The 144,179-nt window shown below is 41.6% G+C and overlaps 2 protein-coding genes across 3 annotated transcripts; one reads left to right on the plus strand and one right to left on the minus strand.

The window, feature by feature from the left end:
* Positions 1–1,043: 1,043 nt before the first annotated feature.
* Positions 1,044–73,663, minus strand: usp24 (ubiquitin specific peptidase 24). The gene is made up of 67 exons (XM_038268713.1): positions 73,262–73,663; positions 66,769–66,937; positions 66,571–66,638; positions 66,347–66,490; positions 64,591–64,716; positions 64,315–64,350; positions 64,162–64,227; positions 61,770–61,835; positions 59,250–59,324; positions 58,875–59,033; positions 58,653–58,767; positions 55,332–55,435; positions 54,437–54,544; positions 54,269–54,364; positions 54,027–54,188; positions 48,396–48,482; positions 46,639–46,746; positions 46,414–46,563; positions 46,190–46,321; positions 44,645–44,756; positions 44,486–44,562; positions 44,247–44,387; positions 42,292–42,345; positions 42,085–42,200; positions 41,868–41,934; positions 40,608–40,718; positions 40,439–40,537; positions 40,180–40,353; positions 40,003–40,088; positions 34,424–34,532; positions 34,085–34,240; positions 33,903–34,000; positions 33,699–33,794; positions 25,902–26,124; positions 25,662–25,824; positions 24,515–24,676; positions 24,358–24,428; positions 24,116–24,276; positions 23,979–24,040; positions 23,705–23,896; positions 21,338–21,452; positions 18,823–18,967; positions 18,625–18,744; positions 18,398–18,523; positions 18,216–18,314; positions 18,052–18,134; positions 17,835–17,976; positions 17,635–17,754; positions 17,307–17,521; positions 13,575–13,699; positions 13,336–13,477; positions 12,955–13,105; positions 12,758–12,853; positions 12,575–12,678; positions 11,930–12,043; positions 11,256–11,463; positions 11,081–11,170; positions 6,931–7,033; positions 6,736–6,854; positions 6,520–6,633; positions 6,371–6,436; positions 6,229–6,295; positions 6,062–6,140; positions 4,714–4,789; positions 2,196–2,282; positions 1,992–2,102; positions 1,044–1,541 (listed from the first exon to the last, which is right to left on the minus strand). Exons 1-67 carry the CDS (start codon positions 73,538–73,540, stop codon positions 1,479–1,481), a joined length of 7,860 nt encoding a protein of 2,619 aa, XP_038124641.1. The 5' UTR covers positions 73,541–73,663; the 3' UTR covers positions 1,044–1,478.
* A 6,159-nt stretch (positions 73,664–79,822) lies between these two features.
* On the plus strand, positions 79,823–88,550 carry bloc1s2 (biogenesis of lysosomal organelles complex-1, subunit 2). Of its 2 annotated transcripts, XM_038268701.1 has the most exons (6): positions 79,823–80,025; positions 80,164–80,280; positions 83,648–83,767; positions 83,871–83,975; positions 88,173–88,246; positions 88,387–88,550. In XM_038268701.1, exons 1-5 carry the CDS (start codon positions 79,860–79,862, stop codon positions 88,202–88,204), a joined length of 540 nt encoding a protein of 179 aa, XP_038124629.1. In that variant the 5' UTR covers positions 79,823–79,859; the 3' UTR covers positions 88,205–88,246; positions 88,387–88,550. The 2 variants fall into 2 exon arrangements, with proteins under 2 accessions (XP_038124629.1, XP_038124621.1); XM_038268693.1 differs by having other exon boundaries at positions 79,824–80,025; positions 88,173–88,550.
* Positions 88,551–144,179: the final 55,629 nt, after the last annotated feature.

Raw genomic sequence — 144,179 nt, forward strand, 5'->3', positions numbered from 1 at the left:
CCCCCCCCCCCCTCCACCATCAGCACTCCACACAACTACATTCACAAAGATCCTCCATCAGAACGCCCAGAGGTGATGCTTGGTTCCACCGGGATAAGAACGGAGATGAACGAGCCCTGTGCGCTCCTGCAGGAGACGCTGGTGAAGCAGACGGTGACAGAAGACGTGAGGAAGCAGAGGGGCGGGGTACATCGGGAGATTAAGGCACTTTAAGACTCCCGACGGATGTGGGTGAGAGGCGACAGCAGCCAGGATGTTTCTCTCCAGTCGAAACTAGAGCTACATGTTGGATAAGCTTTCCTGGGAGAGTTTACCAAGGCAGATAGACTAAAAAAAACAAAACGAAGGCCGACAGAGCAGGGGGGGGACAACTATGTATGGAGTGTGTGTGCGTTTGTGAGCAACTATGAGTCATTTCTATTGTGCATGTGTGTGAAAATATCCCTTGGCACGTGAAAGAAAAAACAAAGACGAGCTCCTGAGCTTCCCTTCAGTCGGCACCGATGGCCCGCCTGCCTGATCCGAGCGCTTCCAGATCAGGTTGCATAAGGCTGAAGATCCTCTGTCAGATGAAATCCATCCAGAGGAAAAAATAATAATAAAGTGGCAAAGATATTTAAACGTAGCAATGAAAAGAAACTGGGCACATGAGGCTGCCTGTCAGCGCTAGAAACGAGGGTGAAGGGTTGGGATGAGTGCTGACTATGGCACTGCTAGTTGGAGATCTGCTGATGTGTGTGGATCCTGACACACGCACGGCGTCCCTGTGGCTCCGGGTCAAAGGTCACAGGGAGAGCGGCTCCAGTAAGTGGCACATTGTTAAAAGCAAAGAAAAAGACAAAGAGAAAAGGAGAGAAAAGCACTAAGTTGTTCTGGAGGAACTGAGCCGTGCTGCTGTACATCACAATAGCCTAGGCTGGACTATAAAGTGCATACTGAACCAACCCCCCCCCCGGAGCTCGTGTGTGGAGGTGTTCCCGTTCACGCCTGTGAGTTCCTCGAAAGCAGCGCTAACGTCGCCTCCTTCATTTTGCATGGCTGCAGAGAAGACTTTAAAATATTATCTTACACTGGAAATGAGACAAACCTTAATTACAACATGAAGACGTCGCTCGCAAACACATTGGCAAAACAAGAGCAGAAGATTGCTAAAACACCACCCGCGCCCGTCCTCCACCTCCATGTCATTCTGGGTGAATGAGTGAGCAGAAAAGGAGAAACTGAAGTCGTCTGTGAATTCGCTGTCCGGCGGCCGCCAGCCGTGGCGCCGTTAAAGTTTCGCCACCGGCGCCTTGGCCTCTCTGAAAGGAAGTTATTCATGATTTATACACAGCTCCTCGGTTGCCCTGGCGACCTAGAGAAAGTGTCCTGATTGGCTTCCTGTGGAGTCCCAAGTTCTGGCCCATCAGAGCCTGATTTGGACCGGCGTCCTGGACCTGAGCCGCCTCGCCGTCAGAGTCGTCCCGCAGGACGAGGAGTTAGGAGTCCACGTCTTCTAGATCGCTCTTTGAATCGCCGAGCATCATGGGAGACTCTGAGCCCTGTGGACAGAAGAAAGGAAAATTAAACATCAGAGTACAAATTATGAAGTAGAAAGAAAAAAATAAAATCAGAGCTCAGGTTGGGATTTGAACCCAAGACTTTCTTGTTTCAACAAGAAGGAATGTGGGCGTTTCCAGAGGTAGAAATGTAGAAACAATGGCGCAGCATTCATAAGCTAGGAGGTGACATCAGGATTAAAATGCTCAATCCAAACCCACTCATTGTGTCTTCTGTTCGCACCAGATAAACTCTAACAATCTGTGTAGAAACGCTGAGAAGCACAGCACCGTTTGAATCCACGGCTAATAGGAACCGTGGGAGGGAGCAAAGCCTTCCAGTCTGCAAGCTTTATTCCTTTGTGCTGAATGAATGTGAGCTGCTGTCACAGCATGAGTCATTTCAGACCCCCGTTGCTCTGAACAGCTTGATAGGTTGTTGACGATGACTACCTGTCGGAGGCTTCGCTCTGCGTTCTCATTGGCCGGGCTGCCGTCTGAGCCGTTGCTGCTGCCAGACTGCTCCTTCTCGTTCAGCAGGGCCGTTGCATAGGCCAGGGTGTCCTGCAGGTGATGGAGCACAGAAAAACAGAACTGAGTCTAACAAAGAGCAGCGAGGGACGGGATGCGGAGGTGTTTTACGTTGCATGCTGGTACCTGTGCAGAGATGGTACGCTGGAAGGTTTTATTGGTGGACGTCTCATTGGAGACGTTACTCTGCGGAGTCCAGTAATGTTCAGTCATCTGCAGCCACAAACAAAACCAGTTTTAAATTACATGATTGTAATGATTGTAAACACCGGTCCTAAAAAACAACAACTACAAATTGGATGCATTTTAAGTGACGATAAAATAATCACAACACTGTAAATGTGGAAACCTAAAGTTGGAACAATATTTAATGTGGCAAATTAAAAACTGCAGAGTTCTAAATAGGTAAAGGTTAAAGTTAGGTTTAAATAAAAAGGTCAAAAACAGGGTTTATACAGGAACCAGTAACTCTAATTTAATGCTTTTTAATGGTTTTTGAAATAATTTTAATGCCATCAACAAGAACCCATGACTCATAATTATATATATATATATATATATATATATATATATATATATATATATATAAATGGATCACAGCAAAATCCTTCATTATCTCTTCCGTCGACGGGCAGCAGCCATGTCTCGTATTCCTCATTTCCAGCCAGTTTTGTTGAAATGTGCATTTTCCCAGCTCTTTCTCCGCCTCTAGCTTCACTTCGGAACATATGGCTTTACTTTCAACCAGAAGCAGTTCCGCAGAAATTCATTGTTTTTGGTTTTTGGTTCGTATATGTTGATTGTTCCCCCGAAATCCCATAAAAATTAATGAAATTAATGAAAAAAATCCCAAAAAATTAATGAATTGTAATTATTTTTAATGATCCGCAGAAACCCTGGATAATTTCCGCATGTTTTGCTGCTTTGAATTTAATCATCTGGCTCATGCTCTCTACCATCTCCAAGGAACTCAGAGCGGAGCGGACGGGAGCCACAGTGGAGGCTGTAGGCTTTGCTTTGAGCAGCCGGTCTGGAGCGCAGCGGGGCGGAGCGCTGACGGAGTATGAGGGATTTCAAGGTTAGCCTGACATGTTGGTCATGTTGCTGTTAGCATAAACAAAACGTGCTGCACAATGCTTGCACACTGTTGCACTTTTATCCACAACTTTCTTTCCGCCGTCATCATAGGTCACTCTAAATGCAAAGTGGTCCCATACAGCAGACCTATAAAGTGCTGCTGGCGCGTCTTCCAACTCCTGTTCTTTCCCACTCGCCATACACACACAATTCTCCACAACAACTGATTTTTTCTGCTACACCCGGCTACGCTGCTTCGCTTCTTCTTCTTCTTGTTTACTACCGGTGGTTGGCTTTGGTCGCAGTACCGCCACCTTCTGCTCTGGAGTGTAAACGCTTCGACTATGAGAAAAAGGAGCAGCGCATGAACCGAACGAAACACACGCGAACCGAACCGAACGGCTCAGACGGTTTTCATAAATCGTCCCATCCCTAATATATATATATATATATATATAAATGAAACACAGCAAAATCCTTCATCATCTCTTCCGTCGACAGGCGGCAGCCATGTCCTAAATTTTCCAGCTAGTTTTGTTGAAATGTGCATTTTCCCAGCTCTTTCTCCGCCTCTAGTTTCATTTCTGAACTTTACGATCAACCAGAAGCAGTTCCGCAGAAACACGCAAAACCAGTTATATCTGATAATTTGGACGAAATTGTTTTTATTTATCTTTTTTTTTTTTTTACTAAAGCATTTAAATCCCACGATATTCACATTTATTGAATTTTTAATTTAATGATTAATGACCAGCAGAAACCCTGTGACAGTAGGCGACTGAAATCAACATTTTCAGAAAGAGCTGAAAGATATGAGGAGGAGATCAATAAAATGGATCAATTGAAATGATCAAACTCAACTCCTGCTGCTTTCTGTGATCAAGGTGAAGGAAATCGGTGTCTAAGGCGTAATCCTCTTTATTCTAGACCCTTCTCTAACAAACCTAACCAGGTTATTTATGTATCCTGTGCAAACATTTTAGCAAACTTTAAGCACAAACTGATCTATTTTGAATTTTTTTCTTGAATAAAAATCAGTATTTTTCCGCACCCAAAGTAAAGCATTAACATTTTCTTCTTATTTTGTCGCCACTAACTGGAACCACGTTGCACCTGATTGGCTAGATGACCAACAGGTGACATCAGAACTGTCTGCCATCATGCTAAGGTTAGCTTTAGCATGTTTTCCTCTAAAAAGTCAGGTACGGCTTTAAAAATAACGGATCATTTGGTGACGTAATATTGGAGCATTTTAGGAGCTTAAGCTTAACTTCAATCATTAAATTAAGGCTCTGCTTCAGAGACGGCTGGTGGAACAGAACATCCGTCACCAACAGAACTGGGAAAGGATATAAACAACAGGCTGCTGATTTCAACAACAGCTCAGTGACTTAAAAGGACAAAAAAACTTGAATTCCCTCTCAGCAGCTGTTAACCTGCTGGAATCTGACAAAGGTTTGAATTGGAACCGCAGATTTACGGTAATATTTCCTGTTTAATTAAGCAAAAGGAACAACACCAATGATTAGAAGATTGTATTACTCTAATAGAATTAGTGAAAACTTGCCTTTTTCTGCAGCCACTGCACGGCCCAGCTCCAGTGACCAGACAAATCTTTGAAGTAATCTTTGGCTGGAGGGCACCTGTACAGGAAATAATAAAAAGAGACTCAGATACATTTAAAAAAACACATAGATATATATAATAATAGAGGACATCCGAGGGCAGGTCTGGTGTGAAACACAGAAAAGGGAATGCTAACTTGAGTGGCTCAGGTTATCCTGAGCTATCTCTATAGTTCTGCTGCTATAGGCTTAGACTGCTGGAGGACATAGGGACCCCTTTTTCATCATTCTGCTTCATTCTATCTCTATTCTCCCACTCTGCAGAATCTGTTAGTTCAATCTCTAACGTTCTGCTCTCTCTGCTTTTTCTCATAGTAGCTTCATCTGGTCTGTTCCTGTTTGGCTGTGACTCCATCCTGGAGAGAAATATCAGCTGTGCTGCTGCCATCAACACCTTTGTTTCTAGATGTTGGAGCTTGGCCTGTTTTTCAGTGTAGTCCTGTTTCTCTGGAGCTGGTTGACAGTTGCCTTTTGTATCTATGCTTCTTTTTCTATGTCTGCTTCTGTCTCCTTGAACCCCAGTGGGCCTCAGCAGATGGCCGCTCACACTGAGCCTGGTTCTGCTGGAGGTTTCTTCCTGTTCAAAGGGAGTTTTTCCTCTCCACTGTCGCTATAAGCATGCTTAGTGTGAGGGATTGCTGAAGAGTCAATGAGTCGATGCAATCAGTTTTCCTTAAATAGAAAACTGAATGAATCTAACTGGATGATCTGGTGAACTGGAAAGTGCGTTGAGGTGGCGTGTGTTGTGAATTGGAGCTATAGAAATAAACTGAACCGATAGTGAACTACGGTAGTGGATCTGTGATGCTGTGGGTCTGATTTTATTGGAACTCAAATTCTACCAAACGAAACAAAAAGTTCCTTAAAAAAGGCAATATTCATTTAATTTGGGACTAAACGAAGGGACTCTATGACGAAGGAAAGCCTTGATGTGGGCGGGGCTTTATATTTAACGCTGCAAAAAGTGTGACCTGGTTATTTCCTATCATGGTCATGATTTTATAGAGCTCCTGTGGTTTAAAATCATCCTAATAAATCATTGAAACCTGCTGGATACTTTAGGCCTTATAAGCATAGAGTAATACTTCCACTTACTTCAAATGTAGGTTCATCATAAGCCAAGATGTTCTTTGTATATTTAATGAGGTAAATCTATACCTAGATAACAGAATCTATATGGAATAGATCCCACTAATACTGCTATAATGATCTAAATATTCCATGATTCCAGAAATGATTCACCACCGTTTCCTCTAATATAACCACACGTCTGAATATCTCTATACTCACTTCTGAGCCAACGTGACCAGGAACTTCACACACTGGTAGCAGCGCCTGCTGTCCACGTTGTTGCTCTGGTGCATCAAAGCTGGGAGATAACAGCAGCGGGTTCATTTAGAAACGAGCTCTGACGCTTTCCTTCTGAATGCTAAAGCAGCAGCTGTGGTCACACCTACCTAACAAACCCTTGTCTGACTCAAAAGCGTACTTGAGTCTCTGGGACTGCAGGGGGTCTTCAACAACCTGCAGCGAAGGATTCATTTGGGGTTAAAGCGAGCGGGCGCTGAACAGTGATAGGACAGATGAAGCGATGCTTACCAGGATCTCCTGCAGCATCTGGAAAACGTTCTTCAGCTCATGAGGTGGAGCCGTTTCCAGCTGACTCTGTAAGAGAGACGGATTGGTTTGTTTACAGCGTTGTTCACTAAATCGGTGAGAGCTGTTTGCTCCTCTTTAAGCCTGTGCACCTTTAGCAGCTGCAGCACGCCCAGGGAAAAGCCCTCATTGCAGTATGAGCAGTAGGTGACCATTTCGATCAGGAGAGACAGAGGTCCAGACAGCTCACGCATTGCAAACATCACCTGGAAAGTAACGCAATGAAAGAGCAGCAGATGAGTGGAAAAGCATCTAGGATAGCATTATTTCAAGGGGATTGATCAATGTTAAATTCCAGAGAAATTCACCTCAAGGAGGTAAGGCTGCCCCTCTGGAGTGAAGAGCGACGCCAGGATGTCCGGGTGGAGCGAAAGGAGAGGGCCGGAGGACTGAACTGCGTTCACAGGCAGCTTGGACCCTCCTGGAGCTACGGACGGCAGAGGGCATTAAGCTAAAGAGCTGAAGTGTGAGGAAAGAGAGATTTAAACCTAGATGAGGCTAACCGAGGGTCCGCTGGGGGGTGAGGTCAGAGTGCAGCGTCATGAGCGCCAGCGTGCTATGGAGGTGGAGGAACTCCCGGGCCTGAGCTGGACTCCACCGGCGGTTCTGGAAAAAATGTGGAAACACTCAACTTTAGCATGAATGAAAAAAATCAACTATGATCCAGCTTTTAAGGTGGAATTCCTCATTTTTATTTATTCTAATTAACCAAAGATGGTTGTGAATACAGGCTGAAATATATATATATACATCATAATAACTCATCTAATTGTTTAAAATGTTTTTTTTTTTCAAAGAAAATACCAGCTGTATAATTTTTAGGTCAGATGGATTCCAGCAGGTTCATGTCATATCAAACCCTTCCTGAGGTGTTTGGGATGAACGTCTGTTTACAGGGTGAATACAGGAATGAGTGACTCTAATTAAATGCTTTTTAATGATCTTAGAAATAATTATAATGCCATCAAGACGTACCCATGACTCTCATACAGGGCTGTCAGCTCTCACCCATTGGTTGTGAGAATCATGCATCTGAGTGTTTCCTCTAGGGGTGTAAATCACACCCATCATGGCGATTCGATTCAGCATCGATTTACTGACTCAACAATTCAATTATTTTAGATCTTCGCTCTTTTTGGCCCTCATGTCCCTCCGTCGTCGGACTAAACTCGCCCCCACTTCCTCGCAGCCTCGGCCGTATCTAGACCCACAGCGTGTAGCACAGACCACGCTGCAATATTGGGCATAAATCAAAAATGTCTGCATCAAGCTCACTGCAACACACTGCTGTAAGAGTATAACCTGGAAGCGAGGTAGGAGGGCAAAATAGGTTTAGCGCCACCGCAGCACGGGAGGGAGAATTACGCCCAGGAGCAAATGGATAAAAATAGACCGGAGGAAAAAAAAAAAAAATGAATTGATTCTCTTGGGGACGTATCGATGCATCGAATCGTTGGCTGTTGGATCGATGAATCGATACAAAACCATTATTATTTACACCCCTAGTTTTCACACGCTCACACTTGTATCCCCAATTTTTCATGCTAAAATATGACATTAAAACTAAATTCCATTCCCCTTATTTATATCTAAATATACCATGCTGATAAAAACCCAGTCCACGTTTTCAACAACCTTAGCGCTCACACATGACATGCCAGGTTCCTTCCAGTCCGTATTTTTGCTCCAGCCCACCTGTTCTCTGTGCCGAGAGCAGCGGAGGTGAGGGACCTGCGCCAGATATTGAAAAAATACCAGGATTTCTGAGCAGTTAATACGAGGTATGTCACTTTAATTTGATCATATTTAATCTGGACTAAGATAATTCACTTTGTAAATTAATTAAGATTTTAAGCGGTGAGTAAATATGAGTAAAATATACAGCATTTAGCTTAAATTATTGGCGTGGAGACTGAAGCGTAGGATCAGATCAAAAGGTTTTGCTTTTTTTTTTGTTGGCTTTACTCCTTGTTTGCTCTAGTTTAGCCTGATTTAGTCCCAGTTTTAGGCTATTTATTCTTGTTTTTGGTCCATTGAATATGTTTAAAAACTTAATGTCCTTCAAATCTACCAAAATCAAACATCCACAAAAGTGATTTCTTGTGTCATGGAGAGTTTTTATTGAATCTACAGCCTCTTAGAAGGTCTGAATTGTTGAGCTGTTCTGTCAATTGTAAAAAACAAAACAACTAAGATAATAATTTAGCAAATATTCAAACACAGTGTAGTTTGCGCAGGATTCAATTTCACTGGTTCCTGCGTTTGTGTCAGTGATCCAGTGATAACTTATTATTATTTCCCATTGTTTATTTTACTTGAACTGTCTAGAATAATTAATAAACACAGTTATGACATTCTTAGTTTACAGTATATTTAAGATGCAAGTATTTTAGTCAGGCCCATACTTCTTTACTTCAGTTCTCTGAAAATCACCAGAATATAGAAAATAATGTATATTGTGTGAAAAAATGTCCACATAACTACAGATAACTTATTGTTACTCAGCAACATTTACTGTGGTATAAAAATTCAACATTTTACAACTTAGTTTCACTTAAATCCTCTGAAAACCTCCAACGTATAGCTGCACCTGTCCTCATCTAACCCTGACAAGGGCTGCATGTCCAAATTCTTTCACAATTTCACTCCAAGGTTTGGTGAAAAGTTGGCACCCCTTCTTATATATATATAAGGGCTGCAACTAACAATTATTTTAAAAATCGATGAATCGGACAAAAAATATTTTTTATATTAACCTCTTTATTCCTAAATAAACATTTTAGACAGAACAAACAAGCACACAAGTACAGGTTGCTCATTAACTGTACTGGTGCAATATGAAAAATAAATGTTTGTGTTAAAACTACGCAAACTTACATGAGAAATGTAGCTGTACATCCACAAAATATAGGCTACTTTGTTTCATAAAGCGCAAAATAAGACATTTTTGTTTTTAAAGCCCCTAAGGGGTTCAAACAATAGGCCCCCCCATTTCAACAAATGAGGTTTTTTTTAGACTAGAAGAGTTCTGCCTTTTAGGACAGGAAAGTATAGCAGTTAAAGTTTTCCTTAGATAGAAAACTTTGTATCAATTTGACTGTATGATCTGGTTGAACTGTAAAGTGCCTTGAGATGACATGTGTTGTGAATTTGGCGCTATATAAATAAACTGAATTGAATTGAATTAAAGTTGCTACTTGAGAAAATACTGAACCATAGAGATAAAAATAGCCCTGTGATTCAAATTATAAACTGTATTTGGAATAAAAATGAGAGAACTAGGGGTGCTAAAAAACACATCCTCCAAAGACAGATATTTACAGGGGAATGTGGCATATAATTAATTGACATATTACTGATCTTGCTGGATTTTATTCTGCTTTACTTCCATAAATTGCAGGATCTTCTTTACTTTATCTTTGCCAGAAGATTTAAACTTTAAAAGCCTTGCCCTCATAATTTGCAAGTTAATTTATTTATAAAGAAAATATAAACGCTGCTTAAGCTAATTCAAATGAAATGAAAAGTAAAATAAGTAGCCAACCTTATCACTGTCTGTAACCTACTAACACGGTAAGGAAAGCATCAGATGAGCTACCTGAGAAACTAACGTTACGTTTCCCCACTTTAAAACCAAACAAACATGGCCGCTCACCCTGCTGATCAGCTCTCTTCACTGCCATCGAAGGCTCCAACGTGTTTCCTTTTCAGGTGCTGCATCATAACAGTGGTGGTTCCGTGCCATGTTCATTTGTTTTTACAAAAGTTGCATGTTACGACTTTTTTTCGCTTTACAAAGCGCAGGCTATTTTAATTATTGTGATCAATTCCGGCGCATGCGCGCTTCATTTGCAGTCTGGACGCTGAGGGTAAACATCCTGCAGCTCTGACTGCAGCGCTGTCAGAGTAAGTGTCTCCAAAAGCCGCCAGTGACACCGTAAAAAGTCGCCAGATTTGTCGCTAGTCGCTTTTTTGAAAAATAGTCGCTGGAGGGGTCTGAAAAGTCGCTGAGTTGGCAGCACTGCACCTGCAGCGCTAGCTCACTCTGCTGTATTTTTTTTTTCTTCCCCCGTTTCAGTCAAGTGGCAGTGATGACGGCGGCGGCAGATGACGCATAAATCGCACGACTCAACTAATCGATGATGAAATTCGTTACCAACGCTTTTAAAAGTCGATTTTTATCTATTTTATCGATTCGTTGTTGCAGCCCTAATATATATATATATTTATATATATATATAAAAACAGGGCAAAATGATTCCTTCGTCATCTTTACCATCCACAGGCTGTAGCCATGTCCCGAGTTCCTCATTTTCCAGCCACTTTTCTTGAAATTTTTATTTTCCTATTCTGGAGCTTTTTCTCAGTCTTTTTTTTAAGAATTTGAAATGCCCTGATTATCACAGTTAATGATTTTTAATGTCAATTAAGGCCTCAATTTAAAAAATAATAATTTAATGACTTAATGATTTTTATTGACACGCAGAAACCCTGATTCAGGACCTTCAGCCGAATGAAAGGCTTTATATTCATCCAAACTATGTTACTTTTTTCCATTATTCAGGAAAAAGAGGAATAAAATCTGTAGTTTTCCAGACTGCATAATAAATATATTTTTTCCTATTGATATTTAAAGTCTTTCTTCAAACATACCTGGTTGTTTTGCCTGTTTGGCCCCAAAAGGAAGATGAGCATCCGGCGGTAGGCTGAGTGCTTCAGCAACAGCTGGCAGGGACCACAACCCTAAAAACACAGGAACCAAACATGCATTTCATCTCTAAGTTTAGCGTATTTATGCTTTCAGGGTTCAGACTAAGATGGTTATTACCCTCTGAGTAAAGTTACTGAACAGGTTGAAGTACTGGCCGCAGTTTTTCACATTTTCGGGAACATCTTTATCCAGTAATGAGAGCAGGGCGTCGGTCAGGCTGTCCAGTCCCGGGTCTCTAAAGTGCAGAGCGCTCTCCAGAGTTTTCTCCAGGATGGATGCAACCACCGTCCTCACCTCCCGCAGGCTGCACTCCAACAGACAAACCCTGCAGCAGAGATTAAAGCAATCATCTACATGGGAAACAAACCTCCTCAAAGAGAACCAGAAATCCTTCCTTTTCTTTTTTTTTTTTCTGTTTTACTACTTTTGGCCTTGAGGACACATTCCAGGCTCTGGCACTTTGTGGGGGGAAGGCGTTCCTGGTGCCTAAACATCCGATGTTCAACAGCCAATCACATGTGTGAATGAAACAATCACCCCATGATTACAAGGCAGAACAATCTAAGCCAAAAGCATTTCTCTACATGCTTCAGGAATCTATCCTCAGGCTCTCAATGTTTACATTACAGAGACAGGCCTGCTCTTTCAGCCAATCACCATCCAGCAGGCTGGAACCATGCACACATGGGTGTTGTTAAAACTCCACCGCTCCAGGAGTTCTCCACACGCAGAGGCGCTGTTTTAAAGCAAGGAAGCAGCAGAAAACCAGCATCAGCAGAGCTGCTACTGACCTGATGATTTCCCGCCCCTCTGGTCCAACCAGGAACTGCACCATCCACTGACACGCCTCGCTGCTCTTAGAAAGCAGCACCTCCACCGCCGCCATCCACTCCTCTGTGTCCACCCTGCAGGAGACATGAGCAGCATGGGAGTCCGCTGCTCCTTGAGAAAGCTGCTGAAACACGTCACACACGCGGCCCTAAAGCCTGAATGGAATTAGTTTCTTTTATCCATAAAATGTTTTTATAAAACCGCCCTTTCCCAAAAAGCCTAACGTCACCCTTCTGTTCATTGAGTTTCAGTGGCTACCCTTGGCTAGCCTACGAAGTGCTTAAAGTCGTAGGGAAGCGGCTGTTCCAACCGTTGCATTTCCAAATTCTCCCAGTGGTGCCCGACTTTACACGAGTGAATTAAGTGACTGTGATTGGTCGTTTATCAAGGGGGTGGGATTGTTGTGGCGGAAAGGTTCACAAGCATGTTTGGTTGTGGCCGGTTTGTGGGAAGCATCTTGCTAACCAGTTAGCATCTTAGTGCTAGCAGGTTGCCAAGAAACGACGCTGTCAAGGAACGCTATGGACAGCGGAAACATGCAAGAGGAGGAATTCTTAAGAACTGATCAAAGGCTTTCTGTGTTGATGCGTCCTGATGCTGATTACCTGAGTTTCTTTTTGGTGTGCAGGTAGGTGTGGAAGAGGAAGTGAACAGCCAGCTGGAGGCTTTCTTTGGCCATAGGCTGGTAGTCTTGGTGCTTCAGTTTTGTCTGTGAAAAGGTTTTAAATCACGTTTGTGACGTTGAATCATTGCAGTCGTTTCCTATAGCACCGTATTGGGACACATACCGCATTGACTGAAGCCAAGGAGAGGACGAAGCTGAAGTAGTCGCTGTTGTAGACGTCCCTGTTTCTCATGAACCTCAGGTTCTCGTCTCTAACCATCTGCAGAGCAAACAAGGAGCAGATCTTACCATCAAGGCCTCCAACCGCTCTGCTTCCAGGGATAAACCTTGGGTTAGATGGGAGCCTCTAAGCTACTTCACCTGGAAGATGCTGGCTGGCATCTTCTCGACAAAGAGGCCCTTCTTCTCGCCCTTGCGGACCAGGCGGGTCAGGAGGGTGAGGCGGTCGTTGTTGGCCCTAGGGGGCCGAGGAGAGGACTGAGGGGACACATCAGGGGAGGAGGGGGCGGACCTGGCAAAAATAAAAAGATTAAGTTATCTCATATATAAACACACACATCCTGGCAAAAGTATCTCGTAACAAACTGTCTGCTGTAACCTAATCTGCCATCCCTGAATATAATCCAGCAGATTACCTTCATAAACATTAAATTCTTAAAGAACTGTATGAACATGTCTATGTGCCTTTGAATCCTGCTGATGGCTACGATAAGAGGAGGAGAGGAAAGGAGGTTTGCTTACAGGGAAAGATCCTCAGCCTCCTGCCTCATGATGCTCACTCTGCTTTTCTTGGGCAGGCCAGGCGAGTTCTGGTCGCTGATCTTCTGGTAAAACAACATGTAGGCGTTCCAGTATCTCCTCCTCACATCCGGGTATGGATTGGCTGGAAACACACCGGCAGAAAATTACGTTTCTATTGATCAAGTATCTCCAGAGTAAATCTGTTGATGTGGAATAAAAAAGGATTGGCAGAAATTTACACTGGTCATAAACTTTGGGGCGATACTCTCCGCCGAAACACTCGTACTCCAGAGTCTCATCATTCATGTCAAACTCCTCCACTACGTTGTCGTTGAATTTGTACCAACGGCCACGGGCGTTTCCGCTGCGAGAAGAAAGAAAGAATGATCAGAAAAATATCTGAACAAGTTGGAGACGGCATGGTCACTGATTAGCCAATCACTTCCACATCTTTTGGACATGTTCACTTAATTCTGGGACAGTATCTCTGAGCTCATGGATAACACGGCTTATGCCGTTCCTAAGCATCCCAAGATGTTTTTGTCGGGTCTGCTACCCATGGAGTTATTTAAAAAATTCTGATGAATGCATCGAAAAAGGCAAGAGACTGACTTAAAAAAGATCCTCCACGAGCCGAGTAACTGATAGAGACTACTGAAGAAATACATTCATTGGAGAGACGGACGGACTTTCTATGCCTAAAAGGGCGTTTTTATACAACCTTGGTCTAAATGGCATGAATATAAGAAAAGATTTGAAGTCTCTATATAACCCAGTCTGTTATTTATATTTATCCTGCTCTTTTGAAAAGTCCCCCATTCTGTTCTATTTTGCTTGTTTTCAACAAAAATACAAATAAAAAGTAAAAAAAAAAAAAATATATATATATATATATATATATGAAGAGAGTTTTGCTTCAGAGAAACGAATAGAGTGTGTAGCTCTCAAAGCATAAAACCACAGCAGATTGAAAAATGATTCCCTCTCGGCAGGATATGGATAACATACTGAAATGGCTCAGGACCATCAACAGGATAAAGCTTCAAATGAATCATAAAATATGATTAAACACAGACTGAAAGAATCAAAACACAAGCCGTTACCAATGATGTCATAAACCTCAAACCAAATTAGTATAACTATGGATTTAGAGTTAAAACACAAAGATAAGCTCTTTCACTTCCTGATTATTGATGTACTAAAGCAGGGGAACCAATTAAAAACCAGCGGGTTCGAATATAGAAAATCCATCAACCAGTAAAGGTCCGGAGACACTTTGAATTATAATCTGTTACTTTAAACAGAATTTAACACTGAAATAAAATGAGGTTTGTATGCATCCATGTTATACATTAACTTTTTAAATAAAAAAAAAATATATAAAAAAATAATGGAACATTTCTACATTTTAAAATCTAAAGTGTTTTTCTGAAGTAGAGAACAACAATCGTTCAGTTTGGTTTATAGACAATTTCCTGATTCCCATCTTTTCTCAAACCCCTGAACTGAGCGTTTGTTATTTTCTTTCTTTTTTCTGTCTTAATGTTGGCAGTGGGCTTTAGGCTGCCCTGCAAGGCTTTAAACCTGGGTTTGAATGGAGACTAAGCCATTCTCAAGCACATATCAAGGAGCTCATTTTGAGCCTGGATCCAGATTTATTGTTGATTCTGTTCATGGTGGAGAATCCTGCTTCACAGCAGCAGGTTGAGCCAAACATCCTCTAAATGTGCAGGGTCATCTTTGAGCACGCCATTTCACTTTTCTTTCACCAGTTCACCGCAGTTCTTCCAGCAGTCCACACTTTCTCTGCTCTCTTTTTCTCATGGTCTTCTCCTTCTTTCCCATCGCCCGGCTTGCCACAGGTTTGCCTGCTGTGTCTAAAAGTAGCAGCAGCAGCAACCCAGACTGACAGCTCATTGGCTCATTTGGATCACGTGCAGCCTGGAGCCGGACGCTCCCCAGGGCTTTACCGTATTAACAGGAGAAGAGGCGCAAGTGAAGTTAGACACTGTCGTTGGACCACCTGCAGTAATTTATAAAGGTTTTAAATCACGTTGGGTCCGGATTAGCCAGCAGGTGGCTCTGGATCCAAACCGCGGTCCACTAACCCTTGACCTCTGCGATAAAGCCATGAAGAGGCCATAGCAGAGAGAAGCAATGCTTTTATGGAAACACACAAGGTAATTAAATGACTAGGAACAAATCTCTTATTGATCCAGTAAAAATGGCTACTACATGTTAATCTTTCTGAGATTTACTGCTTAACTAATTATTGATATTATCATTTTCTGTTCTAGATTAAATATATATTTTATTCCAGCTCTAGGTAAGAAATTACCATTTAATTAGATATGTTTGATCTGTTGGACAGACTTTCTCTGCCCTCGCTGATCATCATTCAGATCATGACATATTGATGAATGGAAAAGAGGAAAAATTCTTTTGTTTTGTTTAGTCCTGAAAAGAAACAGAAAGAAATCTGCTTTAAATCAGATCTGCATGCGATCTTCAGCCATCTGTGGTCTCCTCACAGTGGGGCCAAAAAGTATTTAGTCAGCCACTGATTGTGCAAGTTCCCCTACTTAGAGTAATGAGAGAGGTCTGTCATTTTCGTTATAGATACCCTTCAACTATGAGAGACGAAATGAGAAAAAAAAATTCCAGGAAATCACATTTTAGAATTATTAAATAATTTATCTGTAAATTATGGAGGAAAATAAGTATTTGGTCACCAAAAAAGCAGCCAGATTTCTGTCTCTCACAGACCTGTATCTCCTTCTGTCCTCCACTCATTACCTGTATTACTGGCGCCTGTTTGAACCCGTTATCTGTATAAAGACTCCTGTCCACAGCCTCAAACAGTCACACCCCAAACTCAACCATGACCAAGACCTAAGAGCTGCTGAAGGACACCAGGAAGAAAATTGTAGACCTGCACCAGGCTGGAAGAGTTATTTTTTTTTCTCATAGTTGAAGCGTATCTATGGTGAAAATTACAGACCTCTCTCCTTATTCTAAGAAGCAGAACTTGCACAATGACTGGCTGACTAAATACTTTTTGCCCCACTGTATAACCCCCTACAAGAGGTGGCTGTTTACAAATTAATTTTAAATTCAAATTTAAAATTTTGAAATATATTAATATGTAATCTTAGATGTGCAAGATACATATTTAATAAATTTTTTGTCGGATCGGTGACGTATTTCCGTCCTAGGGCGCAAAAATTGCCTATTGACTTTCGTTAAAAGTTGTCCATGCGCAGAAGTTCCTCTGTAATACAAAGGTATAGGAAGGCTGACAGGAAGTGTATTTGCTCACCACCTCCCGCCGCAGCGCAGACGCTTTGCGGGTGATTGGCAGGACGAGTCGCGGGAGTTGCACACGAGCGAGCGAGCGGAGAGAGAGAGACATGGCGAAAGAAACATCCTTTTCCAGGACCTGGTTTAGCAAAAAAGGTTGGCTAACTGCATGCAGCTAGGCTAACACTTTATTCTTTAGTGTACTTTTTCTAGATGTTTGTTAATTTGCATAGTTGCTCTGAATTAATCACATCCTCAGAAAATACTTTTTATATAATAAAAAATAAAAAGCTGACTAATAGCTTCCCTGGTATTAAACTGGTTCAGTTTTATAGGTGTGTGACACCATATAGGACCATGAAAACACTATTTTATCTTCACAAAGCCTCAGAAGGGCAAGATTTATGGACAAAAAGTAAACTTTTATATTTATAAAGTGATTTTATAATGTTTTTTTGTTGTTGGCATTCATATAAATATACTGGTGTGATAACTTAGTATAGGTTTGATTGGTTTTTGGCGTCCTATTTTGAATTTATAGCGCCCCCTGGAGAAAACGCCACCATTGAGAATTCCAGTGCCAAACATCTTACAACCCAAAGCAATGCTGATGGGGCATTCAGGCACCCAAAGGAGAGCTTTCCTATGTCTGCCAGGAGACCCAGACTCACCGTCTGTCTTTGATGAAGGAGTAGTAGTGTCCTGCATGTGCCTGACCGCTGTGGACCACCACACCCACTAGTTCGTAGTTCTCTGAGATCGTAACTTTCTTCCTGGGGGATCCTCCTGAGGTGCCGTCGCCTCTTCCTTCGCCTACCTCCCCGCTGCAGTCCTGCCGGGCCATTCCAGACACAGTGTAGGGCTCCATGTTCAACACCCAGGGGAACTGTGGTCAAACAAGAAAACAAAGCAAACCAAACAAGTTAAAGATTTTCTGCGCTGAAGAAAGGTTTAACGTTATAAGATGTGTTTTCCTGACTTGGAAAAATGTTTTCTCACCCTGATCTGCTCGTCGTATTTTATCGACCGCCCGCTTTCCCAGTCAAAACCGAACCGCATGAGGTGGATGCAGAGAACGCTGGGGAGAGATTTGATACACGTCCTCTTCACTGTGGTTCTCTGCGGGGACCAGAAATATTTGAGGATAAATCATGTTGGAGAAATGCCGTAAAGTGGGGGGATGTGAGGTTAAATCGCACCTTTTCCTTGCACTTTTCACAGTAATAAGCATTGCTGCCCTCAAGCACCTCCCCCCTGACAAACTGGTCTAAAGAGATCTCCAGACTCTGGCAGGAAGTGACGCCGAGGTTCAAGGCCATGAAAGTTTCCTCACGCTCATATCTGTAGAAGGAAGCATGAGTTTCAGATAAACTGATCAGGCAGAGACGAATAAAAAGGTGAGAAAATGAGCCTCACCTGTGCGGACAATCTTTACAAATCTTCTGGTCGGAATAAATTCCCTGAAACGTGTTTTTAAAGATTTGTTCACGACCCATTTTCTGAAGGAAAAAGAAACACAGCTTGTTCAAAATCTGACTGAATATCGCCCTGTTAAGGATCTAATGATGTGCAATCCATACCTTCAGATGTTCGTCCAGCTGGTCCACCAAGCTGGTGAAAAACTCGTAAGCATCCTGCTGCTCTCTGACATACAGCTCCTTGTTCCACATCTTAAAGATCTGCAAACGGTTCACATTTCCATGAATATCAACAAAAATCCACCAAACTCTCCAAAACTAAATCTGTAGCTTCAGTTTTTTACCTTCCAGAAGTTCTCTGGCACGTAGTACTGCAGCTTGCTCTCCATCAGGTGACCAAACAAAGACTGGACCTGATAGAAGACGCTCTCCTCAGGCTGGTCTGTGTCGTCCTCGATGGAGAGGAAGGCCTGAAACACAAACAGGAGCCGCCATTGAACAACGGGTCGAATCAGAGCGTCTTCCCTGATCTGAATGAGGCTAAGGAAGCTGATGTGGAGGATGCTTGTACCTCAGGCAGGCCGGGCTGCATGTAGAGCTGCTGGAACACAGCGTTCATGTAACACGTCGCTCCGCCGTTTTTCAGCCCGACAAAACCAGAGACTGAGCGGCTCTCCACAGGAGGTAAATACTGCAGACAGACGATGATTACAAAATGAACTCAAATAAAAAACATGTTGCCTGAATAGTTTGAAGGCGGCCATCTTACATCGAACTCCTTGCAGAGCGATGGATCGGACTGGTGGTGCATGGAGAGGAGCTCTCTGGTGATGAGGCGCAGGTTGGAGAGGGAGCTGTCTGCCAGTATTACCAGGACCTCATAGGCGGCCAGTCTGCTGCTGGCTGTGCTGCACCTGACCGCGCGCGCGCGCGCGCGCGCGCGCGCACACACACACACACACACACACACACACACACACACACACACACACACACACACACACACACACACACACACACACACACACACACACACACACACACACACACACACACACACACACACACACACACACACACACACACACACACACACACACACACACACACACACACACATCCTGTCAGTCCTACTGCTAACTCCAGGCGTAACATACAGGGCTTTAGTGCTGTTTCTAGTCCTCATAGCTGGTAAGGTCGTGTAGAACAAAGCTATCTCCCAGTAATAACACCCTAATGTGGGGCGTGCTTTGGTGGCGTAGTGGTTAGCGCATGTACGGAAGCGGCTAACCCTCTGTAGCATGTCTCTCTCCCTCTCTCTTTCCCCCTTTCCTGTCCGCCTACTGTCAAATAAATGAGACACTGTCGACCAGCATACCCAGTAGTCAATACCCATTTATCCCTTTAGTTTATACATTTAGTTTATCCCTTGAATTTTGTACAAAATTACCTGGACGGGCGTGTATCCCTTTAGTCATGTCCAAAAAAGCGATTTAATTACTTATTTTTTGGAGTTATTTTGAAGCGTATGGCGATCTGACCTACATTTTTTTTTGTACATGACTAAAGGGAAACACGCCCATCCAGGTAGTTTACATTTTATTTTTTGCACAAAACCAAAGGAATAAACGCAAATCTGACGTTTTGCGGATGCGTATTGACTGCGGGTTGCTGGTCTGACGAGGTATGCTCATCTGACGGAACATTGTAAAAACTGAAATAACACTAAAATGTGTGTGTTTGCATGTATGAACCCTTATAAATACCACAGTGACTAAAGCAGAGTAGGGCTGCAACTAAGGATCATTTATTAAATCGATTAATCTTTTGATTCTTTTTTCAATTAATCGATTAATAATTGGCTGGCAAAAGGTTAAAGAAGATATTTTACAGATTTAAACCTGGTGAAACTAAAACATTTATACTTCTGGAGTTCTAGATAGAGCATACTGATAGACAAAAATGTTTGTTTTTAAAAAAAAATCCTAAATGCAAAATGTATATATATATATATATATATATATATATATACACAATTTTTTGTATAACTACTGCTCTGAGTAGGTTGCTTTATCGCCTAAAGCCATGTTTTACAGTGTCTATACTTCAGTTAATGATGAATCAATTTCTAAATAAGTTGACGATTATTTAAATAATTGATTAATCAACTTTTAACAGCATTTTGGGACAGTATCTCTAAGCTCATGGATAACAAGGCTTATGCCGTTCCTAAGCTACCCATGGAGTTATTTCAAAAATTCTGATGATTGCATCGAAAAAGGCTATTATAAGAAAGTGGCTTAAAAAAGATCTGCTAGAGACTACTGAAGAAATACATTCATTGGAGAGACGGACGGACTTTCTATGCCTAAAAGGATGTGTTTTTATACAACGCTGGTCTAAATGATGGGCAGATCAGGGTAAGAAAACATTTTCATCCCTAAATCAGAGTCAAACTATATCAGGCAACAAACATGGCCAGTAAAGCTGATGCTGAAGTTAGGCAGGATGGCTCTGCTATATCTCTCTACCTGCATGTTCTGTTCGGGGTGTAAGAGGTCAATTTTACCCAGAAAGTTAACATCTAACGCTTCAGGTTCACCACAGAAAAACTCAACGCTAACAAAACACTGTCAATAAGATTTATTTTTAACTTTTAAAGCTTAAATCTTTTATCTGCGTTCAACTCCAAAAAGAACGTAAATTTTTTTCTTTAAAATGCAGAGCACAATGCTAGCGGTGTGTGTGGAACTCAATGTGAGCTCTGCTACTCACTGGTGGTTAAATATGTTCTTTTCTAGACAAATAAAACATAAGAAGCTAATATTTTCCACCCAGAGACTCAGATTGAAAACTTAATGGATGGTAAAGGCTGATGCAAGAAACTTATCAGCAAACCAGATTTTCCAGGCATATTATGTTCATTTTAGGTTCTGCTAAATCCAGTTTCTGGTGTTTTTTTACGGAGTGTAAAACTTTAGGTTCAAACGAGCTCCTCACCAGAGAAAAAAGCTTAGAGTAAACAGCTTAGAAGGATATTTTGAAAAGGTCTAATTTGCTGATTTATTCATAGCCTGGAAATAATGGAGGTTCTTAGTTTTACTCAATTTAATAAATGGAGGAAAAGTTTAAATGTTTTCTATTTGATCTCATTTTTTTAACCTTTAGAGCATTTTGACAATCGGGCGTTTTCATCAGAAATAATTTGTGTAATTCTGGGTGTGTAAATGATGCTTTATATCACAGGTCAGACAGGAGAAAAAAATTATTAATGGCGTCCATACTTGGGGTGGAAGTCGTGGCTCGGGGCCGGAGACGGCGTGGGGTTGGAGCTGTTGATGATGATGCGAGAAGCTCGGAACAGGAAGTCATCAAGCAGCTGCTGGATCAGAGACGGACCTGGAGGGGGGACGGTTTTTAAAATGAGATGATGACAAAAGGAAAAATCATGCGCCTGAAAGCTAGGAGTAGGCGATATATCGAATATATTCGATGTATATCGAGTTTTCCCAATAGTTGAAATGACTATCACAGCCATCAAGCACAAATTCACAGGATGACATTAAGCCATCTACATCTATTTTACCGAGTTTTATTTTTCCCACACACTTGGAATGCATCGTAAACCCATCCTCCAAACAGGGCTATTTCCTGCGCAGCATGCATGCACACTACAGCTACCGGCAAACAAATCATGGTGACAGCATCCGCTGAGCGATTTATGACGGCGGTTTGGATTTCACGCAGAGTTTGTTGAACAAAAGGCGCTACTTTGGAAGACGTGCCGCAAAACCATTACTGCAAATTTATTCCACCGCCAATAAAGAATGTTTTAAACCTGCATGTCAGCGTCTTCCCGCACACCAATTAAAACGTTCAATAAACCAGCTGTGAAGGCGATGGCGTCGGCCTCGTCGTTTGAAAAAGCGATCCAATATGAGAGAAACAGGAAGAGACGGAGGGAAATCAGAGACGCTATTTGTGATGTTATTTTAATGTTTTTTAGATGCTCTAATACCTGTGATGTGATGTTCAGAGGTTTTTCAGGCATTCTTTAAACAATGTTCTGAAATTTATAACTTTTTGTGCTTCTTTAAAATCCCCAGCAGGTAAAGATCAGTGCAAATAGATTGGAGATGCTCTGATTATTCTATAATTTTTGGACAGTATTTCCACTTTTGTTTTTGTCATTTTAGGTCAATTTCTTTTTTTCATTATGCACAAAAGGGCCCATTTTTATTTAGCATTTTATTTATTATTTTGTGTTTTTGCTTTGTTTCCTGTTTGGTTGCTGGGATCTCGTTAAAGGTCTAAAACTGAAACCCAAAGACAGAATGATGCAGAATTATTACTAGAAAGCTTTGAGCTGGTTAAACTAAAAATAAAATTTTAAACTAATTGAATGAGTGCATCAGTGCAATTTTAAGTGCGTCTATATCTAGTGTGAATGAGAGTTCAGGTTCAGTAAGGAAAGCACAAACCCTTATTTCTAACTAGCAGTTATTGCCGCTGGTACATCAGCTGTCGCCGTAGCTCCCGGTAAACGTGTAGTTTGCAGCAGGATGACCAGGGTCTAACTCATGTTAGCGTAGCACCTTTTTGCAGCTGGATGCGTAAATAAGCGTTCCTGGAGCACAGCATGCAGAAGCAAGTGCCTGGTTCACCTAACTTCCTGCACCACTTCCTGCTAAATGGCTCTCCATCTCGCCCCGTCTCCTCCAGCCACGCCCAGCACCATTTATTTTTCAGACCTCTATCTATGGTCGTGACGTCTTCCCCGGAGTTCATGAACTGCATGATTCCCACTCCATTCAATTCTGTTCTCTCTATCGTCCTTCTCTCCAAACACAAAGTTTCATTTATTCATTTTTTTACTTCTAACACGTCTCTCCGTTGAATGGAGCCGTAAACGGCGCAAGGTAACTTTCCGTGTAGAAGTTCAGCACTGAACCACAATTTATCTGGCGACTTGAGCAAGAAACGAGAGGAGGAGGAACACGCTTTCTTAAGACCCGCCCCCTTCTTCATCTGATTGGCTAATACTGTTAGTTTCAGGGCGCTCCTTTGCTAACCTTACTCCGCCAGCTGGATTTGCTCCTCATATCCATCTGGAAACCTTCCGTTGAAGTAATTTTGGGAAGGGGCGAAAATACTGGTTAGCTGATTGGCCTATGTTGGTGATAGACGGGCCAAATAAACCAATCAGATCAACGAAGCATATGACGTACTAACAGAGCGACGACGAAGAGGAGCCAATTGATAGATCAAACTCTTGCCGAAACCAGTCGGGAGAAGAGCAAAAACATCTTTTCCTCTGAGAAAAGCCTCCAGAGCAGTGTTTTGCTCTTCTTTCGGTGAAGAAATACTCTGTAATTCCCATAAAACTTGCTCGATAGCCACGCTAACGCTAGTTTCATCGGCTGAAGCCGCCATGTTCTTTCTCACGAGGCTACTCCTTTGCTACCATCTGCTGACAAACACAAGGGGGATTTCGATCGTCTTTTTAAAATTTATTTACCGTCAATTTGTTTTCAAGTGATTTGTTTTTTAACCACGGACAATCACAATCAATATTTGAATCCCTGTATATATCATATATCAGAATTATTGTGATAATTCTGCTGTAGATGAGCTTTCACGTGTGCACTAACCCAGGTGCTCTTTCTCGTTTCCACAGAGGGACAGCAAGGTCTTGATGAGCCTGAGGTGTCCCGCCAGCAGGATGTTGTCTGCCTCGCTGGTCTCCATCTCCGAGCTCCAGCTGGGCTCAAAGTTGTCGAGCCAGGAAATCTCATCCTCCAGCATGTTGGCTGCGCTCACTTTCAACACCTCCATCTCTGATGCTGAGGACGATCCCGATCCACATCAGACATTTCCGCCACTGGTAAAATGTTTTACACGACTGCTCTGATGAACGTCACTTACTGGTTAGGTCATCCAGGAGCTGGCATCTTAGGTCAAAGTATTCCGTGCACTGAGACAGTAACCTGAGGAAAGGAGTCAGTGTGAGTCGTCTCTGAGCGCTTTAAACATTCTGCCGTTCGTGCTTCTTGCTTCAGTACCTCATGTTGACGCCTCTCATGACCGATGTGGGACTCCATAACGGCAGCTGGGCAGTGAGGACGACCGAAAGCAGAAAGAGGTTGGGCTTCTGGACTTCAGGGAAGGCTGAGGTGTCAGACTGACTCAGGGTGTACAGCTGATCGCAGGCCACCCGGCGGATCTAAAGAAAGAAGCACAGCTTTGATCTGGGCGAAGGCTCGGAAACATTCCCTCTGCGAAGTGCCTTCAGAGCGTGGCTTACCTCCGCACTGGGAGATCCCAGCAGAATGTCGATAATGAAATCACCGACGGAGGGAAGGGTGTAAAAAGAAGCTGTGGAAAGATGGAGCACAGTGTGAAAATTCTGCCAAAGAAGCTGTCGAAAGCCAGCCGCATCAAAAAACAGTCAAACATCTTACACATCTGCTGGCAGCGTAGCTGCAGACAGGTAACCAACAGCGACAAAGCCTCGCGGGCGATGATGGCGTCCTTGATGCTGACACTCTGCTGACGGACGCATATGCCTGCATGCAGCGCTGTTGGAGTCGTCTCTCCTTCGCTGCTGCTGCTGCAGTTACTCCCTACAGGACAGTTCTGTTACTTTAATTTCTTTAGTTTGTGCAGATAAAAAAACAGCAGCATGAGATACTTTTTACTTACACCCTGTCTACTTTTAAGGCTAGGTTTAAAAGCTTCTAGTTAGAGTGGCTCAGGTTATCCTGAGCTATCTCTATAGTTCTGCTGCTATAGGCTTAGACTGCTGGAGGACATAGGGACCCCTTTTTCATCATTCTGCTTCATTCTATCTCTATTCTCCCACTCTGCAGAATCTGTTAGTTCAATCTCTAACGTTCTGCTCTCTCTGCTTTTTCTCATAGTAGCTTCATCTGGTCTGTTCCTGTTTGGCTGTGACTCCATCCTGGAGAGAAATATCAGCTGTGCTGCTGCCATCAACACCTTTGTTTCTAGATGTTGGAGCTTGGCCTGTTTTCCAGTGTAGTCCTGTTTCTCTGACTGTGACTAACTGGATGTGCTCTCTTCATCCTCTGACATGGGAGCTGGCTCGGAGCTCGTCTGCCTGGCTGTGTGTTTCCTGGACGGGGCCGCCTGTGGAGCTGGTTGACAGTTTCTATCTATACTTCTTTTTCTATGTCTGCTTCTGTCTCCTTGAACCCCAGTGGGCCTCAGCAGATGGCCGCTCACACTGAGCCTGGTTCTGCTGGAGGTTTCTTCCTGTTCAAAGGGAGTTTTTCCTCTCCACTGTCGCTACAAGCATGCTTAGTGTGAGGGATTGCTGAAGAGTCAATGAGTCGATGCAATCAGCTGGTTTTCCTTAGATAGAAAACTTTGAATCAATCTGACTGGATGATCTGGTGAACTGGAAAGTGACCTGAGATGAAGTGAATTGGTGCTATAGAAATAAACTGAATTGAACTTAAGATAAAGGATGAATTTAGACTCAATGAGACTTTTAAACTATTCCTACTAAATGAAAGCAGAGCTATTTAACTAGAAACAACTACTAAAGAGCACTTAGTAAAGTATTCATGCGGTTTTCCTTCCTACCAGTGCTGCTGACTCTGGTACGGACTCCCTGTGGAAGCAGTGAACTCTGGGTTTCTCTGATTGGCTGCTGGCTTCCAACGAGATCCAGCCGGCCTGCAGCAGCAGCCCAGGTCAGGCGCATGAAGCAGGCTACGGTCGATGTGAAGTCGCCTACTTCCATGGTCTAGATGGGCAACAGGAAAAGTGCTCTAACAACATAAATCATTTCTTATCTCTGCAGGAAAAGTTTGAGGCTGGTACCTGAATGGCGACGCGAGCAGCAGGAATGATTTCCTCCACTCGTATGGACGAGCGCTCAGACAGAGACATCTGCCTGTAGGAGGACTTCTCCGGGGTCCCGCAGAGGGACAGCTGTCGTCCCGTCCTTCCCGCGTTACGGAACGGCCGGGACGACAGCGCATCGCCGTCCCTGATGACATCATCATCCAGTGCTGTTGGCATGTTCTGACCAACCAATAGGAACCTGCAGAGATCAGACCGTTTAGCGAGAAAGTGAGGCATAATATCATCGGATAATTCATAATTAATAGGGCTGGGAATTAAATCAATTCAATCTTCCAAGAATCGATTTCATTTTTATTTCCAGAATACATCATTTCCAAGTCGATCTGGTCAAATCGAAAATTGTCGGTACTAAAACCTTTTTTTCATAATTACCCGAATTACATTTCCCACTGCAAGGACAACGGGAAATGTAATTTGATAAAAATCAATCTTTGGTTATATAAATATTTAATTAGAGATTAAATTTAATTAGAAAATCAATTTAGTTAAAAGCAGCTCTAATAACCATAATATTATGATAGAAGTTTAGATGAGTTGCAAAAGCTTAATAGTTCATAGAGCTTGTAGTAAGCAGTGCTTTGTTTAAAGAGGTTGGCTGCAGCTATCTCTGTTCAGTTTTTTCCTCTGTCCCGCTGCTCCCGTGTCCCGCCTCTCGGTGTGACATCATCAAATCTGTCGCTTTGAGACATCTAATTTGCGATCGCATTTCACTGATGTGCAGAGCCACTGCGCGGAGGAGGAGGAGAGACACACAGCAGCACTCGGTGATTCTTAACCAGCAGCTACTTCGATGTTTAAGGAAAAGTTTGGAGACGGGTTGGTTAAAAAAATTAGAGATCATGTCACCGTAAGAACTGCTTGTTTGACATACAGAACTTTTTCAGATAAAAATGGCAACAGATTGTAAGTTAATACAAGTCATTATATTAGTAAAGATGTTCATAAATCTTTTTTTAAACAGAGCAGAGAGAGAAAAACAAGCTAGAAATAAGTAAAAACAATTGTTAAATTAAGTGCATTTACCCTTAATTTGAGTAGGTAAATGAGATAATTTACCAATGGGATGAGTATTTTCACTCTTAGTATTAAGATAATTAGATAAAATACACTTAAAATAAGACAATGCAATTGTGTTTTCTTATTTATGTGTAAATTGTGTTGTTTCATTGGCAAAATGTCTCTTTTACCTCCTCAACCTAAGAACAAATGCACTTATTTTAAGAAAAATTGACTTATTTAGATTTTGATTTTTTCCAGTGAAGGTGAAACAGATTTACTGGGATATGCAACATGCAATAAAACTCCAAGTTTACAAGAAAGTTTACAAGGAAAAAATATGCTATGCTATATCTAAAATGCAGCATATCCATATTTTTCTTAATAGATGGATGGAATTTAAACTGTAAATTGCAGGGATGCATGATTTTTCGATTTTGGCATCACAATCGGCTGTTATTCGTTATTTTTCAATACGTTATTGTTTTTGGGCCATATATATATATATATATATATATATATATAAATACACACACTAGGGATGCACGATATAATTGGCTCCCTATCGGTATCGGCCTTCAAAACTGAATATCGGACATCGGCCACCCCACCGATATTTAACCCGATATTTGATCAGCTTCTGAGTTTCTAAAGTCTAAAAAAAAAAAAAAAAAAAATACTTCTTCTTCTTCCTCAAAAACTTCTTTTTTACAGACTTAAAAACTTCTAAAGACGAGGGAAAAAATATTGATACATTAAAATGTCCCAATATCTTCATATGCTGATATATTGCCATTTAAAAACACCATATCAATCTCTTTTACTAATGAAATATTGCTATATGTCATCGTTATGCTACGAAATCCCCCGAAAATTCACGAAATTTTGCCATATTTTTATATGTTGATATATTGACGCGGTATCGATCTATTTTACTAACAAAATCTAACAAGAATTTGCGAAATATCACGAGAGTTTGTAACAGAACGATGAAATTTCACGAGATTTTGAAAGTAAAATAGATCGATACCGCGTTTTTAAAAATCTATTTGATATCAGCATATGAAAATATATTTGACTATATTATTTTTCAAAGTGTCAAAAATGGATAACAAAACTGCTATTTTCAATGACTACTTATTTTTGTCCAGCTTTAACATCGGTATCAATATCGGTTATCGGCTACATGAGTTTTAAAATATCGGCATATCGGATATCGGCCAAAATCCCAATATCCTGCATCCCTAATATACACGATACGATAAAAGGCATCTCTCTAATTATCTATAAATATAAATATCAGTGTATTGTGGTTCTCTTGTGTTCTCAACAATAGGAAAGCATTCAATAAATAAATGTTTGAGTTCATTTTTGGAAAATGCAAAAACCTAATGAAAGCGTTCGTGTGGAGTAACCGTAGGTCCATCAGCCCCCACCCTTAGAGCGCCCCCACCAACTTTCATTAGAAAGTTACACCCTTGATTCACACCTTTTGATCTTGTCCTGCTCCAACGTTCAACCAGTTTCATTAAGAGGTTCACAGTTGTGAGCTTCAGAAAAAAATTATTTAAGGTTTTAATCCTGTTTTCTTCAGTGCCATTTAGCCCAAATATATCTTGATGTTACAAAATAAAATGCAACTGAGGACCAAAATATTAGAGATCCCAACTCTCCTTTTTATCAGAAAAAAAAAAGAGGCCAGTGAAGACCAAAGGAACAAGGAACAGGTTTGGATTGAATACTGTAGGAGTTATTGTACAACGTCCCAGGATTTTACACGCCTCCTGAAGTTTGATCCAAAATTATGGCACAATCAAAGAGTAGCTTATTTTAACCTGAATTAACAAGGTGGGCAAAAGAACATTAAACAGAGAAGTCTTCATAAGCATGGAGGAGGTGCAGAGATACACAGTCAGGGGAGGAGATCACGCTGAAAAGATAACAGACGTTTTAAACTCCTACATAAACCCCAGATTTATGCAGGTTTGGGCAGAAAGCCGCCATTGAAAAAGAGCCTTAAGAGATATTTTGGTTCGAGGCAAGAAACAATGAACACAAAATGTGTGGAATAAGATTCTCTGGTCACAACAAGCTGGAACTGAAATAATTGGCAAATGTGGTAAACACTATTATGTCTGATGGCAAACACTGTCCTGATGAAACCACCCCCACTGTACAACAGGGGAGGAAAGCTATACTGGGAATAAACAGAATACCCTGAGGGGCGAAGGGTCACCTTAAAGGAGAAGTCCGGTTATATTCAGAATTTAAACTTCTGAAAGTTCTTTAAATATAAAATTATTACATCCTGTTCAATAAATGATCAGTGTTTTAAATTCAGAGTAATTTTCATTTCAATGTGTGACCAACCCGTCCGTGGAGGATCAGGAATCAGAAAGGTGGAATAACTCTTTTATTTTCACTTTTACCCGATGTATTCCAGCATCCAGCTGCCATGCACGTGGGCATTGTCAGTTTCACTATAGCTCTGGTGAATTTCAATGGTGAAGTCCTCTGGAAATCTTCAATAATTGTTGTTGATTGCAGATGTGTCTAGTAGTTCCCATTGATTTAGCTTGGAAAGCGGGGAGAATGGCGCTAGGCTTACCGCACCGTGACGACGGTAGCCCGTCTGCAGCAGCCAGGGCCAACGGTAGCCCGTCTGCAGCAGCCAGGGCCAACGGTAGCCCGTCTGCAGCAGCCAGGGCCAACGGTAGCCCGTCTGCAGCAGCCAGGGCCAACGGTAGCCCGTCTGCAGCAGCCAGGGCCAACGGTAGCCCGTCTGCAGCAGCCAGGGCCAACGGTAGACCGTCTGCAGCAGCCAGGGCCAACTGTAGTACGTCTGCAGCAGCCAGGGCCAACGGTAGACCGTCTGCAGCAGCCAGGGCCAACGGTAGACCGTCTGCAGCAGCCAGGGCCAACGGTAGACCGTCTGCAGCAGCCAGGGCCAACGGTAGACCGTCTGCAGCAGCCAGGGCCAACGGTAGACCGTCTGCAGCAGCCAGGGCCAACGGTAGACCGTCTGCAGCAGCCAGGGCCAACGGTAGACCGTCTGCAGCAGCCAGGGCCAACGGTAGCCCGTCTGCAGCAGCCAGGGCCAACGGTAGACCGTCTGCAGCAGCCAGGGCCAACGGTAGACCGTCTGCAGCAGCCAGGGCCAACGGTAGACCGTCTGCAGCAGCCAGGGCCAACGGTAGACCGTCTGCAGCAGCCAGGGCCAACGGTAGACCGTCTGCAGCAGCCAGGGCCAACGGTAGCCCGTCTACAGCAGCCAGGGCCAACGCCAGGGCTAACGGTAGCCCGTCTGCAGCAGCCAGGGCCAACGGTAGACCGTCTGCAGCAGCCAGGGCCAACGGTAGACCGTCTGCAGCAGCCAGGGCCAACGGTAGACCGTCTGCAGCAGCTAGGGCCAACGGTAGACCGTCTGCAGCAGCCAGGGCCAACGGTAGACCGTCTGCAGCAGCCAGGGCCAACGGTAGCCCGTCTGCAGCAGCCAGGGCCAACGGTAGCCCGTCTGCAGCAGCCAGGGCCAAGGGTAGCCCGTCTGCAGCCGCCAGGGCTAACAGTAGCCCGTCTGCAGCAGCCAGGGCCAACGGTAGACCGTCTGCAGCAGCCAGGGCCAACTGTAGCCCGTCTGCAGCAGCCAGGGCCAACGGTAGCCCGTCTGCAGCAGCCAGTGCCAACGGTAGCCCGTCTGCAGCAGCCAGGGCCAACGGTAGCCCGTCTGCAGCAGCCAGGGCCAACGGTAGACCGTCTGCAGCAGCCAGGGCCAACTGTAGCCCGTCTGCAGCAGCCAGGGCCAACGGTAGACCGTCTGCAGCAGCCAGGGCCAACGGTAGACCGTCTGCAGCAGCCAGGGCCAACGGTAGCCCGTCTGCAGCAGCCAGGGCCAACGGTAGACCGTCTGCAGCAGCCAGGGCCAACGGTAGCCCGTCTGCAGCAGCCAGGGCCAACGGTAGCCCGTCTGCAGCAGCCAGGGCCAACGGTAGCCCGTCTGCAGCAGCCGGGGCAAACGGTAGCCCGTCTGCAGCAGCCAGGGCCAACGGTAGACCGTCTGCAGCAGCCAGGGCCAACTGTAGCCCGTCTGCAGCAGCCAGGGCCAACGGTAGACCGTCTGCAGCAGCCAGGGCCAACGGTAGACCGTCTGCAGCAGCCAGGGCCAACGGTAGCCCGTCTGCAGCAGCCAGGGCCAACGGTAGCCCGTCTGCAGCAGCCAGGGCCAACGGTAGCCCGTCTGCAGCAGCCAGGGCCAACGGTAGCCCGTCTGCAGCAGCCAGGGCCAACGGTAGCCCGTCTGCAGCAGCCAGGGCCAACGGTAGACCGTCTGCAGCAGCCAGGGCCAACTGTAGTACGTCTGCAGCAGCCAGGGCCAACGGTAGACCGTCTGCAGCAGCCAGGGCCAACGGTAGACCGTCTGCAGCAGCCAGGGCCAACGGTAGACCGTCTGCAGCAGCCAGGGCCAACGGTAGACCGTCTGCAGCAGCCAGGGCCAACGGTAGACCGTCTGCAGCAGCCAGGGCCAACGGTAGACCGTCTGCAGCAGCCAGGGCCAACGGTAGACCGTCTGCAGCAGCCAGGGCCAACGGTAGCCCGTCTGCAGCAGCCAGGGCCAACGGTAGACCGTCTGCAGCAGCCAGGGCCAACGGTAGACCGTCTGCAGCAGCCAGGGCCAACGGTAGACCGTCTGCAGCAGCCAGGGCCAACGGTAGACCGTCTGCAGCAGCCAGGGCCAACGGTAGACCGTCTGCAGCAGCCAGGGCCAACGGTAGCCCGTCTACAGCAGCCAGGGCCAACGCCAGGGCTAACGGTAGCCCGTCTGCAGCAGCCAGGGCCAACGGTAGACCGTCTGCAGCAGCCAGGGCCAACGGTAGACCGTCTGCAGCAGCCAGGGCCAACGGTAGACCGTCTGCAGCAGCTAGGGCCAACGGTAGACCGTCTGCAGCAGCCAGGGCCAACGGTAGACCGTCTGCAGCAGCCAGGGCCAACGGTAGCCCGTCTGCAGCAGCCAGGGCCAACGGTAGCCCGTCTGCAGCAGCCAGGGCCAAGGGTAGCCCGTCTGCAGCCGCCAGGGCTAACAGTAGCCCGTCTGCAGCAGCCAGGGCCAACGGTAGACCGTCTGCAGCAGCCAGGGCCAACTGTAGCCCGTCTGCAGCAGCCAGGGCCAACGGTAGCCCGTCTGCAGCAGCCAGTGCCAACGGTAGCCCGTCTGCAGCAGCCAGGGCCAACGGTAGCCCGTCTGCAGCAGCCAGGGCCAACGGTAGACCGTCTGCAGCAGCCAGGGCCAACTGTAGCCCGTCTGCAGCAGCCAGGGCCAACGGTAGACCGTCTGCAGCAGCCAGGGCCAACGGTAGACCGTCTGCAGCAGCCAGGGCCAACGGTAGCCCGTCTGCAGCAGCCAGGGCCAACGGTAGACCGTCTGCAGCAGCCAGGGCCAACGGTAGCCCGTCTGCAGCAGCCAGGGCCAACGGTAGCCCGTCTGCAGCAGCCAGGGCCAACGGTAGCCCGTCTGCAGCAGCCGGGGCAAACGGTAGCCCGTCTGCAGCAGCCAGGGCCAACGGTAGACCGTCTGCAGCAGCCAGGGCCAACTGTAGCCCGTCTGCAGCAGCCAGGGCCAACGGTAGACCGTCTGCAGCAGCCAGGGCCAACGGTAGACCGTCTGCAGCAGCCAGGGCCAACGGTAGACCGTCTGCAGCAGCCAGGGCCAACGGTAGACCGTCTGCAGCAGCCAGGGCCAACGGTAGACCGTCTGCAGCAGCCAGGGCCAACGGTAGACCGTCTGCAGCAGCCAGGGCCAACGGTAGACCGTCTGCAGCAGCCAGGGCCAACTGTAGCCCGTCTGCAGCAGCCAGGGCCAACGGTAGACCGCCTGCAGCAGCCGGGGCCAACGGTAGACCGCCTGCAGCAGCCGGGGCCAACGGTAGCCCGTCTGCAGCAGCCGGGGCCAACGGTAGCCCGTCTGCAGCAGCCGGGGCTAACGGTAGCCCGTCTGCAGCAGCCGGGGCTAACGGTAGCCCGTCTGCAGCAGCCGGGGCTAACGGTAGCCCGTCTGCAGCAGCCGGGGCTAACGGTAGCCCGTCTGCAGCAGCCGGGGCTAACGGTAGCCCGTCTGCAGCAGCCGGGGCTAACGGTAGACCGTCTGCAGCAGCCGGGGCCAACGGTAGCCCGTCTGCAGCAGCCGGGGCCAACGGTAGCCCGTCTGCAGCAGCCGGGGCCAACGGTAGACCGTCTGCAGCAGCCGGGGCCAACGGTAGCCCGTCTGCAGCAGCCGGGGCCAACGGTAGACCGTCTGCAGCAGCCGGGGCCAACGGTAGCCCGTCTGCAGCAGCCCTCTCTCTGCATAGCCGCGTGTGAAGGACCGCTGGCTCTGATGATGATTTTTGAGTACCATTTGGAAAAATGTTCATTTGATTTGTGTTTATCTGACTGACTTCATTATTATTCCCCCACTAAATTAAAATAGTTATAATTAATTATTATCTAAAGACTATTAATAAAAGGAGGTGAAATGCAGCTCCAAACTAGCTTTGAATGTGATGATGTCATCAGAATGCTTCTGTTCCCATTGACCCATATGTATTCAGCGTAATCCCGTTCTCCCAGAGTCCAGACTTTCCTGGGTTCTTCTCATAAACACACCTGGCGAGGACACGAGTCTGTACTCACGTTCTCGTGAATAGAGAAACGGCCCTGATCTGAAACATGTCTGTGATCAGGTCAGGCATAAATCAGTCTTCTGTAAAAACTATTTTCCTTCACCTGGCCAACTGAAGACAGATGGAGTAGACTCCCTGTCTGGTCTCATAGTCCACTTCAGATGGGATGGAATCTCTCTGCATGACATTCACCACCAGACTGCAGAGAAAACAAAGAAAAACAGCAGATGTCACATGGCATAAAGAGCCCGCAGTGTTCAGCCTGATAATCAAAAAGACTAAAACTTGTTTTTATCTAATTTTTTACCTAAGGCCTCCGGCTTTGAGGAAGTTTTCACAGAAGGACTTGCTGCTGGTTTTGGCCATCTCATCATCAGATGTTGGCATCAGCTTAGAACTCAGCACCTATCACACAGATGGAAACCAACCAAGATCCAGGGTTAGCACACCAGTTCACATGCTTGTATAAGGAAGGGGGACGGCGCATACCTCCAGATTGTAAAGCACTCTGAAAGTAGACATGCCCGGGGCAGAGGATCGGAAAAGGGACTCCAAGATGGAAGCAGCGCTGGGCTGGTGCTGCTGTTTGGGAGTTACAGATGGAGAGCGGGAGCCGGAGCCCTGCCCAAGGGTGAAAAGAGTTTTCTACAACAGAAACAGACGCAATAGGGAGATCATAGTGTCAGATAAACAAAACAAGAGCAAATACTCCACATAATCAGCATCCAGCACTGAGAGAAGAGCTACAGACTATCGATTAGACTAGAATAGTAGAGATCTATAAAAAAAAAAACACTAGTCCAGGATGATGGGGATGCTGTCAGGCACCTGGTGGCTCCAGACACTGGATTCTTTGGGAACAAAGTTGTCGAGTGCGTCCTGCACTTCAGGGTCTGTTGGAATTAGCAGCAGTAGCTTCCTCACACGAAGGATTATCCTGAAGAAGAAAACAAAAAAGGACATCAAATTTAAATTACAGAATTTTCAGCAGAGGAACAGAAAGCGACTTATTTGGATCCACTTAAATAACATTGAAAAAAATATGGTAATGTTTTAAGCAGCAATGCGTAAATCGTGTAATTCTCGTTCCCTTTCTATAAAATTAGAAATACACTGATTGATCAAACGTGTATCTATGTTTATTAACATTTAAAGGTGATAAAAAACTAAAAAATTTAATAAAAAAAAGGTATATCTTGGTAAAAGCCTTGATGATATTTGTTTAAAGTAGCAGCAAATCTTCAAAGCATTTTATCTAGGGCTGAAACAATTGAACAGATTAATCGATTATTAATTCTAGAATAATTTAGTAATTTATTAATAGTTAACCTGAGTTTAGAGACTCTGAAACGTGCCTTTAGCTGACAGTGGGACCCACTTAGAGCAGGAATTATACCAAGACTGAAAAAAAAAAACTGAAAAAAAAAACATTTAAAAATTTTGCATTTAAAAGTTGGAACACCGTTTTTTTATTTTTTATTATTACATTGGCCCTTGATTTTATTTTATTTTATTCCATCATGTTCTACTCACCCATATGAGTTTTGTATCATTTAGGCCGTTCTGAAGATATTCTGTTAAGTTCGGCTATTCTGCTTTGATTTTAAAGGCACACTTTGCAACTTTTTTGAGTTTATTAATGTGTTCCATAACGTTTTGGATGATTAAATGAGTCATTTCAGGTTGAACAAAGGTATTCTCGGCCGCCCTGGTGGTCTGTGGGGGAAATACCGCACTTGCAATTGCAGGAGCACCGACCCGCACCCACAGGCTCAGAAGTCTCGCGAGAGTCGGTCTTGCTTCACCCCCAGTTAAAAGCATGCTCGTTGCTAGCACAGTGGTGATCTTTGTGCAGTGCTGCTTTCACACCGGACACAGCAAAATCAGCAAAATCGCGTGTGCTGCTTCATTTTTGCTGCTTGTACCAGTTAGTTCTGACGCGCGGCTGAAGCAGCTTTGCTGCTCTGGCTGCGCGGTGCAAAAGTGTGTCTGAGGCGCATTGGGCGTAGCTTCCCTATCCTTTCTCTGCCTTGCAGCTATATTTGCTGTGATCAGTGGGAATAAAGTAGTTTTAATATGTTTTTAAGTGAGAAAATACACCTGAAAACGTAATCAGTGCCGTCAGTTCATTCGGATTATTATCCTGCCTTCCAATATTTTTTCTGTCGGAGCTGCTCAGACCCCCACATACCAGCGGTGCGCCGACAGTAGGAATCCCTTCATCAGCAGCCTCTGGCCTGGTCGCCTCCTCGCGGTTCCCCGCGGCGGCTGGTAGGTGTTTTTCATCTAAATAATCCAAACTGCAGGCAGCAGGATAATAAAAGCGCTGCTTCAGCTGCTCAGACGCGCTGCACCTGCTGCTCAAAACGCGCCGCGGGACCTTTTGCTGCACCTTGACGCGCGTCAACCATTGACTTTGCATTTAAACTCGCTGCTTCTGTCGCGCCAGCTGCGTCCAGTGTGTGCATTTGTTGCGTTCGCCTGTCTGCTAAGCTCAAAACAACCGCGCCTGGCTTGACGGAGAAACCAGGAGAACAGCTCTGCATTTTTACGACAGTGCACTTTTACTTTCGCCCTCTGGGGGCAGCCTCGCTGGAAAATCAACACCGGTTGCATAGTGTACCTTTAAAAGATATAAATATAAAAACTATAACCATGGATGTCTGGGGGCAGTGATTGGCCTCCATGTTCTGAATGCTGGCGTACCATAAAGAATAAATGATGAACAGTTTAGTTTGTGCCTTCAAGTCGTTGCCCATAGGAAGACGTTACTGGATATAACCTAACGGAATATCTTCAGAACGGCTCCAAATGACACTAAACTCATATGAAAACGGCGTTCCCCTTTAAGATTAGCTTTAAACTTTTCTTCTATCAATCTGCTTTATCAAGAACTCAAGTGAAAAAGTAAAAGTTTAACATGGTTCCATTTTGTAAAAAATCTTCTTTAATGAATCTTTGGCAATCCGATTATTAGTCGATTTATCGAAAAAATAATCAAGAGATGAATCAATTAGCAAAATAATCATTTGTTGCAGCCCTAATTTTATCCATCAGCCTCGGCCAGCAGGGCTAACACTGACGTAGAGCAGCAATTAAATTAAACCGCAGCAGACGCATCTGTTCTTCAAGCCGTAGCCACATGTTGTCCGGGTGGACTGAAGCATAAAGCCTCATTTACGGTTCCTTACAACCGTTTATACACAATGCTAGCACAGTTCCTCGCCTCCTAGTGGCGATCTACGGTACTACTGCTTTTTAGAGGGAAACAAGCAAACCAACATGGCGGCGCCCGTAACATTCAGGAAGTTTGCGGAGAGTCAGGCGAAGAAGGCAGCCATTGGTGAATTTCCTTGACAGAGTCAGCTTTTGGGAAGTGGATATGGCTAACGATAGTTAAATCAGGGCGTCCAGACGCAGGAAACAACGACAGACGTTGAGGCTCATCACACTGCTAAGCAGAATCATCACTGAAAATCGCGTGGCACGGTAGGAAAGCTAGTATTTTTATGAATGTCTGAAATTTCCTGATTATGGAGGCTGACAGTAAGAAGATGATGCGGTCTGCGTTCTTTGTTATCTGAGAACTGAGCCAGAACTGAACGCACCGAGCCCTGCTGATGAACTAGTAGTTCACTTTTGTCTGGCTCAGTCCGGTTCTATTTGAAGTGCCATTTACACTCAACAGTTATCTCAGTTACTGTACTCTGACTTTATTTGCTGTTATTCACATAATATAGTAGCTACATGTAGCCAAATGCTCCGTTTAGCTGTGACACCTCTCTGAAGGGGAACACTGGCTGAGCATGGCGGCTGAAAACTTCAAGCCCTGATCTTCAGAAAGTTTGCGTATCCTAAAATACGTGCAACCCAGAGCATGTGAGTGGAGAGGGGCGTGGAGCGAGCGGTGGAGTGGAGCAGAACAAATATGGTGGAGCGAAAAGCAGTTCTCAATTCATAGGCCGGGATTTCGCTCCACTCCAGTTCACCTCAAATATTGTCCAGACTTGTTCTACTAAAGGTGAAAGAAACAGAACTGACCACATGATGCCTGAGAAAACAACTGCTTTTTGTTTTCTGCACACTGCACCAACCTTACTCATCTGCCCAAAAGTCAGATCTTTCTTCTTTAATCGTGTCATCTAAAAAGGCCTACGTTCACTTGTGAGTACAACAAGTTTTTTGTGTTTTACTTTTTGCATCAGGAAGTTGCATTGAAAGTTGCACTATGAACACTTTAAAGATTTTTATTTGATTGATTTTTTTTTATCTTTAACTTTATATTTTTTAAAACTTAAATATAGGTGCTCTTGGTTTGTTTAAAATAAACTGTTTCTCTGGTTTTGGTATTTGCTCAATTTAAATTCACGTTTGAGTTAAAACCTAGGCCAAAGCCTATGCTGTAGTCTGTGCCTATAATCTGTTATAATCTGTTTTAAAATGCCTTCTGAAAATCTGAGCAAGTGTGGAACAATTTGGCTGGAGCAGCAGGTGAGCGCGAAGCAGATTTTGAGCAGAGCGTCCTGGCGCAACTTTGAGCGGCGGAGCGAATGAGCAAACATCCTCTTGAGCGGGCAGCGGGAATCGTTCACATACTCTGGTGCAAACATGTTTTATTCGTGCAGAGCAGATCTTCAAAGAAGGTGCAGAAGGTACTGATGAACTAGTATCAGTTTAGCGCGGTTCGGTTGAGTCTGGCGCGGTCCGGTTCAGTTGTGCGTGCCATTTACATTCAACAGTTATCTGGGTTAACGTGCTCGGACTGACCTCGCGCGGTTTCAGAAGGAGAGTGGAAATGGGGCTTAAGAGACACGACATCTTTACATAGATGACAACTAAAATAGTGTTTTATGATTTTGGCGTTATTAGTTTATCTCCTCAATAACTATCAGATTTAAAGATGCGATAAAATACATTCTCAGGGTTTATACAGGAAGGAGGAACTCTAAGTTAATGCTTTTTAATGCTCTTAGAAATAATTTTAATGTAATCAGTAAGTACCCAATACTGTCATATATATATATATATAGTTATATATAAAAACACGGCCAAATCCTTCGTAATCTTTACCATCGAGAGGCTGCAGCCATGTCCAGAACTTCTCGTTTTGCAGCCACTTATGCTAAAATTTGCATTTTCCCATTCTCTAGCTTTTTCTGTGCCTCGAGCTTCTGTTCCAAACATACGGCTTTAGGATCAACCAGGAGCAGTCCTAGCCCAGTGAGACCATCCTGATCTTGCGAGCTTTCAAGGTTTCACTCGCAGATCAGTCTGGAGACTCTCTGTTGAAGAAAATTTGGAGCCGTTCACCAAACGAACGTCCAATCAGCGTTGGCTTTGAGGCGGGTTGAGGTGTGACGCAACGAGAAGCGCGACAGCCGATGAAACTAGCGTTAGCGTGGCTATCGAGCAAGTTTTATCGGAATTACAGAGTATTTCTTCACTGAAAGAAGAGCAAAACACTGCTCTGGAGGCTTTTCTCAGAGGAAAAGATGTTTTTGCTCTTCTCCTGACTGGTTTTGGCAAGAGTTTGATCTATCAATTGGCTTGTGCCTGGCTTGTGGTTGTGTTGAGGGGCGACAGTGGCGTTGGATGTAGGAGTTTGCCCTTAAATCGAAGGATTGACGGTTCAAGCCCCGACTCCGACTTTCAGTGTCGTTGTGTCCATGAGCAAGACCCTTCACCTGCATTGTCTACTGATGGTGGTCAGAGGGCCCGGTGGCGCCAGTGTACGGCAGCCCCACTTCTGTCAGTGAGCCCCAGGGCAGCTGTGGCTACAGTGTAGCTTGCCATCATCAGTGTGTAAGTGAATGGGTGAATGAATGTAGTGTAAAGCGCTTTGGTCAAGTCTCCTGACTTGAATAAAGGCGCTATATAAGTACAGGACATTTACCATTTTCGTCTTCGCTCTGTTAGTACGTCATTTGCTTCGTTGATCTGATTGGTTTATTTGGCCCGTCTATCACCAACATAGGCCAATCAGCTAACCAGTATTTTCGCCCCTTCCCAAAATTACTTCAACGGAAGGTTTCCAGATGGATACGCGGAGCAAATCCATCTGGCAGAGTCAGGTTAGAGCAGTCCCATGCAAACACGTAGAACCAGTTAAATCTGATATATTTGATAAAATATATTTCTTTTTTTATAAAGCATTTTAAATGCCATGATAATCACATTTAATGAATTTTAATGCCGATTAAGGCCTTAATATAAAAAGTAATAATTGAATGACTTTTAATGACCAGCAGAAACCCTGATTGTATATGTTCTAATAATGTCTGTATTTCCAGTTTACTGCATTTTTAGAAAGCATTATCTTGCAGCTCTTATTTAATTTTCTTCGGTGGGGGAGGGTTCTGTTTCCTAATGAGTTCTTCTGCAGTTGATTCTAGTTGTAATAATCTCACCTTGGCTCATCCAGGTTAGCCAGCTGGTAAAGCATCTCGAACACGTTGCACACCAAAGCCATCACCACCCCAGGGAGGGACTTCTCCTGATGGTAGAAGATGATCACAGCGCATCAGAGGTGACGCCCTCCGCTGTGAGGCTGCAGCAGAAGCACATTGATGGTTTCCATGTTTTACCTGCTCCAAGGCGTAGGCCGAGTTAAAGACGGCAGAGCTGGAGCTGCTAGAGGCTGAGGCGGAGGACTCGGAGCTGCCCGACGGGGTCCCGGTACCGGAGCTCTTCACGGTCAGGCTCTGCTCGTCGCTGAAGCCCAGCTGAGAGAGCAGCTTCTGGTCTCGATTCATGGTCAGCTGACAGAAACACAGACAGGAAAAGTCAACCAGCTTGGTCATGTAACGAGCTAGAAAGCAAGCGGACACATTTAGTAACGCCTACCACGCTATCATTGGCAAAAATCTGGACATTATCCACCGGACAGCTCAGGTGTTCAGAGATCTTCCACCGGATGCTTCCTATGGTCTCATTACTGTGGGTCTGCAGGGAAACATGGAGTCAGGAGAGGAACACTTCTCTGCTGAAGCTTCCCAGTGAATAAAGCAGATACCTCCAGGGTAAAGGTGTCTTTGGTTGACTCGTAAGTGATGTGAAGAGTGACGGGGTGTCCGTTGAAAGAGGCCCCGTGAGGTAGAATAGTGCGAGGAAACGAGTACATATCCTACAGACACAAAAAACATCAACTTCAAATACAAACTTAATTATTATGTTCAGTTTCTGCCCAAATATTTTCTTTTTGTTGTGGATTTTTGTAACAGGGATAACTAGGATCATCCATGGTTTGGATGAACTATGTTCGTTCTCTACTTTCAACCCAGCATCTCTTCATCCACGCCTGCGATAATAAGAAGTTTACGCTGGCTAAGATCTTCAGTCATCCAGGTCATGGTCATTAAAAAAAAGAAAATTAAAATCAATCCACTGGACTTTGTTTTCAAGTCTGAAGACGTTTCTCTTCCATCCAGGAAGATTTTTCAATTCAAAATATCAGAAATAGCGTTTAGTTCCAGGTTTTATCCAGCAGCCCAACAAAGCCTGGTTTTAGTTTAGAAAACATGCAAATAGAAACGGATGAACGGGTCCCCCCCTTTGGAATGGGGGTCGTTTGGCTTCTTTGTTAGCCTGCAATGCCCCATACCTGTCTATGTCTCTGAAAGGGGGGTCGTTAGAGGGAATTGTTGGCCTGGCTGAATAGATGAGGTCCTCCGCTCTCCTGTACAGAGGCTGGGGCTGCGATGATAACAGGAAGGGATTAACTCAACTGCTGCATTGTAGGTGTTTGAAACCTACAAGCTTTTTGGACTCAGGTTTCAGTTTTAAAAAGCTACCATGCAGTAATAGCATTAATCCTTCCTGTTATCATCGCAGCGCCAGCCTCTGTTCAGGAGAGCGGAGGACCTCATCTATTCAGCCAGGCTAACAATCCTCGCCGCCTCGGCCGTATCTAGACCCACAGCTAGTTCCTGATTGGCCCTCTTGCGTTGTGGCGTGGAATAACAGCGCAGACCACGCTTCAATATTTAGCATAAATCAAAAATATCTGCGACACCCTCCTGTGGGAGGATAACCAGCCCATTACTATATATGGGCAAAAATGGCCACTCCCAGACTCAGTGATCACAACGAATATTATTGTTTCATTTTTTACTAAATTACTCTAAATTCATTAAATCACCACGAACGTATTAGTTTTAGGTATAAATAATGATCTATTGATCACTCCTTGCTGACCAGACTTTTCCTTTAATGATCAGGGCCAATGGAGTTGAAAGATTCCCAGTGCCTCTTCTGATTTATAGCTTTCATATACCTCTATAGTGATGACGTAGCGTTCAGCCAGTAACAGCAGTCGTTCAATAATGACCAGCTTTGTGGACCTGGGAACCAAAAAAAAAAAAAAAAAAACACAGACGTGGCTCAACAACATCATTAAAATCAGATGTTATCATCACCTTATTGAATTGTATTATATTGGGACATTGCAAGAGGTTAAGTAACGATGCTCTTACCCAAACCCCCCTCTGTACCTGGAAGGTGATTGTACAGACGTGGCTACGGTTGGCATGGCGGTGGCCGTCAGCATCTTTGTTGCCTTAGTAACAGCATGGGTTAAAGTGGGCCCGCCCAGGGCCGAGCTGGCGGCCTGGGAACAAGGAGAACAGAAACGAGCTGTTGGGTGTTGATTTCTAAGGAAAAGGCTAAAACTCAGAGCTGCTCAGCTTTAAAGGTCTCACCTCCAGCCGCTTGTAGCAATCAGCGATGAACTTCTTGTGCAAAGAAACGGAATCCTGGAAGGCGGAAAAATGCTTTATTTTTTCCCCTCATTCTTAAAACCACAAATTTAGCAGATACCCTGAACCCAGCCTCCTAGGACAACAGAAATATGTTTAGCTAATTCTGACATACAACAGAAGTATGTATGTTTATTACTCAAGTAGAAGAATAAATCCTACTGTTTCAAAACAGTTTCGTAGAAATTAGAGAACTCATTTAAGCTTTTTACTCATGTTTGGCTGTGACTCCATCCTGGAGAGAAATATCAGCTGTGCTGCTGCCATCAACACCTTTGTGTCTAGATGTTGGAGCTTGGCCTGTTTTCCAGTGTAGTCCTGTTTCTCTGACTGTGACTAACTGGATGTGCTCTCTTCATCCTCTGACATGGGAGCTGGCTCGGAGCTCGTCTGCCTGGCTGTGTGTTTCCTGGACGGGGCCGCCTTTTGCAGCTGCCTTTTGGATCTATGCTTCTTTTTCTATGTCTGCTTCCGTCTCCTTGAACCCCAGTGGGCCTCAGCAGATGGCCGCTCACACTGAGCCTGGTTCTGCTGGAGGTTTCTTCCTGTTCAAAGGGAGTTTTTCCTCTCCACTGTCACTACAAGCATGCTTAGTGTGAGGGATTGCTGAAGAGTCAATGAGTCGATGCAATCAGCTGGTTTTCCTTAGATAGAAAACTTTGAATCAATCTGACTGGATGATCTGGTGAACTGGAGAGTGACCTGAGATGACATGATGTGAATTGGAGCTATAGAAATAAACTGAACTGAATGTAAAAGTTTGAAAGTAGTAATTTTTAAAACTATTCAAAAAACAAACTTTAAACTGGTTACTGCACTACCTTATTAAATAAACATTTTTCTACAATTCTTGATGATAACTTCCTGATACCTAATTTCTTAGTTTTATCACTAATGTAAACTGCTTTAACTTTAACTTTATATCATCTTAAAAAACTATTTATTTTAGTTTCTGGTGAACAGAAATTGTCTGGATCAAACTACTTATTTTGATGGTTTTCATTGTTTTAAAATACTAACAGATTATAAATTAAACAAAACTAAAAACTTCTAAAATGCAAGGAGCAGAAAGTAGAGATAATTGGGAAAGATAAGTATAGATAACCTAAATCTCTACATAAGTAATGTTACGTTCAGGCCGCACGCAGCAGAAGCAGCAAAAACATGCATGCTGTTTTGTTTTTGATGCTTGTACAAGTTTAGTTCTGACGCAAAGCTGAAGCATCTTTGCTGCTCTGGCTGCGCGGTTTTTGGGTGAGAAAGTCCTCCTGAAAACATGGTCTGTGCCGTCGGATCATCCAGATTACCATCCTTCCTTCAAAGATTATTTCTCTGTGGGAGCCGCTCAGACCCCCACATACAGGCAGAGCGCTGTCACTGGGAATCCCGTTTAACAGCAGCCTCCGGCCTGGTCGCCTCTTGGTGTTTTTAAGCTATAGTTTACGGCAACTGTAAGCAATTTTTCATGAACGTAATTCAAACTGCAGGCAGCAGAATAATAAAAGCCAACATATTCTGCCGGCAGGTTTCTACAGTTGAAGTTAATTTAGGCGTTAATAAACTGTTTCAGAGGAGTGATCATAGCGCTCTGCATCAGCAGTGCTGTGTCTGACTCCCTGCCAGCTCCCAGATCAGCTGCTCTCATTGGTTGATGTGGCGCGTCCAGCAGCTAAAGTTCAGAGTAGTGTATCACGTGGATAAGATGCTCAGAAGCTCGTGACCTGATGCTTCTGCTGCTCAGACGCTCTGCAGCACCTTTGCCTGCGCCTTGATGCGCGTCAACCTTTGACTCTGCATGTAGACTAGCTGCTTCTGCTGCCTCTGCGGCGTGCGGTCTGAACGTAGCATTAGGTAACTCGACGCCTCTCCATACGACACACTTTCACGTAAAAACTGACCTTCTTCATTTTTGGATTGAGATTGGTGTAGCTGTAGGTGATTATCAGTTGGATCGCCTCATTGGCTATCTCTTCATCAGGCGTTTCCATGGCGATGCGCCAAATAAAATCCATCCCTGCCAGGTCCAGGCGCTCCACGCACTGTTTCAGAAGAGCCAGAGCAGTAATCATTAAAGCACACACTGATGCCGCTGCATGTAGATAAGAGGTGAAAAGAGAAAACCCAGGTAAGGACGGACCAGCTGGGTTCCCTGGCGTTTCAGACGGTGGTCACACAGATTAACATTCTCAAAGAAGGTCTTAAACAGACCAAACCCTGGAAAGACACACAAATGAGTTGAGTGGTGTAAACAAATCCTTCAGAACAGCCTCTCTACTGCAGGAGTGGAGATTCTGACCGTTCATGGTGATCTCATAGGGCTCCAGCTTTAAAATCTTCTCCTTGAAGAGCTGCTGCTGAACGTCGCTCTCCAGGTCGTGCTGCCCTTTGGTGAACCACTCAAAACACATCTGGAGAAAATGCAAAAAAATATTTAACAAATAGATTTAAGTACAAAATAAAACCAGGGTTCCTACAGCATACGGCAAGTTAAATTCAAGACTTTTTAAGACTTTTTAATGCCACTTGAAATAAAAAATTAAGACCAAATTCACAAGAAACACAAGAAAAACCTGCTTGCATCAACTTAACCCAAAGGTTTATTTTAACATAAACCACTGCACTAATGTTTCAAATGTTGAAAAGCTTCCCATACAGGAAGAAAGCTAAAAACACACAAATGACAGATATATTTGAACAATTATTTAACTGAATTCACAAACTTTGTTTTAGCAGGGAACAAAACAAATCAGTTTTAAAGCCCCAACATAACCAGTGCTAAGTCTTTTTAGCAGCTATTTTTCTTTGTATGGTTTTCTTAGTATGTTTGATTTGGTGATAAGTGGAGGCGTTGCAGAGACAAGGGTGGAACTAAACTGAGAAATACCGGCTGTTTCTCTGTAACTCCATTTTGACGCTTTGTGTTTCGTGCTTCGCATGTGCGACTCCACTGCCTTAATTCCCATCGTTCTGAGCTTGAATGACTTCTTGCACTAAATCCACTGAGCCTCATGTATGTTCCCTGGTTTTAGCCATGGAGAAAACTCTTGGCTGGAGACAATTTTGGTTACATTTACACTTGCTCAGATTTTCCAGACAAAAAGTTAATGGTGCATCTCCCAAATGTCCCGGCCGCAACAACAACGCTTTATTGGTTCCGCTATCGGGACGGAACCAATAATGGAGAGCCGTTATTTATTTATTTTTTAATATAAAAAAAAAAAAAAGGTAAATTTTAATGTTTTATTTAACTTACAAATATAAATCGTAATAAAAATAATCCTATATATGATGTTTTAAAAATTAAGACCTACGAAAGACTGATTTAAGACATTTTAAGACCAATTAAGGCCTTAGTTTTATTTTGAAGAATTCAATGCCTTTTAAGACTTTTTAAGGACCTGTGTGAACCCTGAAAACATGGGCCAAGATCTTATAGCACAGATCCAACAAAATATCCACTTAAAAACCTAAACCTGCCTAAATTATTATACTTATTATTATTATTTTTTATCTGTGGAGCTTTTTTTTTTAAGCATTTCTGTACAAATACATTAAATGCCTGGATTTCTAGTCTTTTATTATCCATTTCGTCTCATTCAGAGATGAACATTATTTCTTTTTTACCGTTCAAATTTTACAGATAAAATAATATATAAACAGGCATTATATACTGTGGTAGTAAAGTGCTCTGGAATATATATCCAACTAAATGTTCCTTTGTCTAAATGTCTGCCGTATGAAGGACATGCAGATGAGTAAATCTGTAATGTTTTACAGCATTCCTCTAAAAACAAAAAGAACTCCACGTGACAAACAGCTGAGCAAAGTCTCCCCATCATACCTCACGGTCCAGTTCACAGACATCTGGACCTGAGACCAAGCACTCCCAAAGCTCCTTAGCTCTGTTCCAGACCAGGTAGATGCTGGCCTCCTGTAGGAAGAACGCCAGGAACCGCAGGTGGCAGTCCAGATACTGAAAAAGATCAGCAGATAGAGCGTTTCATTCCAAACTAGATCTCAATCAAAACAGGTCCAGAAACGCTGGTGAACAAAATGCACACTAACTTCCTGATAGGTGTATCTGCCGTCCACCAGAGTTGAAGCAGAGAGGCCGTTGTTCCCCGAAGCCGTCACAGCGAGTCGGTGGCAGCACACCAGAGATCCTGTGATCAGTTTGACGATCTCAAAGTTCTTCTTCAGGTCCTGGATGATGCTCTGAAGCGAGGCAGAGAGAGGTCACAATGGCGGCGTGGTGCGTGGGACGGCTCACCTGGGCTAAGCGTACGGTACCTTGTCTTGTTTCTGATAGGTCTGTTTGATGAAGGAACGGGTGATTTCATGCAGCTGTCGTAGAGCGGGAACAACCCAGACCGCCTGAGGGCTGCTATGCTGAGAGGCCTGTGAAAACACATCCAAACAAACCCCTAAAAACTCACACTATGAACCCCGTTCAGAGGTTTAAATCTGTTCTCATGTCAGGGCTTCGAGTTAGACTCACTGCCTTGGAAGTTTGTGAATATATTAGAAGAGAAATCAGAGATACAAAACACCAAGATAGAAATCAGCCATTTCTCAAATGTAAAGGCAAGATGTTTCTGTTGGGTATCCGTGGTTCTGATTGGATTACTCTTTTATGAGCATACAGCACCCCCTACAGTCACTGGAACCCCTGGTAAAGATGTGTCAATGGATCTTTTATTGCAGCAACGATATCTCACCCCTTTAATTTTAACGCATTCATTGGAGAAAAATGACCAACCATCAGGGAAATCAATGCTTTAACTAAATAACCTGGAAAATTTCATAAGGTTTCACTTCCAGTTTTGTCGGAGGCTATTTTCTCTAATCCACTATATTCAAAATAAGAAAAGCAAGAAAAGGTGTCATTTAACTGAGCATTTGTGAGCTGATTTAACAGTTGCCTTTTGCATCTATGCTTCTTTTTCTATGTCTGCTTCTGTCTCCTTGAACCCCAGTGGGCCTCAGCAGATGGCCGCTCACACTGAGCCTGGTTCTGCTGGAGGTTTCTTCCTGTTCAAAGGGAGTTTTTCCTCTCCACTGTCGCTACAAGCATGCTTAGTGTGAGGGATTGCTGAAGAGTCAATGAGTCGATACAATCAGCTGGTTTTCCTTAGATAGAAAACTTTGAACCAATCTGACTGGATGATCTGGTGAACTGGAAAGTGACCTGAGATGACATGATGTGAATTGGAGCTATAGAAATACACTGAATAGAATTGATTTTGTACGGCCAGAGAAGAGAGAGCGAAGGTAATGGGCTTGAAAATGATCTTCAAAGCTTAATGTTAGAGAACTACATCTGAGGTCGGCATTCAGGAGATTCAGTAAGTCTTAACAACATGTCAGCTAGTTAACTTTTTTGTTTTTCTGTCCCTCTGATTATGTATAAAGAGGTGCAGAATTAGCTAAACTTTACTAGAACTTTACCTGGGAAAATATGTTTAATTAAGATGGGACTACATTTGAGATTTTTCTACAAACCAAGACTTAAGTTGAGTTTCCCTTGAAAAGGGTTAAAGCTCATGAAGCACGGTTGAGACCCTGTGATGCTGTGGGTCCGTCTGTCTTCCAAAAGCAGCAGGATATTTCAAATATAGTGCAGCCCTTGATTTTTCTACAGGTTTCATTGACAGAGCGTACTGCAATAAAAGATAAATTAGTGTGAAGGTTTCCTATTTTGAGATATTTCACATGATTACCAGGGGTTCATAAGATGGAGGAGATTGCTGTTTATTTTGTAAAGTCCACAAGAAACTGACCGCTTGAAATCAGCGTTAATCACTCAGACAGCTTTCACCAGATCCACCCCAGTGTATAATCATTAGTGCCAAAACCAATTTAGTAAAGCGAAAGATCAGCAAACACCTGGTTAAATTACCTCAATCACCTGTAACATAATCAACCCGTGAGCAGATGAACCCCTTTTGTGGATGAACCCTTCTCCATGATTGGACGATAGACAGGAAGCGGCAGGATTAGACACAGATGGGTCAGTGGAAACAAATTAAATGGGATTACTGGCTTACTTTAGCGTTAGATTTCTTCTTGTGCCAAGTGCCAATATGAAATGAGCTTTGAGTGTTGCTGCCTTTACTGTCCTCCTGCGTGTGATTCTAGAAACATACATTTTATTTGCAGGTGGACATTTAAACACAGCTGTGTTAAAAGCCTGAGCTCTGTAAGCTCTGCTGTAGCATGCTGGGGATAAAAGGCACATGTATCCGAGTACATGGCTCACAGAAACAGCTAGAGGGGAGGGGGCATGCGTTCCTGCTAGCATCGCTAGAATGATCCATAACAACAGGTGAAACATGGTGATTATTTAGAGTGTTAGTACGATCACCGGGTTCCTTTTTTTAAACAATCCAATCATAAATCTATAGTGTGAAGAACAAGTCAAACTGGAGAGCTTACATCCAATATGATCATAACCGTCCTTTAAAAGAAAAGAGATTGCACCAAAGGATTGCTGGTTTCAAACATAACAGTAATAATAGTTTTGCTACGTACTACTGTAAGATTATTCCTCTTACTACTAAAGTTTGAACAGTGTAATAAACATTTATCAAACCAATAACAGAATAAGAACACAATGAAACCATACTAAAGATGGACCTCTGGCGGCGCCATTTGTGTACGTTATGCTCATCGCTCTGAAAAAGTGCTATAATGTCAGTGTTGTCCTGTTGCAGCCAACTTTAACGTATCTAACAGGGTCTTTCTGTGAGCGACCAGGTGAAGAACCATTTTTACCGTCACAATAAGAGGCATAAATACTGCTTAAACTTCACAGTAATATAACTCTCAGGGATCTTTCTGTTTAAAATAATAGAAAAATGTATTTTGTGCAAAGTTACAAATTACAGTCAAGTGTTTCTCCTATTTCAAAGTGTTTATGGCAAAATATGACACATATTTTATAGTGACAGATAAGAACAAGTCGAAATGAATGCTTTCTTTATTGGATAAAATGAAATCAAATTGGATTAGAGAATTGAAAAACAACCTGCAGTTTACTAGTAGGAGCAAAACATGCGGAAATGAACATTTAATTTAATATTACATTTTTTAAAAATCCCCACCATCATCCAGTAGATGTTCAGTTTCTGCCCAAATATTTTCTTGTTGTTGTTGATTTTTGTCACAGGGATAACTAGGATCATAAAAACTGCTTTTTTTATCAACTATGTTTATTCTCTACTTCCAAACTCAGCGTCCCTTCATCCATTCCTGCAATAAGAAGTTTCTTTTGACTGGTATTGATATACTTAATATTTTGATGGAGATGAGAAATCTGCTTGCTGGTCTGTTGAAGAACCAATAGTTTGCATCCAATCTTTTAAATAAACGGTGTTAGTTTTTTGGAATATATAAGAATTATGCTCCAATTTTTAGTTACCGATCTGTCGTTACTATAGGTGCTGGTCATAAAATTAGAATATCATGAAAAAGTAGATTGATTTCAGTAATTCCATTTAAAAAGTGAAACTTGTATATTATATTCATACATTACATACAAACTCATATATTTCAGATGTTTATTTTGTTTAATTTTGATGATTACAAATGACAACAAATGAAAATCTCAAATTCATCATATCAGAAAATTAGAATATTACTGAAGACCAATAAAAACAAAGGATTTATAGAAATGTTGGCCAACTGAAAAGTATGAACATGAAAAGTATGAGCATGTACAGCACTCAGTATTTAGTTGGGCCTCCTTTGGCCTGTATTACTGCAGCAATGCGGCGTGGCATGGAGTCGATCAGTCTGTGGCACTGCTCAGGTGTTATGATAGCCCAGGTTGCTCTAATAGTGGCTTTTAGCTCTTCTGAATTGTTGGGTCTGGTGTATTGCATCTTCTTCTTCACAACACCCCATAGATTTTCTATGGGGTTAAGGTCAGGAGAGTTTGCTGGCCAATTAAGAACAGGGATACCATGGTCCTTCAACCAGGTACTGGTAGCTTTGGCACTGTGTGCAGGTGCCAAGTCCTGTTGGAAAATGAAATCTGCATCTCCAAAAAGTTGGTCAGCTGCAGGAAGCATGAAGTGCTCTAAAACTTCCTGGTATGTGGCTGCGTTGACCCTGGACCTCAGAAAACACAATGGACCAACACCAGCAGATGACATGGCACCCCAAACCATCACTGACTGTGGAAACTTTACACTGGACTTCAAGCAACGTGGATGAAGTGCCTCTCTTCTTTTCCTCCAGACTCTGGGACCTTGATTTCCAAAGGAAATGCAAAATTTACTTTCATCAGAGAACATGACTTTGGACCACTCACCAGCAGTCCAGTCCTGTTTCTCTTTAGCCCAGGCAAGACGCTTCTGACGCTGTCTGTGGTTCAAGAGTGGCTTGACACAAGGAATGCGACAGCAGAAACCCATGTCTTTCATACGTCTGTGTGTGGTGGTTCTTGAAGCACTCACTCCAGCTGCAGTCCACTCTTTGTGAATCTCCCCCACATTTTTGAAGGGGTTTTGTTTCACAATCCTCTCCAGGGTGCGGTTATCTCTCTTGCTTGTACACTTTTTTCGACCACATCTTTTCCTTCCCTTCGCCTCTCTATTAATGTGCTTGGACACTGAGCTCTGTGAACAGCCAGCCTCTTTAGCGATGACCTTTTGTGTCTTGCCCTCCTTGTGCAAGGTGTCGATGGTCGTCTTTTGGACAACTGTCAAGTCAGCAGTCTTCCCCATGATTGTGTAGCCTATAGAACTAGACTGAAAGACCATTTAAAGGCTTTTGCAGGTGGTTTGAGTTAATTAGCTGATTAGAGTGTGGCACCAGGGGCCATCAATTTTGAACCTTTTCACAATATTCTAATTTTCTGATATGATGAATTTGAGATTTTCATTTGTTGTCATTTGTAATCATCAAAATTAAACAAAATAAACATCTGAAATATATGAGTTTGTATGTAATGTATGAATATAATATACAAGTTTCACTTTTTAAATGGAATTACTGAAATCAATCTACTTTTTCATGATATTCTAATTTTATGACCAGCACCTGTATATTTCAATTTGACAAAGCGGATATTTACGACGTTCTTTTTCCTGTTTGGTGCGATTATTATTGCAGATCTTGACCTGGCCGGACCGGAGCAGAGCTAAAAACAGCTTGGCTCGGTATTCTGACGCTGACGGATGGAGATGACATAGGTGACGTGCGGAGGAGCAGCGGTGGATGAGGAAAAGCTCTCATTGATTGACATTACAGACAAGCACTCCGCACGCCGTACGTGAGCGGGGCGGAGACGGATGATATGTCAGGAGAGAGACCTGACTGGCACCCCAGTCTTTGACTATAGGAAACTCTCACAAGCATGGTGTGCATTTATATTTATACTCTGTTTTTAAAGGAAACGTCCGCTCACATTCAGAATATAATCTTCTAAAAGTACTGAAAATATTAAATTATTCCGTCCTGTTCAATAAATGATCAGTGTTTTTAATTCAGAGTAATTTTCATGTGAATGTGCTTTACTGGAGGCATCCATGTTTCTCCCACACCGTTTACATTTGATCACTGCTGCATTTTAAGGAAGGAAAATCTCATGAAAGCTTTACAAAACAAAAATAAAAGTAATCTAAGTCTAATGAACTTTTCTACGGAGTGGTCACATGAAATTTGTATAAAAAAGCTTGAAGGTAGAATATAAGCATTTGTTTAAAAAATTTTAAGAATTTAATAACCTTAAGTTTTAAAACAAAGGAATTTAACAAAAAAAGATTAAAGCTACAGTGTGTAACTTTTAGCGACATCTAGCGGTCAGACTGCAGATTGCAGCAGCATGAACGTCTCCCCCCCACCGCTTCTCCCCCCCAACAGTACGGCGAGCGTTACGGGACAAAATGTCTTCCACGACGTCCGCATCACCTACCTTCTCAAGTGATGAGGTTTGTTTACATAGATAATTTTACAGATAGTATTTCATTAGTCTGTGTAGGGTATAGATTTCATGTAGACTTTAGATAATAAATATACCCGTTATTTTTTCTACATCGTGACGTTTTGGTGAGCTGCTTTGCATGGTGATATAAACAGACGAAGTAATTGTAGTCATTAGTTTAACAGCGAGATTGTGTTCGCTGGAAGAATATATATTCCCCGTTGACAGAGTCCAAGTCTTGTTTGTGGCACGGGGGTTACAAGGCGAGGAAGAGGGAGAGGAAGAGGGCAGAGAAGCCGGGGTGGGCGTGCAGCTAGGGCCAGGCGAGGGAGAGGTGCCAGCGGGGAGGAAAGGCTTGAAGATCTCCAAAGGAGCCGGAGAGAAGTAACCGAGGTATATATCCAGAAAATTATTTTACAGAAAATTACTGAATCATTACTGTAAAACGTCAGGGACGTTGCTGAATAAGTATACTGGAGAGTAACAGCATCATCACGCAGCATGTTATTGTAATGGGCGATCTCGCAATCGCTAGTTTGTTGGCTCTGCGCTGCCGTAGCGCAAAGATGTCTGCCTCCATGGCTGCGAGACCCGCTCCTATGTAATTATAAATAACGAATTCTAAGGCAACGCAAATATTAAGGTTAAGAGGCTGAGCTCGTAGATGATGATAAATAACATAGTTATGTATAATATATTACATTTCTGACTGTATATCCCTGTAATTATTACACACTGTAGCTTTAAAGCAACTTGTTTATATGAATGAAACTCAAAAGTTTTAACTCTAAAGCTTTGGTGTTTTTTATTTTTAGCATTTTCTATCAAAGATTTCACTTCAGCTGTTCCAAAAAAAGCGGCTAAAACTAAAGTTTTTACTTTAAGGTGTTGATGTATTTGCTGGCACTTTTCCTTGGCAAGCTTGACTTGTATGAAGGGTGAAAACAATAAGGCCTTTATGGGGGTCAATGCGGGACAGATGGGGTTTTCACGTGTCCGTTTCTTTTGTGACCCACTTTTAGAGTTTTGGTTTAAATCACTCTCCCCTCATATCAAATAAAAACATAACTTTGACAAATTTTACAAAAATCTACATAATACGTGTTTTTTCTCTGGCCAGAGGTTCGATGGCAAATCCTCCCTCTACAAGTTGGCGATCCAACGACCAACCCATCCTTGTTATTACAGTTTTTATTTTTTAACTGATTAATGTTACATTTAATAAATCACTGGGAACTTAGTTTTAGGTATAGATAATGATCCATTGATTATTCCTGGCTGACTGGAGTTTTCCTTTAAATCAGATCCCTGATTAAAATCCTGCCTGGATGCACTTTGATGGAGCGGAGAACAAACCTTTGAAAGATTAGAGAAGAGATGGGATGGATTTTTTTTAAAAGCTTTGCAGCAGTAGGGTAATAAAGCGATATCCCTCACTTTAAACATGTCACCCTTCAGTCCATCACCACAATCAGAAAAAGTAAATTACCACCACAAACCAACCAGGACTTTTCTATTTTGACTAAACGTACAGGCTGGGAAAGGAAAGTACTAATTAAGAATAAAAAACAACAATAACACAAAAAAACCCATGAACAGGAGAAGCCTGAAAAAAAAAAGACAGCCTTGACAAAAAGCCATAATTAGCAGCCATGTGGGTATACACGGCAGTGGCAGCATAATGCTGTGGACATGGCCTTCCATTCCCCATCATAGACATAACTAGTACAGATTCAACCGTAGCTCTCACCTTTTTGATGTCCTCTATACATTTAATGATGTAACTGCGCTTCACGGTCTCCTTGACGGCGTAGGCATCACTGAGAATCCCCAGGTGTTCCTCCAGGGCCTGCTGAACCAGACTGGTCGGCAGGGTGGGGAGGTGAGCCAGCTCCCATAGCACCTCTAGCACCTGAGCAGAAACAAAACGCTTCAGACTCGCCACTCTAACACCAGCTGCCTCTGCGGGGGGAAAATCTCTCCTCATCGCACCTTTCCTGTGGTGGTTTCAGAGCGAGCTTCTCTGCCTATCCTCCCGATTAGACTGAGCAGCTTCTGCCGGACGCGGTCGCTCTCCACCTCCCAGCTCTAAATAACAGACAGCAGGTTCAATAGGAGAAGAAGACAACGTTCGGACCTTAACCTGAGAGCAGCACTGACCCTCTGTATGAGGACGAAGAGGTGGGTGAGCTGGTCGAAGCTGAACTTCACAGCAGCAGCAGCGATGATGGTGTGGATGTTCTCTATCACTGTTGATGACTGGCCCGCCTGAAATACAACACACAAGCAAACAAAGACAATCCCTCAGTCTAAGTTTCATTACATGATCCAGCAAGTGTCCCACTAACACACCCCGTCTCCTTTTAAACAGCAAGCAGCCCATATCATCACCACACCACCGCCATGCTTGGTAGCTGACGCTGCTATGCTCTGTTTTTTCCTAAACAATGTGCAGTGCATTATGGGAAACCGGACCAAACTGGAATATTCATCTCCCTGTGTTAGCAAAGCGTTCAGGAGTTTAATTATTTCTACATATAAAAAAAAAATGTAAAAAAAAAAATCGTACGTTTGCCTTAAACAATTAATCAGATTAATTGATTATTGAAATAAATGTCAATTAATTTAGTAATTGATGGATATAAAATAGGCCTTGACACAGCGACCCACTTAGAGCAGGAATTAAATCAAATTGTTAAAAAATATATATGAATATTTTGCCTTTAAAATAAAAGTTTGTCAGTATGGTCTATCCAAAACTCAATTGGAAAGTTTTTAGCTTCAGCTGGTTTAATTTTGTAAAAAATCTCCTTTAAGGAATCCTTTCCTATCTGATTAGTAAACGATTGATCAAAAAAAAAATTGATAGGTTATTTTATTTGCAAAATAATCGTTGCAGACCTACTGATAAGTATAAATGTTACAAACAGAACAATGAACTTTCACTATACATATAAATGAACACTTTCAATATATAATTTTTAGGCTTAATTATAGATTCTTCACATATCTAATTAATAAAATAAATGAATAAGGACGTGGTTTTATTTCTCACCTGTATCCTCCAGATCTTGGTGAGCTCATCCAGTGACAGCTTACTCCCAAGCAGCTCGATGATTCCCTTTATCCTCTCACAGTACTGAGCCTGGTCGATATTGCCTGAAGCAAGAACAATCAGACATGTTCAATCAAATCTTTGTTGAAAAATTAGCACATACTCTGCTCTTTACTAATGCATATCCCATGTGACCACATTTTCTCCCAGCAAATAACAAAGCTACTGCTGTTTTGCTCTTGTCTTGCAAAAAACTGCACTGCTTGTATCTTTTGTCTTAACATTCATAAACACACATATCCATATAGATATATACACACACACACACACACATATATATATACATATACATATATACAAATATAATATATACTACCGTATTTTCACGACCATAAGGCGCACCAGACTAAAAGGCGCAGTCTCAGTTATGTGTGCCATTTCTGTATTTAACACACACATAAGGCGCACCGGACTATAGGGAGCGTTTTTTATATACAGGTACATGTCCTCTCAGGTGGATTTTCCCACTTAAAAACATATTAAAACTACTTTATTCCCACTGATCACAGCAAATAAAGCTGCAAGGTGTATTTATTACAAAGTATTATTCAAACCTGGGAACCGGCCGTGACAGACACATCGCTGATGACACAGGGCTGTGATTACTCCTCTGATACAGTTTATTGACGCATAAATTAACTTAAAACATAGGCAGGATAATAATCTGGATGAACTGACTGCAATGATTAAATTTTCAGGTGGACTTTCTCACTTAAAAAGATTTAGATTATTTAGATGAAAAAACACCTGCGGAGGTGAGCCCGGATGCGCCGCGGCCCAGAGGCTGCTGTTGAATTAAGTTTTCAGGTAGAAAAATAGAGCTGGAGCAAAACTGAGTATGATTGTGCTTTATTCAAGTATTTATTACAGAGTATTAATCAAACCCCTCAAAGTCCTCATCCTCTGTTTCTGAATTAAACAGCTGCGCTAAATCCGACATGCCAGTTTCCCCTTCTTCTTCGCTGTCAGAGTCACTTTCCGTGCCGGGCGGCTCCTTGGAAATGAGCTTTTGCGAAAGCTCAAACAACAGTCCAAGCAGAAACGTTAGTCCAAGCATCAACAATCCATCCGCAAACGGTGGCGTAACTTGCCCGGCGCTGCCTTCCACTTTTAGTGAAACTGTGCTCTCCGTCGGTCATCCATCGCTCCCACGCCGCTCGCAGCCTTACTTTGAACGGCCGGTTCACACCGATGTCGAGCGGTTGAAGTTCCTTTGTCAGACCTCCCGGAATAACAGCAAGCACAGCGTTCATTTCTTTGACCTTTTTTTTCACATCAGCTGTGAGATGGGCACGCATGGAGTCACAAATTAACAGAGATGGTGATGCGTGGAAAAAAACCACCTGGTCTCCTTACATACACCTCCCTCAGCCAAGCTTTCATCATCTCCTCGTCCATCCAGCCTTTTTCATTCGCCTTAATAACAACTCCAGCTGGAAAAGTCTCTTTAGGCAAAGTCTTTCTTTTAAAAATCACCATAGGCGGCAGTTTCTGTCCATTTGCGTGGCAGCCAAGCACAACAGTAAACGACGCCTTTTCATACCCCGTTGTGTGTATCGCTACAGTGCTGGTCCCCTTCTTCTCCACGGTGTGATTCACCGGGATGTCAAAAGTGAGCGGCACCTCGTCCATGTTGGTGATGTGGCTTGGCTGGATGACTTTGTCAGCGATGTGTTTGCTGCAGAAAGAGTGGAAGCTCGCCAGCTTTTCATCATAATCCGCCGGACGTCGCTGAGCAGCTGTAGTCCTGGTCCGGATGGAAAAATTGCACCGTTTCATAAAACGGAAGCACCACGATGGTCTCCTTGAAAATTTTAAATTTTCATTTCTTCCGCCAGCTTTACTGCTTTTAGTCGAACAGTGACCGTTGAAACGCTGGCCCCACTCGTTCTTTGCTCCACGATCCACCGCTCGAGTCTTTCCTCCAACTCGGGCCACCTCGCCTTATGTCCGCGGAAACTCAGCTGCGTCTTCTTCACCAGTCGGAGTTCGTTTTCCAGCTTCCTCCACTTGCGAACCATCGATTCATTTATATTGAATTCTCTCGCAGCTGCTCGATTTCCATGTTCCTCTGCGTAGCTGATAGCCTTCAGTTTAAACTGGGCTTCATAGGCGTGTCTCTTTGCCATTTCCAGGGTTGTTAAGACAACAATGTTCTGCATAAAGCACATACCTGTTCTTTTATACACAAGCCACGCCCACACTTCCCCCTTTAAGGTTCTCACATACTCATGGTGGTCTCAACAACGTCCACAGATAGGGCGCACCGCACCATAGGGCGCACCCCACATTTTGAGGGAAAAAAAAGACGTTTAGGTGCGCCTTATAGTCGTGAAAATACGGTATATACATATTAGGGGTGGAACGGTTCACAAAATCCACAGTTCGGTTCACGGTTTCGTAGACACCATTTTTGGTTCGGTATATGTTGATTGTTTCCCAGAAATCCCATAAAAATTAATGAAAAAATCCAAAAATATTAATGAATTATTTTTAATGATCCGTTGAAACCCTGGATCATTTCCGCATGTTTTGCTGCTTTGAACTGAATCATCTGGCGCATGCTCTCTACCATCTCCAAGGAACTCAGAGCAGAGCGGACGGGAGCCACAGTGGAGGCTGTAGGCTTTGCTTTGTGCAGCCGGTCTGGAGCGCAGCGGGGCGGAGCGCTGACGGAGTATGAGGGATTTCAAGGTTAGCATGACATGTTGGTCATGTTGCTGTTAGCATAAACAAAACGTGCTGCACAATGCTTGCACACTGTTGCACTTTTATCCACAGCTTTCTTTCCGCCGTCATCGTAGGTCACTCTAAATGCAAAGTGGTCCCATACAGCAGACCTATAAAGTGCTGCTGGCGCGTCTTCCAACTCCTGTTCTTTCCCACTCGCCATACCCACACAATTCTCCACAACAACTGATTTTATTCTGCTACACCCGGCTACGCTGCTTCGCTTCTTCTTCTTCTTGTTTACTACTGGTGGTTGGCTTTGGTCGCAGTACCGCCACCTTCTGCTCTGGAGTGTAAACGCTTCGCCTATGAGAAAAAGGAGCAGCGCATGAACCGAACGCAACACCCGCGAACCGAACCGAGACAGTCGAACCGAACGGTTCGGAAGGTTTTCATAAACCGTTCCACCCCTAATACATATATACATATACATACATACCTATATATTTTGTTTATTCCACATTATATAGTTGTTATATAATTTAAACACAGAGCTGCCACATAAGTCTCTGATTCAGAAGGATTTCTTACCTTCCAGTGCTATCGACAGGACTGAGTTCTCCACGAGCCAGTCGAGAAGTTTATCTGTATCTATGGCATTTTTCACTGTTTTTGACACTGTACTTTCTTCTATTAACTTAGTTACCTGCAAAATAGATTAATCAAATATAAACAGACATAGTGTTATAAAAATAAATTATTAAAAGGGACTGAAACAAGCTGCCTCAGCTTTTTCAACCAAGGAAAACGGACCTCTTTGAGAGAGTTCATTTTGGTGGAGAAGTGTGGAGTTTTGAGCATTCGCAGCAGCGTGTCCAACCGCAGGTCGTCCACCACGGCCACCAGCTCCCTCTGGAACCTCATACACAGCAGCTTGATGGCCGACAGCAGGTCTGGGATGCTCACTAGGCGCTGACGTTAGAAAGAGTTGGACTAACATGAGATTTTTTACAACACATTTTTAACACCCCGTAAAAAAAAAAAAAAAAAAAAAAAGAAATCACGTGATTGATGTGATGACTATCTCACTCCCGCTGCAGCAGAAGCTGCTGAGCAAACAAATAAAATCTCTTTGTTTCCCCATTTCTCAACACACAGCTCCTACAACAGGAGTCATACAAACTGTACCTTATCTTTCAGGTCCTTTTCCTCGAGGTTCTGCACATACGTGATCGTCTTGTGAATGACCGGATCGAGCATAGGCTACAAAAAACAACAAACAACTTTGTTTATCTGTGTGAAAGGGTAAATGGGCCCCTTAGCCAGTTATCAATAGATATAAATCTGAAGATAAAGTGATCAAAACAGAAACCTGAGTATCCATAGATGCCACTGTGTGAGGGAATATATTTCTAAGTTTCCTTTTGCCAACCTTAGACGAGCCTTTTTAGCTTTCTGACATTTTTACATGAGTACTTTCCAGCCGGGGTAGCTAACCGAAGAATAAATAATAGGAGCTTACTGCCAGGAATTATCTTCCAACCAATAGACATATTTTTTTTATTTTTTTTTGCCTTCATCCTGTGTATAAAAGTACGACGCAGTATTAGGGCCAGGTTAGAGAATAGTTTTTTTAATTTTTTATTTTGAGAATAACGTCATAACATTACGAGAATAAAGTTGTAATATTACAAGAATAAAGTCATCGTACCACAGCCAGTTTCAGAAAGCTTGGAGCTCCACCCAGCAGATGACGGCCGACCAGCTCCACCAATCAGCAACCAGAGTCCACTTTGACATCCTGCCCAGTTTGATGCTGCTGCTAAAAGATTTCCTGATTTATCAAACCGATGCTAAAGTAGAACTTCACACGATGCTCCACATTCCTCACTTTAGGGAAGACGGGGCTTCTTGGAAGAAATGTCATAAAATACAACTTTATTCTCGTAATTTTAGGACTTTAATCTCGTCATGTTACGACTTTATTCTCGTCATGTTACGACTTTATTCTCGTCATGTTACCACTTTATTCTCGTCATGTTACCACTTTATTCTCGTCATGTTACGACTTTATTCTCGACTTTATTCTCGTCATGTTACGACTTTATTCTCGTTATGTTACGACTTTATTCTCGTTATCCTACGACTTTATTCTCGTCATGTTACGACTTTATTCTCGTCATGTTACGACTTTATTCTCGTCATGTTACGACTTTATTCTCGTCATGTTACGACTTTATTCTCGTCATGTTACGACTTTATTCTCGTCATGTTACGACTTTATTCTCGTCATGTTACGACTTTATTCTCGTCATGTTACGACTTTATTCTCGTCATGTTACGACTTTATTCTCGTCATGTTACGACTTTATTCTCGTCATGTTACGACTTTATTCTCGTTATGTTACGACTTTGTTACGACTTTATTCTCGTTATGTTACGACTTTATTCTCGACTTTATTCTCGTTATGTTACGACTTTATTCTCGTTATGTTATGACTTTATTCTCGTTATGTTACGACTTTATTCTCGTTATGTTACGACTATTCTCGTTATGTTACGACTTTATTCTCGTTATGTTACGACTTTATTCTCGTTTTGTTACGACTTTGTTACGACTTTATTCTCGTTATGTTACGACTTTATTCTCGTTATGTTACGACTTTATTCTCGTTATGCTACGACTTTATTCTCGTTATGTTACGACTTTATTCTCGTTATGTTACGACTTTATTCTCGTTATGTTACGACTTTATTCTCGTTATGCTACGACTTTATTCTCGTTATGTTACGACTTTATTTTCATAATTTTATGATTTTATTCTCATAATATTTTTACTTTATTGTAGTAATTGTACAACTTTATTGTCGCAATTCTATTACTTTATTCTCGTAATGTTAAGACTTTATTTTCAAAATAGAAGAAAAAAAACTCTTGTATAAAAGTATTTTTGAACATTTGAAACATACTTTAGTTTCTAAAGATAATTTTTTCAAAGGGACAATTGGCAACCCGACAGAAGGTGCTTCCATATATTCAGTCAAAGCTGGACGTCTCAAGCGGAGGTTAAGAGTGACTTTTAATCTGTACTCCAATTGTAACTCTTTTATTTGATCTCAGTGAGCCATGGCTGCTGTTTGCGTTGCTCTGTATGTTATTTGTTTATTGTGTCCATATTTGCGTTGTATATTGTAACCTCTGCCAAGTGGCTAATTTTGCCCCATATTGTGACTTAAACCCAACAGCTAAAACTCGCAGATGATCAGGATCATTATGGAATTGGAATTAGTTATTCCTCTGGTAAAAAAATCCTTAAAATCTTTTCATAAGTTCATAAGTAGGCTAAAGCGGAGCTTGGGACTGCAGCCTCTGGTGGCTGTTCTGTCCTTTTCTTTGCTCTTTGCTCAGAAGATTCAGACTTCAAATGACGTATGGCTCCCTTTTCTTCTGTTTTTGTATTTTCCGTCTTCAGTATAGAACTTCTGCACTTTTTGGGTTTGATGCTGAAGCTGTCAATAGTTGCTGCTGCCACCCTCTGGTTTGGGGGGAGGGTGCTGTATCTAGACTCTTATCTAAATCATCACCAAAATGTAATGGATTGTTCCTTGGCTTGAGGCGCAACTCTTGTAAAAATGTAATTGAAATCCATTCATAAAGTTTCAAGTTATCCTGCTAAAAGACAAACAAACAAGTACATGCTCGCTCACCTGGATGAGGTTGGAGTTTAAATATTCTGCACAAACACCGAGGGGCTGGACCAGAGCTGACACACACTGTTCCCCGCAGGAGGAAGGAGATAAGAGACAATTATGAGACATAAACCAATAAGTGGATCAACTCATCAGTACTATGAGTTATTAAAGAGACATTCTATACGTTTTTACTGAAAAATATCTCTACAATCGCCTTTTTCATTGACTCTTTATAACTAAAACATGGTTTAATGAGCAGAGTGACACATCTGTAGTTCAGCTCCGATGCTTCAATAAATCTGTAGCCTGTTTTCCTGAATGTACTCCGGGTCAGAAGTTCCCCCACTGTTTGCAGGATGTGACATCAATGTTCAATGGGTCTGAAGAATTATATTCAAGACTGATTTTGTGGATATTCAGAAGCAACTCCGCATAAGATAAAAAAAGGAAAAAACACACCTTGTTCAGTACGGACGCGAGTTACGAGAATGAGCAGAAGACTGCTGTAGTGCTGCGTTTCGGCCACAGGTGGCAGTATTGTTAGAAAACTCTGTGACGCCTCTTTAATAATCCTCATGCAAAATATTTAGCAACATAAACCATTTTCCTCCCCTTCAGAAAGACATAGAGACACCAAGTGGATCATTAATAATGCACAGATCTCAGGAGAAGCGCCAACAGAGTAACAGGAAATGTAGCTTTATTGATATTTGGTTTTTTCATGTGATCAAATTTTCTAATATTAGATATTAGGCATACTTGTCTTTCTTCAGACTTTATTTTCACAAAAAAAAGTAGTGTTTATTATGACAGTGTTCAAAGGACATGCTTTCAGTTTATTAGGACGCTTTGACAGCTCCTACATTTATCACGCTCCTCTCCTGCAGAAGGAAGCTGTCGATTAATGGCTTCAACTCTGTCATCTCTTACTCTCCATGTTGGGCTTCAGAGGGTCCCTAGTAGTTCATTTAAATAGGCAAGTTCCTCGGTCCGGCTATAAACAGTTATCTTCATTCTGTTTGTGGCAAAGATTTGGGATTGGAAGAGAGCGGCGTCCTTCAGCTAAGAACAAAGTGTAATATTTTATAAGGCTGGAGCCACGGATGTCTCCTAATCTGCAAACATGTATGATGTAATGATGCTGGTGAGCAGCTGCCTTCTGTAAACTCTAAGCAACTTCTCTGATCTGAGTAAGATTATAATTTCTATCACAATCTGTTGTCATGTCTCCTGGTTCTTTAATAAATACACGTTATGAAGAGTTATTTAAAGAGTGATCTCTTTTCAGGAAAAACAAATGGAAATAGAAAGCTTTAAGCTAGACACAGAGCTTTCCTTTAACAAATGGTGTTTCCGCCCAGACCTGAATAAGTTGTATAACTGGAGGAGAGCCACTGATGGACCAACCACACAGGTGAGGAGATTTCCTTTTAAATATCTCCAGTGCTAGATAAGGCACTAAGGAAATACTGCCTCAATCTACCGAGGTACAATTTGAATTTCTGAGAAAACTAAACTTTTGCAAGCATGAAAAATGAAGCAGCACGCACATTTTTGCTGCTTCTGCTGCGTGCGGTCTGAACGTAGCATAAGGCCTCCAAAGAGTGATGCACTGCAAGGCTGTTGTTGCAGGGAGGGAGCGTCCTTTTAGATTCAGGTATGTTAAAGAACATGACTTCGAGTTGATGACCTTTTCTCTCCAGCAACAGATGTTGTTCGCTCTCAATGATCAGTCAGGAATAGTTAATATTTGTCCTTTTAAAGAAACCCTGCCTAATCATTCCCTAAGCAGCTCCTTCTCCTCTGCTTGCCTCCTCTCGCCGCACTAAGAACTCAATAACCCCAACCCTCCATCCCGCTTGGCTTCCTGCTCAAAGCTGACAAATTAATGAGCCACCTCTGGGAGTCAGAAGGAGGAGGGAGCTCTCCTCCCATTATCTCTCCTCCGTTGGCTTTCAGTCTCTCCTGCCTTTAGAGTAGGTTAAGTATTCAACAGCCAACACGCACAGATACTCCTGAGCTCTCCGTGCAACTTAAGAGAGCTAAATTAGTCTGCACTGAGCCTTTAGCCTTATTAATATGCCAAGCATTGGAGTCAATTGCTATGCGCTGCTGCAGTTCCGGCCAGGTTGCTGAAGGAAGCGTTCGCACAAGGATGCTTTCAGAAGACGTAAAACAACAGAGCATTTCAAGCATCACACAGCGGGAGGATGTCAGAGCATAAGAGATGTTAGCGGGAGAAAGGGAAGGAAAGGAGGCACATTCAGCATCCTGCAGCTGACAGCAGAGGCGGGTGGGGGGGGGGTGCAAACCCGGCTGACAGCAGTGACTCGGCACGCATCACATGGGAAACTACTATTTCAGTTATTATGGCAAAGGAAAGAAACAAAGGATGGGACGTTCTTACAGCGATCTCGATCTCCTCTGAGCCGAGTTTGGTCTGGATGGCAGCGAATCCTCCCAACTCTCCAAACTTCAGCACAAAAAAAAGAAATAAATCTGATATACGAAGCAGAACTCTTGAAAACATAGATCTACACACTAAGATTGAATGACTCACTCGATTCACTAAGTCAACCAGCCAACCGTGAGGCTCCTGAAAGAAAAAAAGCAAGTCATGTTTTCATTCACAATGAAACAGCAAACTGACAGACTGGTTTGCCGACAGCTGTCGTGTCAGTCAGGGGCGTTTTCCTGACAACATGATGCTGAAAAACCCGTCTGCCTGTACGGGAACTTTACTGTATAGAAATATCTGGAAGTTGTTCGGGATACGCGTGCACAGAGAAAACGCCCGGAGGAGGAGGTCAGAGCGGACGAGGAGAGTATTCCTTACTTTCTGGTAGGTGTTGCTGGGCGAGACGGCAAATATGTTGGCCTCGTCTCCGAAAACTTCAGCCCAGTTCCTCTGGCATGACTTCAACCGGTTCTTGAAGTGGTACTCGTTGTCAGGGTTTAGGGCCTGGCCGCCAGAAACACAGACACAACCAGGACACATGACTTTTGTGTTTACAAAAATAATGCAGCAGCTTTGGCAAACTATAGATCAGGAGTAACAATTAAAAACTGAATAAAAGAAAATCATCAACCAGTAAAGGTCTGCAGACATTTTTAACTATAATCCGTTACTCTAAACAGAATTTAACACTGAAATAAAATTAGGTTTTTATGCATCCATGTTATACATTGAATTTTTTTATAAAAAATATAAAAAAAATAAAGACAATTTCCTGATTCCCATCTTTTCTCAAACCCCTGAACTGATGGTTTGTTATTTTCTTTCTTTTTTCTGTCTTAATGTTGGCAGTGGGCTTTAGGCTGCCCTGCAAGGCTTTAAACCTGGGTTTAACCGGAGACTAAGCCGTTCTCAAGCACATATCAAGGAGCTCATTTTGAGCCTGGATCCAGATTTATTGTTGATTCTGTTCATGGTGGAGAATCCTGCTTCACAGCAGCAGGTTGAGCCAAACATCCTCTAAATGTGCAGGGTCATCTTTGAGCACGCCATTTCACTTTTCTTTCACCAGTTCACCGCAGTTCTTCCAGCAGTCCACACTTTCTCTGCTCTCTTTTTCTCATGGTCTTCTCCTTCTTTCCCATCGCCCGGCTTGCCACAGGTTTGCCTGCTGTGTCTAAAAGTAGCAGCAGCAGCAACCCAGACTGACAGCTCATTGGCTCATTTGGATCACGTGCAGCCTGGAGCCGGACGCTCCCCAGGGCTTTACCGTATTAACAGGAGAAGAGGAGCAAGTGAATTTAGACACTACCATCGGACAACCTGTGGTCATTTATAAATGTTTTAAATCAGGTGGGTCCGGCTAATCCATGACCTCTGCTGTAGAGCAAACATTTTGCAGAATCATTGATTGCTTTCTTCTTTTTTTAGTTCAACAATCGCAAACTGTGAGCTTTTTGTAAACCTTTCCACCGTAGTTCTGACTCTTGTTTAGGGGAAACCTCTCCCAGGGCTTCTTCCCCTTCTGTAGAACCACTACAGCATGATGCTGCCACTACCATGCCTTACTGCAGGGACAGCCTTCTTCAGTGATGTCATATTTCCTTCTGCGCCTCTATAAAGGATGGTTCTATCACTAACAGCTGTGTTATCAGAGTCATCTCTTCCACCTGGGCTGCATACCAGCAGCCTCTGCTTCTCTGATGGATGCACTCAGTTCCTGATCTGCCATGTCTGCCTGTAGGTTGGCAGTATGACCACATTCTTAACATTTGCGAGCGATGAACTGAATAGTTCTGACTGTGCGCGCTGAGCTTTGACAGTGCATCAAAATCCAATGAAGTTCACTTAATAGTTAAGCCCCCCCTTGCAGTTACGTCAGATTTATTTAGGGGGCATGGGAGTAAATGAGGGTAACCACAGTGTTTCTAAAAATATTGATGCCTTTCCTTCCACTTTGTCTTGTGCAACCAGATACAATCTCAGAGAAACACGATGAGGTTTGTGGTTAAAACATGACAAGCCCAGGGGTGTGAATACTTGTGAGTCTGCTGCATTTTACAGGCATGTTTAGGGTTTAGTAAAATGGATTAAAGATGCTTTATAAGGTAGAATATTTCAAAGAGAAGCAGCACACCATGGTCAGCACGCCCATCAGGTTTACGGGCACGGGGTCCTGCTTCACCCTCTCTGCAACCAGCTCCACCAGCAGCATCAGCATGTTGTAGATCCCCTCGTGAATCTCTGTGCCCCACTTGTGCACGGCACTACTGGTCAATAGCTGGTGATAAAGGAGGAGAAAGCCGGTTAATGAGTGCCAATCAATCCGGCAGGCAGCCGCTTCATTTCCTCGCCGCTCACCTTCTTAAAGGCCTCCGGCATGCACCGATCCATAAACCGCTTGCAGTTCTCATCGGCGTCCGTGAGGCCTGGCGGCGAGGGAGACATTGGATTCAAACCGAGGAAGAAAAATACGCCAACATGGTCCAGCGACACATCCCACCCACATGATGACGCATTTTGTTTAGAAACGTGAATAAAAAAGCAAAACGCTCTTACCATGCCGTGCAAGGCAGGTGGAGGCGATGAGGCACTTGCCCAGGGATTCCTCTCTCTTATAGGGTATAGACCAGTGGTCAGTGAAGACCCGACTCTCCAGCTCGTACAGGTTGGTGGTGGGGAACTCCATGCTGCCCCCGGAGCAGTTCCCGTTCTCATCATTGCTTCGCTGCAACAGACAGACCAGACGAATACATTACCACACCCAGAAGGTGACTTTAGTCCTCATAGCTCCATGTTTTATGACTCCGCGGTCACGTCCTGTGTGACGCCAGGATAATACTAATTGCCTCTTATGAGGATGATGACAGACAGGAAGCGTTTGATTCTGGTCTTCCTTCTCCAAGGGCAGAATTAGCAGGAAATGCATGTCCTCTCTACCTGTTCTCTGCTCCATGTTCATGCATTTAAAACAGGAACTAGAACAATTAGGTTCGTGGTGCTGTGATGTAAGGTAGAAGTAAAAAGCATAACAAACACCAAACCTCATGAAGACGCACCGCACCTTTTAATCAGTTACAACTAAGCCGACGGGATAGAGATCCACAGAGCGGGAGCAGAGAACGTAGCCTAAACTGAAAACACGTCTTAGTATGTTCTATCTGGGAGCAGCTGATGACTCCCGTGTTTCTGCTGCAACTGATCCGATCTGCAGCCCCCCAGGACTCATTTCTGGCTACATTATAAATAACCACAAACTATGGCAGTCCATTTTGCCAGTGGCCACCACAGAGCTTAAATATTAATGCAGAACAACGCAGTTAGGTCAAGCCTGCTGACTCTGATTACGTATTAGTCAATGTGTTCCTCAGGCTTGCAGCTCTTACTGTTCACGTATCTCTGGCTCTTAGGGCCGGTTGTAAAGCCAGATGACAGAAGGCTTCGCTGTATTTCCTTTGTTTACAGCAGAGACTCTGTAAAGTCACCTGGGAAGGAGTGATGATCGGGGGGGTAAGGGAGGAGGGTTAAAGGCTGGTTTATACTCAGATATCATGAGTGTGTGTTGCAGTTAACGCAGATATGCCCCGCCCCTTCCGCAGACAGTGCTGCACCTCTTGATTGTCTGTGACGGCAGACAGGAGGCCTCCGATTGGTCCAATCTACATCCGCTCCTGCGGTATGATGCTAAGGGCTCCACTAATAAGTTCTGTAGTATCTGGCAGCCGGTTTTGGACCATATTTCCCAGAATGCCGCCCGTGCCTTCATAGATAGGCAGTAATCAGCGCAGTGTAACGGTTACTTAGATAACTTCCCTGGCTTGTTTTTTTTTTTTTTCCTCTCTTTCCCTCTGTTATTGCATGTTTTTTATTATTTCTATTGTTGTTTTGGGCAGAGTATAGTTTTTCTTAGCCTGTAATTTGTTAAATATATGTATGCTTTATACTCTGGTGTATGATTTTTGTATGACTTGCACTTTGCAAACTTAACATATATTTAAAAGAAAGTAAAAATCTACATCCACTCTACACTTATCCATATTTCCTGTTTGGTTCCTTACCGGCTTGTTTTGTTTGTCTGACCACCATTGTGGAAAACGACTGGTGAAGATGGAGCAGCTAGAAGAGCGAGGTGCACAAGAACGCTGGGACCCTTTTTCGAAATTGAAATGTATTCGAACATGATACAAATATAAAAATAAAATAGTGCACAGTAACAAGAAGTGCATAAAAAAGAAGAGAAAAATACAGATATTTGTTTCAATTAACATATCATGCTCAAAATGGGGTAGGAAGAAGTGAAAACTTATTAACTCCTACCCCCTAAACACTTGAAAACTTACAGTCCTACTGTTATTAAAAAAATCAAAGTCAAGTGAAAGTCAAAGTGGCAGTCAGCAGTTACTAATATTTACCTAAACATTTCCCTTTTTATGCTGGTTTGTCTTTCCAAACCCTTACACCAAGTTGTTTTCTTCAATTTTTTGCTTTCTCTCACTCATATGTCTATCTCTATTGAAAATGACCTCCTTATATTTTCTTTTGAATTGTATTAAACTATTGCTTTGTTTTAATCTTTATTTAAGTTGTTCCATAACTTTACACCTTTAATTGAAATACAGAAGCTTTTTCTTGTTGTTCGCAACTTGCGCATCTTTAAGTTTGAGTAACCCCTTAAAAAACCTGCTCTGTATGTGCTCAGCTAACAACTTTTTAGATACTTTGAACATAAATTGAGCCATTTTAAATTCTACAAGCTCGTCAAATTGGAGGATTCTGGATTTTTTGAAGAGTGGGTTTGTATGCTCATAATAACCAACATTATGGATGATTCTAATGGCTCGTTTCTGTAGGATGGTTACCGGATGTAAAGAACTCTTGTAATAAACTCCCCACACTTCACAGCAATATGATAGATATGGTAAAATCAGAGAGTTATATAGGATATGAAGTGATTCAGCATTCAATACATGTCTAGCTCTAGCCAATATAGATATGCTTCTACTGAGTTTACCCTGTAAATGTTTAATATGAGGTTTCCAACTGATTTTGTCATCCATTATTACGCCGAGAAACTTATTAGCAAATACCCTTTCTAAAGTTACGTCCTCTATTTGAACTTGGATTTCAGTATTTTTGTAACAGTTCCCAAAAACCATGATTTTTGTCTTGTCCAAATTTAATGATAATTTATTATTGTCAAACCATATCTTTAACTTACTAATCTCTGAGGTAACTGTTGAGAGAAGATGTTTTAAATTGTCACCAGAGGCTAGAGTATTTGTGTCATCAGCGAATAAGATACATTTTAATACATTGGACACTTTACTGATATCATTTATATAGAGATTAAATAAGACTGGTCCTGATACTGATCCTTGTGGTACTCCACAGACAGTCTCCTGCCAGTCAGATTCCACATCTCCCAGTTTCACAAGATCCACCTGGATCTCCGCTCTTTTTGGCCCTCATGTCCCTCCATTGTAGCACAAACTGGCCCCCACTTCCTCACCGCCGCAACCGTATCTAGACCCACAGGTAGTTCCTGATTGGCCCTCTGGAGTTGTGGCGTGGAATAACAGCGCAGACCACGCTTCAATATTGGGCAGAAATCAAAAATATTTGCAACGAGCTCACTGCGACACTCTGCTGCAGGAGGATAACCAGGCCTTCGCTAAAAGACTGAAGGCAGAGATGATCCATCAGGTGATCTATAACATTAACACTTTTCATTTAATAGACGTCTTGTTTTGACGACTAACGATTATTTTTGCAAATCGATTAATCTGGCAATTATTTTTTAAATTGATGCGATTAATAATCAGAAAACAAAAGGTTCCTTAAAGAAGATTTTTGGTGAAATTAAACCAGGTGAAACTCAAACTTTTCCTCTTTAGGATTTCTGGATAGAGCATATTGACAGATGGAAAGGATTTTTATCTAAAGTTAAAAATGTTTACATATTTCTTTTTTACAATTGTGGTATAATTGCTGATCTAAGTGGGTCGCTCTGTCAGCTAAAGGCATGTTTTAGTCTCTAAACTCCTGTTAACGATTAATCAATTACTAAATTAGTTGACAATTATTCCAATTAATTGTTTCAGGGCAATAAAATCTGGGCACAAACCACGCCTATCCAATGTACCAATTCTGATGAAAAAAAAATTTATGGAAAACATTTATATCGCAGAAAAAATATTAATTTGATTTTAAAATGTTTAACAAACACTGTTAGTAACCAGCGTGTAGTCTACTAAAACTGTTAGAGGTGTGAAATCAAGGCTGGGCTTTAAGTGTAATAGGAAGAGGGGGGGGGGGGGCACAGGGAGGAGGAAGCAACTGGAGATGCATCATATTTCATCTCTTCCCTTTCTAGGAAAGTAAGATATATGAGCAGCAGATGGAGGAGAGGTGGAAAATAAAAGGAAGATGTCTGGTTTGGACCATAAATCTGATCTATAATGGAGAAAATATGCGACATCAAAGAAAAAAAACATGAAATCACAGCAGTTTCATTTTGGAAACAAGCAACATTTTGATCAAATTAGAAAACAGTAAGCTGAAATCTCAGTGTTTAAATCCTGGAAGACATGAGAGGGAAGACATGTCTCAAAGGTACACTATGTATCCGCTGCATGATTCCCCCCCCCCGCTCTGTTACTGTGCACCTGCAGCCCTCTTGGGGATATATTTAGGAGCATGACACCAGGCCACAAATCAAACCACTCCTCTATTACACATCATTATCGTCATCTTTATTTGAGCAACAGGTTTGTAAAGAGTTTTTAAGACAGACGACAAAATATATAATAATGATGCCTGAAAAAGAGAAGGCAGAAGTAAAAAAGCTTATTTTTTGCCCCAACCCTCTTTCCTTACATATAATACATACAGCTTTAACACAGCAAATATGAGATGCTAGTTAAAGCAGCTCATTTTTTATGACGGAACCCCCTATGATATATATTTCGCATGTATTTTGAAGAAAACTAAAAGCAGAGGTCGCATAATCCAGGTCTGTAAATCTCAAATTATGATTTATAAGCACAATAAACATTGTATCTATGCTTCTTTTTCTATGTCTGCTTCTGTCTCCTTGAACCCCAGTGGGCCTCAGCAGATGGCCGCTCACACTGAGCCTGGTTCTGCTGGAGGTTTCTTCCTGTTCAAAGGGAGTTTTTCCTCTCCACTGTCGCTACAAGCATGCTTAGTGTGAGGGATTGCTGAAGAGTCAATGAGTCGATGCAATCAGCTGGTTTTCCTTAGATAACCTTAAAGTCGTAGGGAAACAGCTGTTCCACCCGTTGCATTTTTGGTGCCCGACTTTACACAAGGATTGTTGTGGCAAAAGGTTCACAAGCAAGTTTCTTGGAAGCATCTTGCTAACCAGTTAGCAACTTAGTGCTAGTAGGTTCCCAATGGGAAATTCCATTGGGACCAAGTAGCACTAAATTGGTGACTTAGAAACGACGCTGTCAAGGAACGCTATGGACAGAGGAAACATGCAAGAGGAGGAGAGTTTAGTGTCGGAGGTCGTGGATGAGTCTCCTCCGTCATCCATTTTTTATTTAGAGGAGGAAAGCGGGGACGAAGATGTTGTGGAAGAGGACGCCAGGGCGGCAGAAGCTTGGTTTGGTGTAGAAGGCTTCCAGCCGTACATGTTTGAGCCCTTGCCTCGCAACGCTGCCAGTTCTGTTGCTCTACGCCTGCCGAAGACACAGACGTCCATCCCCGTGAACACTGGGACGCAACTCAATGGGAAAGGAAAGGATTCTGATTTCAACCGTTGTGTATATTAGCTGCGACACATGAATCAAGATGCTATGACCGAAAACATTTGATTGACAGATGACCGTTGATATATGATTGGCCGAATTTAGGTGTTCAGGCTGACGTAGAACTAACTGGCCTGCAGAAGATAACGAAAAAAAAAAAAAAAACAGATTTTAAGACAGGATTTTTTTTTTTAAATAGAATTTTTTTTTACTTTTGGGACAATATGATCTGATAAAGCGTACATTTATATACATGTTTAAGCCAGAATGATTTAACATTTAAATATGACTTCCTTATTACTTTAAACCAATCTGCCTGGATGATCTGGTGAAATGGAAAGTGCCTTAAGATGACGTGTGTAAATTGGTGATATAGAAATAAACTGAATTGAATTGTGTTCTTCAAATGTTTCTGGCATTAATTGGAAGATAAAAAATATGAATGTATTAGGAACTATTTTAGATGGAGTAATATTTAGTGATTTCACTGACATCAAAGTTTTTTTTTTTGACAGGGCAACAGGTCAGAGGTCAGACCTGCAGAGGAAACACAGCTATGCATTCCTTCAGGGGTCAGTCAAAGCATTCCTGCAGTGTTGGTGGCCCCTAATGAAAGGGCCACAGCATTTCATAGAGTCCCCACAGCATAAACACAGCTACCTGTATGACGTTAGGCTCTGTAAGCAAATATTTTACTGGCAAAAAATCAATGTTTCTACAAGATTAGTCCCTTTATAACACAATAACTGACACTAAACAAACACATACACAGTTATTGCCAAGATGGCTTCTTTGCAGCAGAGATATTGCGAAATATGCTTCCAAGTCTGACAGGAATAAAATCCCAACGGAAGTTTAACCGTCAGATAATCTGCTGGTTAAAGGCACAGATTAAAATATATAAAATTATTTCCACAGATTAGAAAAGAATCACCAAAGTTTATCAAACTAGAGCTTCCTTTAATGATCTGCTGCTCCAGGTTACTGGCGGGTTTCACTCTCCTCCACTTAGCTACACAAAGCTACCAGCTAGCTCTGTTAGCTTACCATTTAGACTGTTGCTTTCCACTAAAAAGTGCTTAAACTTTCTGTTTAGTGGCGTTTTTTGTATTTCTGATTGTGCAATAAAAACATCAGCTATGACCGTGTGGCTGGAGGAGCGTTTTCCCCTCAGGGCTGCAGCATGTAGCCCAGAGGAGAGCTGCTAACTCCGGCTAGTTCAATGGGCGAGCCTGCTTCCCACGCACGGCGCTTCCACGGCGGGTACAGGTTGCTTTTACCTCTCCGTCCACGACATCGTGGTACGCCGGAGGGGGGTCGAACCCGCTGCTCCCGGTCCTCCCGCTGGTTTCCCCGTCTCCACTGCAGCCCAAGCCGGTGGAAGGCCCACTCTCCATGGACTCGTACCCATAGCCGAGTCCGGGGCTCTCGTTGGTGAGAAGCGCCACTGCCTCATTGATGTCGTTCTTAGCCAGCCGGAGCGCTTTCCGGATCACGTCAGGATCCTGGAAGCCCATGCAGAGGAGCGTGGTGATGTGCTGCTCCGTCTCGCTCTCCATTTTCGGGGTGTCTCCGCTTGTCAGGCTAGTAGTAAAGCGGTCCTCGGCGCAGCCCTGTAGCTGTGTACGCCGCCATGTTTACAGTCCGCCGCCGCAGAGCCTGTCACGATGCGCAGCTTCTCCCAGAACAGCGCCAACACGGTGCGCTGCTCAATTCTGCGCCCCGAGAACTGGAGGCTGGCGTCGGGAGCGCGCACTCTCTCTAAACCACAAGATTCACTGATTTTAACATCAAAGTTATTTGGTTTCAAAACTATTGGTGCATTGTGTGTAAGTGTCAATTTGAAGTTGAAGAGAGTTTAATTACGGAAGAGGATTAGGGCTACTGATTTTTAAATTTTATTTCAGTTTAATATGGGGAAAAAGTCGGAATTCTGAGAAAAAAAGTCAGAATTCTGAGATTAAAGTCAGAATTCTGACTTTTTTTCTCAGAATTCTGACTTTTTTATTGTCAGAATTTAGTCAGAATTCTGAGATTAAAGTCAGAATTCTGACTTTTTCCCCATAATAAACTAAAATAAAATTTAAAAATCCGTTAACTTTGTTTTTTTTTTTGGCCCTAATCCTCTTCCGTATAATGTAGATGGGCACAGAGGCGTATCCAGAATTTCTTTATAAGGGTGGCCAGGCAATAACCAATGTACACTGAGGGGTGGCCGATAGTGGATAGGCACCAGAACCTCACGGTCAAACTACACTGTTTCAACAGGAACAAGCAAAATGTCCATATTTCTAAATAAAGACTAACTGTAATTTCCTACAGCCTTTGCTAACAAATAGATGCGTATAAACATCCGTCTAGATAAAAGGTATTTTGGATAAAATTCTTTCAGGTTTCTGGAGTGAACATCTTTTCAATCTTCATTACTTACCTACTTTTATCAATATCATTCTGCATTAGATTGATATTTACAAGCACTAATATCTACATAAATTGATAATTTAATAGGTTTTTATTAAAATAGTTATTTACAGTATCTATGATGTCACTGACAGATGACTTGCAGAGACGCATAATTTTCTCTTTATGGCATATAACACAAAATCTCGATCTGAAAGAGTATGAATTCTGTACTAATTATCTCTAATGTTGGTATATTGATGTGCATAATTAACCAACGTGTTTTTGTTGTCAAGTACTTGAAAGAAAAAACGGTAGGGGTGGCCACAGGAGTGGCCAATGACTGGCCCCCCATCTAGCTCCGCCCCTTGATGAGCACCATGAGGGCAGAGATGTGGAGCACTCAGCTTTACTGACAGAGATGCGAGCTGTTTGGGAGGAACAGGAACAGATTGGTGGGAAATGATGGAATTAGGTGTGCAAGGGCACATAAAAAGTGATGCTATTTTATTAATGGTAGAGCAGAAGGTGATTAAAACTAGAGAGCTAGTTTAGTCCCTAAAGCAGACATGGTTACAGCTTGATAATAATATGTTTGTTAGCTGTCAGAATACTGAGGTTAAAATCAGAATTCTGACATTTTTCTCATATTATACTGATATAAAATTTAAAAATCAGTTACATTTTTAATATTTTTCCAGTGGCCCTATCATCTTCCGTATTACATTCTAAGTTTTGTATTTGTAGAATAAAATAATAATAATTATTCACAAGCACAAATTTTTTTTTACACCTGTGCAAATTTTAAGTTTTAACGTTGTTGTAAATGCTCAGCTAGAAGAGTCTATTTAAAACAGCCAGATTAGATTAAATAAATTGATGTTCGTTTAAATTAAATAAATAGCGTTTATGCAATGCTGCATAGACATTAACTTTATCAGGCTATTGCATTAAAGTCTCCAACAAATAAATTAATTTATTTAATCAATTTAAGTAATTTTTAAAGATATCATAATAAATAAAGTAATTAATTGAATATTGACATAATCATCAACTAATTTAGTAATCGATTAATCGTTAACTGGAGTATAGAGACTGTAAAACATGCCTTTATTGTTCTTTTCTAAGATAAAAATAATTTTGTTTGTCTGTATATCTATCCAAAACACTTTAAGTTGAAACGTTTAATTTTCACCTGGTTTACTTTCACAAAAAGTTGTCTTTCAGGAGCCTTTTGTTATCTAGTTATTAATTGAATAATCAACTGAGTTATCAATTTGTAAAATAGTCATTAGTTGCAGCCCTAAAATTAAGAAAAAAGGGTCAAACGTGAAAGCCAGCCATATAAAAAGAATGATTATGATAATTGAGCAATAATACTAGTAGCAGTATACAATTATTGCTACTAATAACTAATAATGATGAAAGGTGGAAAAATGAAAATATACAGTATGCATTACAATATCCTGAAAGATCGACACATGAAGGGACAGTACAGGCACTTATGATAATAAAGTGAAACACAATGGCTGAAAATAGCAGCTGCAAAAAGATGATTAATGGCAATTTGTAAGTGAAGCAGTTTTTTTATGTATCCAAATTTAATTTAAGGAATGATGATATTGGATTAATCTGGTAATTGAGAGATTTATACAAAAAGTATTCACACTTCTAGATAGATCATTTCTGGCTCCCCTTGTTGTTGAAAAACCTTGTATTTACCGTCTTCCTTTAAGATCACTATTCATAAGGCCTTATCATTTTTCTGTTTTTGTTATCTGCTACTGCAGTCCTGAAACGTCAGAAAATGTCAGAAAATGTTGCAACGTTTATTTTATCTTTATATTATACTTTATACTGTGTATAGTTAGTTCTTCAATTATAATTACTTTTTTTGTTTTAGACTTGCAATAACATTTCTCTCCAAAGCAGATTGAAACTTTTCATTTGCATGACTGTTTCTAAAATATATGGTTTGATTGCTAAAATTCAAGAAGGATCTTTCCATTGATTATTGAGAAGAGTTTAGATGATTTTTCTGATGATTAAAAATGCAAATAGAAATATATAAAACTTTTTTTCTGTAAAGTTATACTCCCTTTTGTTTATTGTATAGGATACAACCATTTAATACCAAATATAGAGGCTAAATTATCTAACCTAAAATTGTAACAAATTTTTTTTTCATATTTTTTTCATATATCACAAATTTTGAAATTCTTAATTTTTTTTTTTTTTTTTTTTTTTTTTTACTTTTTTGGAATCAATTCTTCAGAGCATTTTCAAATGGCTGATATATATCCCAAATATAGCATTCCAATGCAAATTATATAAATGTAAAATATTTTTGTCTGTTTTTTTTAAGATCCAATTTTTGACACATTTTTTATATCATGTTTTTGTTTTTTGACAAATCAGATACAAAGTTTGAAATATTGTTATTGGCATTTTTTTCTACCTCCTTCTTACCACTAAAAAGAAAACATTTCGATTTTTTTCCCCTTTATGTTTTATTTCTTACCTTTTTTATACAATGTTATCATGCCTTCAAAAATCGCCTTTAATGCCTAAATAACTGGGCAGTGTATTTTGTGTTAAAGACTGAAGGGCGTGGCTTTGAGAGTAGATGGGCGCGGTTTGTCCATGGGGCTTTTATGGCAAGCCATTTTGACATTTATCAGAAGCGCTGTCCTCCCTTACATTCTTTCTGATCAAAACTACATTCCTACTACTCATAACTATAAATATAGAATCCTAAATTACATGTTTTCCAGCGAAAAGTAAATGTTATACATAGATTTCATCAATAATCATTTCCGTACATGTGGTAATTTGTAATTTAGGAAAAATGTTAATTATGGATATCCACAACTTCATTGTTCCTAGTAGAACTGCAGCTCTAGATATCTTTAATTACACTTTTAGTAGTAATAATATATTTTAGATATCAGAAATAATACCGTAGATCAGGGGTGATTCTAGGACCAGAGGTTTAGTGGTGCTGAGTACCCAGGGAGCTGTCTGGATGGACAACATACATTTCACTGTTTTCTACATACATTTTGAAGACATCTTATCTGAGACTTTAGTGTTTTTCTTTCTGTGTTTTTGTCTTGTTGGACTTTTCCTGATCTTATATCTTGCTCCTCTCCTTCCCATTGTAAACCTCTCCCTCTTTGTGCTAGCAATCCCAAAAGGGATTTTATTTAACAAGGTAAATATAAACAGTTGTGCTTGAAAATTTAGACACACTCCACACCATAAAGAAAAGATCACATTGAGCCTGGTTCTGCTGGAGGTTTCTTCCTGTTCAAAGGGAGTTTTTCCTCTCCACTGTCGCTACAAGCATGCTTAGTGTGAGGGATTGCTGATGAGTCGATGCAATCAGCTGGTTTTGCTTGGATAGAAAACTTTGAATCAATTTGACTGGATGATCTGGTGGACTTGAAAGTATCTTGAGATGATATGTGTTGTGAATTGGCGCTATAGAAATAAACTGAATTGAAAAGGATAAATTCACAACAGTAATTCTAATGACAAGAAACTGAAAAAATATATACATTTTAATTTTTATTTGACGTTATTCCTTCAAGAGTTTAGTTTAGGAGCTCCATCCTGCTGGTTTAGCTGTTTTTTATAATGTATTATTATTTCTGTTGAACCACAATTAAAAATTAATTAATTGCTATTTCACTGGCAGCTGATTCTTTTCCCATCTTTAATAGGAGAGTATGTATATTCTTTGATTAATACATTTTATTATATTTTTTTTTTTTTTATCCAAGTACTGTATAATTTTTAGACTGTTCTATATTTAGTTTGTTTTTGTTTACTTTTTTTCAATATAAAAAGGATATAGCCTACAATATAAAAAAACAACCCACATTTTAGGGGTGCTATGATTTAATTTAATTTAAGGGTGCATCAGCACCCCCAAAAATGGTCTAAAAACGCCTATGCTTTAGTTATCTGTAATGTTTTCTTCATTATTGATATATATCTGAAATAAAAATGATAAGCAGTAATAATTGGATTACAAAGATCTGAAATTCATTTTTAGATATGCAGAATATTCAGATAATTTTAGATAAAAATATATGATCTTAGATATCTGGATATTCTTATCTTCAGCTACCCCAGTACACATGTCAGATTAAATAATACTACCGGTACTTATACTTCAACGATAGTATGAAGGTGTTTTTATTTTATAAATTTTTTTATTGTCGTCTCCCTTTTATCTCCTCTTTCTTTCATCTTTTTTCCTTTTTTCTGTTTTTCCTTTCCTGTTCTACTTACATTGCAGTGTCCATATAGTCTGTAAAACTCCCTGCATGAATTATAATAAAGCAATTTATATGAATAAATCAAACAGAACACTATGGTGATAGCCGTACTGCTCCACTTGTGAAAGTAAAATCTGTTGGGCTCTTTTTTTTTTTTTTTTTTTTTTGGCATCAAGACACTTATTCTTATTGCCAGGACAGGAAACTGTATAAAAATTATATCTGAAAGTAAACACCCAATACACACGAATTGGAAACAGGACTTAATTTGTACTAGTAATAATTACATTTACAGGGGCGGAGCTAGATGGGGGAGCAGGGGTGGCCACCCTTAGCCAATCATTGGCCACCCCTATTTTTTCCCCCTCTAATACAGATGGTGGCAGCAGTAATACTCTCAAGTGGAATATTAGAACATTTTAATTTTTCATATAGTAACAAATCCTTGAAAACAAAAACACTGTGGTTAATTATACACATCTATATGCAAACCTTAAAGATGATAAGTACAGAATTCATGCTCTTTTCAGAAGAAGATTTTGTGTTTTATGGGATAAAGAGAAAATTATGTGTCTCTGCAGGTCATCTAAGAGTCTTCCGTAAAAATTATTGATAACTATTTTAATAAAACCAATTAAATAATCAATTTATGTAGATATTAGTACTTATAAATATCAATTGTATGCAGAATGATTATTGATAAAAGTAGGTAAGTAATGACAATGGAAAAGATGTTTGCCCCAGAACTCAAACCTTATAGAACTGTATCCACTATACCTTTTATCTACAAAGCCCAGATGTTTAAATATTCATGCGTCTATTTGTCAGCAAAGGTTGTAGGAAAGCATAGTTTATCTTTGTTTAGAAAATATTGATGTTGTGTCCATTCATTTTCCTGTTGTAGATTAAGCCTGAGATCAACTTTCGGCCCCCCCTCAGTGTACATTGGTTAGTGCCTGGCCACCCTTAAAAAAATGTTCTGGCTACGCCTCTGTACATTCAATCATTTTATTCTAAGATATATGTTAGAGGGGATGTTATTTCAAATATCTGAAATGTTCACATTTTAACACATCCAGTCAAGCTAATAAATGCCATTACGGCCTGCCATACTTTAGTCGTTGTGTCGCGAGAGCATCACGTGAAACGTCCAGCTCACGTGATAGTTGACAACCAGCATAACAGGAACAAAATGGCTGCTACAGGGGATGAAGCGGCAGTGATGGACAGCATCTCCAGGGAACCAGCAGCCGTGTCAGCGGGGTTAAGTAGAACTGCTGGCGGCGTAGCTCAGGCTGAACGCTCGGAAGATCCACCGGAAGCTCCGTCTGTAGCTCCAAAGAAACCCGGAACTAACGGTGCGTTTCCTTGGTTTCCATCTATGCAATAAGTGTTTTGCTTTCCTCTGATGTGTGAAACCAGCCTTTCTATGGGCTGCTGATTTCTCCCAGTGTTAACTGAAGGCAGGAATAATCTGCTCCTTTTATTGTGTGCAGCTGATGGAGGAGTGGAGACTGCAGAGGAGGCTGTGGAGCCAGCAGAGCCAGACATCAATGAGCTTTGCTCTGATATGTTTGAGAAGATGGCCATTTTCCTGCAGGGGGAGCTCACAGGTGTTTGCTCAATGTTTACCAAATTCATTGTGGATGCTGTCTGCATGGATTTGTGCGTGTTTAGTCCAAAATGGGGCTGCATGGTGGAGCAAGCAGGGGCGGATTTAGGAAATTTGGGGCCCTAGGCAAAGACAGGCAGGGGGCCCTCTGAATTATATCGATATATATATATATATATATATATATATATATATGCCCATTGACTCGTTAAATGTTGTACATGCGCAGTAGCTCCTCAGGAAGTGTATTTGCTCACCACCTCCCACCGCAGCACTGATGTTTTGCAGGTGATTGAGGGGTCGAGTCGCGGGAGTTGGAGAGAGAAAGGGAGAGAAATGGCGCAAGAACCGTCCTTTTCCAGGACCTGGTTTAGCTTCTAGGCTAGCAGCATATAGCGAGGCAAACACTTTATCCTGCTTTCCCTGCCTCCTTTTTCAAACATCAGGATCTAAGCCAGCATGGATAAAGACAGCTAGGACTGATTTACAGCACTTTATAGAAAAGGCAAAGAAAATTGAACAATCTGAGATTCACATGAAAAATAATAGAATCTAGTCTACTTTTTCTAGCTGTTTGTTAATTTGCATAGTTGCTCTTAAATAAAAACATTCTCAGAAAATAAATACTTTTTTATGTATTAAAAAACTATAAAGCTGACTAATGGCTTGTCCGTTATTAAACTGGCACATAATTTATTTAGGTTTGTGACACAATATTGGAGCATGCAGAACACAGATTTACCTTCACAGCCTCAGAAGATTTATGTACAAAAAGTAAACCTGGAAATGAAATTATGTTTTTATTCTTTAAAGTGTTTTGTAATGTTTGTTGTTGTTAGCATTCATATAAATACTGGTGTGATAACTTAGTGCACATTTGATTGGTTTTTGGTATACATCTAGCCACCACTGAGTTAAATGCAAGTTTAATGCTTCATGACAAATACTAGTGATGTTAATGAGGCATGTTAAAGGAATAGTACACCCAGAACAACACTCTGGAGTACTTTTTTGATATCTCAAATGCATCTGGAGATCTGGGAGGCTTCTTGCTGTCTGCTGACATTCAAATAATGGAGGTCTATGGCGCCCGAGGCAGAAAGGTCCATAAAAGTCCACAAAAAACGTGTCAATATTCCTCCATACTGCTCGTCCAATGTATTCCAAGTGTCCTGAGTGGGTAGCATCCAGAATTTACTCGAAACTAAGTCATTTAGAATGTTTTTAGAGCATAAACAGTAGTGTATAGGATTTCCTGAAAGCGCGCACGTGCGCGCTCACGACGCTACGGAAGCCGGCAGACCAAACCAGCGCATTCAGCTCGGCAAAGAACTCATGCTCTTCCTCAACACTGAAGTCCTCAGACATTTTTCTTTCGTTGTTTCTTTCTTTGCACAGGTAAACAGCACATTTCTTCTTCTACGCTTGCATTATTGGCAGAGCAGACGCTGAATGCGCACTTTCATCTGGTTTGATCTGCCGGCTTCCGTAGCGTCGTGAGCGCGCATGTGCGCGCTTTCAGGAAATCCTATACACTACTGTTTATGCTCTAAAAACATTCTAAATGACTTCGTTTCGAGTAAATTCTGGACGCTACCCACTCAGGACACTTGGAATACATTGGACGAGCAGTATGGAGGAATATTGACACGTTTTTTGTGGACTTTTATGGACCTTTCTGCCTCGGGCGCCATAGACCTCCATTATTTGAATGTCAGCAGACAGCAAGAAGCCTCCCAGATCTCCAGATGCATTTGAGATATCAAAAAAGTACTCCAGAGTGTTGTTCAGCATGGGGGTGAGTAGAAAATGAAGGCTAATCATGTTTTGGGTGTACTATTCCTTTAAGGCCAAACTGCATTGATTCTGTCTCACAGAATACTGACACTTGCTGGACATTTAAAGGCACTACAGGCCTTATATGAAATAATAGAATATAACCTACAAAAACTGAACTTCTATCATGGTACTAGGTCATAAAATGAATTCAGTTTATTCTGTCCAATAGCTTATTTGACAGAATAAACTGAATTGATTTTATGACCTAGTACCATGATAGAAGTTCAGTTATTGTAGATTATATTGTATTATTTCATATCTGTGTTTAAATTGATAGTATCTTTGAAATTTTTAGATGCAGCCTATAAATAATGTGAACATTTATCAATACATCAAAATTTAGGGGAAAATGTTAACGAGGATGCTTATGGAGTAGGATTTTTAATCATAATTCTAAAAGTAGATTTATTAGTAAATAAACTAAGTCAATTTGAAATTAACTTTAATTCTGATAAGTTTAGTGATAACTGAAAGGAAAAGTATGATGAGAAAATAAAAATAAGAACCCAACGGCTGAAACGTTCCTATTCCTTTTAGGCTCCAAAATTCTTGATAATTTTAATAATAAACCGCAAAATATTTTTTAGCAGCTGCATCATTTTGACAGAAACGTTTTTAAACACAGTTTAGTGAGTCAGTCAGTTAGAAACAACTCCTGGATTGGTCACATGACCATCTGGAAACGTTACGTGCACCGATGCAGTGGGCTCTATGTAAATTATATTAATGTAAAATATTTTTGTCTTTCTTTTAAGATTCAATATTTGCCATCATTTCTTATATCATGTTTCTTATTTTGACAAATCAGATAGAAAGTTCGACATATTATTATTGAATTTCTTTTTCTACCACCTTATTATTGCTAAATGAACACATTTAGATTTTTTTATGATTTAACGAATGAAGGGCGTGGCCTTGAGAGTAGATGGGCGCGGTCTGTCCATAGGCCTTTATGGCAAGCCATTTTGACATTTATCCGAAGCGCTGTCCTCACTGTTGTTCCATTTGTAGAATACTAAAATAACATTCTTCCAGGTCAAAACTACATTCCTACTACTCATAACTATAAATATAGAATCCTAAATTACATGTTTTCCAGCAAAAACTACATTTCATACATAGATTGCATCAATAATCATTTCCGTAAAAGTGGTAATTTCTAATTTAAAGAGAATGTTAATTAAGGATATCCACAACTTTATTGTTCCTAGAAGAACTGCAGCTGTAGATATCTTTAATTACACTTTTACTAGTAAAAGTATATTTTAGATATCAGAAATAATAGATTGGGGCGCTTCTAGGATCAGAAGTTTAGGGGCTATCCACAACTTTATTAAAATCATGCACCTATTTAAGGGCAGAGGAGAAAAAACTTTATTCTTTCAGAGCCTGAGGATGTTTATCTGCTGGGATCAAAAAAGATTCTCAACCAGTAAAAATCCAGCTGCTTAAACAGATTTGCTGCTTTACTATTGGGAAACTTGACATTTTCTCATGTAAATTTTTGCAAATGTTCCTTTTCTTCTCAGCAACCTGTGAGGATTACCTGCTATTGGAGAACATGAACAAACTCACAAGTCTGAAATACATGGAAATGAAGGACATTACTATCAATATAAGTCGGAACCTGCAGGATCTAAACGACAAGTGTAAGACCTTCTGCTTAAAATAAAGCTGCAAAAAGAATAGATCTTTGTGATCGTTTGGTTTAATATGTTCTGCATTAAAAGAGTTTTTGGTTTGTTGATTCAGATGCGAGCCTACAGCCGTACCTGGACCAGATAAATAAGATTGAGGAGCAAGTTTCAGCTCTTGAACAAGCTGCGTACAAACTGGACGCCTACTCCAAGAAACTGGGTAAGATGTTCAGTACTCAGAAGTAGAGAGGTGTGTCATAGATCCGGAAAAGTCTTTATTTTTTCTACTGAGAAATCGTGGATTTTACACCAAACACTGGGAGCAGAGCTTGTTTTAGTGATCTATTAGTAATTAGAGGATAGTTTTTAATAATGACGAACATCAGATATGACGTTGTTCTGTTAGAGCAGCATCCCTACAGTCAATACGCATGAGCAGGACGTCAGATTTGCGTTTATCCCTTTAGTTTTGTATGAAAAAAAAAACTAAACTACCTCAATGGGCGTCTATCCCTTTAGTCATGTACAAAAAAAGCTATTAAAGGTCAGATTGCCATACGCTTCAAAAAACACCATAAAGTAAGTAATTTAGATTGCAGAGAAATCATATTTGAATGTCAAATCATTCTGGCTTAAACATGGATATAAATTTACTTTTTATCAGATCATATTGTCCCTAAAGTTTGTAAAGTTCTATAAAAAAAAAATCCTATCTTAAAATCGGTGTGTTTTTCGTTATCTTCTGCAGGCCAGTTAGTTCTACGTCAGCCTGAACACCTAAATTCAGCCAATCATATATCAACGGTCATCTGTCAATCAAATGTTTTCGCTCATAGCATCTTGACTCATATGTCGCAGCTAATATACGCAACGGTTGAAACCAGAATCCTTTCCTTTCCCATTGAGTTGCGTCCCAGTGTTCACGGGGATGGACGTCTGTGTCTTCGGCAGGCGTAGAACTAACAGAACTGGCAGCGTTGCGAGGCAAGGGCTCAAACATGTACGGCTGGAAGCCTTCTACACCAAACCAAGCTTCTGCCGCCCTGGCGTCCTCTTCCACAACATCTTCGTCCCCGCTTTCCTCCTCTAAATAAAAAATGGATGACGAAGGAGACTCATCCACGACCTCCGACACTAAACTCTCCTCCTCTTGCATGTTTCCGCTGTCCATAGCGTTCCTTGACAGCGTCGTTTCTAAGTCACCAATTTAGTGCTACTTGGTCCCAATGGAATTTCCCATTGGGAACCTGCTAGCACTAAGTTGCTAACTGGTTAGCATGATGCTTCGAACAAACTGGCCACAACCAAACATGCTTGTGAACCTTCCGCCACAACAATCCCGCCCCCTTGATAATCAACCAATCACATTCACTTTATTCACTCGTGTAAAGTCGTGCGCCACTCGGGAGAATTCAGAAATGCAACGGTTGGAACGGACGCTTCCCTACGACTTTAGTTTTTTGACCGGTGATGCTCATCTGACAGAACAAAGGCTCCTACGCCACCAGATGGACCCTGACAACATTTATCTTTACTTATCTAACTACTTTTACATTTCTATGTACACATAGGATACAATAGCAGAGGTGTCAAGTAAAAAAGTACAAATACTTTGTTACCTTACTCAAGTACATATTTTGGCTATCTATACTTTACTGGAGTAATAATTTTTTTAGACAACCTTTTACTTCTACTTCTTAAATTTCTTTTTGCAATTATCTCTACTTTCTACTCCTTACAATCTAAAAATAGACTCGTTAGTTTAGTTTCCTTTAAGCTTATTTTCATTTATGGCCTGTTGGGGTTTTAAAAAAATAAAAACCATCAAAATAATTAGTTTCATCCAGATAATTTCTTTGTGGTTGGACTCGGTGCTGCCCCAACAAAATAAATCCTTTTTCAAGATGATGCAAAGTTAAATTTGACACATTTACCATTAGTTATAAAACTAAGAAAATAAAGTCTAAGGAAGTTATCATCCAGAACTGTAGAAAAATGTTTCATTAAACATTAAACGAAAGGACGAGATCGCGAATACAAAATGAGTTTGCCTCACAGGGTGGCTGGGCGCACCCTTCCAGATCAGGTGAGGAGCTCAGTTACCCAGGAGGAGTTCGGAGTAGAGTCGTTGTTCCTCCATGTTGAAAGGAGCCAGCTGAGGAGCCTCTGGCATCTGTTCCGGATGCCTCCTGGTCGCCTCCCCCAGGCCCCCTATGTCCCATAGGGAGGAGGCCTGGTGGAAGGACCAGGACACGCTGGAGGGACTATGAGCTGGCCTGGTGTCGCCTGAAATAAAGAGGAAGAAGATGGATGGATGTTCCTTTAATAGGGTACTGCAGTAAAGTTTTCTGGCCTTAACATTTTTTCCTGCATTACTTTTACATTTAAAGTAATGAAAAAAAAAAAATGGTTCTTTCATACTTTTAATTTTGTAAAAAGATTCCGTTGATATTCCAACTTCTACAAAAGTTTTTAAAAAAAGTAGGATTTATACTCAGGGTTCCCGCGGGTCCTTAAAAAGTCTTAAAAGGCATTGAATTCTTCAAAATAAAACTAAGGCCTTAATTGGTATTAAAATGTCTTAAATCAGTCTTTCATAGGTCTTAATTTTTAAAACATCATAAATAGGATTTTTTTTTATTACGATTTATTTTGTAAGTTAAATAAAACGTTAAAATTGACCCTTTTAAAAAAAAATAAAAATAAATAAATAATAAAAAAAAAAACGGCTCTCCATTATTGGTTCCGTCCCGATAGCGGAACCAATAAAGCGTTGTTGCGGCCGGGACGTTTGGGAGATGCACCATGGAAAATATGAGAAGGGGCGTTTTTCAATTCACGAGAATGCGAGTACGTACTCGCGTTCTCGTCAAGTCCGTTCTTGGCGAGGACGCAGGAAGATCGGACTTGACGAGAACGCGAGCACGCAAGCACGTATGTGTATTGGAACAGAAGCGTACTCGTGACGTCATCACAGGCAATGTTGTTTAGCTTTTCTTTAACAGTCAAAACTATTTATTCCCTACACAAAACATTTTGAAAACAACATTTTTAATTTCTAAAGCTTAAAAAACATTAAAAAAAATTACCGAACCGCAAAAAACCGCCATCAGAACGAGCGGTAGTTCACACATAACTAGACCGAGAGAAGTGCACTACAGACGGGGTAAATTTAGCCCTGGCTGCGGTTACCCTCGGAGGTCTGCTGGTCACTCTGGTCCTCTCAACGTCTGACTTTTTTTTTTTTTTTATTTCGCACTAACTCTGTAAACAGGCCACACAGGGAGGCTTCAATGTATAATGTTATCGCCTCAAACGATTTCAAAACATACTTTTGAAGAACAACAGCAGCAGAAAAGGGAATGTTTAACTTAACACTGTGAGCGCTGTCTGGAATCAAGCTGCGGCCGCGGGGGATTCTGGGGAAGCGGTCAGTCTGAAGAACGCGCAAGTCTGCTCTGATGCATGCTCGATAAAGAGGGCGGGGTGAGAACAACATCCGGGGATTTGATGCGTTCTCGATCTGGCGTTCTCGAGAATTGGAACGGTACTCGGGCTGAGGCTGATGACGTGCCACGAGTACACGAGCACACGAGAACGCTCAAGAACGCATATTGAGAAACGGCCCAAGTGTAAATGTAACCAAAATTGTCTCCAGCCAAGAGTTTCCTCCATGGCTAAAACCAGGGAACATACATGAGGCTCAGTGGATTTAGTGCAAGAAGTCATTCAAGCTCGGAACGATGGGAATTAAGGCAGTGGAGTCGCACATGCGAAACGCGAAACACAAAGCGTCAAAATGGAGTTACAGAGAAACAGCCGGTATTTCTCAGTTTAGTTCCACCCTTGTCTCTGCAACGCCTCCACTTATCACCAAATCAAACATACTAAGAAAACCATACAAAGAAAAATAGCTGCAAAAAAGACTTAGCACTGGTTATGTTGGGGCTTTAAAACTGATTTGTTTTGTTCCCTGCTAAAACAAAGTTTGTGAATTCAGTTAAATAATTGTTCAAATATATCTGTCATTTGTGTGTTTTTAGCTTTCTTCCTGTATGGGAAGCTTTTCAAAATCTGAAACATTAGTGCAGTGGTTTATGTTAAAATAAACCTTTGGGTAAGTTGTCGCAAGCAGGTTTTTCTTGTGTTTCTTGTGAATTTGGTCTTAATTTTTATTTCAAGTGGCATTAAAAAGTCTTGAATTTAACTTGCCTTATGCTGTAGGAACCCTGATACTTCTACTTGAGTAAAAAACTTTAATACTTTTGAAACAATAGATGTAAATTACGGTAGTTTTTATAGGATGGCATTCTAGGAAGGTTTTGTCTATTTTAGAATAGGTATTCGTTTATTCTCAAAGTCTGAACAAACTTTTATTTATCGAAGGGAAATATTCTGCTTGTTTTTCTCTTTACAGAAGCCAGATTTAAGAAACTGGAGAAGCGATGAGGAAGAGAAGAGCAGGAAGATTTTTGGTTTTGGTGCCTCCCTGCCCTGCCCTCCGCTCTCTTCACCAGTTAGACTCTCCAGCTGCACCGGAGGATGAACGGATCCTCAAGCAACACTTGGAAAGACTTTGGAACCTCAATAGTTTGACGGAGGAAGAATCTTTATGCACATGAACTAAAACCAGTGTTTGCTTTAGATGTGGCTGCAGCATCATCCGTCTGTTCAGACGCTACCTTTCCTGAATGAAATCAGTGAAACATCCTCAACAAATAATGAAATCAAATATAAACATGTTTCGTTTATTTGATGTTACCTTTTTTAATAAAGTTGGACGTTCTTACGTTGATCTGCCTTTACTTCACAGTAGCTCTGAAATGTATACTTATTGTTCAGGCAGACAACAAACTGCTTAAAATGGAATAAAATTTTCAATCTTTAACTTATGGAAGATTGATGATGCATGTTGCGTACCCCTAAAACATTGGAACAAATTACTTAAAAAAAAAAACTTTTTCCAACTACTGCCAGCAGGTGGCGGTGTTGCAATATGATTTGCTCTTTAAGCTGTTATCAAGTTGTTTTCTTTTGCTGTGGGTGGGGGGGGGGGACTAAACCACTGTTTAACAACAAGGGCTCCGGTTACAGATTTCTCACAGAAATGAGCAGAGGGACCAACTGGGAGAAATGGGAGGCAGAAAGTTGAACATCCAAAGTAAAGGATGGATTTTCCAGCAGTCTGAATGTCAGCTGTCCCACAGCAGAATGCAGATATCTGTTCCCACCGGATCTCTCCTCTGAATCTATGCCACTCGCTCCACGCACGCAGGAATGTGTATTTGTGTGCAGAGCTTAATCTAAACCAGGTCTCTGTCATTAGTTGAGCTGAGAGCCTGGCACAGAGGGAGCTCATTATTCATACTGTAACATTATTTACTGCTGCTCTCTGATCCTTCCATCTCTCCTTCTCCCTGCTTTCTTCTTTCTTTCCGAGCCCCTCGGGTGTATCCTTCAATCCTTTCCTAAAGGCTGTCTGCTCTTGGGAAATGGGCTTTGGGTTGTTTTCTGGAGGCGAATTGTTCGTGCCATGAAGTATTCAAGCAAATTAGAGCAGGTAACATATTGGCCAAGCTTGGGTGGTTGTTGCATGGGCTGTGCTAAATAATTGGTTTAGAAATCAACAAGGTGAAAGGAATTCATGTAGTTTTATAGTTCACTTAAAGATTCCAGCTATACTGGAAAAAACCTGACTTTAGTGGTTTATGGAGCTTTGCAAAATTATCCCACCCCCTTTCCTTACCTTACACCCAAAAACATTTATTTGATATGATTTGAGGTGGTAGACCAAGAAGTTTTTAAACAGGTGAAGTTTGGATTTCTTTTTAGTTTCCATAGGGTGACACTTTATTAAACCCCTTTATGTAGAGATTAATGCCCGTGGTCAATAATCTCTACAACCATACCATACCAACTTTATTTATGAAGCACTTTATGCACCGGACAGGACCAAAGTGCTGTACACAATCATAAAATACAATAAAATTATAAAATAGAAAAAAAAGAGTGTAAAATACATTGGTATACAAAAAGAATAAAACAAAGTAAAACATCTCAAATTGTGCCAAAAACAAGGAAAAAAGATGAGTCTTAAGAAGGGACTTAAAAACAGCCAGAGAAGAGGCCTGTCTTCTGCTCAGAGGCAGATCGTTCCACAGCTTAGGAGCTGCCACAGAAAAAGCACGGTCTCCTCTGAGCTGCATTTTGTCTTTGGGACCCTCAGAAGCAACTGATCAGCTGACCTGAGGGAACGGGAGGGGTGTAAGAATGCAACAGCTAAGACAGATAAGGAGGGGCGAGGCCATTAAGAGTTTTAAAAACAAATAAAATAATTTTAAAATCAATCCTAAAATGTACTGGCAGCCAGTGTAAGGAAGCTAAAACAGGGGAGATGTGGTCGAAACAACGCCTCCCTCAGAAAGTCACCCCCCCTCTGTAATTCAGTCTAAGATTATTGACAATTATTGACATTTATTCAGTCATTTGCTCTCTTTTGCACATTGTAATTATATATACATACATATATATATATATATATATATATATATATATATATATATATATATATATATATATATATATATAGTTACATATGTATACATTAATATTTAAAGTGTGGAAAGTTGTATTTCTTTTTATAGTATTTTATTTCTTTAGATTGGAGGTCTTCAACAAGGGGTCCGCGGAGGTACTGCGTGGGGGTGGTGATAGTTTTGGTTGATTAGACTTTTTTTTTTTATATTCCCTCCTGCACTTTTTTTTCCACTAATTGAAATGTCTTTAAATCCACATTAACATGAATCCAACAGACTGTAGTAAACAGATAAATGGAGGCACAAGATGTCTTTCAGTCATCAATGCTCACATTCAGAGACACACAGGAGCTCTTTCAAGCTGGACACCGTTTCATTCACAACACCTGTCCCATCAACCAGGAATCAGAAATACTTTAATAGGGGGGGGTCACGTGACCGAGATCCGGGATGGCAGCACAGTGAAGAACTCCGAGGACAGTGGTCGAAACTTTCTTTTAAAACCCTTTTAAAAGCTGCAAGTTAGGCTAGAAAAATACGACACTGATATGTCTAAAGCGTCGTCTGTGAAACAGTGCGAAATATTTTCAAAAAGACGCAAGACAGCCATCAAAACAACACCGAGTGCAACGTGCGGCGAAGAAGCTAATATGGCTAGCATAGCTGAAGTGCTGGAAGAGCTAAAACTACTCCGGTCGGATTTTGGAGTTAAACTAGATAGTATAGATGAAAGACTGACTGGAATGGCGAACGCTATGACTACACTAGAGGCTAAAGTGTCTGAGGTTAAACAAGACCTCTTAAACCAGGCGGCTCATGTGGAGGAGGCCGAGGCTCGTATTGCCGAAGTAGAAAGTTCGGTTGAAAAAGCAGAAACAACGTTGACTTCGGCTATGAAACGAATCCTGCTCCTTGAGGCTAAAACAGATGACCTGGAAAACCGAGGAAGGAGAAAGAACCTGCGTGTCTTTGGAATTCGAGAAGGAGCAGAGGGAAGACAACCACTTTTTGACTTTATTAGCAACATGCTACCGAAGTGGCTGGAGCTAGCGCCTGATAAGTCATTCACATTGGAGCGGGTACACCGTACACCGGCCTGGGGAAATCTAACCAGGGCAGAGCAGTTCTGATTCGCTTCTTAAAATTCCCGGAGAAGGAATTTGTGTACCGAGAGGCAAGGAAAAGAGATATTATACAAGATGGGGCCAAAATCACGTTTGCACAGGATCTATCTGCGGAGACGGTGCGGATCAGACGCGGGTTTCACCCGGTGGTGAAGCTCTTTGTTGACATCGGTGCATTCCGCGGATTTCAACACAATCCCTGTAAACTTCGGATCCTCCACGGTGGAAAGATACATCTCTTCTCAACACCTCAAGAAGCTGAACAATTTTACAAGTCTCTTCCAAAATGAGCATAGCGGATGTTTCTGAGCAGTGAGTCATGAAAGACTAGCTGGTTGAGAAACAGGTACACGGATAAGACATGATATGTGGCTATTCCTGCTCTAACTGATCAACAACAGGAACATAAGCAGGATAAGTTCTAAGTTAGTGGACAGTTCATATAAACATAGCTGATTACTGATATGTGCTCACGTATTCTAATTCTAAGTGTAAGTTGAACTGTTTTTTTTTTTTTTTTTCTTTTTGGATCAATACTAAAAGTTAAGCCTTAACTAAGGTACTAACGTTCTATCAAGGGTTAATAGTGTTAATTTATTTTTATAGTAGCACTGTCTAATGTGTGGAGTTTTGGTGAGGTCACGTTGACTAGTTGCTCCTCAGTAGTGTGGATCAACGTCCTCCATATACTTGGTTTAAGGGGAGGGGGAGGCATTTCGAACATGGAAATGCAAAAGTTCTGTTGGGGGTTGTTCATGACAAGTTCTGTGTTTTATATGGTTGAATGTGTGATTGTATGTACAAACCTGCGTTTTCAGTACTATCTTTACTTATTTATTTTTTCTTTATTCAACAGTAAATTTAATAATCTGATATGGAGAAGACAACCAAAGGAAATGTTTTGAATATCAAAATCACAAGCTGGAATGTCAGAGGAACAAGGAAGCTAACTAAATTGAAAAAAGTATTAGACCGACTAAAATATTTGAAATCTAAAATAATTTTTCTACAAGAATCCCATTTAACTGAACTAGAAATACATCGGATAACCAAAAGATGGCAGGGCCTGGTATACCACTCTTCCTTTACCAGTCACGCCAGAGGAGTTATTACTCTTATACACAAGTCAATACCATTTCAAACTATAAAGACAATAAAAGACCCGTATGGGAGATATATTATTGTACAGGGACACATTTCAACATTAAAATTAAATTTGATAAATATATATGGACCTAACAATGATAACCCATCCTTTTATGAAAATTTATTTTTAACCTTGTCAACCCTGGAGGGACTTTATATCATCGGAGGGGATTTTAATTGCACTCTAAACCCAAGTCTGGACAAATCTACTCAAATTGATACCAGTCATACACAAACCAGGAAAATACTCCTTAATTATATAAAAGACTTAAGAATAAATGAAGTATGGAGAACAAGGAACCCAAGTAACAGGGAATTTTCATGTTATTCAAGCTCACACCAATCTCATTCGCGTATTGATTATTTTCTCATCTCCGTGGAGTTACTGCCTCACGTGGAAAACTGCTGGTACAATAGTATTGTAATTAGTGATCATGCTGCAGTGTCTCTGGAAATTAAAGTAAATAAGATTGATCAAGGGGTGAAACCATGGAGGATGCAAACACTTCTGCTAAAAGACTCAAAATTTGTTACATTTATAGAAACATGCATCGACAAATATTTTGAAATGAATAACAATGAAACGACAGCCAGTATTAGATGGGAAGCTTTTAAAGCTTATATTAGAGGAGAAATTATCAGCTATAACAGTAATAAAAATAAACAATATAATCAAGAGTTAAAATCATTAGAGAGACAAATCAAATCCAGCGAAGCAGAGCTTTATCAGAGCAATGATCATACAAAATTACATAAACTGACTGTTTTAAGAACCACATATGATAAATTAGCGACAGAAAAAGTGGCAAAAAACTTAATGTGGACTAAACAAGCATTTTATGATCAAGCAGAAAAGGCCGGTAAATTATTGGCTTGGAGGATAAAACAGATGCAAGCGGAAAGAACAATTAACAGCATAAAACTAAAATCGGACACTCTAACCACAGACCCTTCAGAAATAAATGAAAATTTGAGAGATTTCTATAAAACTTTGTATAAATCTGAATACTCTGGAAACGAAGAAGCACAAGCTGCATTTCTTAATCAATTAAAATTCAAAACCCTTTCAGAAGAGGAGAAAGCAACTCTTGATAGTCCTTTAACAATAAGAGATCTATCTGAAGCAATAGACAGCATGAATAGCGGTAAAACACCAGGTCCTGATGGACTTCCAATAGAATTTTATAAAGCATTTAAAAATAAATTAATCTCTCCGCTTCTCAACATGTATGAGGAATCATACAAAGCTGGAATACTCCCTGAATCACTGAGGTTAGCTACAATAACTCTTTTGCTAAAACCAAACAAACCCCCGACTGAATGTTCCTCTTATAGAGGAATCAGTCTTATGGGATGTGATACAAAGATTTTGTGTAAAGCACTCTCTAAGAGATTAGATAAGTATTTACCCAATTTAATAATAGACGACCAACAAGGATTTATTAAAACAAGACAAGGCTACCATAATATAAGACGGGTTCTTAATATATTGCATAAAAAACATAATTGTCAGGACACAGCGATGCTATCATTAGACGCACGTCAAGCTTTCGACAGAATAGAGTGGAACTACCTATTTAAAGTGCTTCCTAAATATGGATTTGGTGGAGCCTTTCTAAAATGGATAAGACTACTATACACTGATCCCACAGCACAAGTTTTAACCAATAATAACATGTCAAAACCTTTTAATTTGCAACGGTCAACCAGACAGGGTTGCCCCCTGTCACCACTGCTTTTTGTATTGGCAATAGAACCTCTGGCGATGGCAGTTAGAGCAAATACTGGAATATCAGGTATTAGAATTGGAGGAAGAGAACATCTCATTTCCTTGTTTGCAGACGACATCATAGTTTTTATAGATAATTTGAAGACCAGTATTCCCAATTTACTAAATCTAATAAAAGAATTCGGCGAATTTTCAGGATCTAAAATCAATAACTCAAAATCAGAGTTAATGTTTCTTAATGAAGATGAAAGGAGAAGTCCTATTGTGGCTACCCCATTCAAAACAACTACAAAAGGTTTTACATACTTAGGCATTAAGATCACTCCATCCCTCAATGAAATAAACGCAGCAAATTATGAACCCCTTGTGGAAAAAGTCACAGAGATGTTAAATCGATGGTCAAACTTGCCTATATCCATGACAGGTCGAATAAATTTATTAAAAATGACAATCTTGCCCAAATTTTTGTACAATTTTCAAACACTTCCATTGCCACTGTCAGATTCATTTTATGACAATTTGGACAAATTATTTAATCAATTTATTTGGAGTGATAGAAAAGCAAGACTCCGTCTAAAGCTACTCTATTTGCCCTATGAAAGAGGTGGACTTCAAGTCCCCAACCTCAGATGGTATTATATGGCCGCCCAACTAACATCAGCCACCCATTACTTCTGCCAGATGGCGCCTCCAGCTTGGGTAGATATTGAACAGCAATCTGTTCCAGATCTCTCATTAAACACCTTCATATATTCTTCAGACATAAAGACATTAAAAAATAACACAAAGAACCCTTTCTTAAAAAATACAATTATAACTTGGTACGCAGCACATAAACATGTAGGTGACCAACCAGAACTATCACAATTTACTCCGATTTGGGGTAATGAAAGGTTCCCCCCTGGAAAAAATGATGGAGGATTTAAAATATGGAAAACCAAAGGCATTCAGAAAGTTAAAGATCTTTATGCTGATGGCATGTTGCTTACATTTGACCAGCTAAGCAAGAAGTATTTAATACCCCCAAAACATTTTTTTAAATATTTACAATTGAAAAACTATATGTCATCAAAAATGAAAGGAATAGTTGATATTCCACCCTTAACAAAAATAGAACAGATCTGTGTTGGGGACTTAAAAGGGAAAGGTTTTCTGTCGGTTTTTTATAATCTGTTGATGCTTTCCTCTAAGGATTCAGCAATTGACAAGTTAGACGCTTGGAGAAGAGAGACTCTTGAAGATATAGATGAGGAGGACTGGAACCAGGCCTGTTTAAAAGCGCAAAAACAAACGATAAACACACGATTTAAACTCCTGCAATATAAATGGCTTATGAGAACCTATATAACACCAGTTAGGCTTCATCATATGTCCAGTGATATTCCAGACACGTGTACTAAATGCTTATTTGAAAAAGGAACTCTTCTCTATTGTTTATGGGAATGTCTTAAAATCCAGAAGTTTTGCAGGGAGGTTATTAGGTGTCTATCTGAAGTGTTTAAGGTTAAAGTCCCATTAGAGGTTAAAATCTGGGTTCTAGGAATATACCCAGTGGAATTTATACAATCACAGACAAAAACCAAATTGATAGATTATGGACTTCTTCAAGCCAGAAGATCTATTGCATTATACTGGAGGAGCATGGACGCCCCCTCCCTGGGACTCTGGAAAAAAGAAATTGCAAATTCACTCGGACTGGAAAGATTAACATATATCGCCAAGGGTAAACAACAAGACTTTGAGAACCTCTGGGAGCCATATATGAGGATTATAGAGACTGAAGGCGGAGCTTATTAAATGGATGACTTGAATACAGTTTTTATTTCCATATTGTCTTATTACTTTTTCTGTATCATAATCTAAAGAGTTTTGTATTTTTGAACAAATGCAGGTTTGAATTATGAGTGCGTGAGTGAATGCTAGTATGCAGAGGTTCATGTCTGCAATGTTAAGTTTGTTTGTAAGTTTATTGTACATTAAAAGAGAAAAATTCAATAAAATATATTGGAAAAAAAAAAGAAATACTTTAATAATCCCAGGGAGGGATTACTTTAGTTACATTACTCCATCTGTAATAGAGTAACTAGAGGACCAGTTTGATAAAACACTATTTCATATGATATATATAATTAGGGGGTCCTTGGCCTGGAAAACGTTGAAGACGCCCATCTAAACCTGCTTTAGATGATGAATGTTTGTAATATGTTGTTTGTATACCTAGAGGACATAACGAAGACAATTTCCCCCTGGTATCATTAAAGTATTTCTGATACTGTTGCCTTTTGTATCTATGCTTCTTTTTCTATGTCTGCTTCTGTCTCCTTGAACCCCAGTGGGCCTCAGCAGATGGCCGCTCACACTGAGCCTGGTTCTGCTGGAGGTTTCTTCCTGTTCAAAGGGAGTTTTTCCTCTCCACTGTCGCTACAAGCATGCTTAGTGTGAGGGATTGCTGAAGAGTCAATGAGTCGATGCAATCAGCTGGTTTTCCTTAGATAGAAAACTTTGAATCAATCTGATCTGGATGATCTGGTGAACTGGAAAGTGACCTGAGATGACATGATGTGAATTGGAGCTATAGAAATAAACTGAATAGAATTGAATTAAATTGATGTCACAATATCAGCTTTTTGGGTGAGACAAGTTTTTTTGTATTGCACAATTCAGTACAAATACAAATCAAAGTGCTTTACATGAATTAAACAGTAAAATAAAAGCAAAATAAATCAAGTAAAGATATAAAACCAGATAAAAGCAGGTAGTAACGCAAATAAAAACGTTTTTTCCTGCACATTGAGGGTATATATCTACCAGCTTTGCATTTCTGCAGTTGGACAGTTTGGTCCGATACCTGGTGTACAGTCAGAAAGGATAAAGAACATCTACAAAGACCTTTTTATTTTGATTTTTCAAAGAGTCAAAACTGAATTTTGGACTAATAAGACCAATCCAAACCATGTGAAAGCCTTGATCTGAGCCGTTGTAGCTCTGGTTGAGTGTTTCGTGTCGCCATGCTGGAAGCTGCATCCTGCTTTCAAATCTTTTGCAGCTCTTCACAGAGTTTTTCCAGGATTGCTCTTTATTTAGCTCCATGATCTTTGTTCTTCCTTACAGCAATGTTTCCCAACGTTTTTTGACTTGTGTATGCCTTCAGTCATTTGGTCTTACCATGAGCCCCTCCCTCTCAGTCATTTTGTATACACAATACTCAATAACTTATTATAGAATTAAAAGAATTTTATATAATTTTTTTGAACTTGCGCATTTCTTGATTTCCTGAGCAGCTTTGATCAGATGTGTTCTCTGCTTCCACTCTGTTCCTCTGCTCGGTTTTAATGTGTCAAAGCTGAATAAATAACTTTTGGTAGAAAAAAAAAGTTGTTATATTTTTTAGTTAGGTTCTGACACAAAGTGAAATAGATCCCATCCCTATTTTATTACCTAAAGCGGGGCCTGTCATGATCTGCCCTGATAGCTGGCCTTAATTGCTCCTGCCTTTCATCTGCTTAACTCTGTCCAGCTCCTAATTATCATTCATCTCGTCCACCTGCCAGTTTCCCTTATATTGGGCTCAGTTCCAGCTACCGTGGCCAGATCATTGTTTGATGTCTGTTTCCTGTTTGCCTTCTGTCAGTGTCCTGTCTGTCTGTTTGCTTAGTTTCAGTCATTTCAAAGGTTCATGTTCCAGGCAGGAGTTTATTTTCTAGCCAGTGTCCTCAGGCGAGTTATTCCATAACCAGTGGTGAGAGGGTTTCAGCGTTTCCGTCCGGGTTCTGTCTTCCTGATTCCGTTCCCTCTCATCCACTGGCACTGTCTGTCCCTGCCCGATCTGTTCGCCTAAACCACAGTTAGACTCCTGCTGGATTCTGCCTCCCAGGTGCTTTTCTGCCTGAGCTGGATCTAGTATGGATCGGAACCCCTGGCCTATTATTGAGAGGATGGACTGACCTGTTAAACCAGGTAAGTGACTCACTCTGATAATCATCCCCTGTTCAGATGATGGTGGTCACTTACCTGTGTTTCTCCCTAAACCTGAGTCTTTTAGGTTTGTTTTAATAAACGTTTTGAACTTTCCTACTGACTGTCTCACCTTGAATACTGGGTCCATCTGTACCGCTTATGTCGGGGCATACGCTACGATTTTTATTTTTTTTTCCCTTTTCGGGCCGATTCTCCAGTCATGCAAGAATTTTTCGATCAGGTCGACTTTCAGTCTGATGGTGCGTTGTGTAGTGAACAGGGGGTAACGAGGGGCGATCAGCCTCTAACGCCATCTCCCCATCAGGAATCGTAACGTCGGGAGAAAAAAGTCGGCCGTCATAAGGTGGTCATGGGCAAATCACTCAGTGGGCAAACAAGGATTCTTCTTCTTCTTCTTCTTCTTCCTCTCAGATGAAAACCCAGCAGCATGGCGGGGGGGGGGGGGGGGGGGGGGGGGGGGCAATGAGTGAAATGGAGTTCTTTCTGTCAAACTGACAGACCGTAGTAGCCATGTTAGCTCAGCCATGTCTTTTTTCAAATACGTCGTCTCCTTTTCATTTTAGGGCTTTCAGCACCAAATCGCCCAAATATCCAAGGCAGCGCGTTTCACTCTAGTGAGCTTCATGTTCCTCTTCTACTCGTTTGGCTTCCGGATAGACGAGTCCGAGTAGCGCCATCTCACTGCGGAGCTGAGACCCACCTGGTTTTTAGACGTACAGTGTGAGCAGGTAGTTCGCATCAGAGCGTCCGGTCGCACAATGTGAGAACAAACATCATGAGCTGTGACCTTCTAAACTCTTCAGTTTGGTCACTGTGAGCTGTAGCTGCGTGCAACAATTGAAAAAAACCGTACAGCTTATGCCCGGCTTAAGACGGAAAATATTTTCATGTATCCTTGTAATGCACTCTCTGACCACTAGGGGTTCCAGTACCCCCTGTTGGGACTCACTAGCCTCATGAGACCATCCTGATCTCGCGAGCTTTCAAGGTTTCACTCGCTAATCAGTCTGGAGACTCTCCGTTAAAGAAAATTTGGACCCGTTCACCAAACGAACGTCCAATCAGCGTTGGCTTTGAGGCGGGTTGAGGTGTGACGCAACGAGAAGCGCGACAGTTCAGTCTAAAGAGCATGGCGGCTTCAGCCGATGAAACTAGCGTTAGCCTGGCTATCGAGCAAGTTTTATCGGAATTACAGAGTATTTATTCACTTAAAGAAGAGCAAAACACTGCTCTGGAGGCTTTTCTCAGAGGAAAAGATGTTTTTGCTCTTCTCCCGACTGGTTTCGGCAAGAGTAGCCTGGCTTGTTGTTGTGTTTTCGTCGTCGCTCTGTTAGTACGTCATATGCTTCGTTGATCTGATTGATTTATTTGGCCCGTCTATCACCAACATAGGCCAATCAGCTAACCAGTATTTTCGCCCCTTCCCAAAATTACTTCAACGGAAGTTTTCCAGATGGATATGTGGAGCAAATCCATCTGGCGGAGTCAGGTTAGGGAATCACTGCCTTACAGAACCAAAGAATGCCCACATCATGACTCTGTCCCTGCTGTGTTTCATCACAGGGGTTAGACTTTCAGAGTATTACCCCTGTGAAAAAAAGATGCCATTCCAGGCACCTTCCACCAGATGTTTACTTTTCCCTAATTTTGGGCCTCTTTTGTCTTCATCTAACAATGGGCCTCTTGCCTGATGTTTTGATTACTCCTTGTTCAGTGCGCCACTTTAGAGGCAGTAACATGTCTTGTAAGTTTGGCAGTTGTGAGATGTTTTTATTTTCAAATGATGGATGATAATTCCTGGATATGTTTAAAGCTTGATATGTTTTTAAATAATTTTATATCTTCCCAGCTATATCCCTGAGTTTTACTAGAGAAGTAATGTTCTAGCAAACCTCGGAGGCCTTCATGATCAGCTGGATTTATGCAGGGATTACATTACACACAGATGGACTCTATTTACTAATTAGGGGACTTCTGAAGGCATTTAGTTGGATTCGACTCTATTTGGGTGTGTAGGAATAATGAGTGGTTCATGATTCAGACCTTTCTGATGAAAAACTATGAAAACTTTTCTATTCTTTTCCTTCCACTTTCCAATCATGCACCATTTTGTGTTGGTTTATGAGATAAAACAACCGCAAATTACAATGATATATTTGGTCAGCGCTAAAGCCTAGATCCTCTGAGTATCTCCATGACTTTGAATCCAGTCTGGATTCTAACTATTATCTCTGTCTTCCAGGAAACCTGTGCCTCCTCTGAGAAGGCTCTGGAAGAGCTAACCTGCCGAGCCGACCCTCTGAGCCAAACCCTGAAGATCCCTCTGAGAAACCTCAAGCAGCTCAGGACTGAGCTGGGACTTCCAAGCCAAGGTCTGTTCTAACAAGACGTGAGACGCTGAAGCAGCAAACGGACTCTGCTGATGAACCCTTCTCCAGAACCAACAGTGACTCTCCCAAAGTTAACCTCAAGAACCCTCAAGGTACAATCAGTGAACTTCTGGAAGTTAAACCCTGCCAGCAAACCGCTAACTGTGCTGTCTCTCACGCAGACTCCGGTGAACCAGTATCCTGGCCCCGAACCAGAATCAGTACATTCTGTGTGTTTGTGCTTTAATAAACTGTTGAACTTTTCATCCTTGTGTCCGTCAGTGGTGTTCTGCATAACTGGGTCGCCTTCAGTGAACCCATCATGAAAGAACACTGCGGCCAAACTCAAGGCCCAGCAGATCACTACATCCGTCGACTAGAGGAACAGGCTGCCCAAATCCATGGACACGGCCTGGCTCTACGTGAGTTAAACACCCACATTGAAAGACAGAATCAAGCTATTCAAAGCTATGCTAACTACGTGAACAGCGCTAATGCTGCGCCAGTACAGCAACCATTTCCGGGTCCAGTCCCTCCTCCGAGGTCACCAGCTGTGACGTCATCAGAGTTCCGTCCTAGTCTCCCAGAAAGATTTTCTGGTAACATGAAAGATTGCAAAGGATTTTTATTTCAATGTCGGTTGATTTTTCAGAACTCCCCTGGCTGTTTTTCCTCGGATCTCAAGAAGACAACTATCATTCTCTCTCAGTTAACAGGAAGAGCCTTGGAATGGGCTCAGGCAAGATTTGCCGCTGACGATAGTTTAAATTGCTACTACTCTGATTTCATTTCTGAATTTACCCAGGTCTTCAACCAGGAAACTGACCAAACTATTGATTCTAGAGCTCTTTTCAACCTTAAACAGGGAAACTCTTCGGTGGCTGAATTTTCTATTAACTTCCGGGTTAAAGCGGCAGCTTCCGGATGGAACCAAAGTGCCTTGAAAGGAGCCTTTTTCATGGCATTAAACGAGCACATTAAAGATGAACTCGCAACCCTCGACGAACCTGCTACCCTCGAAGATTTAATTCGCCTCTCCATCAGATTAGATAATAGAATTCGAGCCAGAAACAGTTCAAAGAAGCAAGGTACAATTTCTTCTGCCTCTCATAACGTGACTGTTTGTTCTCCCTCTATAGAGCAGTTGCCCATTCAGAGGTCTAAGCCCCAGTCTCTACCGTTGCCTGTTCAGGCCTCACATTCGGGCGAAAGGGATGTCGAACCCATGCAGGTGGGACACACCAGGCTCACTCCAGAGGAGAGACAAAGGCGTTTTCTAAGCAAACTATGTATCTACTGTGGTGAGAGTGGACACTTCATCGCTTCCTGCCCGGCAAAATCAAAAGCCGGGGCCCGCCAGAGGATCTGAGGAGTCTGGCGGGCCAAATAAACACTAAGAAATCTCCTCGACTGTTACTGCCTGCCACGCTTTTCTGTGCTAATCAAAGCCTCTTTTTCTGCTTTCATCGACTCAGGCTGTGAACGTAACCTAATCGACTCTAACCTCGTCCAGCAACTCCAGATTAAAACCGTTCCCCTTTCTCAGCCTCTCAGTGTATCCGCCATAGACGGAAAAAGACTCCATCGAGTTACCCACCAAACTCAGCCCCTCGAGCTACTTCTGTCAGGTAACCACCGAGAGACAATAAAATTTTTTGTTTTTCCCTCTGCATGTTCCCCGCTGGTACTCGGGTTTGAATGGTTGGAGAAGCATAATCCTCACATAAACTGGACTGAACGTCATCTGGAATCATGGTCCACTTCATGCCACGAAACATGCCTTCGTTCTGCTGCCCCCTTGGTGGGGTCTCCTAGAGGTGGGGGGGAGATGGACTCTCCTGACCTTTCTTCAGTTCCCCCTGAGTACCATGACTTAGCCCCTGTCTTCAGTAAGGTCAGTGCGACGTCCCTACCTCCACACAGACCATACGATTGCGCCATTGAACTTTTACCTGGTGCTCCTCTTCCTAGCAGCAGATTGTATAACATTTCCAAGCCCGAAAGAGAAACAATGGAAAAATACATCAATGAATCATTAGCTGCTGGAATAATTCGCCCATCATCCTCTCCATTGGGCGCCGGGTTCTTCTTCGTGGGTAAGAAGGATGGTTCCCTGAGACCTTGTATTGACTATCGAGGTTTGAACCAGATTACAATTAAAAACAAATACCCACTGCCTCTTCTCGCCTCTGCTTTTGAACCTGTACAGGGAGCAACAGTGTTTTCTAAGTTGGATCTAAGAAACGCTTATCATCTCCTTAGGATCCGTGAGGGCGATGAATGGAAAACTGCCTTCAAAACACCCTTGGGCCAATTCGAATACCTTGTAATGCCCTTTGGTCTAACTAACGCCCCAGCCTGCTTCCAGGCCCTAGTAAATGATGTTCTCAGAGACTTTCTCAACGTGTTTGTTTTCGTGTACATTGATGACATTCTCATTTACTCCAAGGACCTCGATGAACACAAGAAACATGTCCGTCTTGTCTTACAGAGACTACTGGAGAATAAGCTGTTCGTGAAAGCCGAGAAGTGCGAATTTCATCAATCTTCAGTCACCTTTTTGGGGTTTGTGCTCGAGGGCGGCCAGGTAAAACCTTCAGAGGACAAGATCAAAGCAGTCTTAGACTGGCCAGTCCCAGAGAACCGCAAACAATTACAGAGGTTTCTAGGGTTCGCTAACTTCTATCGTCGGTTTATTAGAAACTACAGCCAGACCGCCCTTCCATTAACCTCCCTGACTTCTGTTAACCGCACTTTTCAGTGGACTCCCGAGGCTCAAGCAGCATTTGAGAAACTAAAATCCTTGTTTTCCAGAGCTCCTGTCCTCATGCAACCTGATCCTGCTAAACAGTTTATCCTAGAGGTGGACGCTTCAGATTCTGGTGTTGGAGCTGTCCTGTCCCAGAGGCTCGATTCAGACCAAAAGATACGACCTTGTGCTTTCTTCTCCCGTAGACTTTCTTCCGCTGAACAAAATTATGATGTGGGTGACCGAGAGCTCCTGGCTATCAAACTGGCGTTGGAAGAATGGAGGCACTGGCTGGAGGGAGCTGAGCACCCGGTTCTTGTATGGACAGACCACAAGAACCTGGCTTACATCCAGTCCACCAAACAGGCTAATCCTCGCCAATCCAGGTGGTCAATCTTCTTTTCTCGGTTCAACCTAATTATCTCCTACAGACCCGGATCCAAGAACGTGAAGCCCGATTCTCTCTCTCGTCTCTACTCCGTCGATCATCCCGAGACACCTGAACCTGTCCTTCCAGCTTCATGTACTGTGGGAGTGGTCAATTGGGAGATAACTGACCTCATCAACTCTGCCCTGGCCACTGAACCCGATCCAGGTAACGGTCCATCTAACCGTACATATGTTCCATCTTCTGTCAGGTCCCGTCTTATCCAGTGGATGCATGCCGCCAAATTCTCTGCTCATCCTGGAGTCAGTAGAACAGTAGCTCTCATCTCCAGACGCTTCTGGTGGCCCTCTCTCCACAAGGACGTAAAGGAGTATGTGTTGGCTTGCCCCACATGTGCCCGTAACAAAGCCTCACACCAACCTCCTTCTGGCCTGCTTCAACCGCTTCCTGTTCCCTCGCGTCCTTGGTCCCATATCGCCATTGATTTTGTCACCGGTCTCCCCGTCTCTCGAGGTATGTCCACTATACTCACCATTGTTGACCGCTTCTCGAAGTCCTGCCACCTTGTTCCCCTCAGAAAGCTTCCCACGGCCTTCCAGACAGCTCAGCTCCTCATTAAACATGTTTTCCGGCTTCACGGCATCCCCCAAGAGATCCTCTCAGACAGAGGTCCTCAATTCATCTCCCAGGTATGGAAGGCATTCTGCTCTGCGCTCGGCTGCAAACCCTCTCTCACCTCAGGTTACCACCCCCAATCGAATGGTCAGACCGAGCGCATGAACCAACAGTTGGAATCCACCCTTCGCTGCCTCACATCGAACAACCCCGCGGATTGGAGCCAATTTCTCCCATGGATTGAATATGCCCATAACTCCCTCAGATCTGCATCCACTGGAAAATCCCCATTCCAGGTCAGTCTCGGGTATCAACCACCTCTTTTTCCCGCAGATGAGAGAGAGAGATCGGTGCTCTCCGTCAATCAACACATCCGCTGTTGCCAGGAATTTGGAGGGAGACCATCGCCACACTCAACCAGTCATCAGTGTCTGTTAAACGCTTCGCTGACGCCAGGACACGTCCCGCCCCCGAGTACTCTGAGGGCCAGGAGGTATGGCTCTCCACTCGAGACATCCCCTTGAGGGGGATGTCTCGAAAACTCTCCCCAAGATTCATCGGACCCTATAGGATCACTCGAGTCATCAACCCCTCAGCTGTTCGTCTCCAACTACCTCAGTCCCTCCGAATCCACCCTACATTCCACGTGTCCCAGATCAAGCCTGTTTCTTCGAGCCCTTTGTGCCCACCGTCCGACTCCCCACCACCCGCCCTGGAGGTCGATGGCCATCCGGCCTTCACAGTGCGCCGCATCGTGGACTCCCGTCGACGAGGTCGCGGATGGCAGTACCTCGTCGACTGGGAGGGCTACGGACCGGAGGATCGCCAGTGGGTCCCAGGCTCGTACATCCTCGATCCTGCACTCATCCAGGAGTACGAGCGTTCCCGCCCATCTACCTCTTCCGGACCGCCAAGGGGCAGTCGTTGAGGGGGGTACTGTTGGGAGCTGGAGAAATCCCATCTTTCTCCAGCAGAGTCCGCCGTGGATCCTCTGAGGCAGCTCCCTGCACAGCTGCAGCTCATCAAGATCATCAGAGGATCCACTACTTAAGCTGTCTTCAGACCTTGCCTCAACGCCGCAGTGTTGTTCCAGTTGGTCAGCGCTAAAGCCTAGATCCTCTGAGTATCTCCATGACTTTGAATCCAGTCTGGATTCTAACTATTATCTCTGTCTTCCAGGAAACCTGTGCCTCCTCTGAGAAAGCTCTGGAAGAGCTAACCTGCCGAGCCGACCCTCTGAGCCAAACCCTGAAGATCCCTCTGAGAAACCTCAAGCAGCTCAGGACTGAGCTGGGACTTCCAAGCCAAGGTCTGTTCTAACAAGACGTGAGACGCTGAAGCAGCAAACGGACTCTGCTGATGAACCCTTCTCCAGAACCAACAGTGACTCTCCCAAAGTTAACCTCAAGAACCCTCAAGGTACAATCAGTGAACTTCTGGAAGTTAAACCCTGCCAGCAAACCGCTAACTGTGCTGTCTCTCACGCAGACTCCGGTGAACCAGTATCTAGGCCCCGAACCAGAATCAGTACATTCTGTGTGTTTGTGCTTTAATAAACTGTTGAACTTTTCATCCTTGTGTCCGTCAGTGGTGTTCTGCATAACTGGGTCGCCTTCAGTGAACCCATCATGACAGATTTAAGATGCAATGAGAGGCAACACAGAGCAACAGGTCAATCATACAGATGCTTTGACAGATTATATTTTATCTTTTGGCCCTTTTTGATGGTGGTTTTTTCTATTTTTACATCTACTTTTTATTTTCTTGTCTTTATATTTAGTCTTTATATTTCTTTCCCACTTTTCCTTGTACTTTTTCTTCATCTGTCTTTTGCACATCCTCCTGCACTGGGAAAAACGATCTAAAAATAAGTAAAAAATGTCTTAAATAAAGTGTATTTACCCTTAATTTGAGTAGGTAAATGAGACAGTTTGCCAATGTAATTAGTATTTTTACTCTTAAAATAAGATATTTAGATCAAATGCACTTGAAATAAGACAATGCAATTGGGTTTTCTTATTTTAAATGTAAATAGTCTTGTTCGATTGGAAAAATGTCTCTTTCATGTCCTCAATCCAAGAACAAATGCGCTTATTTTAAGAAAAAATGACTTATGTGAATTTTGACTTGTTTTGCTGTCTTCCTCTCAATGTTTTCTTTTGTTGCTTTTCTTGGAGCCGTTGTATTTTCTCCATTTAGTGTCTTTTTTTCACTACTGCTCATGTAGCTTCTTTCCATCTACTTTTTCTTTACTCTCCTCGTCTCTTTGCACCGTTTATTTTCATATGTTTTGTCGCGGGGATTCTTCCTGCACACTAAGATGGACTGTTCCAGATTAGTGGAGACTGAAGGCGAGGAGCACGTAATACAATAAATATCTATTTTTATTAAGATATCAGGAATAACTATGGGACCCACATGTATGAGATGTTGAGATGTTACTGAGGTCTTGACTAAGCCAGCAAACATCTCCAAAACACCCTGCCAGCAAGGCTTAAGGGTGTTTGAGTCAAGAAACGGCTCATTTATAAGCTGTCTTAGAAACTAATGTAGTGTGACTGTAAATAATTAAAAATCAAAGGGCTGCTTTGCTGATCGTGATCACTGCAGAAACAGATTTTGTGGCGTATCTTCAATTAATCAGTTCTGACCACATTTGGTCTTGAAACGAAAGGCTGTCAGCCATACTCCAATTTTTCTCTCATGTTATCTTTAATCTCTTGCCTTATATTGCATATCTGCTTTGTCTTTCAGGGCTGCGTGGCAAAACACTGCATTTAGGAAGTAACAAAGGGAAGCACTGCTCAAATATCACGGCAGTGACCTTATAACGATGCGCTGATGATTTACATACCTCCACATGCTGAAAGGCTAAAATGCCTCCATCAGGAGGTCAGTCTGGTGTACACATCTTTTTTTTAATCAGTCCAATAAACATTTATTTAACCACTGAGGTCTTGGATAGTTTGTATAGAGAGTATGTAGCTTTAATCCCGTAATCCAAATAAAAAGCTTAATCAAATAAAAGGAGTCAGGAATTCCATATTATTCCAAAGAAACCTTATTGCCAACAGTGAGGCTAACATTGGTCGATACTTTTCACAGAGAAGAATAGCTTTAAATCATCTTCATCCCTCATGTCCGTCGGTCTACTCTTTGGCACAGAGTCGAGAATGTAGATTGTGTGAGTGTGTATATATATATATCGGTGATATTGGAATGTATACAATAAAAATTTTAAAGGAAAATAAATATTTTGCTTGTTATAGAGTAACTGTAATTATGCTGACTAAATTCTATCTCTATTCTCCCACTCTGCAGAATCTGTTAGTTCAATCTCTAACGTTCTGCTCTCTCTGCTTTTTCTCATAGTAGCTTCATCTGGTCTGTTCCTGTTTGGCTGTGACTCCATCCTGGAGAGAAATATCAGCTGTGCTGCTGCCATCAACACCTTTGTTTCTAGATGTTGGAGCTTGGCCTGTTTTCCAGTGTAGTCCTGTTTCTCTGACTGTGACTAACTGGATGTGCTCTCTTCATCCTCTGACATGGGAGCTGGCTCGGAGCTCGTCTGCCTGGCTGTGTGTTTCCTGGACAGGGCCGCCTGTGGAGCTGGTTGACAGTTGTCTTTTGTATCTATGCTTCTTTTTCTATGTCTGCTTCTGTCTCCTTGAACCCCAGTGGGCCTCAGCAGATGGCCGCTCACACTGAGCCTGGTTCTGCTGGAGGTTTCTTCCTGTTCAAAGGGAGTTTTTCCTCTCCACTGTCGCTACAAGCATGCTTAGTGTGAGGGATTGCTGAAGAGTCAATGAGTCGATGCAATCAGCTGGTTTTCCTTAGATAGAAAACTTTGAATCAACCTTGAATGGATGATCTGGTGAACTGGAAAGTGTGTTGAGATGACGTGTTGTGAATTGGAGCTATAGAAATAAACTGAATAGAATAGAATTAAATTGATGTCACAATATCAGCTTTTTGGGTGAGACAAGTTTTTTTGTATTGCACAATTCAGTACAAATACAAATCAAAGTGCTTTATAGGGCGCTATAGAAATAAACTGAATTTAATTGAATTAAATGACTAGTTCATACTTTGCTACAGTTGATACTCCAAGCATCTTTTTTCATTATTTACCCCCAAAAATTTGTCCTTGTTAACAGAGAATAGAAATAAGGACAAAGACAGAAGCAGTTTTCAGTCATCTTTGACAAAACTCCCATTTTAAAACTTTTATAACTGTTGATGCAGATGCTATTCTTTTAAACCTTAAAGCAAAACAATGTTTGCTTTAGGGACGGTATTTACAAAGAACCCTTTAACCACCTTTTACAGGAAATTAAAGTAGGAGAAAGTGCAACAACCCAGCGTTAAACACCCCCAGAGCAAATCTTCATGGAAGATTCTTCTTTCTTTTGAGGTAACTTTCGTTATTTAGGCTTTTAGTTTTATGTGCCAACTTCCAGTTGGTTTCATTGTTTTTGACAATCTTAGCTAAGACTATTATTTATCAGAAATGCTGAGATAATCGTCTATCTGAGGTACAGTGTTGAATGCTTTGAAAATTTGAGCAGAGGAGGCTCAGAAGAATTAGTCTTTAGACCATTTTATACAATTTGACCTCAATTAGTTTGTTCTGATGACTATCAGATGCTGGCCAGCAATTACACTGGTAAAAGTGTCAAACACGCATCCATTATGGGCTGAAGCATCTGAGCTGAGATTGAGCCAGTTAACAATAACAGGGCAGGATGCCATGCCACAGAGTTTTGCAACTGACAAGAAAACACAAATCTGATTTTTTTTTCTTCTTTATTTCTGTGCTCATGAATGAGGGAGAGCCAACCGTCTCAGCAGTGTTGTGAAATCCTTATTCATCTGTTTTTTTGTATTTACTTTCACACAGACATTGAGAGTTGAACGGTCCTCCATGACCTCACTAAAAGACCTTTAAATGTCCCTGTAAAGCAGTGACACTACAAAGCCAGCTAAACAGTTTGAACAAAATGACAAAGGTTTGTGTTTACATCCGTTTCAAAGAAGGCAACAGATCTGGTTGGTATTTGGGTGCAAATATAAGCCACATGTGAGATCTGAGGGCCTGTGTCAAACTTCAAACACCCTCAACAAGAAGAGCCAGGAAATCCACATGAGGTCAACGTTTGGCATGGCAACCATTCAGCTCAGTCTGCTGCTCACACCTTCATCTTTATACCATGTACACATGTGAGGATGCAGGAGCGCCTTCAGAACCTGTCACATCCATCCTCTCAGAAACTCTAAACCACAATTCAGATTTAGTCAGAGAACTAGTTCTTTGAAGAGCTCGTCCAAAGCTGGAATTCAATCCATTTTGAGTAAACCCAAATGTCCACTCCATTACACAAGACTTAAATGGGACCAGATGAGACGGTGGTGAAGAACATCAGGGTTGCTTCATTGTTTTCAGCAGATTCAAGACGTTCACAGACCTGTCTGCGTTTCATACTGTCGGCTAACAACACTTAAGATCTGTTCTTTGTAATTGGGCTTAAAATTTAAAGTAGGTCCAGTACTGGTTTGTCTCTCTTAATGTTGTCCTTGAACTATTTTATGTTCCACCTCCATGTGATGAGCTAACTCCGACTCTTTACCATCTCTGTTCATCTGTTTCTCTCTTCATTTTGACATCCAGTGATACAGGCCTGGTCTTTCCTAGAGAACAAGTTCCTGATGACAGTATGCCAGGGGTTGGGGGGGGGTTAATTCCTTTTCTCCATGTGGAGAAAAGGAATTACCTTAGTGTTAGGATTCAGATCCATTTGGGCGTAGCAACCTATGTAGCCAACTGGAATGTTGGAGGCACAATCTGAAGCCATTCTAGAGGACTGATTACAGCTACCGATGGCCATTTATTGCGATGATAACATCCAATGCTGCTGGAAGCAAAAAAAACATTTATTGTGTGATGGGAAATAGGATCAAACTGAGGAGGAACCCCATGAGTTGATGCACAGGTCCTACCTGTTACAACAACGTCTTAGACATCTTGAATTTTAACAGCAGGCCCAAAACATCCAGCCACAAAGTTAAGCCATTAATAACACCTGGTAATTGAGCAAATTGTCAGTTATTATATTTTAATTAACGATCAGTTGTTGGTTATAATCTGGATTTTAATTATATATGAATTAATCATAACTTTCACTTGTAGTTATTAATATATTCATAATCTGCTGGTAAAATTGCACAATACAGGGATTCATTTATGCACTTTGCTAACTTCTGATGGCAGACTCAATGATTCATGTGGTGAAAAAATTAATAAAGTTAAAGATTTTTTAGGGGGGGAGAAGGTGGATAGAGTAACAATGAAGGAACATATCTTTAAATTTCAATTGTTTAAGGATTGATTTTTACTTTCATTAACTGGAAACTTTATAGACATTAATTTACTTAAAATCCTCTGAACGAGCTATCAAAGTACAAGTGTTACTGAACAGGCCTTTGACACCATAGTGATCTTAAAAAGCTACTTGATAGATCTTCCAAAATAAAGGCGTTGACCTTCATTTGCAGCTGTGAGTCACCTCAGTTTCTCCTCTGTGGTTTTCATCTCTCTATTACATATTAAACTCTCATTCTGTCACCCTGAAGCCTGAATAATCTATTACATGTGGGTCTAGCATCACATCCAGGAACTTTGCATCTATGTGTGTGTGGTAGCACACTTTCATCCAAGAAGGAGTCATCACATGGAATTTAAGCCCCAGATTTACCTTTTGGATTTAAACCCAGATTATCCTGATTATCTCAAATGATCTTGCTGATGATGACATCCTACAACTCTGGCTTTCAGTGTTCCTGCATGCATGTTGCCCATTCTTTCTTGTTTAAGCTTAAGCGAGAGAAATAGATCCCAACTCTTCGAGTAAACATACAATTTCCCTAAATTACCCAAACTGTAAAGAAAAGGGAGAATCCAAGGGAGGCAGTTGGATTGATGGCTTTACCCCCTCTGGTTTGTAGATTTGTACACTCTGTAACAGATTTACAACAGATGTTTGAGAGTAAATGTTGGTGTTGTGTAATATATGTGTGCTCATAATAGAAAGAAAGGGAGAAGGAAGATAATGACCTTTTAACTTTTTTGGCTAATTTCTGTGGTAATCACTGCTGCAAAGAAAAAAAAAATACTGATGGTTAACTTTAGCTAACATTTCTTTAACCTTTACCATGCCTTTGTCTTCTCACCTAGTCAGTGCTTTGTAAGACTTTGGCCATTGTTAACAAAATAGCTCAGCCTTGATCCAATTCAGTTGAGAGAATCTTTGAGCATTCATTTTCAAGTCATGTTACAGATTCTGCATTTAATTTAGATCTGGGCTTTTACTGGGCAATTCTAATCCATGGATATGTTTGATCAAAGCAATCTGTTGGAGCTCTGGCTGATTGTTTGTGGTTGTTGTCCCTCTGGTCTGACCCTTTGCCAATTTTCTTCCAGTATTGCTCTGCATTGCACACTATTCACCTTATTAATAATAGTGATAACTTATCCTTCATATTTTTCTCCCTCAAAAGTATTCTACATATTTAACTAATGTTGATATGATATGAGCAAAGGAAACCGCAGTCGTTATTAACCAAACTTGGCCAGTAAAGTTAATTCAGATTTTAAATGAAAAATGTTACTTACATGGAAGCATATCAAATGCTGGTGCACTCAGCTCGCAGTACCAGCCTCCACCAGACGGTAGATCAGCTCCTGACTGACTGGCGGTACCAAAAGAAGATGGGGGGCATCCTCTGAAGCTCAAAGATCACCAGAAATGGCATCCCTCAAGGGTGTGTTCTCTCTCCCCTCTCTCTTTTGACAGTGGCGTAGAGTGCAGGAGTTTGCCCTGCAATTATAGGGTTGTTGGCTCAAGCCCTGGCCCCAGCTTGTTTTTTTTGTATCCTTAGGCTAGACACTTCCCCTGCATTGCCTACTGATGGTGGCCAGAGGCCCTGTGGCGCCAGTGTATGGCAGCCTCGCTTCTCTCACTGAGCCCCAGGTAGTTTGCCATTATCAGTGTGTGAGTGTGTGTGGCACGGGGGGATTTACCATTAGGCAATACTAGACAGTTGCCTAGGGCCCCAACTTCCTGGGGGCCCCATAAACCTCTCTTACATGTGTAGTTAATACAACTATTCCTTATTTTTTCACATTAATTATGTTTTTGATAAAAATCCTTTGGCTAAAATGCCATCAGTACGCTGATAATATTAAGTGTGTCTCAGCCCCCCCCCCCTTCAGTGTCCACCATATTGGATCAGTCCATTTGTGTTGGGATCTGGAGGCTTGTCTACTTTCTCCACCAGGGGGCGCATGAGACCTTCCTCCTGAGAGCATGAGCTGACTCCTGTTTCCAATCTGCTCATCTAGAGCCCTACTTAAGGAGGAGGAGGCTGACACTTCCCTGCCAGAGTGTATGCCAGTAATGGTACCAGCAAAACCTGAGCCAGCTTCTCTGATCTGTAACTCTGATTTTGTGAACAAATCTGACTCTGTGTTCTTCTGCCTCTCAGATCCTGACTTATCTGGATATCAGTCATCCTGGAGAAAACAATCACTGTCTGGAACCTGTCTGCCTGCCCTCCGCCTCAGCCTCCGTATCTGCCTCTGCCCTCAGCCCTCTGCCTGCCGACTAGCCTCTGGACCCACAAGGTTCCCCCCCTGCTGATCAGATTCCCCTCTGAGCAGGTATTAATCCAAGTCAAGTTTCCTGGATCCACTCTAACTGATCTGTCCTCCTCTAGTGGCTTCCCTCCCGTGACCAGTCTGACGAACCAAGAACCTGTGCACATTTGCTTGTGAACTTTGTTTAATAAATCATTTAACTTTTTCCCCTGTCTGAAGAGTGATTTCTGCATGTGGGTTAGACGTCTAGACCCCAACATGACAATTTGCTTTACATGTTCAAAAAGGTCCAAACAGACAGCATCAAACCATTTGAAAACAAACGATGCAAAGAGCAGTGTTGCCAACTTAGCGCTTTAGTCGCTATATTTAGCCACCTTTCAGACCCCTCTAGCACTTTGATTTCTAAAAAGCTCCTAGCGCCAAATCTAGAGACTTTTTTCTGCTACCCACTCTAACACACTGCCTCCCTGGCTCTCTAAGCAAGACCCTTAACCCCAAACTGCTCCCTGGGCACCGCACAATGGCAGCCCACTGCTCCCCAAGGGAGGGGTTAAATGCAGAGAGTGAAATTCTCCAATGTGAGATCAATAAAGTACAATTATTATAAGTTCAAACTACAACAAACAATTAGCTCTGCAGAGAGTAGCATAAGTGCTGAATATGATCCTCAAACTCCTGTGAGTTGGTTTGCAACTCACATCCTGGTCAAAGGCTTTTCAAACCAGAACTTCTCCTCATAGAAGAACTACAGAGCTGACTTCAGGCTGCAGTCTGAAGTGGATCTCACGGAGCCCCCTAGGGGAGATGGGGAATTTTTTTTCTTTTGCGTTTCCTCGCAAAATTTTGCGTTACCTCGCAAAACCTTTTGCGTTACCTCTCAAAACGTTTTGTGAAATTTTTGCGTTCCCACGCAAAACATTTTGCGTGAGAACGTAAAACCTTACTTCGGTAAAGTTAGAAAGATATTCACAGATTCGGACTTCCGGGATCAATAACTCTCGTTGTTGAAACACAAATGGCGCCTCTTTCATGTCCTGATAGCACAGACTACGTATTACAAGAATAAAAAAGCGTTATTTTCGAGAAAAACGAGCCGTTCTCCGAGCTGGATGTATTAAATTGATCTCTATGCACAGGCAGCGGTTTTGCGAGGTAACGCAAAAGGTTTTGGGAGGTAACGCAAAATTTTGTGAGGTAACGCAAAATTTTGTGAGGTAACGCAATACTTTTGCGAGGGAACACAAAAGAAAAAAAAATTCCCCATGTCGCCTAGGTGGCTCCGTAGGATCTGATCTTTTAATGACTGTCTAAACAAAACAGATCCAATTTTTTCCAATGCCACCCAGACCACTTGGCTATGTGGTCCTGAATCTGATATTCATCTGATCTTTTGAAATGCGACCTGTGTCTGAATAGCCAGGTCGCATTAATCTGACCCGAACGTCATTGATACTCAACAAAAGTAGCTATTCTGCGTCTTGTTATGCAGAAGCGGGGAGAAAAACAACAGCCATGGCGGATGATAATATGGATCTTTATTTTCAAATGAAAGATTGCAAGATGCGCTATGATCCGTGTTTAATTCCGTAAACATAGAACATGCATGCTTGTGACGTCATTGCATCCTCTACTGCGGATTCAGAAGATTTAAGTTGTGTGAACCCAGTTCACACAGAGGATCACATATAAGTCGCATATATTTGGAAATGTGAACAACCATACGAAAAAATAAATAAATCAGAATTGAGCATTAGGCTGGCAGTTTTTACGTAGCCAAAGAAACAGTTAATTTCCGGTGGATTTCTCTTTTTTGAAGTCAACAGTTCACAGCCAGATTAGTGTGCACTGTATTCTAACAAATAACGTCTTTTGCACCACTGCAACCTGCTTTACCTTGTTATCTATTTCTTAAAAAAGATAGTCTGCATATGTACACTTGTATATACATTTTGTTTCCTATCTTGTCCTTTTTACTTTTAAAGAGTTCTTTCTGCAAACTGTGGTTGTTGCTTATTTTGTTGGTGAATTGATCAATGGAAAACAAGTAAAATTTATTGGTTTATGCACACAAACTCGTACATTAAAGGAGATTCTGATGAATGAATAAACAGTAATGAAGCAAATGAAACAAATGTCAGGGTTCTGTGCTTTGATAGAACGTAAGGAAATGTGTTTGCTTTATCTAATCCTTCATAACAGCTGCTCCGTGGCAGAAAATCCAAACTTTTTCTGAAGAAGAATGCTTGACTTCTTGTTGAAATTTACAAAGGAAGGACAAAGTGAATACCAAACATCCTTGTGATCCTAAAATCAGCAAATAAGATGGGAGACGAGGAAATGGTTATTTTGGTAGCCGTTTAAGACCTTGACGGTATGTGGTTGTGTATGTCAGTATGTGTGTGAGACGGTTCCCTAGGCGTGTCTGTCATGCCACCGGTGACCCTCAGATTCCCTCCTGTGATACGTCATGTCACTTCCCCCTTTTGTTCGCTAACTCAAGAGGATCTTTCTAAAAATGTCTTTTTGTTTCAAGACTTTCAACAGCCCTCCTTCCTTCTGAGCTTGGCAGCAGTGTGTGTGTGTGTTTGTACATTAATGACGCTCTATATGGCTAGTCCCAAAAACAGGAACTGTTGGGATGCAGATGAGGATCTTGCAGGGTGGGTTCTTCCTATTTAGTCCATACCTTTTGCAGTTTCATGATTTTTGTTTTTATCACTCATTATAACAAGCATGTCGACTGTATTTAGAAAACCATTCATGCTTTGGAACGTTGCGATATCTCAGGCTGAAAGTCTCACCTTTGTGCTACCAAACCTCTGGTCCTGACCTCAAGATGATGTTGGGACACAGACTCTCTCCAGAGACCATTCAGGAACTCTAAGTTCTATTCAGACAGGCATGGTGTCATGCTTGCTTTGGGTCATCTGGGTATATCAAAGTGTTGCACAGTTCAACAGTGGTTGGATTTCATCATGTAAGGTCGCTCAGTGATTTGGATCAAACAAACACTGGAAATGCAAACATTGACATTTCTTTGAAGTCCAAAGGAAGCACACATGCTTCTCTCCACAGTGGAAAGTGGCCCTTGTCCAGGTAAATTTGTCATTTGCAGGCTTCCACTGCTCCCAACGTTTCCTTTGCTGTGGTGTAACAACAATAAGAAGTTGTAGTGACTTAAAAAAAAAAAAAGGGTAATAGGATACAACAGGCATGAGAGCTGATAAGCTGACCGCTGGGGTCGAGCCATGAAACGAGGCCCTGGCCAGAGAACGGCACTGCAAACAGTGACTATTTTGAACTTTACATGTTTCCAACATTTGATATGTATGCAATTAAATAATAAAGGACTAGTTACTTGCCTTTTCTTCTCTGGGTCTTCTCTGGGGGACTCAGCTGCTGGTTAATGCACCTTCTCCCTCTCCCATGCTCAGGCAAAACTACCAATTGTCTGGATCTGCTTTTAGATCCAGTGTTGTAATGTTTTTAAATATTTTTTAGCAACGTAGGACGTTTTTATGCCTCTTTTGGAAAAATACCTGCACCTTATTGGCGTAAGGACACAGCAATAGGCCCGTAAGCAACGTTATCTGGATGGGCCCCATATGAAGTACAACACGTGATAAAGGTTCAGGTTACAGCTCAGTTCAGAAATCCTCTAAGAAGATACAATTATGAAATTCTCAGTAGTATATGATCACACATCACACATGGAAAAATAGTGACTGTGCACCTTGAATGCAACCATTGTTGACAGCGCACCTCCGCATGTTAGCACGACAAGCCATAGCTTGAGCTTCACAGCCCCCCTCCTCACCCACGCTCTCTCCATTCATCTCCTGGTCGCCATCTTCACTCACTGCAACAGCATCATCCACCTCTCCCTCTTTGCTTCTTTGAAAAAACGTGTTTATTTTGGGAAGTTTTTTCCGTTCTTCCAGCAGCTATCTTCGCTTTTTTTTTTTTGGAATCCGCATAATTACCTCTTTTTGGTATCCATCGTCACTGACACATTGTACGTAACGGTTATGTTTTTAATTGACGCTTTGGATTACCCATAATTCCAAGTTGTAGTATAAAAAATAAAAAACTGAAATACATTGTTCAAGATCTTTATTGCGGTTCGAAACATATTATATGAGTGTATTTTTTTTTTTACCAACCATCTAATGAACTATACACAGTTATTAACATAGTAATTAAAGTCCCACTGTCTGCTTTGCTATTGGTGTCATGTTTAAACGGCTCACCATCATGGTGAAATATAGCATGTGTTGCATTATAAATACGGTCCGTATCAGGATGGTTTAGGAGGAATCTTTTTTATCTTTACATCTGCAAAGAGACATTCTAGTCTACAATTGCTTAGGGGGCCAACCAGGTGTCAGTGTTGGGGCCCCTAAGAGGTCGGGGGCCCCTAAGCAAATGCTGTCTCTGCTTACCGATATTTACGTCATTGCCTGCACCTTATTCAAAATTATGATGTGAAAAGTGTGTATTTGACAGGCAAAATCCCACAACTTTGAAAGATGTGAAAGAAAATCCATAAATGTCGCTATTAGCAAACATGAAATTAGGATATATTTAAACTCACAATGGCACAATAAGCAATATTTGGCTTACAATGTGATTATATATTTTTAAACATGCCTGTCCTTGTCAAAGCTAGGGCTCATGTGGCTAACACATTGTCTTGCAGGGTTTAATCCATCCTGGAGTATTTTGGGATGTTGCATGTTCGCCCTGAGTATGTGTTAGTTGTCTCTAGCCACTCCAGCTTCCTGCAAGACTCCAAAAACATGACTTTAAAGTCAATGTCAACCTTATTTTTAGCACATTTAACAATAATACTAAGCTGGCAAAAGTTCTCTACGATACAATGGAATGTAATCAGAAGACAGCCATGAAACCAAAGCAGGTTAAAGGGGAAGCTAAAATATAAAAAAAACAATACATAACTGCTTTGATGGTACACAAACTTAACTTAAGTTAGAATACAGCTTTCAGGAGGTTGTACAGACTGTGCAGAAAGAATCTATGAGGGCAGTTTTATTTAGAGAAAAAGCTAGATCCCCTCCGCGACTCAATTTGGCCACCATCAGCCTTTATTTGGCTACCATTAGCCTTTATTTGGCTACCATTAGCCTTTATTTGGCCACCATCAGCCTTTATTTGGCCACCGTACACCTTTATTTGGCCACCATCAGCCTTTATTTGGCCACCATCAGCCTTTATTTGGCCACCATCAGCCTTTATTTGGCCACCATCAGCCTTTATTTGGCTACCATTAGCCTTTATTTGGCCACCATACGCCTTTATTTGGCCACCATCAGCCTTTATTTGGCCCCCATAAGCCTTTATTTGGCCCCCATACGCCTTTATTTGGCCCCATAAGCCTTTATTTGGCCACCATCAGCCTTTATTTGGCCACCATTAGCCTTTATTTGGCCACCATCAGCCTTTATTTGGCCACCATCAGCCTTTATTTGGCTACCATTAGCCTTTATTTGGCCACCATACGCCTTTATTTGGCCACCATCAGCCTTTATTTGGCCCCAATAAGCCTTTATTTGGCCCCCATACGCCTTTATTTGGCCCCATAAGCCTTTATTTGGCCACCATACGCCTTTATTTGGCCACCATCAGCCTTTATTTGGCTACCATTAGCCTTTATTTGGCCACCATCAGCCTTTATTTGGCTACCATAAGCCTTTATTTGGCCCCCATAAGCCTTTATTTGGCCACCATACGCCTTTATTTGGCCACCATCAGCCTTTATTTGGCCACCATACGCCTTTATTTGGCCACCATCAGCCTTTATTTGGCTACCATTAGCCTTTATTTGGCCACCATCAGCCTTTATTTGGCTACCATAAGCCTTTATTTGGCCCCCATAAGCCTTTATTTGGCCACCATACGCCTTTATTTGGCCACCATCAGCCTTTATTTGGCCACCATTAGCCTTTATTTGGCCACCATCAGCCTTTATTTGGCTACCATTAGCCTTTATTTGGCCACCATCAGCCTTTATTTGGCCACCATCAGCCTTTATTTGGCCCCCATAAGCCTTTATTTGGCCCCCATAAGCCTTTATTTGGCCACCATACGCCTTTATTTGGCCCCCATAAGCCTTTATTTGGCCACCATAGGCCTTTATTTGGCCACCATCAGCCTTTATTTGGCTAACATCAGCCTTTATTTGGCCACCATCAGCCTTTATTTGGCCACCATCAGCCTTTATTTGGCCACCATCAGCCTTTATTTGGCCACCATCAGCCTTTATTTGGCCCCCATAAGCCTTTATTTGGCCCCCATAAGCCTTTATTTGGCCACCATACGCCTTTATTTGGCCCCCATAAGCCTTTATTTGGCCACCATACGCCTTTATTTGGCCACCATTAGCCTTTATTTGGCCACCATCAGCCTTTATTTGGCCACCATATGCCTTTATTTGGCCACCATCAGCCTTTATTTGGCCACCATCAGCCTTTATTTGGCCCCCATAAGCCTTTATTTGACTACCTTCAGCCTTTATTTGGCCACCATCAGCCTTTATTTGGCCACCATCAGCCTTTATTTGGCCCCCATAAGCCTTTATTTGGCCCCCATAAGCCTTTATTTGGCCACCATACGCCTTTATTTGGCCCCCATAAGCCTTTATTTGGCCACCATAGGCCTTTATTTGGCCACCATCAGCCTTTATTTGGCTAACATCAGCCTTTATTTGGCCACCATCAGCCTTTATTTGGCCACCATCAGCCTTTATTTGGCCACCATATGCCTTTATTTGGCCCCCATAAGCCTTTATTTGGCCACCATACGCCTTTATTTGGCCCCCATAAGCCTTTATTTGGCCACCATAGGCCTTTATTTGGCCACCATCAGCCTTTATTTGGCTAACATCAGCCTTTATTTGGCCACCATCAGCCTTTATTTGGCCACCATCAGCCTTTATTTGGCCACCATATGCCTTTATTTGGCCACCATCAGCCTTTATTTGGCCCCCATAAGCCTTTATTTGGCCCCCATAAGCCTTTATTTGGCCACCATACGCCTTTATTTGGCCCCCATAAGCCTTTATTTGGCCACCATACGCCTTTATTTGGCCACCATTAGCCTTTATTTGGCCACCATCAGCCTTTATTTGGCCACCATATGCCTTTATTTGGCCACCATCAGCCTTTATTTGGCCACCATATGCCTTTATTTGGCCACCATATGCCTTTATTTGGCCCCCATCAGCCTTTATTTGGCCACCATCAGCCTTTATTTGGCCGCCATATGCCTTTATTTGGCCTCCATACGCCTTTATTTGGCCCCCATAAGCCTTTATTTGGCCACCTTCAGCCTTTATTTGGCCACCATCAGCCTTTATTTGGCCCCCATAAGCCTTTATTTGACTACATTATATTGCCAAAAGTATTTGCTCACCTGCCTTGACTCACATATGAGCTTAAGTGACATCCCGTTCCTAATCCATAGGGTTCAATATGACGTCGGTCCACCCTTTGCAGCTAGAACAGCTTCAACTCTTCTGGGAAGGCTGTCCACAAGGTTTAGGAGTGTGTTTATGGGAATTTTTGACCATTCTTCCAGAAGCGCATTTGTGAGGTCGCACACTGATGTTGGACGAGAAGGCCTGGCTCTCAGTCTCCGCTCTAATTCATCCCAAAGGTGTTCTATCGGGTTGAGGTCAGGACTCTGTGCAGGCCAGTCAAGTTCATCCACACCAGACTCTGTCATCCATGTCTTTATGGACCTTGCTTTGTGCACTGGTGCACAGTCATGTTGGAAGAGGAAGGGGCCAGCTCCAAACTGTTCCCACAAAGTTGGGAGCATGGAATTGTCCAAAATGTCTTGGTATGCTGAAGCATTCAGAGTTCCTTTCACTGGAACTAAGGGGCCAAGCCCAGCTCCTGAAAAACAACCTCACACCATAATCCCCCCTCCACCAAACTTTACACTTGGCACAATGCAGTCAGACAAGTACCGTTCTCCTGGCAACCGCCAAACCCAGACCCGTCCATCAGATTGCCAGATGGAGAAGCGCGATTCGTCACTCCAGAGAACGCGTCTCCACTGCTCTAGAGTCCAGTGGCGGCGTGCTTTACACCACCGCATCCGACGCTTTGCATTGCACTTGGTGATGTATGGCTTGGATGCAGCTGCTCGACCATGGAAACCCATTCCATGAAGCTCTCTGCGCACTGTTCTTGAGCTAATCTGAAGGCCACATGAAGTTTGGAGGTCTGTAGTGATTGACTGCAGAAAGTTGGCGACCTCTTCGCACTATGCGCGTCAGCATCCGCTGACCCCGCTCCGTCAGTTTACGTGGCCTACCTCTTCGTGGCTGAGTTGCTGTCGTTCCCAAACACTTCCATTTTCTTATAATACAGCTGACAGTTGACTGTGGAATATTTAGGAGCGAGGAAATTTCACGACTGGATTTGTTGCACAGGTGGCATCCTATCACAGTTCCACGCTGGAATTCACTGAGCTCCTGAGAGCGACCCATTCTTTCACAAATGTTTGTAAAAACAGTCTGCATGCCTAGGTGCTTGAATTTATACACCTGTGGCCATGGAAGTGATTGGAACACCTGATTCCAATAATTTGGATGGGTGAGCAAATACTTTTGGCAATATAGTGTACCTTCAGCCTTTATTTGGCCACCATCAGCCTTTATTTGGCCGCCATATGCCTTTATTTGGCCTCCATACGCCTTTATTTGGCCCCCATAAGCCTTTATTTGGCCACCTTCAGCCTTTATTTGGCCACCATCAGCCTTTATTTGGCCCCCATAAGCCTTTATTTGACTACCTTCAGCCTTTATTTGGCCACCATTTGCCTTTATTTGGCCACCATACACCTTTATTTGGCCCCCATAAGCCTTTATTTGACTACCTTCAGCCTTTATTTGGCCACAATTTGCCTTTATTTAGCCACCATATGCCTTTATTTGGCCACCATCAGCCTTTATTTGGCCACCATCAGCCTTTATTTGGCCACCATACACCTTTATTTGGCCCCCATAAGCCTTTATTTGGCCCCCATAAGCCTTTATTTGGCCACCATATGCCTTTATTTGGCCACCATACGCCTTTATTTGGCCCCCATAAGCCTTTATTTGGCCACCATAAGCCTTTATTTAGCCACCATACGCCTTTATTTGGCCACCATCACCCAGAACATGTGATTGGAGGAGCTCAGTTTTTTTTTTTGAGTTCTACAACTTAAGAACAGTTAGACAACTGATTTCCAAGCCACTTTGAATATTAATAAATGAGTAAAATAATCTTAAGATTATTATAGAAATACACTGGCAGCCTATGTAAATCAGCTAAAACTGAGGTGATCATTCCTTAAGGAATGAGGGATCAATCATTAATGTTTATTACTCAAGTAGAAGTATACATCCTACTGCTTGAAAACACTTTTGTAGGAGTTAGGGTATCAACTTAAGCCTTTTACTCAAGTAAAAGAGTAAAAGTACAATTTTTAAGTATAAAAGTAAAATTAATGCAGGAAAAAAATATGTTTAGCACAGAAGCTTTAAACACATATATTGCTTCTTAGTTTTATAAGTAAAGGTAACAGCATGGCCGCAGGAAGTGGGGGTTCTGGGGGTGCTGCTGCACCCCCCAGTGGCGAGAGGGATATTTTTTGTAAATGTATTAAAATTACTTTGTACAATGTATAAATTTCTTATGAACATTTTAGGAAATTAATTAGACTTTTACAACTATGTGTTTTGGGATTTTAATTAAATTATTTTGAGGACTAATCAGCACAAGTTCAGGGAAGTTACGTTGTCATGGCAACGTCAAGCAAGCTAGTGGTCACTGAAGAGCTATCCCTCTCACGGCAGCAGACAAGAAAATTTACAAAGTCCAGTAATAGAAACAAGTAGGAAATGTGGCACAGAAACGCATTTTGGATTTTTTTTGGAAAACCATCACCAGTGAAGAAGAAAACTAGGACCACAACCATGACAACAGAGAGCAGCCAGGGTGAGGAGACTGTCCGCTCGCCTCTGATGGCATTGCACTGGCAGTCCCAGCCCCAGCAACGGCAACCCAACCTAGCATGATTGGATTAAACAAACCCTTCCAGCCAACATCCAGTTTCCAATTTTCTGCGCGGCATTGTGGTAATGAAAAGTTCTCACGTTTTGTGGCACCGGCTTGGTTTGCTAGATGGCAGTGGCTGCATTATGTGGAAGAGACTGATCATATTTTGTGTTTCGTTTGTCTGACAGCAGTCAGAAAAAAAGTAATAACTAGACAATTGTAAGAAAGACAACCGCTTCGTGAATGCTGGCTTTTCAAATTGGCTTACAGCCACTAAAATGTTTTTATTGTGAAGTTTAATTGAAGGGGTCATAGACTGCAAAACCGAGTTTCCATTGTCATAGATGAATAAGGATAGTTCAGTGGGTGAAATGGACGTACAGAGAAGTTCAAACCCCATCAACACCTCCTTTCAATGCAAATCTCACAATTCTAAACTTCCACCATAAAACGGGCGAATCCAAACGAAGCACAGAGTTGACGTAAACTTTGGGATGTTGCCTTATTTGGTTCTGGTCTGGATTTTTGTCACGCCTCAAAATTGACATACAGACCAGCCCACTGGTTCACTGGCCCTAGGGAGGGGGGTGGGGCGTATAGAGTGTGAAGTGTCGACTGTTGGGCCGCTGACTGGACCGGACCTCAGCAGGGAGCCATGAGCTGCCCGTCCTCAGCCCGAGGAATGGAGCTGGGGGCCGGTAAGGCAGGCGGGGGAAAGCATGGGGCTACCTGTGTCCAGGCTACCGTCACCGGGTTGAGTTTGTCGCTCTGTCCCCCACTGGCTCCCTGCCCCCATCTGCTGGGGTTCCCGTACCAGCCCCAGAGCTGACGGCTCGGTTCGAGTGCCATGTGCTGCACTGTAGTCGACTAAAGTCCCGGACAATTTTGAAATTTCCCCTATTTAGGTATAAATAGTAGGACAGGTAGGTTCGTGAAAAAAGGACGTCTGGTCACCCAACCATATCAACAATGTTATGTTTCAGTGAGTGAGTGCTTGTTGCCATGATGCGTCTTTGCTCAGCAGCTTAGCTTGTTTAAACCAACCAATCAGAGCACAGCTCATCTGAATATTCATGATCATAAAAGGAATAAAACCTGTGGTTTCATTCTAGGGCTTTTAACCAGGCTGCATTAGGGCTCATAGAACAGCTAATATGCCATAACAAAAATAAGAGTCTATTTTCAAAATATAAGGAGTAGACAATAGAGAGGTAGTAAATGGATTGGCAATAGTTGAGGTCTTTAGAGGTAATGTAGGATTTGATGTTGGCAGTTTGATCTAGCTAATAAAATAGGTCTTTACCACAGTGAGAGTTTGCTTCCCAAACTTCAAACGATTGTCTTAAAACACAGATTCCTGGAAGTGGCGGAATAATGGAGGCTCTTTAAGGTATGGGTGTGTGGATGGATGTTTGTGTTGCCCTGTGATGGACTGGGGATCTTTGCAGGTTGTGTCCTGCCTCTTACCCAATGACCCCTGATAATAAGCAGCTGCCTCCATCCCCGGCTTTAGGCAATAGGGGATTGAAGTTTAGGGGTTTTCAAAGATAATTAGCCTGTTTTCAGCCTTTTGTGGAAATAATCCTACATTGATTAATGAGTACAGCAATACAACTTCAAACTGTTTTTGTATCCCCATAGGGAAGCCATTCAAAAAAATCTCTTTTTTTTTGGCAAGGTGTGAACTTAGAGGTATTTAAATGGCCCTTAAAACCAGTTAGAAAATATTCAAAGCTTAAAATCAGGAAACTTTGCGAATATATGGAGCGTCGGCAAGAAAAGAGCTCATTTATATCTGTTTCACTGGCAGTGGTTATATCACTTCAGTGATATAAATGAGATTGAGTCTAAATCAACCACTGTATTATTCAATAAATAAACTCACATTAATTCAATTCAATTCAATTCAGTTTATTTATATAGCGCCAAATTCACAACACATGTCATCTCAAGGCACTTTACAGTTCAACCAGATCATACAGTCAAATTGATACAAAGTTTTCTATCTAAGGAAAACCAGTTGATTGCATTGACTCATTGACTCGAATACAATTCCTCACACTAAGCATGATTGTAGCGACAGTGGAGAGGAAAAACTCCCTTTTAACAGGAAGAAACCTCCAGCAGAACCAGGCTCAGTGTGAGCGGCCATCTGCCGAGGCCGACTGGGGTTCAAGGAGACAGAAGCAGAGATACAAAAAGCAGCTGTAAAAGGCGGCCCCGTCCAGGAAAAACACAGCCAGGCAGACGAGCTCCGAGCCAGCTCCCATGTCAGAGGATGAAGAGAGCACATCCAGTTAGTCACAGTCAGAGAAACAGGGCTACACTGGAAAACAGGCCGATCTCCAACATCTATAAACAAAGGTGTTGATGGCAGCAGCACAGCTGATGTTTCTTTCCAGGATGGCGTCACAGCCAAACAGGAACAGACCAGATGAAGCTACTATGATAAAAAGCAGAGAGAGCAGAAGGTTAGAGATTAAACTAACATATTCTGCAGAATAGGAGAACAGAGAGAGAATGAAGCAGAATGATGAAATGGGGGTCCCTATGTCCTCCAGCAGTCTAAGCCTATAGCAGCAGAACTATAGAGATAGCTCAGGATAACCTGAGCCACTCTAACTAGAAGCTTTATCAAAAATGAAAGTTTTAAGCCTAGCCTTAAAAGTAGACAGGGTGTCTGCCTCACGGACTAAAACTGGTAGTTGGTTCCACAGGAGAGGAGCCTGAGAACTAAAAGATCTGCCTCCCATTCTACTTTTAGAAATTCTAGGAACCAATAGTAAACCTGCAGATTGAGAGCGAAGTGCTCTGTTAGGAACAAAAGGAACAATCAGATCTCTGATATCAGATGGAGCTTGGCCATTTAAGGCTTTATATGTGAGAAGGAGGATTTTAAATTCTATTCTTGATTTAACAGGAAGCCAATGAAGAGAAGCCAGGATAGGAGAGATGTGATCTCTCTTTTTCATTTTCATCAGAACTCTGGCTGCAGCATTTTGGATCATTACAACATTAAAAACAACTAGTCTCTCCTCACTCAGTGTTTAGGCCCCATAGAAGGAGGAGACAGCAGGCAGAACCCATAACATGCTGGAAGGCCTGGAAAGGCCAGGAAATAATCTAGTCTGACATGAAGATCATTTTTGATGTCTGGGTTTCCCTACTTGACATATCACCCACCTAACCAAAAGAGAGACTAGACTATGGGATGATTGATGCATCTTTCAGTAATGTGGGAGGAAGATGGAGTTCCCAGAAGGAACCCATGTATGCACAGGGAAAACATGAAAACTATACTCAAAAAGAAACCATTGGTCCTACCAAGTGCAGTGACAGAAAATGTAACTTGAGTATACAGTGAATTAAAAAAACTGGACATACTGAAAGAGAAAACATTCTGATAAGAGTGTGAATTAATGATGTGTCGCTGGTTCTTGTAACTTCTATATTCTCTTCGTCTCTTTCCAAACTCGTTTCTAGGCACTCAGCTGCCATCCCATCCGGAAACTTCATCCGCACCAAGTGGTTTTCCACTCAGCTTCTCAAAGGGCATCGCAGTCCATTGCACTATTTGTAGACTATCAAGCATGTTTTCCGGTATCGCAGGTCCGAAATAGTTCAGTCAAAGCTGCAACAGGAGCCAGGCAGGCACCCCATTCTGCATTTAGCACGGATGTCCACGTTGAACATTGAACGATGGTCCCACAACTGTCTCACACAGTGCTTAAATGAAATCAGCATATGTCCAATGGTCGGGAAGGAGGGGGATAAGGTGGGACACAGAAAGTTGGAGAGGAAACTGAAAATAAGACTTGCTTTGAAGGTAGTCCTCTGAGAGCTTGGTGTGCAAAAAGGAAACAATGAGAAGAGGAAATAAGAATCTTTATTTTGCGTGTTTGTTTATTGAGGCTCCGTTGAGAAGGAAAACTGGCCTCATCACAGAAGTTCTGCTCTGCTTTGCCTTTTTAATAAAACTTTAAAATCTCACGGTCTGAGCCCAGAGAAGCTCTGGCCATCAAAACGACCCCTTTATCAAATCATTTAGTACCACCCACCGAACTGGGATCAGTTACTTGAGACCCCCACTATGCTTCAGCAGGCCAGACAGTGGACTGTTTTATTTCCTGGCAATCTGCTGCTTTACCCCAGAGTCCAAACCAAACAATTATTAAAATAAAGAGCCTGCTCAAATACACACACCTTGTTTGTATGCTGGGCTGCAGATCAGAGTGTTTCAACAGTAAAACAAACCTTTAGAGAAGGTTTTTGGTTTGACGCCATCCGCGCACCGAATGGAGATATCGTTTATCATTCAGTCAGAACATAGATATACAGTCACAAACAAACGACTTCAGTGTTTTGTTTCCCACTAAAAACTTGAACTGCAGATTTGAATTTATTCTTAATTTGCTTTTCCCACTCAGACTCTGTGTCATATAAAAACGGCATACAGGCTGACATATATACAGTCATATACATTACTTAGAATATGCTTCCTGGTGACGCTCCAGTGTCAGCAACTTAGAAGTTACCTTTAAGCAAGTAAACATACTTCTAATCAACTCTTGATTTCTGCATTTTCCAAGTGATTTAAACATTTTTTTTTACCTTAGATGTTGTGTTTTAAATAGCTATAAGCTGAAAAAAACACAGCAGAAATAAAGACTTGAAAAAAAGGATTGTTAATTTATTCATATAACATTTATAATAATAACTGTTTTCAAACTTCTGAAAGTTCTTTAAATCTGAAATGATTCCATCCTGTTCAATAAATGATCAGTGTTTTTAATTCAGAGTAATTATCATGTGAATGTGCTTTACTGGAGGCATCCATGTTTGTCAAGGAACACTACTGCCACCTACTGGTTAGTGACGTCACGGTGCGGTATCGGCTGTTGATCAAGTCCCAGTGCTGTATCTGGTGTTTGTCACAACGCGCTATTATCCAAGTCATCTTGAAAACATTCTTCTTCCAAATGTTGGCTACATATTACGGGTTTTTTCTCTGGCCAGAAGTTCGATGGCAAATCCTCCCTCTTCAAGTTGGCGATCCAACGACCAACCCGTCCGTGGAGGATCAGGGATCAGAAAGGTGATCGCGGATGAAAAGTGTTGTTTTTAAATTCATTAAATTACTGCAAATGTATTAGTTTTAGGTATAAATGGTGATCCGTTGATTATTCCTTGCTGACCGGACTTTTCATTTAACAACTAGTAACTAGCAAGACAGGGTTCATTTTATTTTATTTTATATCTTTTATTCCTTTTATCTTTTACCAAATTTTATTGATTGTGTGTATGTTATTTTTACCCATGTTTCAACAGTTTTATTTTTTATCTGTACTGTTTTGTTTTATTGTACAGCACTTTGATCAGCTGCGGTTATTTTTAAGTGCTTAACAAATCAAACTGGATTGGATCGGTTTGGATAGTGAACTGAGTAACTGGAATACATAAACTTTTTATCAATATTTGAGTACATTCACCCTTTTATAGACATCTGAAGGTTATGTCTTAATTCTGGCTGATTTTTTTACTATTCTTATGGTTAGATCTATCACTCAAACTTTTAATTCAACATCCAAGTTTAATCTATAATTCAAACTTGGATGTGGCTTTAACCCTTTAAAGCCCGATCCAAGAACAAAACAAAACAGAAAATTCATTTTTTTTTTGGTTTAAATTCATTGTTTGGCCTTTTAACAAAATATGTAAAAAGAAAAAAACAGAAATAAATTTTTGATATTAATAATTCATTACTATGCGATAAGTCAAGATCATTTTTTGTGTAGTCTTCTGCCCTCTGTTATCAGGTATATCTAATTGTGTTTTTACCATTAAATTATGCAAAAGGTGTCAGACGCAAAACATTTCAGAAACCGTATGTATCAAATATGATACATTTGGCATTACAGGGTTACCACTTGGTTTATCCATTTCCTATTAGGTTAAGGTTTGGGCTTTAGAAAGATCCTTTTGGAAAATTTTCCAAAACTGTTAAAAAAAACAATCCACTGGACTTTGTTTTCCACAAACCCCAGACCTAATCGGAGTGGAGTGGTGTTTGCAGTTCAGTCCAGAGAGGAATGCTCTGATCTTTATATTGGAGAAACCAAACAACAGGTCCCCCCTTCCAAAGGGGGGGACCCGTTCATCCGTTTCTATTTGCATGTTTTCTAAACTAAAACCAGGCTTTGTTGGGCTGCTGGATAAAACCTGGAACTAAACGCTATTTCTGACATTTGAATTGAAAAAGCTTCCTGGATGCAAGAGAAACGTCTTCAAACTTGGAAACAAAGTCCAGTGGATTGTTTTTAAACTTTTTTGGAATGATTATTTTATATATTTATTTATTCTATGACCTGGATGACTGAGAATCTTCACCAGCATTCTTGAAAATAGATTTTAGTCTGTTCTATCCATTTCAAAACCAAATTTGATCTTTGCCCGGATTATTGTCCTTCTAGAATACCTGCTAATGTCAGAATGTAGCCACTAGGTGACTGATGAAGGTTGCAGGAAGTTGAAGAATTTTGAGCTAAACCTTCTTGCAGGTTTTAGGTCAAATGTTATCCTCCTGGATCAATTTGATGTGTCGACAGAAGTCTAACATGACAAAAAACAGTTTTGGTGAAAAATAATTATTATATTACATATTATTATAAAACATTTTTTTATAAAATAAAAAAAGAAAAGAAAAAATAATTATTATAACAGAGATAAAGTTTGAAAAGATATGAAAACTGATTAAAAGAAAAACTCAGCATAAACATTTTTATTCAATGACAGCTTTTTCTTTTATTATCCTTTTTCAAAAAAGTTTTTCCACACAACGGTTTAAAAACTGTTTAATAAATAACTGAACGTATCATTATTTTTAAAGATGTCTGCAAAAGAAAAGATTCTACAACTTGTCTAAACCTGCAGTCCACCTTTTTCTGTTTTCATTTTGATTTAATCTCCTCAATATGTTATTTTTATATATATATTTATGTACATATTCTTAAAAGAGGTACATGACCTGACATTTAAAAACAATTTTGAACCACGATTAAGAAAATGTTCAATAAATCCAAACTTGCCCATCCAGTTTTTGTTTCTTAAAATCATTTTAATAGAATACTGTATAATTATCCCTCCCCGGCAAGGAAAGGTTCAAATAAATGTTTAAAACCCCAAAGTCATTTATGACCATAACGAGTTGATGTAAACCTCAAACCGCAGCTGAACATGTACAGATATGTACATAAACCTGCACTAAACATTTATGCACATAAACACAGGCACTATAAAGTGAGCAGTTGGCTGCTGCAGCCCACAACTCTCATTATGCAATTATTTGATCCTTTCTGGGCAAAAAAAGCAATGACTGATGATTTAAGAGCAGAAATATGTGCTGGGCACTGCTTCTCGCTCCGTCATAATGTTTGCCAGATTTGGCAGATCTTCTGAGTCATTGTGTAGCTGTGAAATAGGAAAAAAACACAACCAGCAGAATCTAGCAACATGTTTTACATGAAGAGATATCCTCTGTCTTTTTTTGTATATTCTGAAGTGAGGAAAGCTACAGAAGTATGAGGTAAATTCCTTTGTTTAGTAATATTTCTATATTCATAAGATGGTTTGCTTAAGAATTTATTTAAAAATGCACGGTCATTTTTAACTTAAAAGTTACGGCAAATATTTAATTCTGTATTTCAATCTTATTATGTTTATGTCAATGTAAAATAGATATTGAAATTTAAATATGTAAATATGTTTTGTCCAAGTTTAACAACCTATGAAGAAAACGGGGAAAATAATGAAACAGGAAATGAGTGGATCTGTCTAGCGCCCTCTGTTGGGTCCAGGAGTCTTGAGTTCAGACAGATCAAAAATAACTTGACAAACATATGACAAGAAATTAATGTCCTTGCATTGATGTGAATGGAAGTTCATAACTTGGAGGTGTAGAAACAGGAATTTCAGGAAGTGAGTTATCCACAGCTTCAAAGAGCACAAGGGGCAGGTAGACATGGTCCCAGATGGTCTCTGATGGCCCCAGATGGTCCCACGGGACCATGTACAAAATCTTAGCCCAGGGCAGCCATATGCCATGCACAGAGCTAGGCTGTCAGAGTAGTAGCCCCCAAGACAGAGTGACAGTAAGAGAAGCATTGTACAGAACCACTGCAAAACAAGCTAAAAATGAGTAAAATTTTCTTAAATTAAGTGTATTTCTCCCTAATCTGAGCAGGTAAATAAGATAATTGGCCAATGGAATGATATTTTTTTACCCTTAAAATTATTTAAAAATGATTAGAATAATTAAATAATAATTAAGTTAAAAGAATGAGATAAAATGCACTTGAAATAAGAAAAAACAATATTTTTTTTTCTTATTTTAAATGTAAATTGTCTTGTTCCATCAGCAAAATTACGTCCTCAATAAAAAAAGCATTTATTTTGAAAAAAAAATTACTTATTTAGATTTCTTTTTTTTTTTTTCAGCGTTCTTGACCCAGCCACACCGCCATACTCACCCACACAGACCGAGCCGGGGAACTAATTCACCCAGTGGCCCATCGCCAGCTGGTCAGGGGGAGGAGCCCCACCAGACCCCAGACCCTCCTGGGCAGATAGTGGCACATAATTCAACTAAAAATACTGTATTAATCTGAAAAAGAAATTCAAATTTATAGTAACTTTTGGGCAGTTTTTAGAACGAGTTGATGTAGACGTTAATAGCTGTGCACTGAAAAAAAAAAACAACTCATAAGATTTATTTTAAAAAGTATTTGCAAGGAAATGATTAAAGAAACATTTAATTCTGCAATATCAAGTAAAACTTGCCAATATCAAGTGAATTTTACTTTCCATAAGACATAACAGTTGTAAATTTATTAAGTAACATTTACTTAACTACATCCAAGTTGCAACTTAGATTTATCTAAACAAATTAGGTACTTATTTTTCCTAGACACGTTTTCCAGGCCAAGGACCCCCAAAGTAATGGCAAAATTGAGCGCGGACCCCCTAATTATATATATTGTGTTCTATCAAACTAGTCCTATAGTCACTCTATTACAGATGGAGTAATGTAACTAAAGTAATCCCTCCCTGGGATTGTTAAAGTATTTCTGCTTCCTGGTTGATGGGACAGCTGTTGTGAATGAAATGGTGCCCAGCTTTAAAGAGCTCCTGTGTGTCTCTGAATGTGAGCATTGATGACTGAAAGACATCTTCTGCCTCCATTTATCTGTTTACTACAGTCTGTTGGATTCATGTTAATGTGGATTTAAAGACATTTCAATTAGTACAAAAAACTGCTAATCGACCAAAACTTTCACAATCCCCATGCAGTACCTCTGTGCACCCCCTAGGGGTTGTTGACCCCCTGTTGAAGAGCTCCGGTGTAAGGAAATCTAAGTAGAACAAAATTCATGAAATACATAAAAAAAAAAAATGTATTTTACTTCAGAAATTCTAGTTTAAAAAATAGAATAGAAATTATGATGAATCCTCTAATAGAGTTTACAGCGCTAAAAAGTCCCTTTTTTCTTTGTAGGAAGGACGGGTCTTTAGTAGCGTTCTGTCTTGCAGTAGATCTGGAATAACTTCTCACTGATGACACTCTGTTGTTGTTTAACAATCTTCTGAAGAGGATGCTCATCGTTCTCCATGATCTACCTCACTTTATGAAGAATTCTTTGTGAAAGATGGTTCTAGAGGAGTTCCCAGAACAGAGCCGGTCTTCTTTATTAGCTTGTTGAGCTTTTTTAACTAATCTGCTCTGATTCTGTTACCTCAGCAGATGAAGGCAGAAGAGATCACATTCTCCACAACAGACTTATAACGGCCATTGAACCCAATAGAAGGGGCACATCATATACTCTGGGGGCCAGTTACCAAGTGGTTAAGTTTCACTAGTTCTCTCCCGCAGCCCTAAACCAGCAGCGAACACCTGATGGAAACGCACCTACAGTTTTCTGATTGTTGGGGTAACTGTAAATCTATAGGAGGAGCATCATCCTAAATTTTGACTAGTGAAGCATCAGTACTACATCTGTGTGCAATTGTCCAATGGGCCAGGCAAATGGGGCTATGTTTAGCATCAGAATTATATAATCATATAATAATCATTAATTATAGAATTATATAAGCAATAAACACTTTTTCTATGTCTGCTTCTGTCTCCTTGAACCCCAGTGGGCCTCAGCAGATGGCCGCTCACACTGAGCCTGGTTCTGCTGGAGGTTTCTTCCTGTTCAAAGGGAGTTTTTCCTCACCACTGTCGCTACAAGCATGCTTAGTGTGAGGGATTGCTGAAGAGTCAATGAGTCGATGCAATCAGCTGGTTTTCCTTAGATAGAAAACTTTGAATCAATCTGACTGGATGATCTGGTGAACTGGAAAGTGACCTGAGATGACATGATGTGAATTGGAGCTATAGAAATACACTGAAAAGAATTAAAGGTAACAAAGTGCATTGTAAATCTGAATAAAAGAAAAAAAAGTTTAATGTAACAGATTCTTATAATGTATGATTCTTTTTAAATAAAAGACATAATGCAATCGGAACTATAATTCATTAATTACTATAATTATAATTAACATGCGGACAGCTCTTGAACTTATGTAATATTTGCCTAAGCATGGGTGTCGTTTTAAAAGCCGTTATCTGATGTGCTGAGTTCTGCTGTTATTCCATTTTTAGGAACTATTCAATCTCAGCTAAAACAATCTTTACATTTAGATTACAAATAAAAGCCTAAGACATTGTTAATGATTTCAAATTTAGCCTTAAAATCTGTTAGGTTTATTCAATGATGATTATAAAATTAATGTGTGCTTATGAAACATTTGTGCAAGGGGATGCTCCACTCCTGTGTCATGATGCAGTCAGGAGACCATCCTGCCTTGTCATTCTGATGGAGCATTCTGTCTTCATGAACTGATCAGTTGTTCTGTCAGAACAATACTCTGTTTGTAGCCATGCGTCATGTTCTGTTAATAAACGCTCTGCAGAGGAGGTCCAGTGGGAGACAGTGTGTTTGAGTCTGGGGTTCAACTGTCTCTCCTTCCTGCAGGAATTGTATCGTTAAGTCTGTATTTCAGTTCTTGAATTGTTTATTTCAGTTCTTCTTAAGAAAATTAACCTGACAAAATCATTTTAACATTGTTTCTAAAGCAAGAAATCATGGGTTATAAAAAAAAAAACTCAACAGAGCTGTATTTAGAAATATCAGTTTTAGTTTATTTTCAAATTTTTGTGCCTTAGGGTAAATTTTGGAGTAAAGGCTTGACTGACTGCTGTTATGTTTTGACTTGGGTCAAAGAGAAGCAGTGTTAACATGATGAGTCACGGATATGGGTGTGTGCTGGTGGCATTTTGTTTAGGAGAAATAGTTACGCTTTGTGTCGTCAGGTGAAAGTGACTGGCTTCCCAGTGTCTGACGGAGAGGATTTCATCTCAGCAGGTGTTTTACCAGTTCCTGACCACACTTGAATAGATACCATTACACCCTCCACCTGTCTTCTGCTTTCATCTGCTGGTGGATATTAAAGGTTTGCAACTGTATCTCGCTCGGTGATGGTTAAAAAACTCTCTACTTTTCACATTCCTGTTTTGGCTGTATGTATGATCGACTGTGAAACAAAACAAGGTGGCTATAGATGGTAAAAGCAGGCATATATGAGACGTTCTTGGCTCTGCTCCTCTGGCTGTGTGGCAACAGTTCAGCTCTGTCACTCAGCGCAGGCAGGGGTCCATCGTGCACACAAACACAACCATGCTTCCCCTCAACACTCTCATTCTGCACATAACTGGTTTAGATTTTTGGGGGGTCAGAGGTGAGGCATAGCTGGATCATTATCACAGGTCATGCGTAAGGCAGGCACTGAGAGGGGACGGCCAATAATCAGCTGAAGCATGCGCAGGGGATCTCGCTGCTGTTATTCTAAGCTCCAGGGTGAGCTGCTCTTTTGATTGATGCAACTAGTTTGGGCAAGTTTTGGCTTGTGTCTATTACTTATCCTTTCCTGTCATCAACTGATAAGAGATCTCCCACTGAGGGACTGTGGGGGTGGGGTCTGCCGTAGAAATATGGCAGCACTGTACAGAACATGTCTCATGTTTCCTCTCTTGAATAACACGCTTGCTGTATGGCTTCTCTGCTGGAGAGGATAAAGAACACCCCAGCTGTAGTGAAAAAGTATCTGCCCTGGTTTTCGAGTGACTATTTCATTTTTGACGGGGTAAAAAGCTTTTAAAACCAAGCTGCTCATGTTGAGTGCCGAAGTGAAAAACTTCCCTAATGCAGTATTCTTTGATTAGTGCGTATCGCTATTTAAATCAGGGACGTCAAACTGAAGACCTGAAGGGCCAGTATTCTCCAGCTTTTAGATGTCTCCCTGATCCAACACACCTGAAGCAAATGACCTTAAATGACCTTTAATGACATTTAATTCAGGTGTATTAAAGCAGACGCTCATCTAGACACCAGCCCTCACTGATGATGCAAAAGATGATGATGATGATGACATGAAACAATGCTCAAATTAGGACTTGTAACTATGACCCATTGTTACCTGTATATTGGCCAAAGTAGCAGCTAAACACAGCATCTGGTTTTCTACAGTGGATTATTTTTGTTGTTTTAGGTGAAGTGGATTTGTTTGGGTTGTGGTTCTTTGGTTGGCCACATCTTGTTTTCATTTTTGTAAAAAGGTACATTGATTTCACTTTACAATATTTTGTTTTTGTTTAACACTTCACAAAAGGGACATTCATGGATTAAAGAGTTAAAATATTTTTAAATATTCACCTCCGCTGTTTCACCCTCCAAGCAGGTGTGTACAGGACTGTACCATTGGATAATTGAAGGGGGGGGAGGTTGATCTGATGTATGGTGTTTTCTTTATTGGGTTTGAGTATTTGTTTGGATTGAATTAAAATATTTGTTTCTGTATTTATTGGTAAAAGTATTTCTTAAGTAGTTGTTTGTTTAAACCAAAAATTTCCTTTTCTTCTTATTGTGAAGCTGAACATCCTTTTAAAAATGGTTTCTTCCAATTTAGTTCCTCCTCTATACAAGAAACATGTCTGCCATTGTTCTTGGTTGGTGTGATGTGGTCTTGTTGATGTCCTGCACAGGGACGTGGCTAGACCTATTTTAGGGTGGCTGAAGTCATCCCTTCGTTGGTATTAGCCACCCCATAATTATTTTGCGATTTTTATTGTTATTTTTTTATTTATTGATTTTTTTTCCATATAACCCCAAACAATTGCAGTAAAGCACTGAAAACGAGCCACCAAGAAGGCAAGTTAATCTGAAGATAAGTTCCTGTTAGTTTATTTACAAACACAATTATTTATACAATTATTAATATCGTTAGGATATTCATTTCCTTCATTGGCTCCGCGTCCAGCGTCACGTCACGTGGTACACGGCCATCAACTGGACCATAGCAGCTGTGCAGTGCAGCAACAGCGCGCCCTTTGAATCTCCACACAGTCATCGAGCTTGATTAGGAAAGTTATGGTTGCGTTCAGATACATACGGTGAGTTTGCCATTTGATGTCAGCGGTTTACATTTTCTTCACTTTACCTGGAGTGAGGAAAGAGACAATATAGGCCTAATAGCTTGTCTGATTCAGTAGGAATTACGTTACCATGGTGAACAAAGTCAGTGGTGTGGGAAAACACGATGTTGTTGTAGCCTACTAGCATCATTATAATAGTTTTGTCACAGGAGCAGTGATGGGCAGTAGCGCCGCTACATGTAGCGAAGCTATTAGTTTAACTACATTTTCAAGTAGCTTGACCGTAGCGTCGCTGCTTTATTTATCAAGTAACTTTCCTGTAGCGACGTTATTGTTTTGATCAAGTAGCGACGTAGCGTCCACAAACGCTACAAAATCCAGGGCAAAACTAAGAAATGAAACCAGGTTTTCTATTTCTAAACAACAATCAGCCACAAAACTACTGTAAATAGCAGTTTCAGCTGACGCTTTATAAGTGGCGTAGTAGCACAGGCACACTCCGTAGGGTTAAACAAGCGCACCTTTTCCGAGGCTGTCGTTCTATTGGCTGGAAAGGTTGCTAGGCAACGATCCAACTGCAGTCTGAGAGAGCAAAACAAATCCGCAAGCAGAGCGTAACTGAGACCCGTGCAGAGCGGAGATGGAGGCAAGCGAGAGGAAAAAATATCTGTGATAATATAGAAAATATCTGTTTAAATCTGAGAGAAGAAACAAAGATTTTTGAGTGAAGAGAAAATATTTGAGAGAGAGCGCATGTTTTGAGTGTGAGCATTATAAGTTTTGAGTGCAAGAAGATGAAATTCTTTTCTCTAATTGAAGTTATGTGCTCTTGCATTATGGCAGGATAATTCTCCCATATCTATGTGCCACCAGTCTGATAGGGCGACACTGTGTGATATGGTAGTGCTTCCTTGGGTTGACTATAGTTCTAAGTTGTACGTTTCATATACTGTTGATTTTGTGTTTTCATTAATACATTGTACTTAAAAATACTTCCTTTATTTGCATTAAAACTTTGTCAGACTGATGTGAAAAAGTCTCAAGGATATCCTTCTTTGCAATGATGCTATTGCCTATTGCCTACTGTCCATTTATGCAACTTGTATTTTGTGGTTAAACTTTAGATTAAGCAGAAATCTATCAAAGATAATGCTGCATTTATTGTTAAGTTCCTCACATATATGTGTTTCTCTCTGTGCCAGGTGTAGAGAAAGACATGCCAAAGTCCAGGTCACACACACACACCAAGCACACACACAGAAACAGGGTTATTGCAAAGCAGACAGGGGTTCCTGACAGGTTGTGGGTGCAGGGGAGATGGGGAAAGATGAATGGCCAGGTTAAGGGTTTATGAAGATGTTGGGAGTCTGTTGGTTAGACAACTGTCTTCTGTAGAAGGTTTCCATTATGATGAGTGGCGAACCACTTGCCTTCTTCCATTTATGCAGTAATGAATGGCACCTACCATTTACTCTTTGTAATTTAGCACATTTAGTTTAGTTGGTGAAGTAGCATTAGTGAGGGAAGTGTTTCCCAGGTATGTTGCTCTTAAAATAATGAATTTATAGACAGCGCCTTAGAAAGTGCACTGAAAAAATTTCGGCGCGCGCTACGCGCGCGCAATATCTTACCTAGGGGCTAAGCCACCCATGTCTCTCAAACCTAGTGACGGCCCTGGTCCTGCACAAGAAGAAATTAAAGTTTTGTCAGCTGAAAACTCTTCAAAAGCATGTTCTTCTTTTAACCAGTTTGGGTCCCAACTCCAAGACTGTTTGGCCTCCTGACAAGCATGTGACAGGTAGCAAAAAACAAATGAAAACCTGGCCATGCTGGCTATCCGTCCGTCCGTCGTGGGGGTAGCAGCTTCGGTTTGGAGGCCACAGCAACCCTCGCCCCAGCCACTTGGTAGGGAATCCCGGGCCAGTTGGGAAACATAAGCCCCATTTCCACTACCTTTTTGAAACTGTGCCGAGATCGGTCTGAACACGGTAACCGAGATAACTGTTGAGCGTAAATGGCACGCGCAACTGAACCAGACCGTGCCTGAAAGAACCAAACCGCGCTAAACTGGTACTATTGCATCGGTAAGACTCGGCGCAGTTAAGTTCTGGCTCGGTTCTCAGATAATAAAGAGTGCATGAGCAGAGCTCGTCATCTCCTTACGTCGGCCTCCGTAACCAGGAAATTTCAGACATTCATAAAAATACTAGCTTCTCTACCGTGCCACACAATTTGCAATGATAATTCTGCGATGAACTTCAACATCTCTCTTTGTTGCCTTTCTCTGTAAGCCCTGATTAGACTATCGTTTCTCGTATCCACTTCCCAAAAGCCGACTCTGTCAAGTAAATTCACCAAAGGGCTTGCTTACGTGTCACAGTGGTTAGCATACAGGATCCACGTACGGAGGCCTTAAGGCCTGGTCATTCTTCCAGCAGCAGTGTGTCAGAGATATTTTTGATTTATGCCCAATATTGAAGTGTGGTCTGCGCTATGTTATTCCACGCCACAACGCCAGAGGTCCAATCAGGAACTAGCTCTGGGTCTAGATACGGCCGAGGCGGCGAGGAAGTGGGGCTAGTTTGTGCAACAATGGAGGGACATGAGGGTGAAAAACAGCAGGGATCCAGGTGCGTTCACTGCGACACACGCAGCCGACCTGGTTTCTGAGTATTAATCAGCCTTTAGTTCTCGATGTGGCCGACCAGAGTTCAAATCTGGCCTGTGGTCCTTTGCTGCATGTCACTTGTACCTCCTTTCCTGTCAGCCTAATTTGCATTAACGACCCACTAGTGCTGAAAAAACCTGGTTTGACTCTCTGCAAACACACTGACAGTTACGGGCGCTGCCATGTTGATTTGCTTGTTTCCCTCTAGGGAGCAGTAGTACCGTAGACCTCCACTAGGAGGTGAGGAACTGTGCTAGAGTGGTGTGTAAATGGCTGTAAGGAACCGAGCTCTGCACCGTTTACTGAACCAAGCTCAGCACGGATCTTTTTTCAGAGAGGAGTGTAATTGGAGCTATAGTCCTGTCAGTCACTGGGTCTCCTGGGTCTCGCTTTGGGTCTCCGCCCCATGGGACATGACCAGAACACCTCACCAGGGAGGCCCTAAATTAAAATATGAATGACAATTTTTCTAAATATTCTTAATTTACACATTGCCTACAATTAAGTACATTTTTTAATCAAATTTCACAAGCCATAAGTAGGCCTGCTTATCACCAGAACAAAAAAAAAAACAGTAAATCCTTTAAATAGTACCCTTCTGGCAACATGGAACTGGCTAAGATATCTCTAAAAGAAGGATTTATAAATCTGGAAAGTACCATGAAGCACTTTCTAGGGCCTTTGGGCTCCAGTGGAGGGATATTATATGTAGTCTTCTTAGATGGGATATGCTAATCAAGATTAGTTTAAAAGTGGATCAACCACACATTTAGTAGGTCTCAAAGAGCCCAGAACAATGTTTAAAACCCTGCAGCTCTAACCTTCCCCAGCAAGGGTCAATATATAGGATTTAACAAAGAAGGAAATAGACTAGGAAAAAAACCCCACAACATTTGAAGTCAGACCTATTAGTAAGTAAAATCTGTTTTCTTTACACCATTTATTTACATACAATATCAGAAGCTGCTTGAAGAAGAGAAATGCTTGTTTCCTGTTACCTTTTTCTAAAGGTTAAAGATTGCCTGAAGCATATCACAGCATTGGGGCTGGGTTGGCCATGTTTTTCTTTTCCTTTATTGGAAGATGTTTCAACTAACGTAGATCCCACTGGGTGGATTATTTGGGGTCAGTGTGACCTCACAAAGAAAGCACCATTTCACATTTCATTATTTTTTATTATTATAACTTGTATTGTTTTAGCTTAACTCTCTCGGCAAGTTGATCTCAGGTGTTTCTTTTTGTGTAGAATTACAAGAAAAATCTATCCTTGTGAAACCAGTTGAGGAAAACATTTCTGGGGTCCTTCAGTTCAAGGGTCATTGAGTGCTGCATTACTAAGTAACAAACTTACCCAAATGGACAGATATCTTGATATTGCCTATGTTTATACATTTTCTGTGAAATCATGCAGTGACTTACTATGGCTCTGTTCGAAAACCTAGGACGCATCCTTAGAAGACCGGATTCGAAGGCTGATTATGTCATAGCGCGGCGCTGAGGTCTGGTCGGATTCCAAGAGTCCTCGTTATGCGGCCTTAAAATGCGTCCTTCTTTTTGCCCGATTTGAAGGACGGGTCTGATGTATCTGATGTATTCTTGGATATCCCAGGATTCATTGCGAGACCAAGCAAGCTGTGATCAGAGTAAAGGTTACTTGGCGCCGAACAGTGGTGAAAATTGGAAGTTCCGTTTAATATAATACAAGTCATTTAATAGTTCCGTCTGAGATTAATGAAAATAGTTGTTTTAATGGTTATTGAGTCAGATATGTGGCGGTAATGTTTGGTTTATCTAAAGGTTTTAATCTGTTACTGTGTAAATGGGTTTGGCTGGAATTTAAGGACAGATTCTAATATATCTGCAGGGTGGGAACTATAAATCTGATAGGATTTTTATCTTTTTATTGCTATTTTGCACAATATGCTTAACTACGTATTTTTTGTTGTTGAATATTAGATATTTTGCAGATATATTTTTTATAAATACATTGTTTAGATTTACTAATATATTTCTACCCCTTTTATAGAATAGAATAGAAAATCCCTTTACTGTCCCACAATGGGCAAATTTACAGCAGCAGAAAGATTATTGAAAATGGTCACACAAATGAGGACCTTAGAAAAATGTATAAGAATAACATAATAGGGAAGAGTTAAAATATAAACAATAAAATTCTGTAAAGTGTTTTAACAATATAAAACTGGAGAATAAATAACCAATATGCAGCTATGGACATTTTTACAGTAATGGATATTTGAAAATAGCAGCAGCATCAGAGATGTGCAGAATGACAGCAGCAGGTTATTTAACTGACTAAGGTTTCTATTATTACATATGATTTGATTTGTTCCTGCAGCTGCTGGTTGGAACATTTATTCCACTCTGGATTCTTGTGAGTGTAGTCTTTGTTCACTTAATAATAAAAAAGAAATAAAAAAACAGTTTTGAAAACTTCTGTATTCATTCTTTTCCTGCTTTGTGTGTCAACGTTCACGGTTGCTAAGCAACAGAGCATACGGCGGTAAAAACCGCCGAAGGGTAGACCTGGTCGAATTTACAGCCAAAACTCTTCCGATCTCCTTATTTTCAAGGACTTCTAAGGATCCAGTCTAGGTAGACCGCGTCCTTGGAGGACCCGTCCTAGGTTTTCGAACAGAGCCAAAACGTCTTTTTGTACCTCACATTATTTTGTTTCACATTCTCCGTTTTCCAATTCAAACTCCGTATATATATATATATATATATATATATATATATATATATATATATATATATATATATATATATATATATATATATATATCTATATCTATATATAGATATAGATATAGATATATATATATATATGCATATGTAATTGTCCCTTTCCACTTATTTGAGACCAGGTTGCTGGGGCAACAGTCTCAACAGAGACTCAGAGAGAATACCCTCTTCTCAGATACCCCCTCCAGCTCTGGAAGGCATGAGGCATTCAAGAGCCAGCCAAGAGACATAGGGCAGCATGTCCTGGGCTGTGTCAGGGACCTCACCTGGTGGGACCTGCCTGGAACACCTCCAGAGGAGGCATTGAAGGGACATCCAAAACAGATGTCCAAGCCACCTCCGCTGACTCCTCTCGATTAGGAGGAGATGAGGCTCTACTCTAAGCCTTTCCCGGATGGCCAGACTCCTCATCTCTATAGAGGTTCCTGGCCACCTTGCAGAAAAGGGCTAATTTCAGCTGCTTGTTCTTTCAGTCAATATTTCCATGTTCATTTACACCAAACCAAGACTGACAGCTGATTTGGGAGCTTAGCCTTTTAGCTAAGCTGACCTCCAGCAGGCCACAAATGTGGATGTGTTCGCACAAATGGTTAGAAACCGACTCCATGAGGATGGTATGAGGGCCCGACATCCACAGTTGGGGGTTGTGCTCTCAGCCAAACACTGTGCAGGAGACTTGGCATATGACAGGGAACACCAGGATTGGCAAAATCATCACTGGCGACGGGTGTGCTTCACAGATGAAAGCAGGTTCCCACTGAGCACATGTGACACAGTCCGGAGACACAGTGGAAATGATTGGTTGCCTGCAACATCCTTCAGCATGTGTGGTAGTGGTTCAGTATAAGCCTTTATGTTCTCGACAGAGGTGGCATGACTGCCATTAAGAGCCGAGATGAGATCCTCAGACCCATGTGAGAAGACCACCTGCTGGCATGATTGGCCTTGGGTTCCTCCTAATGCAAGGCAATACCATACCTCATGTGGATCTGGAGTGGGCCAGCATTTCCTGCAAGATGAAGGCACTGAAGCTATGGACTGACCCGCCTGTTCCCAGGTTGAGCACTTCTGGGACATCATATCTCTATCCATCCACCAACACTTTGCACCACAGACTGTTCAGGGGTTGGCAGATGCTTTAGTTCAGATCTGGGAGGAGATCCCTCAGGAGACCACTCAGCACCTCATCAGGAGCATGCCTAGGTGTTTTAGGGATGTCATATAGGCACATGGAGGCCACTCACAATAGTGAGCCTCATTTTAAGTGGTTTTAAGGACATTTTATCAAACATCAGCCTGTAATGTGGTTTTCTACTTTAATTTTGTGTGTGACTCCAAATCCAGGTCTCCATTGGTTAATTAATTTGATTAACATTAATAATTCTTGTGTGATTCTTTTGTCAACCCACTGAACTTTGTAAAAAACTAATTATTGAATGAGAATATTTCATCATTCAGATCTAGGAAGTATTATTATGTATATTTTAGTATCAATCCACATATCACACTATCTCCATGCAGCTGTTTAAGTGTGAAGAATTACAGTGGCAGCGTGTCAGGCTGTGCTCTTAATGAAATGCATGTTTAACACTGTCAATGCGTCAGCGTTGAGAATCTTAACCATTATTGATTTCTGGTTTGGGCAAAATCTTTCTTTAAAATATTATTTTACCAAAATACATCAATGCATTATTATAATAACATAGTTTCCCATGATTATCATTTTCTCTTCTCATATATATAAATATACTTAATCATTTAGTACAGATTCACAAGCTTACTTGTTCGATTTTAACTGAAATATCCAGATTAGCCTGGAATTTAATGATGTTGTTTTCAAATCCATATATTTTCAATGAAACTTGTTGTGAATTTATTCCCTCTGTGTGCAGAGATAGCAGACTCTGATACAAGACACACTTTCAGCTGTTTTCCTAACACAAAGCAAGTTTTTTTTTTTATAGATCAACACTCAACCAAACTTTGCAAATGACATTTAATTTTTCTTACACTAAATTGTTCCACTGCACTTTGTGCTAATGTCTTGTGTATCATGTGATCGTTACTGTAACATGATAATATCTGAAAAGGTGTAGAGAGTTTAA

This window comes from Cyprinodon tularosa, unplaced genomic scaffold (assembly GCF_016077235.1).
Source record: "Cyprinodon tularosa strain WSP-4 unplaced genomic scaffold, ASM1607723v1 ctg119, whole genome shotgun sequence".
NCBI lineage: Eukaryota > Metazoa > Chordata > Actinopteri > Cyprinodontiformes > Cyprinodontidae > Cyprinodon > Cyprinodon tularosa.

Bases quoted from the DNA above. Each gene is read 5' to 3' on its own strand.
- usp24 (XM_038268713.1), bottom strand. From the start codon at position 73,540: ATGGAGAGCGAGACGGAGCAGCACATCACCACGCTCCTCTGCATGGGC. The intron at 34,241-34,423 runs GTGCCTGACAGC...TTTCTGTTGTAG, and splicing joins CCAGTGTCTGGAGCCACCAG to AAAACTCTTTTCACCCTTGG. The intron at 18,745-18,822 runs GTAAGATGGCCG...GTCTGTCTGCAG, and splicing joins CGCTCTGCAAGGAGTTCGAT to TATTTACCTCCTGTGGAGAG.
- bloc1s2 (XM_038268701.1), top strand. From the start codon at position 79,860: ATGGCTGCTACAGGGGATGAAGCGGCAGTGATGGACAGCATCTCCAGG. The intron at 80,026-80,163 runs GTGCGTTTCCTT...TATTGTGTGCAG, and splicing joins AAAGAAACCCGGAACTAACG to CTGATGGAGGAGTGGAGACT. The intron at 80,281-83,647 runs GTGTTTGCTCAA...TTTTCTTCTCAG, and splicing joins CCTGCAGGGGGAGCTCACAG to CAACCTGTGAGGATTACCTG.